The sequence below is a fragment of the Carassius carassius genome, chromosome 45 (assembly GCF_963082965.1).
Source record: "Carassius carassius chromosome 45, fCarCar2.1, whole genome shotgun sequence".
Taxonomy (NCBI): Eukaryota; Metazoa; Chordata; class Actinopteri; order Cypriniformes; family Cyprinidae; genus Carassius; species Carassius carassius.
This window is the reverse complement of record NC_081799.1, coordinates 4138311-4282489: the sequence shown is the minus strand read 5'-3', so window position 1 is coordinate 4282489 and position 144179 is coordinate 4138311. Positions and strand designations below refer to the sequence as shown.

General features: G+C 38.2%; 2 protein-coding genes across 3 annotated transcripts; one reads left to right on the top strand and one right to left on the bottom strand.

Moving 5' to 3' along the window:
• Positions 1 to 5530: 5530 nt before the first annotated feature.
• Positions 5531 to 29914, top strand: LOC132127261 (glutamate receptor ionotropic, NMDA 3A-like). Its single transcript, XM_059539051.1, has 9 exons — positions 5531 to 6361; positions 10603 to 11207; positions 19222 to 20272; positions 20381 to 20526; positions 21667 to 21782; positions 21886 to 22037; positions 23441 to 23605; positions 23767 to 23837; positions 29443 to 29914. The coding sequence occupies exons 1-9, from the start codon at positions 5648 to 5650 to the stop codon at positions 29777 to 29779; spliced, it is 3357 nt and encodes a 1118-aa protein (XP_059395034.1). The 5' UTR covers positions 5531 to 5647; the 3' UTR covers positions 29780 to 29914.
• A 27391-nt stretch (positions 29915 to 57305) lies between these two features.
• Positions 57306 to 130547, bottom strand: LOC132127426 (phospholipid phosphatase-related protein type 1). Of its 2 annotated transcripts, none has more exons than XM_059539287.1 (8): positions 130501 to 130547; positions 98616 to 98712; positions 68938 to 69126; positions 63739 to 63871; positions 61534 to 61784; positions 60197 to 60373; positions 59572 to 59703; positions 57306 to 58051 (listed from the first exon to the last, which is right to left on the bottom strand). In XM_059539287.1, the coding sequence occupies exons 2-8, from the start codon at positions 98673 to 98675 to the stop codon at positions 58019 to 58021; spliced, it is 975 nt and encodes a 324-aa protein (XP_059395270.1). In that variant the 5' UTR covers positions 98676 to 98712; positions 130501 to 130547; the 3' UTR covers positions 57306 to 58018. The 2 variants fall into 2 exon arrangements, with proteins under 2 accessions (XP_059395270.1, XP_059395269.1); XM_059539286.1 differs by lacking the exon at positions 130501 to 130547 and adding an exon at positions 117330 to 117562.
• Positions 130548 to 144179: the final 13632 nt, after the last annotated feature.

Below are 144179 nucleotides of genomic sequence, written 5' to 3'. Positions count from 1 at the left end.
GAAGAGAAGAGAAGAGAAGAGAAGAGAAGAGAAGAGAAGAGAAGTTGTTGCAGTAGAAATGAGAAGGTTTTTTTGTTGTTTGTTTGTTTGCTTTTTTTTGTGTGATTAAAGATTGAAATAACACTGCAGTATTCTATAAAATAATCTAAAGTGTCTGTGACGAGTGGGGCGGGGCCGAGGGACATGGGAGCGAGGCCGGGGGAGTGATTGGAGATGAACTACACCTGTTCGTCCCACCGGTCTCTCGTCCTTCACTGTCGTCGCTCCAGTTTTATATCCTTCCATCTCCTCCATGGGCCTCGAGACCGGTGGGACGAACAGGTGTAGTTCATCTCCAATCACTCCCCCGGCCTCGCTCCCATGTCCCTCGGCCCCGCCCCACTCGTCACAGTGTCTATTTTATTTTCATGGTGACTTTAACATACTGTAGGATAACAGGTCTGACACAAGGGAAATGGTCTGTGGTTAAAAGGCTTGACCCTCAAAGGACCATGATCCAGTTCTGCATGAAAGACAGTATGTCTGGACACGCAAGGTGATGCTATAAGTTTCAATCATTCACCTAGGTTTTTTTTTTTTTTTTGAGGGGGCATCACTGGGTGTTAAGAGGCAATCAACAGTATGAAAATGAATTTTTATAATTAAGCAAGCACAACTAAAGTTGTACTTACAGTAGGTTGCTTTGAATCGTGCCTGAGCGTGATTATTCCCCCTCCCCACTCCCCCGCTCTCACACTTGCACTAAACTTTCCGGGCCAGAGCATTCTTAAGTCATGTGCGAGATAACGGTCACTTATATTCTACTTAAAGGTCCCGTTCTTCGTGATCCCATGTTTTAAACTTTAGTTAGTGTGTAATGTTGTTGTTAGAGTATAAATAATATCTGTAAGATTCTAAAGCTCAAAGTTCAATGCCAAGCGAGATATTTTATTAACAGAATTCGCCTACAAGAAACGACCCGTTTGGACTACATCCCTCTAGTTCCTGCAGTAATGACGTCACTAAAACAGTTTTTTGACTTACCTCCGTCCACATTAATTCACAAAAAGGGGGGCCTGGTCTTGGTGCACTCCTATGGAGAAGAGGAAGAGCTGCGTTTGTGTTTGTCACCATGTTGTCGAAACGCTGTTATTTTCATCTCGGAATCCAATCATCTTTGTTTTGGCCTCCCAGGGACGCTGTACTTGGAGATTAATGGTTACAATTTATGTTTAACTCGGTTCCCGAAAATTATCATCCACATGCAAAACTATGTGCAGCACATTTTGCTGAGGACAGCGAGCTTCCTCAATCTCAATCAGTTTAATGCCGGATTCGCACAAAGATTATTCTTGAAAGATGGAGCAGTTCCCTCTTTGTCTGGAGAAGGCGTTGTTTATGGACCACAACCGGTAAGTGTATTTTATTATTTAAGTTGGTGCGTTTAACAGTTTCTGTAACTTATTACACAAAGGGCAACATTAGCTTTGTTAACTAGATGTTAGGGCTGTGCAAAAAAACAAATGCGATCTTCATGCGCATCTCGTCAGTAAAAACGCTCCTGTGATTATCAGTACATCTCCAGCACGTGCTCCTACCCACTTGCTTCTCAAAACTACTCCAAAACTAGTCCAATCGCGTTTCCAGGAGGGCAGTGTGTGCTCAGCTGCTGTCGAATCACAACACAGGAACCGCTGGCCCAATCAGAACTCGTTACGTATTTCTGAAGGAGGGACTTTATAGAACAAGGAAGTCATCAGCCCGTTTTTATGACAGTGAAAACAGCGGTTTACAGATTGGTGAATTGTGTGAAAAATACTCTGTTTTTTTACACGCGAAACATGAACACATGTTATATTGCACACTGTAAACACAATCAAAGCTTCAAAAAAGCACGAAAAACGGGACCTTTAATACATTTGTAATTTATGCCATGCCTTGATTTTAATTTGTAAGTTTACGAGAATTAGACTTATCTGATCCTAGACTTCTTGGGGCCCTATACGCAAAACGTGGTGGAGAGGGGTATGAGTGGTTATGATTGACTAAATGAAACTACTCATCTTGCGTATTTTTTGTATAGGAAGGACTGGCTCTGGTAGTAGTAGTAATAGTATATGTGTGCAGTTGTAATGATGACAGTAGTACACACAAAATATTATCTGTATCATGCTCTGGCGCGGTTAGCAATCACACTGCATATATACCACACCCGAGCACAAATGAACTGCACTCTGGGCCATCTCTTCCAACTGAACACAGAGTGATCTCACTAATCAAACGAATCAGGCTTTGGGGCTAAAACGAGCTCAGGCATGGATCAAAATGCCTGGTATGAGTACACCCCAAACTCAACTTCCACTGATCACCCAGCATTTCCGTACATGGAAAACTGATTTTTTTTTTTTCATTAAAAAAATTAAATAAAATAATAATAATGTGTACAAATACAATAAAGTATGTACAAATGTATATACATCTCAGTGTTTTTTAATCATCTGTTTATTTCCTTCCTTCCAACACTTATTGAAACTCGAGCCAGAACATTTGTGGGCCCTTGTGAAGAAAAAAAAAAGAGTTCCTCAAATCTTTAAAATATATTTTAGTAAACTGGACTTGCAGATGATATAATTAATAAAAGTGTACATGAAGAGAGAAACTTTCATGTCAGTTTAATTACACTTTTAAATGTCACCTTTATTTATATAGCGCTTTAAACAAAATACATTGCATCAAAGCAACTGAACAACATTCATTAGGAAAACAGTGTCAATAATGCAAAAATTATAGTTAAAGGCAGTTCATCATTGGATTCAGTTATGTCATCTCTGTTCAGTTAAATAGTGTTTGTGCATTTATTTGCAATCAAGTCAACGATATCGCTGTAGATGAAGTGTCCCCAACTAAGCAAGCCAGAGGCGACACCGGCAAGGAACCGAAACTCCATCGGTGACAGAATGGAGAAAAAAACCTTGGGAGAAACCAGGCTCAGTTGGGGGGCCAGTTCTCCTCTGACCAGACGAAACCAGTATTTCAATTCCAGGCTGCAGCAAAGTCAGATTGTGCAGAAGAATCATCTGTTTCCTGTGGTCTTGTCCTGGTGCTCCTCTGAGACAAGGTCTTTACAGGGGATCTGTATCTAGGGCTCTAGTTGTCCTGGTCTCCGCTGTCTTTCAGGGATGTAGAGGTCCTTTCTAGGTGCTGATCCACCATCTGGTCTGGATACGTACTGGATCCGGGTGACTGCAGTGACCCTCTGATCTGGACACAGACTGGATCTGGTGGCCACGGTGACCTCGGAACAAGAGAAAAACAGACAAATATTAGCGTAGATGCCATTCTTCTAATGATGTAGCAAGTACATAGGTTGTTATGGGAAGTGTTTCCGGTTCTGGTTTACCTAATTAATGCAGCCTAAAAATCCTTTAACGGATTTGGATAATAAAAGCATATTAGTATGTTATGTGTATGCCAGGTTAAAGAGATGGGTCTTTAATCTAGATTTAAACTGCAAGAGTGTGTCTGCCTCCCGAACAATGTTAGGTAGGTTATTCCAGAGTTTGGGCGCCAAATAGGAAAAGGATCTGCCGCCTGCAGTTGATTTTGATATTCTAGGTATTATCAAATTGCCTGAGTTTTGAGAACGTAGCGGACGTAGAGGATTATAATGTAAAAGGAGCTCATTCAAATACTGAGGTGCTAAACCATTCAGGGCTTTATAAGTAATAAGCAATATTTTAAAATCTATACGATGCTTGATAGGGAGCCAGTGCAGTGCTGACAGGACCGGGCTAATACGGTCATACTTCCTGGTTCTAGTAAGAACTCTTGCTGCTGCATTTTGGACTAGCTGTAGTTTGTTTACTAAGCGTGCAGAACAACCACCCAATAAAGCATTACAATAATCTAACCTTGAGGTCATAAATGCATGGATTAACATTTCTGCATTTGACATTGAGAGCATAGGCCGTAATTTAGATATATTTTTGAGATGGAAAAATGCAGTTTTACAAATGCTAGAAACGTGGCTTTCTAAGGAAAGATTGCGATCAAATAGCACACCTAGGTTCCTAACTGATGACGAAGAATTGACAGAGCAACCATCAAGTCTTAGACAGTGTTCTAGGTTATTACAAGCAGAGTTTTTAGGTCCTATAATTAACACCTCTGTTTTTTCAGAATTTAGCAGTAAGAAATTACTCGTCATCCAGTTTTTTATATCGACTATGCAATCCATTAGTTTTTCAAATTGGTGTGTTAAAAAGTGCCTTTTGTAATAACATCAAATTACATGTTTTACTGTAAACTATGCTGTAGAACAATTTTCTTATAAATACCTATCAATTCTAATGAGATCAAGGTCAAATCCTCAGGTCATCTGTTTAACCTGTCTATAAGCTATAACCCATCTGGACCTCAGGGGACAACCGGTGCTCTGGCTGCATAATCTCAAAAGAATGATTTGTGATATTTATGGCAGTGGTGATGAGGTACAACATCCATCAGATTTTTCTTGTTCATCACTCATCGACAGCACTGTTCTGGTGTCACGCCCCTCCTCTTATCCAACCTCTCCTGCTGAAAGTCAGGATTGCGTCAGTGATAGAACGACAGCACTGCTGATGATTCAAGGGAGAGGCAGAGGTTAGACTTCCTAACCAATCAGAATTATTTTCAGAACGATTGGTGTGTAACTTCTTTTGGCTGCTTCTACAGATAAAATGTTGTGAAACTATCAAAGGAAAATTGGAGTTAATACATATTTTGCCAGCATGAGCATAAACAACATCTGCTTTCCTTGCCACGTTGTTTCCTTTAGCTTGCTGACTGGTGCGAGAATCTACTTAAATCTGACTTGTATTGTGAAAAGTGTTATGCAGATAAAATCAGTTTGGATCCAATTTGAGTTATTTTGTTATGTATTTGCTTATCTTTTAATTTAAATTATATGCAAATAAAATTTAATAACTGCCGTTAACCCATATTTTAGGTAAAAATGTAATATCTAAATCCATCAATGTCTGTGTAGGCTATAGCAGAGGTGTGAGTGCAGCAGTGAAGGGGTTAAATGCACAGCACAGCCAGGGCTATAATCTGCACTATTCCAGTGCCATTGTGGGGGTTTATCGGAACAATTTCACTGCGCAACATGTTTAAACTGCATTTTAAGCCATTTAAACGCTCGTTTCTTTTCCGACATAGTTTGCATGTAAATTAACAACATTTTTGGAGATCCGTCATGATTTTTCGTGATCAAATTCAAGATGGAATGCAGGTTTGCATGCAAAAATAAAACATAAATGGGAAATCAAAGTATTTGTTTCACACCCTTGGACCTTGGATAATATAAGTGGTTTGGGGTTTTAACAGACACTTTACATTTTAGTAACTGCCTTTTCACCTGTTTGATCTGTTCACCCTCTTGAATATTTCGTACCAAGAATATTTTGTCCAAAAACGCTTTTGAGATGAGCAACGAGTGTTTTGAGCCGCGCTGGACATGTGCACTGCTGGCGATCCCTCAGAAGCCTGTTGGAGAGGAGCGCAACTTTGCTGCGTCTAGGAGATTCACCGGCGATCCTTCATCTATCCAGCGCTGTACCACCGGGCGCGCAGGTGGACGCGGATCCCGTAGTTTCCAGAGCTTTACCGAGGGTATTTTGGAGTAATGCCTGGCTCTTGGATCTGGGGTGCGCTGGGCAGGTTGCTGTGGCTCTCCTTACTTGCGCCAAGCGCTTTGATGATGCTGCTTGTTCCCCCAGCATCTCTGGCACATCCACAGCCATGTCAGATTCTGAAGAGGATCGGACACACGGTGAGAGTCGGAGCTCTGCACCTGCAGCCTCGAGTGTTCAGGCTGGATTCACTCAGAGGGAGAGACACGGACTGGGAAGCAGAGAGAGAAACGTGGGAAGAGTGGGACACGATCACCCAAAGTGGGCACGAACGAGGATGGAGGGGTATCAGGACTAAAAGCTCAGTGAATAACCCCCACAAGGCCTTTAAAAGTAAAAGCGCACTCAAACAAGTGGGTCCGGACGCTGTGTTTCTACCTCGAGACTCTGTTCTACTCGCTACAGAGAGCCTCAATCGAGTGGCGGGGCTTTTACCTTACAACCTCAGCCTTGAGATAGTCATGGCCGTGGAAGCAGGACTGGGAGAATTACCTGCTTTCTCCTTTTCCTCCTCATCTACACCTGCCTGCGCAGATCCCGTATCGTTCCTGCAAAGTGTTTGCCACACTGTCATCGTGCAAGGAGTTTCTGCCATCGTCGCGTTCCCACAAAACAGGGACGAACTGGTGATGTTGGAATTTATCGCCACGACGCTACAGATCCCAGTTATCAGCGTCGTCCAGCGCGAAATTAAACGCCAGTGTCAGGTGTGTTTATTTATTTATTTATTTTTAATGAAAAATACTAATCTTTACATATATAGCATTGGTCTGCATATAGCTGCATATAGTTTCTGGAGCTCCGTTTCTTCATTGAGAAATTAGGGACTACTACACTACACACAAGTACAAATAGAGGACAAGTTGAAAATGTTTGGAACTGAGAAATTGGATTGGAAGCATGCATGAATGGTCAATTATTTTAGTAGTTTTTTTTTTATTATTATTATTATAAACAGTACACTGCAGACTCAGTAAATAAATCTATGCTGTGCTACCTCCTGCTTTTCAAATAAATGTGTATTTTCTCTTGTGATATGAATGTCAGGTACAAAAATAATAAACAGTTTATCAAATAATACGAATGTTGACAATGTATTAAACTGAGAATGAGCTGAGAATACAGAACGATTTTATGCATATCAACATCCAAAATTGAGTGGTCACTTTCATCAGCCACTAAAATGAACACAAATATTTATATAACTCAAAAACACAGCTGTAAAATGTTTTTCTTTTTAAAATTAACATACCCAAATACATAATACATTTAATATTGCATGCATTTCTGTTAAAATCTTGCAAGTCTGTTATGTTATGACTTGTTTATTACAATGTTATTAAAAGCTTCTATTTTTAGGTTGAAGTGATAGCATTGTGTAGTATATTTTTACGAACTGGTAAGTAAATTAAATTTGTCAAAACCGATGACAATGTTGTTGTTGAACATGTTTTATCCCACACTCTTTCAAATAAAGGTTCTTTATTTAGTATAATTTCCAAGAAGAACTGGAAACATTAATGGAATCTTTCCATTGCATTATACTGGAAGTAGAAGGTTCTTCAGATTATTAAGAAAGAAAGAAATAGATTTTAAGACGATGTTCTTTGATTAACCACCAAAAATGGTTATTTAATGGCTTTTTTTTTAAGAATGCATGTCTCATATTTAGTGCATAAATCATAAATTCAGTGCTATGGATTAGTATAACTGATGTTTTAACGACTGGTATCAAATGTTCACTATATATATTGGTCAATATTTAAATCTAACTAAAACTTAAGGTGTCTGATGAAAGGGTGGAAATGCTTTTTGGAAATGGAATTGGAAGTTTGTTGTGACACCTGCTGGATCAGACTAAACCAAAAAATAAAACAGCTATTTAGATGGTGAAACATTGTATCTGATAAAAATGCACTGTGCACCCTGAGGACAGAGCTTTTTGATATCTGATCTTTTGAAGTTAGCACCATCTTCTGGTCAGCTCTTTGTTTACATGGCTCATATAAGATTTATCAGATTTCTCTATGAGCTCAGAATCGGTGTAGGAGTCAGAAAAAGAATTGGTGTCTCAGAATCTGTCCAAATAGCAATTAGTCTCTCAATGTGCTCGTTTCTGAGCCTTACTGACTTCTGTCAGAACAGGAATTGTGCTCTCAGATGGTGGATGAATACAAAACTCAGTTTTCAACTCAAAGGTTTCTGGGACGATTGCCATAACAGAATTCCTTGTTCTTTATATATTTGGTTCTTTTCAATACTTAAATATTAGGTAAAAGTCAGACATACATAAATAGATGAAACACCTTCAATTTATTTGATTGCATATCATTAAATAATGGATGGAGGGAAGGAAGAAAGCAAGGAAGAAAGGATGAAATAAATAAATATACTAAAAAGTAGACATTTACCTTGTGTTACTAAATACGAATCAAGAATTTAAAATGTGATGAAAAAGGTCTGCAGATGGATGATGATGTAGTAATTGCCTATTTATTAAAACATCAGCAGCAAAACAGCCCAAAGGGAAAATCATTGTCAAGGTTAACATTGACATTTAAATTAGGGATGCAATACCATTTTAAGTATCAAATCTTTAGATTTTTTTTAGAACTTGCCTTTATTTTATTTTATTTTATTTTATTTTATTTTATTTTATTTTATTTTATTTTATTTTATTTTATTTTATTTTATTTATTTTATTTTATTTTATTTTATTTTATTTTATTTTATTTTATTTTATTTTATTTTATTTTAGTATATTTTATTTTATTTGCTTATTTGTTTAATGTTGTTCATTATTCATATATATGTATATATATATATATATATATATGTGTGTGTGTGTGTGTGTGTGTGTATCTTTAGTATTCATACAATTTTATAGTACACTGAAGTAAAATGTTCATTTTGGAGATGTAGGTTTAATAGTTTAATGAATTGTATGAATTGTTAATTTAGTAAACATTAAAAACTATTTTCCTGGATCTATTTTTATTTTTTTATTTTTTCAAAGTTATGAACATTTTGTCTTACTTTGCCCATCTGTTATGGAAAAGGTGGCAGTAATAATTTCCACTGTAACACAGGTGACAATTAGATGTCTATATTATTAAAGACCAGTACAACAACTATATTATTTCACAACATTGTAGGTTTCATTTATCATTCCCAATTCCTTCCGGGATATTTTTTAAAGGTTTCAAGGTTATGAGGAGACAAACTGAAAGTCCATCAAGCCACTCTCCACAGGGCCGAAGAACTGGGGTGTATCAAATCACCTATCTTTACCCATTCATCTTCAAAGCTGCTGGAAACGCACATTTAATTGTATCACCCTCCAGTGGTTTTTTATGACACAGCAGTAATATCTGCCTGTATCCCAGCTTGCAAATCATCTAATGACACGGGCTTCTTCAATATAAAACATACTCGGGATGATGTACCCACTCAAAACCTCTTAAGTGTCTCTTCTTAACTTGTTAGTGGTACTTATTACTCTCCCACAGGTTAGGCCAATTAGATTTCAAGACAACTCCTACTGAAAATAAGTCAGACTTTGTTTAGACATCTTGAGATAAATCCCTGGAAAGCTTTTCCTTGATCAATTCTGATTAGCCTGTTTTCTGCCATCGCATAATTGCAACCCCAGAGGAAATTAAATGGCTCGGATAACATTTCATTTGGCAGTGTCTGTTAAGGTCTTGATATCCTTAGCAGCACAATGTCATGTTATTAATAGCTATTATATTATTAAAACATTGAGATCCCAGACCTCATGTAATTAATGTTTCTTGATGTCCTAAGTGGGCAACGTTTAGATGTCCGTTCCATATCGGAAATACTCTACTTCCATATTTTGGTGGGAATGCCTGAGACTAAATAGAGTCCTCCGAAATAAAGGTACAAAAGCTGTCACTGGGGCTGTACCTTTTGAAAAGGTACAGCCCCAGTGACAGCTTTTGTATCTTTATTTCTGAGAGTGTAGTTGCATTCCTGCTTTCAGGGATTCCACCTCAGTCTAAATCATATATTAACAACACGGCAACAAAAATTGCGCTGGACTTGGCAACACTGCTCCTGGTCATGCTACATAATCAAGTTACAGGAAAATCAAAAAATAAATCAGTATTTTGGTCCATCGGCCAATATTTCCTAACATCAAAAATAAAAAATAAATAAGCAGATCATTGTGGTTAATTTTATGAGTTCTGTCTTTGGACAGAGCAAAATGATGCAGTGAAATGCAATTAATAATACAAGTTCCAAGCGTTTGAGGAGGCTAATTGAACAGATAAAGAAAAAACAGACTATTTTCAGAGTATTTGTCAACTTTCAAACGTGTTGAGCTAGTTTGAGATTATATAACAGATGCATTTATATTTCCATGCATCATAAATGGAACCAGAGAGCATTTAAAAGAAATTGTTTTCAGAAGCAAAGAATTGCTCACTTGGACATCATGTTGGAAATCTAAATATTTGTTTTTCTCAGAGGAGAATCTGTTTAAGAAACTCAATCTGCAAACAGAAGGAGACTGTCCATCAAATCATGCATTTGCGATAAAAATCTGTTGATCTTAAAACTCATGCCTTCCCTCTGTTTGGCAGACAGGAAGGGATGTGTAAAATCAACTATATGGAGAATAGTAAAAATAGTAAATATACTGTGCATTTATTAAAAGAAGCATTCACGGAATGTTGCAATTACTGTAATTATAATAGATGACAACCAGGATGTTCTACTCTGGGCGGCTCACATCCTCACATCCTCAAACTCAGAACGGCTATGCCATTTTAATACAGCCATGAATCATGATTTGATTCTTTGATTCCAGATGAACTAGTTGATATTACCAGTTGACTAGTTGGATGTTTGACAAACAAGATCCATAGTACTGTATATCCATCTCTTTGTAATGATAACCTCATATGTTTCTTCCCAACAGAACTCTCTCCATTTCCAGATGGCCTTGCAAAACCCTCAAACCACTCAAGCAGATCTCATCTTCTCCCTGCTGTCCATGAATAACTGGTATGATGTCAGTCTGGTGATGTGTCAACAGATGAATATTTCAGACTTTGTTTTCTTGCTCCATAACAACTCCAAATTTCATCTGGGGACAGTCCTCAAGATATCCACCAATGGTAGCTCCAAAAGTGACTTTCAGATGTCCCTACAAGTTCAGCTTGAGTCCATTAAGGACTCGACATCTACTATAGTGACCTTTGGATGTGACATCAGGGATATAAGGAGAATCTTTACTACGATTGCAAAGTTTGGGCTGATTCTACCAGATTACCATTGGATTATAGGAGACTCTCAGAATGTGGAAGTATTGCGGACAGAGGGGCTTCCCATGGGTCTTATTGCACATGGTGGTATGGGTGAGCCCTCGCTTGATCATTATGTCCAGGATGCTTTAGAGCTGGTAGCACGAGCAGTGGGATCAGCTGCCATTGTGTCTCCAGAACTGGCGCTGATTCCTGGCATCACAAATTGCCTGGCAAGCCTTGAGACTAAAAATCTCACATCCGGAGAATTTCTGTCCAGGTATTTGATTTTATACACTGCTTGATATTTTGTAATATTTGTGATATAGTTGTGGCATCACACGCTCCAAATGTGAAGGCTACAATAAAAAAAAAGAAGCTTTTAAAATACACTTCTAAAAATAAAAGTTATTTATTAGCATCTGTGGTTACACAAAGAATCTCTGTCTGTTCAAACACTGAACTTCAAACCAATTGACACACCAATTAGCAATGGGTGCTGCAATGCTCTTCTATATGCAGTCACTTGTTTCTGCTTCTTCTCCACTGTATTTTAATTTCAATTTTAAATTGATTTCATCTTCAATTACTAATAAAAATAGCTCAGTCAAAAAATATATATATTTTATCCAATATTTGTAATGGTTTTATGCTTGTTAGAGTTTCTTGTCATCAGCTTAGCAATATGTTAAAATCAAACAAATACCAAATATATTGGAATAAAAGATTCCTGTGCACTTAAGGAATGCTACTTGTGTGACACAAATACTTGCTGAGTAGGTAAAGTGTTCCAAATCAGTCATTAAATTCCATTTGATTTCAAATGTACAACAAAGCAGCAACTGAGCTACTCTACCCAGCGACATTAATGAACATGTATTATATATATATATATATATATATATATATATATATATAAATAAATAAATAGAGAGAGAGAGAATTATATGTGACCCTGGACCACGAAACTTTGGTCACTGTGGTATATTTTTAGCAATAGCAATAGCCAAAAAAATAATAAAAAAAAAAACTTGTTATATATATATATATATATATATATATATATATATATATATATATATATATATATATATATATATATATAACAATTTTCGATCAGTTATATGCATTGCTTAGAACTTTATTTGGTGATTTACTTTAATGGTGATTTTCTCAGTATTTAGATTTTTTTTTTTTTTTTGGGACCCTCAGATTCCAGATTTTCAAATAGTTCTATCTCGGCCGAATATTGTCAGATCCTAATAAACCATACATCAAAGAAATCATATTTATTTGGCTTTCAGATGCTGTATAAATCAGATGCTGTATAAATTTAGAAAAATTTAAACTTAACCCTTGTGCGTTGTTGGGGACGTTTTCATCCACTAGGGGGTAAAGTTTAGTCTTATTTTGGCCACAACTTTCTCTGTGTTTGAGCTAATGGAATGATTTTTGGTGACAAATCTTATTTTGACCCATATTTTGGGTAAATGCTTTGAAATTTTTCAAAAACTCAACGGTACACTGTGGGCAAATTCACTACTCTTTCGGGATGTTCGTGGATGAAAACATCCACTAAATTAAACTGCTGTAAAAATGTATCAGATAAATATTTTTTCAATTTTTTTTGCATAGATCTATTAATCAACCTCAGTCCTGATCAAAACTACCAAATTTAAAAAAAAAAAATTCCAAGATTTTAACTTTTTAATTACCAAGTTCATAAATGATTGTCACTGATTTGGAAAAAAACACAAAATTACATATTTTCAATATAAAAAGTGATTGTGGACTGGATTCTTTTTTACCTTTTATCACAGTCTTGGGCATGTCATAGATTAGTAAAAAGATTGGCTTTGATGCATTGTTAGTTTTTGTGCACCATTAGATTTAAATTTTTTCTCCCTAATTTGCTGTTGGTGGCTGTTTTTGCCCCGTTGACTTCCATTATAACGACATTTTATGATTGCAAAGCCATGACACCATATAATCATGCATTCTTGATTGTTTGTGGTTTTCACTTTTGGGAAGAGGTAAAAAAAATGTATTTTCACAGTTGATCACTAGGTGGGACCATTAACCCTTTAGATAGGCCTGTGCAAAAAAAGGCTTGGTTTCTGGCTTGTATATGGAGTTATATGGAGTATAACAGTTATATGGAGCTGGTGGAATGACCTCCCAATCTCAATTCGTATTCGTACAGTCTTTACTCATTTTCAAGAAACAGCTAAAGACTCATCTTTTTCGCCTGCACTTAACCAACTAACACTAGCACTTTTCCTTTTCTTGTCTTTTAAATAAAAAAAAAACCTACCTATGCATTCTATACTAGACTTACTGAGACTTGTCATGGCACTTGTATACTGTTGTTGTTCTCTTGTTGACCTGACTGCTTCTATTGTTCTCATTTGTAAGTCGCTTTGGATAAAAGCGTCTGCTAAATGATTAAATGTAAATGTAAATGTAACAGCAAATTATAGTGTTTGTGTGTGTGTGAGATTCTTGATTGTTGGTGGTTTTCCCTGTTGGGAAGAGGTAACATTTGTTATTTTTTACAGTTGATCACTAAGTGGGACCATTAACCCTTTAGATAGGCCTGTGCAAAAAAGCTTAGTTTCTGGCTTGTATGGAGATATATGGAGTATAATAGCAAATTATAGTGTGTGTGTGTGTGTGATAGAGAGAGAGAGAGAAAGAGAGGGTGTGAGAGAGACCTTTGTGCACTTACCTTGATGTACAGTATCTGAAAAAAAATCAAAATATGCACCTCATGCTCTCAGAACTACATGGAGTAAACAATAAAAAAAGAAGTGTGTTTATGCACCTGCTTCCTTTTGATGGTGAAAAGTACAGATGGCCTATATGTGAAATGCTCCTCTTTTCTTGATGGTAAAGCCAGTTTAAAACCTTAAAATCCTGTAAAAAAAATCTACTTCGCATCAAATTTATGAACATAATGTATTATGAACCAAAATGCAATACCAACTTCAAATAAGCTGCAGCTCGCTGGAGGGGTCACGCTACATAATCATTTCTAAAACTTTGGTACAAGTCAAGCCCTTTCTCGTGTTGCTTGCTGCTCTTCTCACCATTAAATATCCAGCACAATGGCATGCAAGTGTTTAAATCCACGTACTTTGCTTTTGTTTAGTCTATTAGCTTGTTAAGTCTGACGTCACGTAGCAGCGCTTCCGTGTCCAAACGCTCTATCAGTTACCACGGGAAAACAACAAAAGGTGCTAATATAAACTCACAATGTGATAGAATACTAGCAAAAAAGTTATAATATTAACCTTTAACTCCATACCGAGGTACCAGATAACCAGACAATGAAAATATAAATATAAAAAAAATATATACAAATTATTTGTGTTTGGGAAACTGTGAGCAAGGAGACTGTAGTGTATATCGTAAGTTTGAAAGCGTTCAACTTAAATTATCAATATGAATAAACAGTGCTCATAAACGGCTGCTGAGGTCATATTCTCAAGTGAAGCAAGTTGAGGCCTGGACCCGGAAACAGCGCTTCTTACGTCATCACTTAACAACCGAATACTTTCACCACCATTAAAAGGCAGCACGTGCATAAATACACTTTTATTTACTCCATGTAGTTCTAAGAGCTGAGGTGTACATTGTGATTTTCTGAAATACATTAAGGTAAGTGCGTAAAGGTCTCTCTCCCACACACTCTCTCTCTTTCTCACACACACACAAATACACACTCAATATAATATGCTGTTATACTCCATATAGCTTCATATACAAGTCAGAAACTAAGCTTTTTTTGCACAGGCCTATCTAAATGGTTAATGGTCCCACCTAGTGATCAACTGTAAAAATAACAAATGTTACCTCTTCCCAACAGGGAAAACCACCAACAATCAAGAATCTCACACACACACAAACACTATAATTTGCTGTTATACTCCATATAACTCCATATACAAGCCAGAAACCAAGCCTTTTTTTGCACAGGGCTATCTAAAGGCTTAATGGTCCCACCTAGTGATCAACTGTAAAATTAACAAATTTTACCTCTTTCCAAAAAAGAAAACCACAAACAACCAAGAATGCATGATTACATGGTGTCATGGCTTTGCAATCAAAAAATGTCGTTATAATGGAAGTCAATGGGGCAAAAACAGCCACCAACAACAAATTAGGGGGAAAAAAATTAAATCTAATGTTGCACAAAGACTAAAAATGCATCAAAGCCAATGTTGCTACTAATCTTTGAAAATAAGTCATTTTGTGTGTTTTTCCCCCCCAAATCAGTGACATCATTTATGAACTTGGCAATTAAAGAGTTAAAATCTTGGATTTTTTTTTAAAACATTTGGTAGTTTTGATCAGTACTGAGGTTGATTAACAGATTTATGCAAAAAAAAATTGAAAAAATATATAAATCTGATACATTTTTACAGCAGTTTAATTGAGTGGATGTTTTCATCCCGAACAACTCGAAAGGGTAGTAAATTTGAACAATCCACAAGGGTTAAGACTGGTTTTGTGGTCCAGGGTCACATATAGTGACTATAATTATATAGTGACTTTTGATAATCTGGTACTGGAATACTCCACGTCTGCATATTCTATAAAGATTATCCTCTTTATCCACAGTCAAGAGTTTTTTTTTCTGAATATGTCAACAGAAAGAGCAAAAAAAAAAAAAAAAACATTCTCATAGTGTGCAAGAAATGGCTGCGGTTAGTGCAATGAAAAGCAGTAAGACACGACATTAGCCTGGTGGCAAACACGCTCATAGAGACAGCATATCAAGAGCGTTTTTTCCAACACTGCACTGTCAGGAAACAACTCCACCAACTTCAAAGCAAACTACCTCAGGGCTTAAATTTCACAGGCTCAGCACTCCTATCATTACTGATTTAAAAGAGTTACCATTAGCTACACCACTGCAGAAAAAAAAATGAAAAAACTGAATTGAAGATAGAACAGTAATAAGACAGTAGTAATATTCCCTAAACTGAAAGGTCAGTCAAGTACAGTAGCTAAATGGCACATCTTACCCACCGGGAAGTTGGTTCACTGTGAGATTGGAGCATTAAAGATAAAATGATAAGGCATTCACATATTTAACTTCTGTAATGCTATATTTTCAGATTCAATAGAATATATCCAGTAAAAATAATCAGTTATTAGGGAAGCTAATATGAGCCTTTAGATTTACAAGTTAGTAATAATTTGAGGCAGTTAATCTACATATAAATGCTAGTAGGAAAAGTAACATCATCAACTGGAGCCATTTAAAGGTGCCATCTGTCATATCTGGCAAAAAAATCAAGTCATACTCCACATTCCATACCAGATGGGGGCAGTATGCCTCAATAAAGTGAATTGGTCTACTCTAGAGTAACAAACGAGAAACGGCAGTCTCTATGCTCCGCCTCTACCTTCACAACAATCCTAGAGCATAGCTGAAGCCTATAAGACAGCGGTTCTCAATTGCAGTCCTCGCGCCCCACTGCTCTGCACATTGTGAACGTTTCTCTTAGCGCTTCAGACATTTGTTCTATTCGAACATAAGTGCCCTGCGAAGTGGACATCACAGGATATTCAGCCATGATTCCAGTTCGAAGCGAACGTAGCTATATGTTCCAATCAAAGTGCATTGAAGTGTGCAAGACGTGAATTTAAATTGTATTGATTTACAGAGGTATATGATGTCACAGTTGTCCATGTTTAAAGACGCTGCACAGCACAAATCAGTGAATGTATGTTTCGATGTGAGGTAAACTTCAACAGATTTCCCCTGCTCAGAGAGTAGGGAGCAATGAACATTTGAAAAACAGTTCATGCACGGAGTTCATTTCTAACGAGCTGATTATCTGAATCAGGTGTGTTAACAAAGAGAAACGTGCAAAATATGCAGAGCAGTGGGGCGCGAGGACTGGAATTGAAAACCGCTGCTATAAGAGGACGTTTTGCCTCCAGAGGAACATTGGGTGATGTCAAGTGATTTTGTAACATGACATCTTCAAGCTACTCCCCTTCACCTTTACCAGTGAATATGTTCATATTCGTTTTGTTCATATTACATTGAGTTGTAAATACACATTATTGGAATTAAATTAATCTGACAGACAGCATTCTGTCAACATCATTGGTCAACATCAGACAGCTGATGTTGACCAAGCTAGCGCCAACCAACGTAACCAGAGCTGCCAACTCTCACAAGCATTCACCGTGAGACACACGCAATTGACTCTTTTCACACGCTTTCACGCCACACATCAATTTTCTCACGTACAGAAAAACCACGAAGCAAAGAGGACACGGAGACCAACAGACTAGACAGAGCAGGTTACTTATGATATAAAAAAATGGGTAAGTTATAGCTAGCTAATTATCAAACGCAGCTAGGGTTAGCCATCGCTGACATTAGCACGTTTATAGAACAGCCTTCGATACATTTCTATGTTATAACTACCCGAAAAAAAATACACAAACATATAAAACAAACTTCTAGCGAAATACTAACAGCATCTAACTTACCAATCCAAAAGAAATGTTGCAAGTTCGGTGTCGGACCTCATTTCTTTCAGGTCCATCAGTTGTCTCCAGCGATTGAAAGCAGTGCCGATGTTTACTCTGGTTCGGCTCCTTTTCTTATCGGATTTGATTTGTGATTCCGAGCGCGGTTGTTTCCCTGTAGCGGGTGGTGGTCTCTTGCCAAGGGCTTGAGTCACATGAAGTAGTGGGCTGTACTTTCCACATGATTGACATGTGACATGATTGAGTCGTGGCCTAATGGTTAGAGAGTCGGACTCCCAATCAAAAAGGTTGTGAGTTTGAGTCCCGGGCTGGCAGGAATTGTGGGTGGGGGGAGTGCATGTACAGTTCTCTCTCCACCTTCAATACCACGACTTAGGTGCCCTTGAGCAAGGCATCGAACCCCCAACTGCTCCCCGGGCGCCGCAGCATAAATGGCTGCCCACTGCTCCAGGTGTGTGCTCACAGTGTGTGTGTGTGTGTTCACTGCTCTGTGTGTGTGTATTTCGGATGGGTTAAATGCAGAGCACAAATTCTGAGTATGGGTCACCATACTTGGCTGAATGTCACGTCACTTTCACTTTCACATCAGGTTAGATTACGCCCACAAGCCGTGCGAGTTATTCGTGTATTGCAGGTTGGCTGGTGGTTATGTTGCCCGCATACCGCCTCCCATGGCCGAAACTGGTATTACGACACCTGTCGGGCCGGGCTAGTAATGCTACTGCTAATTAAGGTTGATATCTCTGCAGCACTATAACTTGACATTTTTTTAATGACATCATCGCCCTTATTTCTCCTCATACTTTTGATGCGTGTAGGTCATTTTTTGAATATTTTTAGCTCAATTGTTGCACATGGCACCTTTAAGTAGCAGTATATTATATAATACGATATAGCGTAGTTTATCTTTTGCAATTAGAATAGTATTTATTTAGCACAAAAACAACAACAACAACAAAAATAGTCACCATTTTATTTTTAGTTAGCTATTTACACCAAGTGTACATTGTGGGACATACTGTTTAAATGCATTTAAGTACTCCAAATCTGTTGTTTTAGAGAAATGTGCAATGATATATAGTTTAAAAAAAAGGATCCATTCACACCAATATTAATAACTATAATGATAACTATATTAGCGTTGCACAATAACATTCTGTTTACACTTAAAAAAATATTATTAACTCAGTTCTGGTTGAAATATGGACAAACACTGCGACTTTCAAATATTATTTAAAAATTACTATATTGCTGGCTGAAAATGAGCCCAGAATAGGTTGTAAATAAAAAATTAGACACATAATTTATAGAGGCATCAGCAATAATCAAAAGGTGAACATTTATTAATAAGTCATTTAAAAATATATATGTTGTTAAGAAATGTCCATTTATTGAACATCTGAATAAATGTTAATTTCCAACCTACTGTATTGTGGGTTCATTTTAAGCAAGAAATATATAGTACTTTTTAAGCAATAGTTGAGTTAAATAGAACTGTTTGTCCTTATTTCACCCTGCGCTAGGTTCTGAATGTGATGATATTGTTTCTCTGTGTCATGATCATTAAAGCTGTGATGAGGAATTCTCTATTCTCAAAGAATTTGAATGATTATTTCAACTTTAAAGTTATCATCCTATATATGAACGGACCTTTAGATTAGACACATTTTGTTGTAAAAGTAAATCAGGTTCATTTTGCTTTGATGCTGTATTTGTCAGAATTAGATTGGATGAATTTCTATGGATTACAATGATATATGATTTTCTTATATTTTTAGATACATGGCCAGCATGTCTTTTGACGGCCTAAGTGGCTACATCAATGTTCAGGAGGAATCAACCATCATCTCTGAAAGCCATCACTTCATATGGAATCTCCAGCAGGACCCAATAGGCAAGCCCATGTGGACGCGCCTTGGCAGCTGGAAGCAAGGCAAAATGGTTATGGATTATAGAGTTTGGCCTATCAAGAGACATTCTCAGGCAGGAGTGGACTGGCGGCATTCCTCTCGTTTACACTTGCGCGTCGTCACCCTTGTAGAACATCCGTTTGTCTTCACCCGAGACGTTGATGAAGAAGGCTTGTGCCCAGCTGGCCAGCTGTGCCTTGACCCGCTAACAAATGACACATCCTTATTGGAAAACCTTTTTCAGGGTTTGCAAGGTGCCAACGACAGTGTCTCCATGGCGTTAAAAAAATGTTGTTATGGATATTGCATTGATCTTTTGGAGAAGCTGGCAGAGGACATGGGCTTTGACTTTGACCTCTATATCGTGGGAGATGGGAAATATGGAGCTTACAAGAACGGTCGCTGGACGGGGCTGGTTGGGGACCTCATGAGTGGAGCGGCACATCTGGCCGTCACTTCCTTTAGCATCAACTCAGCACGCAGTCAGGTCATCGACTTCACCAGCCCCTTCTTCTCCACCAGTCTGGGAATCCTCGTCAGGACTAGGGATACCGCCGCACCTATCGGCGCCTTCATGTGGCCCCTGCACTGGAGTATGTGGCTGGGAATATTTGTGTCTTTACACGTGACGGCCGTGTTCCTGACCTTGTACGAGTGGAAAAGCCCTTTCGGCATGACTCCGAGGGGAAGAAACAGGGACCGTGTCTTTTCTTTCTCCTCTGCGCTAAACGTTTGCTACGCAATCTTATTCGGCAGGACTGCCGCCATTAAACCGCCAAAGTGTTGGACCGGCAGATTCCTCATGAACCTCTGGGCCATATTCTGTTTGTTCTGCCTTTCAACGTACACGGCTAATCTCGCTGCTGTCATGGTTGGTGAGAAAACCTACGAGCAACTATCAGGTATACATGATCCCAAGGTAAGATCAACTTGTGTTTACAATTTTCAGATTATGTCAATGACTGGCAGGCTTAGAGGTTACAAATCTACTTCCTGGTTGATGAAACCGGTCCTTTTGCTTTTCAAGCTCCACCATCCATCACAAGGTTTCCGCTTTGGAACCGTTCGGGAGAGCAGCGCTGAGGGCTATGTGAAAAAAAGCTTCCCAGAGATGTATGAATACATGAGACGATATAATGTCCCTGCAACCCCTGATGGAATAGATCTTCTTAAGTAAGTCGTAATCGTTATTGCAAAGTGGCATTGATCATTGATGCTGCAATAATTTGCTGGATGCCCTCTATCATGTCCTTCTTAGATGGCTTTGGCCTTCTTGCAGTTTCATGCAAACCCAGTGGTTTCACTGTATAAGACTGGGAATGAATAGACTTGACTAATGTTTAGACTGTGTTGAAAACACACATTGCTACTGATTGAATGATCTGGGAGGCTGCAAATTTGCATGCAAAATAATATTACTTATTACTAACTGGAATGTCTGACAAACATGCAAAACATATATTCCTTCATTGCAAAGTATACATTATAAATATCAAGCAATACATAGATAAAAAATCATATATATTTTTAATGTGAAATGTCAGATGTTTAAATATATTTTCATAAATATATTTAATAATTTATTTTCAATTATTTTCTATTTGCCCCCCATATATATATAAAATTCAGCAATAGCCACAAAAAAAATTTAATTGAAAATGTAGGGCATTGAAAACAACGAAAACGTGATAATGAGTAAATGTAAGTAAAGTAAAGTTTATTTTATTTATTCATTTTTTGGGGGGTTATGATTTTTTTATTTTAGTAGTCAGGGACCCCAACTCCCCAAATAAGATACTTATTAATAAAAATAAAAAAATAAAATTATTTAATTTTAATAATTGCAGAAATTACCAATGCACATAAGCTAGTGCCAAGATTTTCCAGATGTCACTTAAGTGTTCGACAGGCCACACTTAACTAAATTTAGAAGAGGTTTTCCTTCTTTCATATCCTCTGTTGCAAGTCTGAAACTCCTCTTTTGAGTTTCCACAACCTTAAGGACATGATTTGATGCAGTCCTCAAATCAGACTGCATACTATTTCCACAGTGTATAATTCCTTCAAGCATTGCAAAATGAATAGATTTCAGGAGAAGCAGATGAAATGTGCAATATTTTCCTAAGAAGGTTAGTCAGGTCTCTCTTTTTAAATCAATACAGCACGTGTTTTTGCAAGATAACATACATTTCTAATCGCATAGGATAAACGAGAATGTAACTGTGACAACATTGTATCTCCATAGACAAAATGTCTGAATGCAGCAAATATATGTGTCATTATATAAAAGCAAACTGTCTGATGCAATTCCAGGGATGATCCCCAAAAGTTGGATGCTTTCATAATGGACAAAGCACTTTTAGACTATGAAGTGTCTATTGATGCAGACTGCAAGATGCTGACAGTGGGAAAGCCTTTTGCGATTGAAGGCCAGTAAATGAATGCTTCTCACTTGTTATTGTTTCTAAGTTATGGAGTGAATTAACTACTGTGCACTTGCTGATAAAAAATATATTTCCCATCCTTCCACAGGCTATGGCATTGGGCTCAAACAGAACTCTCCTCTCACCTCAAATATCTCTGAGCTGGTCAGTCAGTACAAATCTGATGGATTTATGGACATGCTGCATGATAAGTGGTATAAGGTGGTACCCTGCGGTAAAAGAAGCTTTGCAGTCACAGAGGTGAGTCTTATACAAAATTAAAAATCAGAGATGCTATCATTTTGATGATGTTCACTTAAGAAAGTGGATCTATCTAAATAGTTTGATGACACATTTCCTTTCGAATCAGGAGTGGCACATAGAAGGGGCTGTCTATTTTTTAGGACGAAATATAATAACTTTTTCAAATTCACACAGAACCATTCCATTCCAGTGCACTACTTTCCCGTTGTTTTTCTATCGCATTCTATCTTTTGCCATGTCACACACATGAACGTCTCATTTTTAAGATGCCAAGTTAAAAGTGTCAAGTGGTGTCAAGTTAAAAGAATTTCACATTTTAAACGCAGCACCATTCATTAACGTCACCTCCAGAACCTGGACCAATCAGAAGATCCCGGAGGCAGAGCAAGCGCTGTATGCTTTGTTTACAGTAACAAGCTGCACTTGTTTAAAACCATGAATGAGTGCTTTGTCTCGCATTTTACATGCAAAGATGTAATCTGTGTGAACGGCCACTTGGATTTTTTTATTTATTATTTTGAAAGTAAAGCTGTATTTAATTATTATTATACATATATAAATGTTTAGGGTCTGTAAGATTTTTCTTTTTTTTTTAAGTTAGTCTGCTACATAGTTTTTTTGGAAACCTAGACACATCTTTTAAGGATTGTTCGATAAATAGAAAGTTCAAAAGAATATTGTTTATTTGCATTCAAAACTTTTGTAAATATTTTAAGACTATAAACGTCTTTACTGTTATTTTTTTGTCAATTTAATGTTATGTTGTTGTTTTTTGTTTGTTTGTTTGTTTCTTCAAAAGAAAAAGTGTACTGACAACTTTTGAACTGTATATGTATATAGAAAGGATTATATTGTTTTATATATTTTATACACACAGAGAGACAAACACACTAACTTGTCTTACGCAACTTTAAATGCAACTGTTTTTAAACCTAAATTTGACATCCAAACATAAAATTGTATTCTAATGAGAAGTTACTCCATTTATTTGCTTCCTTTTTCAGATCTTGCTTTCATCATCATTTACTAAACCTTTTATCATTCTAATCATGCATTATTTTCTTTCTTCATTCACAAATGAATTGTTTGCTTGTTTAATTGAGTTAGAGATTTAAGAGCTCTGGTGAAGAGGAACGTTTTCAGAAGGATAATAACTATGATTTGTTTCTCATAGAAGACTTGGAATAAAGTGCACAAGTCATTCAAACTACTTCTAAGATGGTTTAATGGTGTTAATCTTTTTTGACATTAAAATTGTCTACTTTTATAGACCACTCATTTTGTGTCTTACAGAATAAGCTAAACAATATGGAGTTTTATGGAACTAAATACTGACAAAATTTCATTCATGGCTGAACTATTCCTCTTTTCAAACCTTGACTTTCTGTTGTCATCCTCAGACGTTACAGATGGGGATAAAGCACTTCTCAGGGTTATTCGTCATGCTGTGTGTTGGAGTGGCCCTGTCTCTGCTCACCACACTGGGTGAACACATTCTCCATCGCTGGCTGATACCCAGAATGCATCAGTCATCACAGCATAAATACTGGCTTCACACCAGTCAAGTTAGTTCATTTCTGCAATTCCGCGCTGGTTATATTACACATAATTACATTTCATCTTAGTGACTCGTTGTGGCATTAAAGGAATGCTTTGCTCATTACTTACTTTGTAATTCTCAACACCTCTTTTCTTTAATAACACTTAAATTAATTGATTTTTACAGAGATTACATCGAGCACTTAACCCGACTTTCAAAGAAGACAAATTACAGACGGTTGCAAAACCAGAGAAAAGGTAAACTGCTTTCATAACAAAGGAGCTTTTAAATAATGTCTAGCATTCAAGCAACATCGAAGTGCTAAAGTAGTGTCATTCTCGGAAAACTTTGTTATTTCAAAGCAAAAAATATCTAAATGGATTGATCTTTCTGACATCATATGAATCAAACAACATAATGTTTATCTTACAAGCTTTACCAGTATTTTGTTGTAAGTCCTTTAATATGTTTAACTTATAACCATATTTCCCTTTCATACGGTAACTACAAGTAACGTCGTGACCGAAGAATTGGAATCTCACTTAGAGAGACCAATCCACTTCAAGTGTAAGCTAAACGAGCCAATGCATACTGGCATGGAATGATTGTATCCAGCTGCCACTCGTCACAACGCGAGTATAATTAGGCAGCAGGTGGCAGCTCAGCTTTTTGCTTCGGAGCAGAGCGATCACATAATTTTACTTCTGACTGCTCTACTGAGAGAAGAAGACTGAACGAGTTCAGCATGGTCTTTGAGAGATTTGTGTGGCAGTACGGCGCTCCTGCTTAACCAGATGATCTGCCACAGGAATGTGTTGGGCCCTCTACAAAGTGCATGCCAGCAGTATCCTTCAGCGCTCCTCCCAGTTGGGCTTTCGGGTCAACTGGGAAAAGAGCAAACTCTCTTCGAAGCAAAGGATCTCTTTTCTTGGTATGGAGTTGAATTCTGTCGAACTGACAGAATGCCTCATGCAGGGATGTGCTTAGTCTGTTTTGAGCTGCCTGAATATGTTCAAGAGCAGGACTGTGATCCCACTGAAACTGTTTCAGAGGCTTCTGGGGCATATGGCAGCTGCAGCAGCAGTCACGCTGTTGGGGCTACTTCTTATGAGACTGCTTCAACACTGGCTCCATGGTCAAGCCCCGAGGTGGGCGTGGCTACTCAGCACTCACCAGGTCCATGTAGGGCTGTAGTACTCGAGACCGGACTTGTTGGTGTTTGCACTCGGACTTGGTCATTGGACTCGCCAAATGATCTCGTTGGTCTCGACTGAGAATATGCTAATATGCTATTTTCTCCTTCAAAACAAAACCACATTTGCATGTCGCGCCTGAAAACGTGTGGAAAATACTAGGTGTGCCGTTTTCTCCTTTTTTCCAAAGCACTCTTTAGCCTGCACTCTCCAAGCACTCTATGCTTGTGCTCCCGTGGCGTCTGCCATTGCTAAGCAACCATGACATACTCTCCATGAAGATGCAGAAGTTTCAGCAAATGATAAATGAATTTCCAGCACTAAAAACACATTGCAGTAGCTCTGCTAATAAATTAATTAAAAAAATGGCAATCCTTGTACAGCTATGATCAGCTGTTTCTTCCTCTTGGCTTAGTTTTCAATTTTGTTACGGGAAAGGATGAAGCTGATTCGTTGATTCTTATCACATGACCAGCGGTGCACTTGCTACAGTATGTTCTGAAAAGTTTAGATGTTTCTAAATAAATTTTCTACCTGTTAGATTGTGTTTTATTAATGTCTATACCTACATAGCCTTAAACTTAGTCTTTACAATAATGAAATACTAATAAATGTTGTACAGTGTGACAAATTAGGCGCATGCCCAGTAGCGCCAAACGTATCCCCTCTAGCTTTAACTGCGCGCATGCATCCTATCCCGAGCTCTGCGTGTGTCCGCTGCGCCAAGGCATCAGTCATTTAAATTTCTGACCACAGACATGACGATAGCCTACAGTTACAAGCTCTTTCCTAGAGGGCCAGTGTCCTGCAGAGTTTAGCTCCAACCCTAATTAAACACACTTTAACCAGCTAATCAAGCTCTGACTAGACACACTAGAAATTTCCAGATAGGGGTATTAAAGGGATAGTTCACCCAAAAATGAAAATTATGTCATTAATAACTCACCCTCAAGTTGTTCCAAACCCGTAAGACCTCCATTTATCTTCAAAACACAGTTTAAGATATTTTAGATTTAGTCTGAGAGCTCTCTGTCCCTCCATTGAAACTGTGTGTACGGTATACTGTCCATGTCCAGAAAGGTAAGAAAAACATCATCAAAGTAGTCCATGTGACATCAGAGGGTCAGTTAGAATATTTTGAAGCATCGAAAATACATTTTGGTCTAAAAATAGCAGAACTTTATTCAGCATTGTCTTCTTTTCCATGTCTTTATGAGAGAGTTCAAAACAAAGCAGTTTATCATATCCGGATCGCGAATGAATCATTCGATGTAACCTGATCTTTTTGAACCAGTTCACCAAATCAAACTGAATCGTTTAAACGGTTCGCGTATCCAATACGCATTAATCCACAAATGACTTAAGCTGTTAACTTTTTTAATGTGGCTGACACTCCCTCTGAGTTCAAACAAACCAATATCCCGGAGTAATTCATTTTCTCAAACAGTACACTGACTGAACTGATGTGAAGATAGAAATGAAGATGAACACCGTGTCGAGCCAGATAATGACTCGTTCACGAGGCAAGAACCGCTTTCATCGGTTTTCGGATCACTAGTAGTTCTTTGGGACAGTTCGATTCAATAAACCGGTTGAAGAAAACGGTTCACCGGTTCTTTGGTGCTCGACTTAATGGCGTCATTGAAGATGATTGCCCTTCATTCAAGCCTTCGGTTTACCCGTGCTCATAACATTAGCTCAGAATCAATCACCAAAAGAATCAGTTCGGTTCAGACGCTCATCACACATGCGCAGTATCATCAGCTCCTCGGTTCTCGAATCGGACACGTCTGACAGAAACGGTTCTTGACTCGTGATCGAGTCATTATCTGGCTCGGTTAGGTGTTCATCTTCAGTTCTCTCTTCACAGCAGTTCAGTCAGTGTACTGTTTGAGTAAATTAATTACTCCGGGATATTGGTTTGTTTGAACTCAGAGGGAGTGTTAGCCACATTAAAAAAGTTAACAGCTTAAGTCATTTGTGGATTAATGCGTATTGGAGACACGAACCATTTAAAACGATTCAGTTCGATTTGGTGAACTGGTTCAAAAAGATCCGGTTACATCGAATGATTCGTTTGTGAACCGGATATGACAAACTGCTTTGTTTTGAACTCTCTCACAACAGACACGGAAGAGAAGACAATGCTGAATAAAGTCGTAGTTTTTGCTATTTTTGGACCAAAATGTATTTTCTATGCTTCAAAATATTCTAACTGACCCTCTGATGTCACATGGACTACTTTGATGATGTTTTTCTTACCTTTCTGGACATGGACAGTATACCGTACACACAGTTTCAATGGAGGGACTTAGAGCTCTCTGACTAAATCTAAAATATCTTAAACTGTGTTCCGAAGATAAATGGAGGTCTTACTGGTTTGAAACGGCATGAGGGTGAGTTATTAATGACATAATTTTCATTTTTGGGTGAACCAACCCTTTAAGGCCAGTTGGAGCTAAACTCTGCAGGGCATTGGCCCTCCAGGATCTAGTTTGGAGACTCCTGTCCTACAGAGTTGTTACTTTGCACATGCTTTTTGATCGTTACAAATAATAATGTAAAATGATTTTCTTAGAATGGGAGATATGCTGTCTCCCGTATCACATACATTATCAATAGGTAAGTAAGTGGTCTTGAAGAGAATCCTTTTTTTCTCTCATTTGGACTGAGCCTTCACTTGTACTCAAAACTTTTGGATTTGGCCTTGACTTGGACTCGAACCTCTTTGGACTTGGTCTTGACTCTGTCTCGACTAGTCCTGGTCTTGGACTCAAAAAAGTTGGACTTGACTACAGCTCTAGGTCCAAGTCACACTGGCCTGCAGCCAAACTGTCACCCCGTGGCAGACCTTGCGTTTCTCCGGGCAGAAGTGCCCCTAGAACAGGTCTCCAGGCATGCTGTGGTTTACATGGATACCTCCACCACTGGCTGGAGGGCCACATAAAATGGGGGGTTTGGATGGGCCTAACTGCCTAGAGCTGTTAGCAGTATGCGTTGCCTTGAACCATCTCAGAGAGGGCACTTACGAGGCAAGCATCTGCTGATCTGCATGTACAACACTGCGACCATTGTGCACATCAACCGATAAGGTCGTATATGCTCCCGTTGCATGTCGCAGCTCGCCCGCCACCTAATCCTCTGGAGTCAGAAGCATCTGAGGTTGTTTACTCCCTTACCAAGGGATCAATTGGCACAGACCCCAGGAGGTAGCTGAGACCATCACTTCAGTGAGAGCATCATCTACGAAACACGCTTATGTCTTGAAGTGGAACCTGTTCATTGAACGGTATTCTTCTCACCGAGAAGACCCCCGAAGGTGCCCAATCAGAGTCGTGCTGTCTTTTTTGCAGCAGGGGTTAGAACGAAGGCTGTCTCCCTCCACCCTTAAAGTCTATGTTGCTGTGATTGCAAGTTCGTAGGGAAGCATGACCTGGTCATCAGGTTCCTTAGGGGGGCGAGAAGGTTAAATCCTCCCCAGCCCCCCTCTGTTCTCTCTTTGGGACCTTTCTCAAGTGCTCAGAGCACCACAGCAGGGCCCCATTTGAGTCTTTGCAGTTAGTTGAGCTGAAGTTTCTATAAATGAAGACTCTGCTCCTGCTTGCACTGGCCTCCATCCAGAGGGTAGAGGACCTGCACACATTTTCGGTCAACTGGATGCAATCATTGCATGGCAATATCTCTCTAAGCATGATCCCAGTTCGTTGATCACAATGTGATGTCTCCATTCCCTCCTTCAGGGAACAAGGGTTACACATACGTAACCGAGACATTTCTTTAAAGTACTGTTCGCTTCTGATATGTTATTTGTAATTAAAGACATCTTTAAAGGAATATTTATTTTAAAAATGAAAATTCTGTCATCATTTACTGTACTTACCCTCATTCCACTCTAAACAATCAGTGTTATTTCAGTGTTATTTATATATTATTATTTTTACTGCTTTTTATTTTTGTTTTCAGTTTTCAATTTAATTTTAGTTTTATCAATTATTGCTATATGTTATGTGCTTTTATCTATTTTATTATATATTGTTTCAATTTTTATTCCTATTTAACTTTATTTTTATTTCAGTTTTGGTTTTAATAATTTAGGAAATTCCGCTTAGGCTACATTTCTAAAATATTTGTAGTTTTTTTATTATTATTATAAATTATTGAATCTACTGTTTTGATATTGATATTTTATTTCAGCTGTATTTTAATTAAAAAAGCACTTGCTGCTATTTTTCATGCAATTATAATGAACAGGAACTTTCAAGTTTCAAAAATGACATAAATTACCATAAAAGTCATTATTTGTTGATCTTTGTCAGAGTAGTTTTGTGAAACAGATCAGGCAGTTAATTTAAGATCTGACTTACAAGAACACTTAATTTCTGACAGCTTCATCTTTCATTAACATTCCAAGGAAATCTAGGTTAGATGTGAAGAAGTTTAAGCTATTATATGGCTTCAGAACACTTGGTATAAACAAATAAAATAGATCAGTTTTGTTGCATATGCATGGCAAGACCAGTCAAAATGTTTTATATATATATTTTTGTATTGTACAGAAGAGTCCTTATAAACAATGTTTTTCATTACAACTAGAATAACTTTCCATGACATACTTCTTAAAATTCTGTTCATATACTGATAATGTGGTATTGTTCTTGTCCCGATTAAGCTGCAATGTTGGAAACAACCAACAAATGCCGTTGAACTCTTTGGGAACCTCCAACTGCAACAGACGAAAACTGTCCAGTCAAGAGGGACAACAAAATGACCTGGAATGTTCTCACTGTAAAGAGCTGCTGTCCCCACAGGACAAAAGACAACTTCCGTTACAGACCACATTGAACGGAAGAACCGACTTGCTGGGCCTTTCCCAGAACCCCATAGTACAGGAACTGACAGACCTGGAAACACAAATCCAGCTTATCAAAAAGCAACTACAGCTTGCCATGAAGAAGAAAAAAGAGCTGGAACAGTATCAGAAGACAAAGACATCAACCGAGTCCTAGACTCATGGGAGATTTAGCTGGAGTTTTATTGGTTACATTGTTCAAAGGCTTGGACCTACCAGTTGATTATTTCAAATGTGTCTCCTAAGGGAAGCAAGACTTTGCACATTCTCTGAATTTATATATATATATATATATATATATATATATATATATATATATATATATACTTTTTTTAATTCCCCATTGAACTGAAGTTGAAGAAATTGGAGAGAAGAGAAGAAATTACGTCAGATATATATTAAAAAAAAAATGGATATAAGCATTGTGTATTTCTATATTCCCAGAAATTTAATTCTGAGAAAATGTCAGAGCATAACTGTCTAAATGGAAGACATTTATGTGTCAAAATGACATTTATTTAAGGTGTCAAACTGTGATGTATAATAGTGTCTCCTGCATTATTTATACACAAAGCTGAGAATGTTTTTTAAGAAGAAAGCTGTTCCGTCATCTCTGGAGTTGGTCACCTTAAACACACACTGTTAACTTTGAATTGTTACGTTTCTATGTATTAAAATGGCTTTGAGATATATGTCTGTGAGATTAACTTCTTTCAAGTCTTCTTAAATTAGTTTCAAGTGTCCATATGCAATATAATGAACTGTAAGTGTTTTGACTAAAGGCCCGGGTATACTTCATTATACTATACAGTTCTGACTTCAATTAACATTTACAGTTCCTTGTTTTTCTAAACAAACAACAAAACTGTTTTGAATATCTTAATTGTAAAGGAGTCATGAAATGCAGTTTAAGATTTGTATATATATTGTTTCTAAGGGTTAGCTCATAAAGTTGTTTTTTTTTTCTTCACAAAAAATACAATTGTAAAAATAATATTATGAATAAAATAGTTACCACTTGCAGAAACAGAAATAGACACCCACTGCTGTGATTTGCTAACTTCGTTGCACTGTATCCATGCCCTACTTTACAGCATGTCATGTTTTGATACTCAGGATGCCAACTACTGTGATAGAGACATACATGCAGTCTCAGATAGTAACTGGTAACATGTAACATGTATGTAATCAAATTCCATATAAATAAGTACTTATAATTTGATTATATTAATATACTTGAATCAGACTACAGTTGCTTGATAGATAACATGATCACATATTATTAACACAGTGGGAATAAATGTATGGATTCTTTATAATTCATCTTCACCTTTAAAATGTTCCTTTTTAAAATAGCCTACTGCTTATATGCACACATTTTTCAGTTCCATGCTACATGAACTATCTGCATCTGAAACCCCCGGGATGTTTCTTACAGATTTATGTCAACTTTTCATTCTCTTTGTATAATACTGAATCATGATTTGAAATGCTAAAGAGGCTAAAATCATGCTATAAGTAGCAGACACTCTGATTCATTGGTCTGTTAATGACTGCAAGTCATTCAAACCCTGAAGCAGCAAACATCCCAACAATTTGACTCTCAAACCCACTGCACAGCTGGCATGAGGATTTGGTGCAGATGGGCAATGATTTGTTTACTCCACATTTAAAGCTATGTGCATTTAACGTTTGCTGTGAAGGATTTTATTTGCCCATATAACTATAAAGAATTAAACATTTGGCCGTATCTCATTTGCATTGCATTTCTCTGTGAAGAGAAGTGTGTTTTAGATACATTTGACAGGGGAGGTCAAACCTGCATTGGATTTAAAATGTTGTTTTGAAGAGTTCATGATTCCATGAATGAGTTTACACTCTCAAAGCATAAAAGTGTTCTTTAATTAAAGGGACACTTCTTTAAATGCTAAAATAGTTTTGGTTGATGCAGTATGACCCTGGTGATTTTGGCTTCACCTCAAAGGAGGATTCCCTCATTATGAAAGGTAGTAGGGTAGTGTTGGGAAAAACAACTCCCTTAAGAACTGTGTAATTTTTTTCTATGAAACAAAAATTAAATGTGTCCAGAACAGTTATCATAGTTATCATAAATCAAGTATGAAAAATGAGTTTTCAGAAATATGTATCAAGTGGGCATTTTACCCCAAAGGTCTGACAAAGCACTACATTTACAGCAAAATCTGAGTACAGGCAGTTTTAGCTTAAAATCAAAAAGTAATTTAATCAGTAATTATGAATTACAAAATGATAATAGCCCATTTTGAAAAATATTCATAGCTGATGCTAACTGGCAAGCTAACTAGTCAACTGATGCTAATTTGAGGTTTTAGGAATTGTATGACATAAAGTCCAAATATTTGTATTTAACAAACTAGTTAGTATGGTGACCAAGAGAGCTCAATGTGCTGCAAATGAAAAATTAAATAAAGAAAGAAAACATCATCTGTTTGACAGCACAGTGCTGCAAATACTCACAACACAATAATAATAATAATAATTATTATATTGTAGAAAGTTTGTGCGAGGAAAGGAAGAGGACAAAGGGGTCGGCTGGACTGCTGACGAATTTATTAACTCAAAACAAAACTTAAACTTTACACACACCAATGGTGACTTTTACTCTGACATCAACACAGACACGATCGCACAACACTTCCGGTTTACTCGTTCCGGTTCCGTTTCCGGTTCACGTCAGCATTCCGTCTCTCTCTCGACTGCTTCTGTCTCTCCTGGCATTTTATACTCTCTCCGCGCCAATTACTGAAACAAGAAACAGGTGTTGATAGTTTTTGCCCAAACCACTCACTTACTGCTCGTCTCCTGATTCTCTCTCCCGCTGCAGACTTCGCTAAACCACGCCCCCCCTGCCACATACCCCCACCGCCAGGGGAGCCATCCAGCCTGCAGCCCCCCCACCCCCCCATTTCTGGAGAGGAAGTCGGCCACCGCCATCTGAACACCATGCCTGTGGATCACCTTGAACTTAAAAGGCTGAAGAGCCAGATAACAACGAGTGATCCGCGCGTTGGTATCCTTCATGCGGTGGAGCCACTGCAGCGGAGCGTGGTCCGAACAGAGGGTGAACTCCCGTCCCAGGAGATAATAGTGGAGGGTGAGGACGGCCCATCTGATGGCAAGGCACTCTTTCTCTATGGTGCTGTACTTAGCCTCTCTCTTCGAGAGCTTCCGGCTAATGTACAGCACCGGCCATTCCTCCCCCTCTATCTGCTGGGACAGGACTGCACCCAGCCCCCTGTCCGACGCTTCTGTCTGCAACAGAAAAGGGACAGAAAAATCAGGAGAGTGTAACAACGGCCCGCCACACAGGGCAGCCTTGACCTAGGTAAAGGCCTGCTGACACGGCTCCGTCCACTGGACCGTATCTGGCACCTCCTTTTTAGTAAGGTCAGTCAAAGGGCTGGTGAGGTCTGAATAATTAGGAATAAACTGTCTATAATATCCCACCAGCCCCAAGAACTGCCTTAACTCCTTTTTGGTCTTGGGACGTGGGCAGGTCGCAATAGCGGCTGTCTTATCAATTTGGAGACGCACCTGTCCATGCCCCAAGTGGAAGCCCAGATACCTTACTTCCACACGCCCAATCGCACACTTCTTTGGGTTGGCCGTGAGTCCCGCCCCCCTCAGCGATCTCAGGACAGCCCTCAGATGCTGCATATGCTGCTGCCAATCATTACTAAATATAATGATATCATCCAGGTAGGCAGCTGCATATGCAGCATGGGTGCCCTGAACAACCCAAATGGAAGGGTAACAAACTGGTGTAATCCAAACGGCGTTGTGAAGGCTGTCTTTTCTTTGGATAATGGAGACAAGGGGATCTGCCAATAACCCTTTGTTAAGTCCAATGTCGAATAAAAACTAGCCGTGCCTAACCAGTTACTATTGGATTCTTCTATAACCCCCATGTCAAGCATAGCGCCTAATTCAGCCTGAACTACTTTTTTCTTGTGCTCGGGTAAGCGATATGGCCGGCTGCGAACTACCACGCCCGGCTCGGTCTCGATATGATGCTGAATCAGGTTAGTACGGCCCGGTAGGGGCGAGAAGACATCGGCAAACTCTGCCTGTAATTTAGTTAAATCAGTGAGTTGGGACGGCGAGAGGTGGTCTCCCCCTGGGGCCAGGGCGAGGGATTGTGGTTTGACATTCGCCTCTGGACCGAGATCATCCTCCCCACCAATCACCGTTGCCAACATCACTGATTCCGCCTCATTCCATTTTTTTAGGAGGTTGAGGTAATAGATCTGATGGGACCCATTCCTATCGTATTACTGTATTACCTCATAATCGAGATCTCCGACTTGTCGTGCGACCTCAAACGGTCCCTGCCACTTAGCCATTAATTTAGAGCTCGACGTTGGGAGTAATACAAGTACTTTGTCTCCCGGTGCAAATTTGCGAAATCTAGTTCCCCTGTTATACAGCTGGCTCTGGCAGTCCTGGGCTTTTAACAAATTCTCCATTGATAGCCACCCCAATGTGTGGAGTTTTGTTCTCAAGTCCAGCACATACTGAATTTCGTTTTTGCCCTGAGATGGTCCCTCCTCCCAAGTTTCTCTCAGTACATCCAGCACCCCTCGGGGCTGGCGTCCATAGAGAAGCTCAAAGGGGGAAAACCCCGTGGAGGCTTATGGGACCTCTCGCACAGCAAATAACAAGGGCTCTAATCACCTATCCCAATTCTTGGCGTCTTCATGAACGAACTTACGGATCATGGATTTAAGTGTGCGATTAAACCGTTCGACCAGGCCGTCGGTTTGTGGGTGATAGATGCTAGTTCGAATCGATTTAATGCCCAATAATCCGTACAGTTCACGTAGAGTACGTGACATAAATGCCGTGCCCTGATCGGTGAGGATTTCTTTCGGAACCCCCACCCGGGTGATAAGACGAAACAGGGCATCCGCAACACTCTTAGCGGAAATGTTGCAGAGGGCCACTGCTTCAGGATATCGTGTTGCAAAGTCAACTATGACTAATGCAAAGCGATGTCCTTGTGCAGATCGCTCTAATGGCCTGATGAGGTCCATACCAATTCTTTCGAAGGGGACCTGCATTAAGGGAAGAGGGCGCAAAGGCGCTTGGTGGGTTCACCAACTGACATTCTGGACAAGATGCGCACCACCTGCACATGTTGTCATGAATGCCCGGCCAAAAGAAATGGGTCATGAGGCGATTCAGTGTTGCTGCCTGTCCCAAATGGCCCACCATAGGATTAGAATGAGCCGCATGGAAAAGCATTTCCCTGCGGCTCTTTGGAATCAACAACTGGGTTGTATTCACTTTTGTCCGAGCATCTTGGGTCACTCAATACAACCGATCTTTTAAAATGGCAAAATACGGATAGGTGAGCGGGTGGGCAGGTTGGAGAGGCTGGCCATCGATGGAGCGGACCTGTTGAAACGCGTGTTTTAATGTTTCATCCTGAGACTGCTCCAGAGGAAAGTCATCACGCTCCGAGAGAATCAGTCTCCCGATTTCGCTCGGTTCCTCTGAAGCAGAACCCAGCGGTCCTGGCTCAGTCTCTCCCACCTCCACCCGCACGGTCTCCTTCCATGCCTTATTTCCCCAAGAGGCATCCGCACATAACGACCCCAATAAAACCGTAAACACGGGCCAATTCGTTTCCAAAATTATTGGATGCCGGAGGTGGGGACTAACCGCCACCTCCACACTATGCTTTTGTCCCCGGAATTGAATAACAATTGGGACTACCGGATACTCCACCACATCCCCGTGTATGCACCGCACCTTAACCACGCGGCTTGTATCCAATGCCCCCGGTTGAATCAGGCTTTGAAGGATTGATACTCACAGGTATTTGGTACTCGCCAGCCTGACCGGGGGGTTGCCTGTGGGACATCCGGGACCCGGATCATCGTCCCCACCTCCATCACTGGACACCTGTCCACGAAATGCTCCGGGTCCCCACAACGCCAACAGGCCATCCCAGACCTCCGGTAGCCCAGACCTCAGCCCAGACCCCCCTGGGCGGGGCCCTTGGATTCACGAAATGCCCTTGGTCAATGGACACGAGGAGGGCCGGGTGGACGGGACCTAGGGAGAGGGACAGGTCGAGAGAGATACGGGGAGGAGAGAGAGGGAGAGAGAGAGAGAGAGAGAGAGAGAGATGTTAATGGTTCGCCGACCCCTGGGCACGCCACCATGTGGTCCTCTGCTAGATGGATGGCCGAGTCCAGTGATGTGGGACGGTGGCACTGGACCCACTCGGCTGTCTTCTTCGGTAGCCGAGGGATGAATTGCTCCAGCACTACGAGGTCGATGATGTGTTCCACGTCACTCCCCTCGGCCAGTAGCCACTTGCGGCAGGAGTCCCGGAGCTGCTGGGCCATCGCAAAGGGCCGACCGGATTCCCCCAGGTCCAGGGAACAGAAGCGCTGGCGGTGCTGCTCTGGGGTCCGGCCAACCCGCTGAATGATGGCCCTCTTTAGGTCATCGAAGACTAGGAGGTTCGCCACCGGTAGCTGTTGTGCGGCCACCTGGGACTTGGCCGAGAGCAGGGGGATGAGACGGACTGGCCAGTGGTCGCGGGGCCAGCCGCACACTTCCGCTGATTTCTCGAACAGTTCTAGGAATACTTCTGGGTCGTCTTGTGGTCCCATCTTGTGGAGGGGTAAGTGAGTGGGAAGCGCGGGCGGTCCCTTGGCCTCGACGTGAACCTCCCGGTCGATCCAGCTCCGGAACCTCTCGCGGTCCTCCTGCTGGGCTTGAAGGATGGCGTGGAATCGCCGCTCCTGATCCGTTCTCAAGTCCAGCAGGGCTTGGTGTTGCTCCTGATGTAGGGCCGCGAGGGATGAAATAACGTCTGCAAATGGCATAGAGGAAGGACTCTGCATAGCGGCGGCACTCCTTCTTCCTTTCCCGGGTTTTGGCACCAGTGTAGTAAGTTCGTGGGAGGAAAGGAAGAGGACAAAGGGGTTGGCTGGACTGCTAACGAATTTATTAACTCAAAATAAAACTTAAACTTTACAAACACCAATGGTGACTTTAACACTCTGACATCAACACAGACACGATCGCACAACACTTCCGATTTACTCGTGCCCAAACCACTCACTTACAGCTCGTTTCCTGATTCTCTCTCCCGCTGCAGATTTCGCTAAACCACGCCCCCCTGCCACATATATATATATATATATATATATATATATATATATATATATGGTTCGGTTTGTTTCACGGTTTTAGAGTCCCAAAAAAAAAACTATACTTTCTAATTAAAAAAAGAAGAATATTCTATCCAACTACAAGCAACAGCACAAATAAATACAATAGAGTAAAGATACAAACAATAAACAGTGATTTTCAGGTTTTTTTTTTTTTTCAAGTCTAGCTTAAGTTTTTAGGTACAGACATTTAATAAAGTAATCAAAATGTAAAACAGCATCACATATTGGACTGTATAAATTAAAGATAATTCTTAATTAAAGTTACAAAAGCTTTTTAATAAAGAGCAGTGAGTGATTTCTTTGTTGTTGCTGTTCGATTAATATAAAGACTGTCACTTTAAGAGAATGCACTGATACATGCACTGATGTCTGCTGTAGGATACTTACCAAAACGGGCATTTTGACCTAATTATTGTGTGAATTTTTCCATTTAAACACAATACTTCAGAGAGAGCTTATATTAGAGCGCGTTCTGAGGCGCGGGTTTGCGCGCTTCAGATGAGCATATGCACAAATCTACTCACTGCGCGCGCGAGCTCACGTCCTTTGAGTTTAGTTTAAACACAGATATCAGCGTGTGCTGTTCAGGTCTCATCTTTGAGCGCTCGCTATCAGCACCCGGGTGATGACGGAATAAATGACTGCTCTCATATTCCAACATAAGACATTCACATTGAACAAGAGTGTATGGTTTGTCCAGGTTTTTTTTTTCTTATCGCCATTGTTGCAATGTCTGGGAATCCAGAATGCGCATCCATCAACAGAAACATATATTAGTTGAACCCAGTTTGTTTTAAGTGCTATTTATTATTATATATATATATATATATATATATATATATATATATATATAAATCATATATAAATCATAATTATCATTAAAGCCAGAATATTTTGCTTTTTAAGGTACTTTAAAGTGATTTTTAATTTGTAAATAAGATAAACTGGTGGAGTGACTTTTTTTTGCATCAGACATGTGTCCCTTTGCTCACATCTGATTGGTCCAATTTCAGTTTGCGATCTCTTACCCAGAACATAACCTACCCTGGAGCAGGTTAGCTGTGCAGTGTATGTTACTATGGCAATGAACGTAGCTAAAAGCAAGGCCACTTTCATGGTACCTAAAATCCAGGATTGGTGCAAACTAAACTGAAATTTACCTGGCTAGACTATTAATCTGAATTCATGGTACAGGCCCCTGATCTAAACTTCAAACTTAATCTACAACCCTGAATTTGTTCATCTCGCTTCATGCTACAAGGCCACAGGTCTCATGACTATATATAATGTACCTCTGGGAACTTTTTTTGCAAGATACGAAATATGTACCAATAAGTACATATCACAGCAGTTCCCTTTCAAGGGAACTTCAAACTGCGTCCTCTAGGGGTCGCTATGGGGAACACCTCGTCGTGACCCGTGTCTGAAGCATACATTGAAAATACCCCAACGAGTTGGCCGGTGACAGTCTGTGACGTCACTACCGGTGCGACTACAAACAGGCACTGGGAGAACACGTCATTCTCTTCTTTGCCTTCACCGACTGTTCTGTTTGAAGCTTGTATCTGAAAGAACTGGTAAGAGTGATCTTTCTCTGTCTATCATGGCGACTTCTAGCAAGCGCTTAGACAATGTGTGCATCCGTGTCAGCATTATTTGTCGCCCGATGACACACACAATCTTTGCGTAATTTGTTTGGGTGAAGAGCACGCACTCAATGTCTTTGAGGAGGCAATCTGCGTGCATTGTGAGCGTTTTTTCAATGAAAAATCTCCGCTCTCATTCGTCTTTCTTTCCAAGGAAAAAAGGAAAAAAGGCAGCCATCTGCTTCCCGCGGTTCAGGACCTGCCGCTGCTGAGGCACAGAGGAGAATGAGCTTGTGAGAATTACAGTTGGATCTGTCTAAGTGGTTTAGAGAGGGACTTTCCCTTTCGTGCTTGTCGGCGGCAGACGAGAGAGAGCCTCATGAGGATAATGTTATATCTTTAACACTTTCTGATACTAAGGTTAGTGCTCTGCTGGGTTTTTACCCAGGAAAAGCAGGAGATGTTTGAGGATGGTGAAGAAGCTGAGGCTGAGCCTTCTCAATCCTCCTGCCTGTTGGAGGTTATGGGTCGCGCCATGGCAAAGTTGGACTTGCCATGAAAGTGCGCTAACAAGGTGACGCCGTGAGGCCACCTCGATGAGCATTATCTTTCTGACCATAGCCCTCCAGCTCAGATGAGCCTTTCATTTCTGCCTGATCTCCATACAGAGAACAAAAAGAAATGAAAGAGGCCATTTTCTTCTCGCATCCATCAGTTTCAGCATAAGAGTTGTGCGATGCGCAAAACGGCTATGAGTATATGCCCCCTGTAGAAAGAGCTTTCTTTCTGCGGGGGAGACATCCTCTCTCCCTCCTTGCCATCTAAGCCTTAAAGCCCATCTTGCTTAAATGGCAAGGCATACGCAGCAGCAGGTCAGGCTGTGGCTTTATTACACACTATGGTGGTGCTTCAAGCATATCAAACTATGGCGGCCATGGTGGTAGCGGAGAGACATCTGTGGATGAACCTGGCAGACACCGGGAAGCAAGAAAAGGCTTTCTTCTCAATGTTCAGGTTTCACCTTCTGAACTTTTCGGTATTTCTGTTGAGACGGTGAATGAGGGGAGACGAAGGCGCGCTCCGCTGCTTTCAGATCCTTCATTCCACGAAGGTCCAGGTCTGAGCCCGAACAACATAAGGGTCTTGGCCTGTCTTGATCTGAGGATCAAAGACAGGCACAGAAGGCTAGTGTCGCGACTCGCGCTCCTCCCCCACCTGCGGGAAGGGGTAAGAGGAATTGGGGGTTACAAGGAGCTAAGCAGAACCTAAGGGATGTGATCCAGACAAGGCAGCGTTCTCGTCTGAATCAGAGCGATACCTAGGTATCTACTCGTTCCCTTTAGGGATTTTTAACTTCTGCTTTTATCCTCCCCTTCCTAATTCCCCTGTAACCATCAGCTCTCCACCTGATCGAGGTAAGGCGGAAACCTCTTGCATAACAGTCTCTTATGCTAGACCCATAATATTTTTGGCTGGTTCTATTTTCATAGCAACCTCCTTACTGATGGTCCGGACTAAAAGGAGGCGCCCCTTGAGCGGGGCTCCTACGCAGGAGGATGGGTGAGTATGTAACCCTTTCTGTATATACTTATGTGTATTAAAATGCTGGTGGTTTTGTGTCTACTAATAAACTCTGTGAGTTTCCTTTGCAGTGCTCAGGTACAGTGTTTGCTTCATGTTCCAGTATTAGGCGGCTGAGATCACAGGTTTCTGCGGGAGCCTCCCTGATTATCAAGCCTGGCACAGCACTGCAGGAAATTCCATGGATGTCCGGCCAGGTCCCCCTGAGTGGTCTCCTGGTCGCTTAGTTGTGCTGTCAGATCCAGCGGGAAGTTGAGATTGCAGTTACAGAAGTCTTCTTGTATATGCTGCCTCAGGTGATGCTCCCTTCGCCAGCAATTTGTAAAATTTGAGCTTGCCTCTCCCGTGTGGTTCAGCGCCTCTTAGGAACGAGCGATTCTTAGGAAACTTTAGGTACACACGCTAAGCTCCATGTACTTTCTGAAAACCACATGGTGGTCAGTGTGCACTTTCTGAAATCCTGTACGGTAAGGGTTACGCGCTCCGCCTCGTTCCCTTTCTTGAGCTGATTAGACCTTGGTTACTTGGGCTCCATTCAGCCAGTGTGTATTTGTTTATACACTTCAAGCATCGCTTCCCTCAACATGAGGGGCTATTTGGGCGATTCTCGTATTAGTTTATGTGATGAAATGATGAGATGGATTCAATAGCAAATAAGAGAGTTTTATTAACCCTCTGGAGTCTAAGGGTATTTTTGGGGCCTGGAGAAGTTTTGTCATGCCCTGACATTTGTGCTTTTTTCAGTTTCTGATAAATATCTAAATGGGTAAAGTCTAATCTCACTCTAATCAGCACAAACTGGGTTATAAGAATATGTGAAATGCATGTATGTGCATGATTGTATTTTTGAGAAAAAAAATGTTATGCGTGGTTAGTGAAAAACTAAAAATGTTAAAACACTTGAATAAGGCCATAAAACACATAAAGAACAATGGTTCCGCGGGTTTTTGAGAACTGGAGCTTGTAGCCTAGAATTTTTCTTTCTAAATTATGTGAAAATCATCTTGTTTACTCACTTACAGAAAACAATATATTGATTTAAATTTTCTAAGACACTTTTTGTTGGTAAAAGTCAAATGCGAGTACGTGTCAACTATCATGAATATCATTGTGATTTACACCTGAGAAGACAAAGGCCTGCATAATGAGCTGCATAATGAGCCTTTAAGTCAGGTTTGTGTCACTGAGAGGGATGTGTTACAAGAAAGAATGTGAGGACAAAATAAATGTATATAATTTTATGTTTGTAGTTTATTTAGAATATATTTAATTATCCCACAACATAATTTAATATCCACTTGAGGGAGCAGTTAAACAGTTTATTAGGAACAATCAAAGCTGACTTTCAAACAATTTTTTGCATCATTACTCCAGTCACACAATCCTTCAGAAATCCTTTTAACAATCTTATTTTCTACAAAAAAAGAAAAACATTTATTGTTATTATTATTATCATTATTATTATTATTAATGTTGAAAAGAGCTGAGAATATTTTTCAGGTTTTTTAGGGGGAAGAAATTGAAAGAACAGCATTGTTTTTACGTTTGTTACAGTTATCTTTATTTGTTACATTTATATTGTTTACATCAATTTTTTGAATGGTATTGTATTTTATATTGTTATTGAAACTTCATAATATTTCACTTGATTATACATTTAGTCAGGAATTATAGTTTGAAAAAGTTTTTGGAAAAACTCTAATTAAAATGTTTACACGTTATGTGAAATCTAGTACAAGAATATAAATAAATAAAAAGAGACTTACTCATGTTTATGATCTCTGCTGAATAAAGTGCTTCATTGTTTTTTTCTGAGGAAATCCATTTCTCAAATCCTCAACCACATCACATCTTTTTGGGGTGAATTATGTCTTATTCCTCTCATCGCGAAGCAAACAGTACAATAAAAAAAGTTGAAGAACAGTCTCGCTGCTTTTTCTTCTGTGTGGGCGTATTCAAGCCGCGCGCTTCAGTTTGAATCTGAATAGCGCATTCAGCGCGGGGGCGTGGTCACATTAGATATAATGAAGGGAGACGTGAAAAATGGACATCACGTTGTTTTCATATGGATTACTTTATCACAGAATATTTGTTTTCGGCAGCACTTTTTTAGTTTAAAAGTAGACATGTCAGGCTTTCTATAGATATATCTCTCATGTCTCTCCATTGAGTATTCACGGAGTTACAGTTCATTTTAATGACGTGTTTGTAAATGAAGATCAGCGCAGACAAAGGCTGCAGACAGCACACCTTGTTTGTTATCTGTATTCTAAGTTTTGTTGTTATTATGTCTGTATCCAAAAAAAGTAGACCCTTTACAGATTCGATTGATGTATTGATCTTATCTGTACGATTAAAACTGAAAGTGTAATTTAAGTTCTTTTCGGGGTTATCAGGACAAAATGACTCATAACGCGTATACGCGTTAATCAACTTCAGAGGGTTAATAAATGTGGAACAGGGATGATAATGATGATGAAAACAAAGTCAGAGGAAGCCAACACTCAGTGACACAGGGACGCTGTGGTACAGCCCAGTCCGGCGTGAAGATCCTGGGAGGTGAGTGAAGACAAACGACAATCGGGAAGTTGACGGCGGTGATAATCCGGGAGATGAATATGAAGAAGAGGGCAGACGTGCAGAACAAACAGACAGGCAGCGAGGAAACTGGACAGGCGGGAACAGAACGGAAATCCAAACACGATCTGACAAGAGACAAGGAGAAAACTGAGAGACTAAATAGTCAGCGCAGATCCTCTGCAGCTGGCGTACTGATTAGTCCTGATTGCAGAGCTGATGAGCCCAGTGATCGGCGGCTCCACCCACATCAACACAAACACAGACAAGAGAGAGAGACAGCGAATTGATGAACCGTGACAGTACCCCTCCCCCTAAGAGCGCCTCCTGGTGCTCCCTGCCAAGCCTACCTGTTGATTGTAATCATCAATAAGGGAGTGATCCAAAATGTCCCTAGCAGGAACCCAACTTCTCTCCTCCGGACCGTAACTTTTCCAGTCCACCAGGTACTGGAATCCGCGTCCCCTCCGTCTCGAGTCCAGAATATGATTGACCGAATACTTAGGTTCCCCCGTCTACGAGTCGTGGCGGTGGGGGAACCAGGGCCGGCGGATTAAGGTGAGAATGGAAGACAGGTTTTAATTTGGAGACATGAAAGGCGGGATGAATTCTCCTGTACGCCGGAGGATGTTTGAGGCGGACTGTCACCGGACTAATGATCTTGGTGACAGTAAAAGGACAAATTAATTAGGGAGCTAACTTATTAGATACGGAGCGGAGCAGAATATTTTTGGTAGAAAGCCACACTCTTTGACCCACGACGTATACGGGAGGCTTTGACCGGTGGCGATTGGCCTTAACCTTAGTGCGCACCCCCACCTGGAGAAGAGTCTCACGGGCTCTGGTCCATGTGCGGTTACACCTCTGAACAAAGGCGTGAGCAGAGGGGACTGCGACTTCGGAATCCAGACTCGGGAAAATAGGTCACTGGTACCCTAGACTACACTCGTGGCCCGTGGACGACACTGATAACGACTTATGTGCTACTCAACCATAGAAAGTTGTTGGCTCCAGGATGAAGGATTCTTGGACACCAAACATCGCAACACTCTCTCCAAATCTTGATTGGCTCGCTCTGTTTGTCCATTGCTCTGGAGATGCTAACCCGAAGACAGACTGACTGTAGCTCCTAACAATTTACAGAACTCTTTCCAAAATTTGGACACAAATTGGGACCCCTGTTAGAGACCACGTCCATCAGGAGGCCATGTAAATGAAAGATGTGGTCTACAACAGTCACCGCAGTCTCCTTGGCTGAAGGTAATTTGGGCAAGGGAATAAAATGTGCCACCTTCGAGAACCGGTCCACAACGGTTAAAACAACTGTCATGCCATTAGAGGGCAGGAGGGTGGTGACAAGGGTCTCAAAGGGACAGACAGCGGATGAAGTAACCCATCAGGAGGTCGGATAGACATCTTACCAGTGGCACAAACTGAGCAAGCCAAAACAAAACTGCGTATGTCGCGAGCCATTAATGGCCACCAGAATCGTTGCTTAACTAACCAGCTACTCCGATTTACTCCTGGATGACAAGCAATGTTGGAGCAATGACCCCATCGAATGACCTCGGACTGTAACTCTTCCGGTACAAATAATCGACTCGGTGGGCAACCGGGCGGAGGCGTTACCCCTTCCAAGGCCGACTTAACCTTCGATTCCACCTCCCATGTGAGTGTGGAGATAACTATCTATTCTGGCAAAATGCACTCGGGGGTAACCGGGGCGTTCGGATGGATCAAAAATGTGAGATAAAGCATTGAGTTTCATGTTCTTGGACCCAGGGCAGTACGAGAGAGAAAAGTCAAAATGTCCGAAAAAAAGTGCCCACCGAGCCTGCCTGGAGTTGAGTCTTTTAGCAGATCTAATATATTCAAGCTTCTTATGATCGGTCCAAATGATAAAAGGTACCCCCGACCCTTCTAACCAATGACGGCACTCCTCCAATGCTAACTTGACGGCCAACAACTCTCTGTTACCAATGTCATAATTACGTTCAGCAGTGGATAAACGGTGGGACAAAAACACACAAGGGTGCATCTTGTCGTCTGAGGACGAACGTTGGCATAGAACTGCACCTACCCCCACCTCTGATGCGTCGACCTTCACCACGAACTGACGTGAGGGATCAGGGGCGACTAAGATGGGAGCCGAAATGAAGCTTTTGAGTTTGTCGAATACAGCCTCAGCTGTATCGGACCACCTGAATGTAGTTCTGGAGGAGGTCAAAGCGGTCAGAGGCGCGGCTGGTTGGCTGAAGTTGCGAATAAAACGCTGATAGAAGTTGGCAAACCCCAGAAACCTCTGTAGGGCCTTGCGGTAATCTGGACTTGGCCAATCTACCACAGCCTTAACCTTGTCAGGGTCCATACGCACTCCCTCAGAAGAGACGATGTATCCTAGGAAAGGAACAGACTGTGCATGAAAAGCGCATTTCTCCGCCTTGACAAAAAGCCCATTCTCTAGCAACCTCTGAAGCACTCGTCTGACATGTTGAACGTGTTCCTGGAGAGACGAAGAAAAAATCAATATGACATCCAGGTAAACATATATGAACCGATCTACCATGTCTCTCAACACGTCATTGACGAGTGCCTGGAAAACCGCTGGGGAGTTGGATAGCCCGAAGAGCATAACCAAGTATTCAAAATGGCCTCTGGGGGTATTAAATGCGGTTTTCCACTCATCCCCCCTCCTGATGCAAACCAGGAAAGCCGAGCTCGACCCACCTGCATGGGCTCGGGATTGAAGACATGGCCGACCGCATCAACGCCACTGGCCTGAGGGCATTCGACGCTCCCTGGGGGCAGACGTGCCCTAGAACGTTCCTCCAGAGGACTGAGATGAGCGTCCACCCTCAAAGCCAGCTCAGTAAGTCCATCCAGTTTGTTGGGCAGGTCCAGGGTGAAGATCTCCCTTTGAATGCGGTCAGCCAACCCATGCAGGAACATGTCCCACTGCGCCTCCTCGTTCCAGTGGCACTCGGCAGCCAGGGTGCGGAAGTCGATAGAATAGTCACTGACCGAGCGGTTGCCCTGACGGAGGTCGGCCAGTTGATGAGCCGCCTCCCTACCTGCCACCTGCCACCGGTGTTGATTTTCCCACACCACCGTCCCCCACAGTGACGCTCATCCCATGAGCAAGGTTAAAACAAAAGCCACCTTTGATTTCTCTGAGCTAAAAGTCTGTGGCTGGAGGGCAAAAAACAGAGAACACTTAATTAGGAACGCTCTGCAGAAATCCGTCTCACCAGAGTAACCCTCAGGGGGGGTAGATGCGGTTCGAGCTGGCAACTGGGTGCTGGTGGAGTGGGGGGTGGCGGTGGTGGGCTGGGCGCAACGGGACAGTGAGGTGTTGAATCTGTCCGGTCAGCTCGGACACCTGTGTCACCAAGGCTTGTACTGCTCTTCCTGTAAGAGCCAGATTATCTTCCTGTTGATCCATACGGGTGCTGCTGCATGCTAAAAACTCCTGGAGATCGCTGTTGCTTGCTGAATCCATTGTGTGTGGTCAGATCATTCTGTGATGAAATGATGAGATGGATTCAATAGCAAGTAAGAGAGTTTTATTAATAAATGTGGAACAGGGATGATGATGATGATGATGAAAACAAAGTCAGAGGAAGCCAACACGTTGTGGTACAGCCCAGTCTGGCGTGAAGATCCTGGGAGGTGAGTGAAGACAAATGACAATCAGGAAGTTGACGGCGGTGATAATCCGGGAGATGAAGATGACGAGAGGGCAGACGTGCAGGACAAACTGACAGGCAGTGAGGAAACTGGACAGGCAGGAACAGAATGGACATCCAAACAACGATCTGACAAGAGACAAGGAGAAAACAGAGAGACTAAATAGTCAGCGCAGATCCTCTGCAGCTGGCGTGATGATTAGTCCTGATTGCAGAGCTGATGAGCCCAGTGATCAGCAGCCCCACCCACATCAACACAAACACAGACAGGAGAGAGAGACAGCGAATTCATGAACCGTGGCAGTTTTTCCAAGAAGGGTCGCCTATGAGTGCGCTACTCTCAATTTGGAGTTCTCCTCTAATATGAGACTGAGTTCTCTGTTTTTCCCCAGAGCGCTCCAGCATTATTTCCACAGATCGAGTTGATGACGTTCAAACATACTGTTTTGAGATGCACCATTCCATCTATGAGCTGCTCTATCAGAGTGACACGAGAGCCCCTCCTTAGAACACTATTTGAAAATCCATGCTATGGTAAGTGTGCATGTGAAGTCTTTGCGCACTTTCTGAAATCCACACTGTGGTAAGTTCGCATGCTAGTATTCTGCTTTCTTTCTAAAATCCTATATGGCGAGGGCTTCGTGCAGTTGCTTCCTGCCCTTTCTTGAGTTGGTAAAAGCCCCGTTCATCTTGGGTGCCACTCCACCTATGTATCCTCGTATACCTATCTAAACAGGGTGTTGCTACTAGGGATCTGTTAAGACAGCTCCTTCAGCAAGCTTATGTGAAAGCAAGCGGTAGCCCCTGTGTGACAGGCAAGACTTAGTATAAAATGCTAGGTTCTTAGCCGTATCAGCTCTACCCCGGGCCGAGACCCTAACAATTAAGTTGGGTATGTATCTTAGGTCTTTGGCTGTAAGGGGTACTGTCACAGACAGCCGACTAAAGATCCCAGGGGAAACTCCCATGGAGTTGGTACTTAGTGTTCACCATGATTCTGGCCTGCACTCCCCTCAGCATGGCAGCGTGGGTATACTGTTCCCCATAGCGACCCCTAGAGGATGCAGTTCGAAGTTCCCTTGAAAGGGAACGTCTCAGATTACGAATTTAACCATGGTTCCGTGAGTAGGGAACGAGACACTGCGTCCTCTAGCTCCCTGCCATGCTTCGGATGCAAGCTTCAGAAGGAGAAGTGAATGACGTGTTCTCCCGGTGCCTGTTTATAGTCGCAATGGTAGTGACATCAGAGGTTGTCGCCGGCCAACTCGTTGGTGTTGTTTCAATGTATGCTTCAGACAATGGTCACGACGAGGTGTTCCCCATAGCAACCCCTAGAGGACGCAGTGTCTCGTTCCCTATTCACAGAACCATGGTTGCATTCGTAACCTGAGATGTTTTCAACATAAAGGAACACTAGAGGCGGTACAACAGCGATCTTTTAATAATTTTTGTGCACAATTCTGATACAACTCCATATGCATCGGTTTCCAAGCTTGCTCATTAGCTCAGCAGGTGGGAATTAGGATGCCGAATCGATTAATCTTGGGGTAAGAATCCCATCAAAAACATTACTGACAATGAAAGAGTTGAGATATCGAAAAACAAGCTCAAATGGCATGCTTTCGATTGCGTTATATATTACATTCACTTTTGTTCATACTATTGGGTAAGTTTTGGTGTAGTGCAGATGGTTTGTTATTTTAAAACGTCACAGAGCATGAGAGTGATAGCACCACTCAATGTACATTTCAATTCAGAACTATGGTGAACACCTACAAAACCAACCTCACATAAAACGTATCATATGTATGTTCATCTGTTCTGGGGAAAAAATAATTAGTTAATTATTTTAGCGTCACACAGCGGACATATCACATCGAATACATCACAAAACTGCTGTATATGGTACGTATTTCGCGTCTTGTGAAAAAGTTCCTAGAGGTACATTTTTTTTCATGAAACCAGGTTGCATAAAACTGTGATGTTCTACAAAACAACAAGCTTTAAAATATCTGTTTTCTTACTGCTGAAAATTAGATCATTTACTGTGAAATCCGTTTTCTCTCAGGTACATCACCAGTGTAAGTTTCATAGTGAATACTTCTACATTACTCTCGTCAACGTAGTCCATAGTTACAACAAGAATGTGTCTTGACTTTATTTAGTGGGGGGGTTACCCCAAGGGGCCATTTTCCCCCTTAAAAATGTTACTTTTATAAAAAAGGAGACTTCAGTCAGAAAATTCAAGTCAGATATGGAAGAAGGGAAAGAAAGACCAATAAGGAAGGTGAGGCAGAATTGTGAATCTGAAATGTAAAAAAAAAAAAATTCTGCAAAATGTAGATGCAGTAAAGTTTAAATATGGTCATAAATAAGTGACAGAAAAAAAAAAGTTTTACAAAATTACATTTTAAATTTTCCTTATCAAACAATGTCAGCAGCACAATGCATACCATATCAGTTGTTTTGAAATTTGGTGAATACATGAATTTTACTTAATACGTCTGATCATATGTATTGGGGTGTCGCTGTTGGACAGTGTTTTCTCTACTTCTTGTTGGCCTTCTGTAGCTAATCGTGGCTCCGTGTAGCTGTTTTTATTTTATTTTTTCTCTAGAATCTTTATCTTACTATCACTCTGTTTTTTAAAGTGATAAAATATAACTTAATTCACACCATATTTCTGATATTATCGATCAATCTTATCAGATTAACTTTGATCGTTCACTTTTATTTTATATCCGTGAGTGCATTACACCTGCAAAGCGTTAGCACTCGTTAGCTTGTCATTAGCGTTTTCATTCGAACCTATCGCTGTTTTCTTTTCTCCTCTCCTCTCTCTCGCTCCAGTTTTTCACAAGTTCATCAAAGAACCGCAGTAAGAATATTTCTTCAAGCACGGTGAGTAATGGCTTCTCCTACTATTGTTATTTGCACCTCTTGCCACATGTACAGTTTATCTATCTCTGTCGCAGATGAGGGATTCACATGTGATAAATGCAGGGAAATAGTTAGGCTGACAGAGAAGATTTCAGAATTAGAGACACACATCCAAACTTTAATTGAGGACAGTAAGAATGTTAAGGCTCTAGATATGGCTTTGGATGCATCTAGCTCAGGGATTCCTGTACGTTGTTCGGTTCCGGCTACAGAGCCCCTGCAGCAGGGCAACAAAACATTAAACAGGTTCTCCCCACTCAGTGATGCCCCCACTGAGAAACCTGATGAAAGTGCTCTAGTTATTGGTGATTCTATTGTACGGAACGTGAATATAGAGACACCAGCCACCATAGTCAAATGTTTACCGGGAGCCAGAGCGCCTGACATCTTGGCAAATTTAAAAGTGCTGGCTAATGCTAAATGTAAATACAGTAAGATTGTTATTCATGCCAGCGCTAATGATGTTCAACTTCGCCAGTCGGAGATCACTAAAAATAACATTAAAGAGGTGTGTGAACTTGCAAGCACAATGTCAGACACTGTAATATGCTCTGGTCCCCTCCCTGCTTACCGTGGTGATGAGATGCATAGCAGATTGTCATCACTCAATGGCTGGATTTCTAAGTGGTGCCCACAGAATAACATAGGTTTCATAGACAATTGGACGAGCTTTTGGGGCAGACCTGACTTGTTGAAAAGAGATGGTCTTCATCCATCCTGGGGTGGTGCCACTCTTCTCTCTAGAAATATGGCAAATAGTCTTAGTGTTCATACTTGACTAACTGGGGCCCAGGTCAGGAAGCAGAGAGACTGCCTAAACCGACCGTCTGCTAGCTGCCTCACGTCACAGAGGTCAGTTAATTCTCAGCACATAGAGACTCTTTCACCTAGATATCACACTATAGAGACTGTGTCTGTTCCCCGAACTAGAAAATACAAAAAATGTCCAAACCAAGTTAAGATGAACAATTTAATTGAGGTTCAACAAATAAAAAACAAATGCAATATGGATAAACAAATGATAAAGCTTGGCTTATTGAATATCAGATCCCTTTCTACGAAAATACTTTTTGTAAATAATATGATCACTGATCATAATATAGATAGACAGAAACCTGGCTAAAACCTGATGATTACATTATTTTAAATGAGTCCACCCCCCAAGATTACTGTTATAAACATGAGCCGCGTCTAAAAGGCAAAGGGGGAGGTGTTGCTTCAATTTATAACAACGTTTTCAGGATTTCTCAGAGGGCAGGCTTCAAGTATAACTCATTTGAAGTAATGGTGCTTCATATAACATTATCCAGAGAAACAAATGTTAATGATAAATCCCCTGTTATGTTTTTACTGGCTACTGTATACAGGCCACCAAGGCACCATACAGACTTTATTAAAGAGTTTGGTGATTTTACATCCGAGTTAGTTCTGGCTGCAGATAAAGTTTTAATAGTTGGTGATTTTAATATCCATGTTGATAATGAAAACGATGCATTGGGATCAGCATTTATAGACATTCTGAACTCTATTGGGGTTAGACAACACGTTTCAGGACCTACCCATTGTTGAAATCATACTCTAGATTTAATACTGTCACATGGAATTGATGTTGATAGTGTTGAAATTATTCAGCCAAGTGATGACATCTCAGATCATTATTTAGTTCTGTGCAAACTTCATATAGCCAAAATTGTAAATTCTACTTCTTGTTACAAGTATGGAAGAACCATCACTTCTACCACAAAAGACTGCTTTTTAAGTTATCTTCCTGATGTATCCAAATTCCTTAGCATATCCGAAACCTCAGAACAACTTGATGATGTAACAGAAACTATGGACTCTCTCTTTTCTAGCACTTTAAATACAGTTGCTCCTTTACGCTTAAGGAAGGTTAAGGAAAACAGTTTGACACCATGGTATAATGAGCATACTCGCACCCTAAAGAGAGCAGCCCGAAAAATGGAGCGCAGCTGGAGGAAAACAAAACTAGAGTTATTTCGTATTGCTTGGCGGGAAAGTAACCTATCCTACAGAAAAGCATTAAAAACTGCTAGATCCGATTACTTTTCTTCTCTTTTAGAAGAAAACAAACATAACCCCAGGTATTTATTCAATACAGTGGCTAAATTAACGAAAAATAAAGCCTCAACAAGTGTTGACATTTCCCAACACCACAGCAGTAATGACTTTATGAACTACTTTACTTCTAAAATCGATACTATTAGAGACAAAATTGAAACCATTCAGCCGTCAGCTACAGTATCACATCAGACAGTGCACTATAGACCCCCTGGGGAACAGTTCCACTCATTCTCTACTATAGGAAAGGAAGAATTGTATAAACTTGTTAAATCATCTAAACCAACAACATGTTAGAACCTATACCATCTAAGCTCCTAAAAGAGGTGCTTCCAGAAGTCATAGATCCTCTTCTGACTATTATTAATTCCTCATTGTCATTAGGATATGTCCCCAAAACCTTCAAACTGGCTGTTATTAAGCCTCTCATCAAAAAACCACAACTTGACCCCAAAGAACTAGTTAATTATTGACCAATCTCGAATCTCCCTTTTCTGTACAAGATACTAGAAAAGGTGGTATCCTCACAATTATATTCCTTCTTAGAGAAAAATGGTATATGTGAGGATTTCCAGTCAGGATTTAAACCTTATCATAGTACTGAGACTGCTCTCCTTAGAGTTACAAATGATCTGCTCTTATCATCTGATCGTGGGTGTATCTCTCTATTAGTTTTATTGGATCTTAGTGCTGTGTTTGACACACTTGACGACAACATTCTTTTGCATAGACTTGAACACTTTGTTGGCATCAATGGAAGTGCATTAGCATGGTTTAAATCGCACTTATATGACCGCCATTAGTTCATAGCAGTGAATTAAGATGTATCATATCGATCACAAGTGCAGTATGGAGTACCTCAAGGCTCAGTACTAGGGCCGCTACTCTTCATGCTTTATATGTTACCCTTGGGAGATATCATCAGGTAACATGGTGTTAGCTTTCACTGTTATGCTGATGATACTCAGCTCTATATTTCTTCGCAGCCCGGTGAATCACACCAATTTGAAAAACTAATGGAATGCATAGTCGATATAAAAAACTGGAAAACCGGACTGTAATTTCTTACTGCTAAATTCTGAAAAAACAGAGGTGTTAATTATAGGACCTAAAAACTCTGCTTGTAATAACCTAGAACACTGTCTAAGACTTGATGGTTGCTCTGTCAATTCTTCGTCATCAGTTAGGAACCTAGGTGTGCTATTTGATCGCAATCTTTCCTTAGAAAGACACGTTTCTAGCATTTGTAAAACTGCATTTTTTCATCTCAAAAATATATCTAAATTACAGCCTATGCTCTCAATGTCAAATGCAGAAATGTTAATCCATGCATTTATTACCTCACGGTTAGATTATTGTAATGCTTTATTGGGTGGTTGTTCTTCACGCGTAGTAAACAAACTACAGCTAGTCCAAAATGCAGCAGCAAGAGTTCTTACTAGAACCAGGAAGTATGACCATATTAGCCCGGTCCTGTCAACACTGCACTGGCTCCCTATCAAACATCGTACAAATTTTAAAATATTGTTTATTACTTATAAAGACCTGAATGGTTTTGCACCTCAGTATTTGAATGAGCTCCTTTTACATTATAATCCTCTACGTCTACGTCTACGCAGATCCTTTTCCTATTTGGCGCCTAAACTCTGGAATAACCTACCTAACATTCTTGCAGTTTAAATCTAGATAAAAGACCCATCTCTTTAACCTGGCTTACACATAACATACTAATATGCTTTTAATATCCAAATCCATTAAAGGATTTTTAGGCTGCATTAATTAGGTTAACCGGAACCGGAAACACTTCCCATAACACCCTATGTACTTGCTACATCATTAGAAGAATGGCATCTACGCTAATATTTGTCTGTTTTCTCTTATTCCGAGGTCACCGTAGCCACCAGATCCAGTCTGTATCCAGATCAGAGGGTCACTGCAGTCACCCGGATCCATTATGTATCCAGACCAGATGGTGGATGAGCACCTAGAAAGGACCTCTACTGCCCTGAAAGACAGCCGAGACCAGGACAACTAGAGCCCCAGATACAGATCCCCTGTAAAGACCTTGTCTCAGAGGACCACCAGGACAAGACCACAGGAAACAGATGATTCTTCAGCACAATCTGACTTTGCTGCAGCCTGGAATTGAACTACTGGTTTCGTCTGGTCAGAGGAGAACTGGCCCCCCAACTAAGCCTGGTTTCTCCCAAGGTTTTTTTCTCCATTCATTCACCGATGGAGTTTCGGTTCCTTGCCGCTGTCGCCTCTGGCTTGCTTAGTTGGGGTCACTTCATCTACAGCGATATCGTTGACTTGATTGCAAATAAATGCACAGACACTATTTAACTGAACAGAGATGACATCACTGAATTCAGTGATGAACTGCCTTTAACTATCATTTTGCATTATTGACACACTGTTTTCCTAATCAATGTTGTTCAGTTGCTTTGACGCAATGTATTTTGTTTAAAGCACTATATAAATAAAGGTGACTTGACTTGACTATTAATAAATATGTGCTTTATCTCAGTGTCCACTGGAATGTCCCTTCCAAATAACATTTTAGTGAATTCAAATAAAGATTAAATTACAAATGAGACATTGCTCATGCCTTAGTAAAACGAGATAGCACCCTTGGAATTAACTATGCATTTCTTATCATTTACTGCATTAAAATAAAGCTTTAATTCCTTACATTTATATAGTGCTTTTCTAGGCACTCATTGCACTTTACATAGTCAGGGGCATCTCCGCATCCACCACCAGTGTGCAGCATCCACCTGGATGATGCGACGGCAGCCATATTGCACCAGAACACCCACCACACACCAGCTTACTGGTGGAGAGGAGACAGAGTGATGAAGCCAATCAGCGGATATGAGGATTGTTAGGAGGCCATGATGGTCAGAGGCCAATGGGCGAATTTAGCCAGGATGCCGAGGTCACACCTCTACGCTTTTCGAAAGACATCCTGGGATTTTTACTTACCACAGAGAGTCAGGACCTCGGTTTAGCGTCTCATCCGAAGGACGGTGCTTGTTGACAGTATAGTGTCCCCATCACTACACTGGGGCGCTTGGGCCCATACAGACCACAGGGTGAGCACCCCCTGCTGGCCTCACTAGCACCTCTTCCAGCAGCAACCTAGTTTTCCCAGGAGGTCTCCCATCCAGGTACTGACCAGGCTCAGCCCCGTTTAGCTTCAGTGGGCAACCAGTCTTGGGCCCCAAGGTGATAAGGATGCCGGCAAGTGTAACAAATTAAAAGTAAATTTGTCATTAATAATGTGCTCAAGTAAAACCTAAAGAACCCACCTTTAAATGTACACTTAAAAATTAAAGTTAAATGTACTCTTGAATGTTAAAAACTCAGGAGTTATTTAAGCAAAAGCTTAATATCATTTATAATGCTGGAACATTTTTATAATAATCCTATTATTGCTTGAAGGAAAATGACAGAGTGGTGTTAGTCGTGACATCAGTAGTTGCTAGAAATAAGACTGCAATGCTGAAAGTTTGGCCATCTAAATCTTCTGAAACTTCAGTTTGATCTGTAATTACTGCTGTGAATAATATTTCATCCCTTTTTTCTTTCTTGATTTCTTTTAGATAACATAGTAGCAGGTAGTCTATGCAGATTCTAGAGTTACTAGGTTCTATGGTTTTCTAAGAAACTTTTTAAAACCTTTTATCTCATGGCAGTGAATTTTTCAGGAGTGTAGTAATGGATTTTTCCAGCACACTCATTTATTGTAAGCACAAAGGTCTTGCCCAGAGAACCACATAACACAAAACCAATTTTTATTGAGGTGCTGTTAAGCTTCTTAAGACATTGAACAGATATATTGATTGCAATAAAAGTTATATTGCAAACTATTACTTGTTTAACAATTTATGTTTTAAACAAGTAATAGTTTATACAAATTTGAAGTGAATCATCTTTATTTGTTTATTTTGTGAAACTGAAGAAGAATATGTCATTTCATTTATCATTACTATTTTGAGTTATTCTGTGAGTGATGCCAATGGTTGTGGACCAGTCGCACCCACTCTCTCAGAGAGTCAACCAAACTTTTTTTAACGTCATTTTAAAACTATGGAGGTGGGACTTGATGTTGTTAGTGAGATTAGCACTGATAATGGATAGACTAAAAAGAAATTCAAAGTTGTACATAAAACATTATTGGAGTATGTTTTGCAAGCAAACACTATTTTGGGCTTTCATGTTGTTCATGTTTAATTAAATGTGTGACTTGCCATTTCTTTGTAATTATTTATGAAATTTACTAATAATAAATGAGTGTTTCCAAGTGAATCCTACACTGATTTTTTTTTTTTTCAGTGAACGGCTTCACATACTATTTTTAAAAAATAGGTAGAAAAAAAATGTATATGGTGCAGTAATAAAGTGTGAAATTAATATTTCAATCCAAATAGAGTAATAGTATCATCCTATTTAAGCAAATATGAATAGGTATCATCTTTTACAATCCCTAATTAATCAGCTTTGATGAGATAAAAACTGGGGGTGGGGGTAATAAAGTTAAAGTAGGATATTAGAGGATATCAATATGACTGAGGTCATCAGGTGGGCACCTGTTTTCCTTGATGCTTTGTTGAACCCACAACATCTCCAGAGGGCTCAACAGCGAACCTTGCATTACACCCACTGTTTATTTTCTTACTCAGCTGCATCTTCCTAAGTCACTGTTGGCTCTATGATATATAACAGTTTACGCCAGTTTAATCGCAGTATCAAATCTGGTCTAAGCTTGGTCATTTCATGTGGGAAAACAAGTTTCCAATCCAGATCAGACTCCAATTTCCTATATTGAGCAGTGCGTTTCTCTTATTTTTGTTGAGTTGCTTGTCCCTTTCCCAGCTGATATAAAGTGTGCTTTTGAGCCAACTGATGAAGGGAAGGGAGTATATCAAGGAACACAAGATTAATATCCATGGCTCCTGAAAATATATTAAGATCTTATGTAGAAAAACGATGGGTGTGTGCAAGAAACTGAACATTATTTACAACATTATTACTTGTAATCCAGAGCCTCAAGCAAATAGGCATAAGCATTTTCTACAAACTGGTTATTTTGGAATTCATTTCAATTAACTGGTTCAGTTCACTAGTTTGTTTATATACTAATAATGCAATGATTTAACATTTATATTATTAAGGCACCCATGTATTACGAATCTAAAGTGAATAAACTAGACTTTATCAGGTCAACTTTTTAAATAAACAATGAGAAACCATAAAAACTTTCATATCAGCGGCTCATCGTCTTTGTTCTGAGTTCCTCAATTCAGTGACTGTTGGAGGAACTGGAGCGTTGAATGAGTTGGAAAAAAACAGCATCTTGGGATCATATATGGTGTATTTTGACTCATTTCAAGTCAGAGTGACTGAAAGTAAGTTTTGATTGAAAAACTTGTAATTCTGTGCTGCTCGAGCCATGAAATGTTTCAGACGCTGCAATCCGATTCAGTGAACTGGGTGAACTGATTCACCAAAAATAACTTGTTCAGAAGAATGATTCGTTCATTAACCAGACTTTACTCAGGACTGTTTGCCTGAGGCTCTGGTTTACAGGTGATAATGTCATAAATAATGCTTATTTTCTTGCAATGACAGATTGTTTCACTTAATAATTATATCGTCAGGAGCTACTAGTAGTAATTTTGTGTTGCTTGTTTATGCTAGTTTTAATTTTAAGTGACTGTAGCTGCTGAACTTTTTTAAATTCATCAAATCTGTTCCTTTCCAAAATTTGCATGTCGATAAACACTCATCCATTCGAAAGCATCAAGGTTTGTCTGGATAGCTCCTGCTGGTAGTTGTCAAACAGCACCATGGCTGCAAAAGCATGTTTTTAACCAAAGTGGTACTAATAAGAGTACTGTAAAAACATTCTTGTCATGAGATTGCCATGAGATGTTTGTATGGCACAAACGGCAATCAAATACATTACCATTCTTAAAAAACGAAACCCACTCAAGTTATTGGACTCAGCTAAAGACTATTTATTTGACAGACTACTCAGGAAAATATATTTAGCATTTCAAATGAAATGCAAACTTTAAAGAAAAAACAAAACACAAGTCGAGAATAACAGGTTATTCAAACAGTGTTGTGTATTTCATGCTGAGTACATGGCCATTCAAAGATGCCCGAGGAGAATCCGATACAACAACGTGTAACAATTCAACACGTTTTCTTTAAATCTTACACCAAAAAATAGGTATACCAAAAACATTCCTGGAAAATCAGCAGGCAAAGTTGATCAAAATGCTTTATACAGATAACAAAAAGAATACAAAATGATCTTTGTCCAAAAATGTACAGGAAAAAAAAAACTAAATAAAATCATTCTTTGTACAAATACCACATAACAACATCGATATTTGAATTACATTATATATAGACTGTATATATTTACCTTTTGTAATGTAAAACATGACAAAGAATGCAGAAATCTGAACATGAATTGAGCAGTGTCGACATTATGAGGGAAAGCTACAGCACTCTCTTATACAAAATGTACAAAACAGCTGCTTCTAGGTACAACTAGTTACAACATAATAGTCTTTTTTTTTTCTTTTACTTTTTTTTTTTTCTTTTTTTTACAGTATGCCACAGTACAAAAAAAAAAAACTTTTTGTGCCTAGAAGTGTTGAGGTGAAGCAAACGTGACCCGGTGCTGCCCCCTTAGTCATGTGACTTCAGTCATGGACACCGAATGGTTCTGAAAGACAAGCATAATTGCATTAAGAGTCGTGTTGCGCTGTTCCAGACGGTAATTAGCATTTGACTCGTCACATAAATGCTTATTGCCCATCAGGCACATTTAACGGAAACACCAGAGAGCCATGGAGCAAAACGTGTAATTACAAAATGCCAATTCCTGTTGAATCAACCATTTCGATTATCTTACTTGGCCAGATCGTGACAGAACACCTGATTTTCCTTGTTTCCCTAAACACATTGACTTGCATAGTATGGTTTTCTCAGCCACTGGGATGTTAAGCTGGTGTCGGAAGCAAAGGAGAGTTCCTGTGACCCACATCTGCTGCTCAGACACTCAAGGTATTTCACTGGCTGGCTGTCAATAGAGACGTCTCAGAAGATTTTCTCTGCTGTAAACAGTGTCGGGATGAATTTGTAGAAGCAGCATTGTATTCCCCTGCTGTATAAGGTGATAAAATGCTTCTTTGGGGCTGTTTTGGAAAGAATAAATGGCAAACTGCAAAATCAAAGCCTTTGTTTTTTTTACTCAGCGGCCAAATGAAGGAAGAACTGCAAGGACAGCTTAAAAGTTCAAGTGGGTTTACAAAAAAAGCACTGAAACTAATTTCGGCGATACTTCTGTAGATAAATACAATGCTCAATATTACAAAAAAAAAAAAAAAAAATCACATATAATTATTTTATTGTAAATTAATTTTTTGAGTACTGTCCTGAATCATCGTCTTGGTACCAGTTTTATTACAGTTATTAAAACTAAGGCTAAAACTAAAACCATTAAATAAACAAATAAATACATTAATATATAAATTAAAATGAAAAAAAAAAAAAAAAAAAAATTTATATATATATATATATATATATATATATATATATATATATATATAAACTAAATTTATACCGAAGATTAAAATGAAAACTGAAAATAAAGCTAAAACTAATTCAAAATATAAATACACATTATAAAAGTATCTCAGTAAAACAAAATAGTATTGTATAGTGCTTTCTGGAGAATTTTTTTGAAGCTGAACTGTGTTTAATTTCATACAGTGCTCATGGCAAAAGACGCTAAAAAAACATTGCGACATAACACAATGGCCACAAATGTCAGTCTGCATATGTATACAGACCAACACTTAAAAAAAAGGACAAAAATGGTGTAAAACAAAACATAAGAACTCATGTGCGAATAACTACCAAGTCTATCTCAGACAAAGCAACCCACTGATAGTGGAAAAGCTGTCTTTTCTCTCAAATATTAATGTATGTAATGCGTTAGACAACCCATAAAAATACAAATAAATAATTTAATTTAATTAACCACATTCCACATGCATAATATGTAAGTTACTCTATATTAAATGATTATTTATAGAACTGCAACATCACATTTGTGCTGTCAGCACGGCCTCATTCTAACAGTGTTGACATTAATTGCAACAACACTTTTACTTGAGTGATACTGCTTAAATGACTTAATTCAAGTTATTAAATGTACTGAGATGCAGAAGATGACACTACCTGTGCGCTGAGTGTCTCGAGAGGGCTTTCCACACGGGGGAATGTCATCAAGGGAAGACCGCGGTAATCCTCCTGCTTCTGTTTGGTAGGAGTGGAGTGAGTCCCTTTGAAGTTGTTCACTACACAGATTCCCTACCATGAACAAAGCAACTTTTGAAGATTGCGATAAATACAGTACCTACTAAGTCAAAAATATTTATTAAATTAGAAACTGTGGCAGAATACTTAACATCATTTCAATTTTTGCTTATTAGTTTTTTTTAATCACAAATAAATATATATTATTACTGCTTTATTATTATTATTATTATTATTATTATTGAATTATTAAATTTTACCGACCCTTGTTTAAAAATGTATGCAGTTATTTTTATGTGGACTGTTATTTTTATGTGGTCAGTAAGATGTTTCGAAGTTTTCAAAACAACTCTTTTGTGCTGCATTAATTTGATCAAAAATACAGTAAAACAGCACAATATTATTACAACTGAAAATAATAGTACTTTAATATAATTTTAAAATCTATTCATTTGTTTGAATGAATTGAATTGAAGCATCACACAAACGTGTGTGTGTGTGCGTGCGTGCGTGTGTGTGTGTGTGTGTGTAAAACAATGAAACCCACCAGAAAAAGAGCTATGGAGCTTCCTAATATGAATCCAGCGATGACGTCTGAGCAGTGATTGCGGTATTCTGACACACGGTTCAATCCAGTCAGGAAAGCAGCGCACAGGATTCCCAGACAAAGTACAGGCTTGGCCAGACGACTGCTTTTTGTCTTGATGGTGCTCGTGATGTACATCTGAAACAGGCAAGCATGCGCACACAAGCTCAGGAACCGATTTATCCAGATGCTTTATTCTGCAGCAGGTGAATAAGAGGAAATCAAGCTTAAATAAATACACGCCGCTTGCTCCACCTCTGGGAAATGATGGCCAATTATGGAGAATTGAATCAGAGTAAATAACCTCTTACTCCCATGAAAGAGAGAGAAAGATAGCTGCACTAAACTCACCTCAACCAAAGAAAAGACACATCACAAACCCTGCGATTCAACAGTACTAACCTGACATCAAACACACTGAAGGTCTATTCAAATTCAGAAACAGGATTTCTCACATCAATTTAGTTTTTCACAAAGTTTGTTCTTCAGTACTCGTTGCATTTATTTAAAATATAATACATCTTTTATAACATCATAAGAGTTGTCTATATTGTCACTTTTGATAAATTTAATGCGCCCTTGCAGAATAAAAGTATTAATTAACTTTCTTTTCTTTTTCTTCTGGATTACCCCTAACTTTCATCACTAGCTTGACATTGAATGTCTACTCAAAATCAGAGTGAGAAAATTCATTTTAATTTTGGCAAGATGTCTGGTTACACTTATTGCCTTTGCATGGCAATGTACAGTAGGTGATATAAAGATCTGTACACTTTTTGTAATACAAGTCAATATTTTTCCCCAAAACCTTTACTTGAATACTGCTGTTAGATACCTGAAAAACATCAAACACTTATTTATTTAATTTCTTAAATGTGAATTTGGAGCATATAAGTTATTGTTTTTGCTATCTAAATTAGGATTCACAACTGTAAAATTAAATTAGTATTTATAACAACTTTGCATAAAAACAAATTGTACAGATATCCATTTAAAACGCAGTTAATCTATAATATAAAAATCAATAAATGACACTAAATTAAAACAACAGGCCATTTTTCAAGCATCCTCATTTTTCAGACTCTGTCCAAACTGAACATGAACACATTTGGATTTTGGACCAATCCTATTTCAAGACAAATTACTTTGGACCTGACTGGAACAAATTTTGTTTAAAGCTAATTTCATTTCCAGGTAAACAAACCATGGAGTATTAACCAGTTGAAATTAAGTTGGAATTCAGCACATAACAGACAAATAAAACCAAACAATTTCAAACCCAGACTGAAGTGTCTTACAGTAACGTAGAGGGCGGAGTAGACGCTGAGCGATGCATCTTTGGATGGGAAGGACCTCCTGGCTCTCTCCACCACCACCTGGTTCCCAGTGCAGATGTTTCCATTGGCGATGAACTGGTAGTTGAAGCGACAATCCATCCCAGTGTAATTTGGCTTGCAGACACTCAGGAAATAAGGCGCCAAATTGCCAGTCGCTACCTGGCCAGCGTTGACAAAGATGTCGGTGGCGAACAGGCCAAAAGCGAAGACACCTGCAGTGAAAAACAACAACAGCAGAAAACTATTCATCTTGTTGCTCCCAATCAAGTCTTGAAAATATAAGCAAATCAGACAAGGGCTTGGAGGACGCCTATGAATACCAATGCGGTCTTGATGGAACTATGTTATTTTTATATTCAACCAGAAGTAATTACAAATGCACACTAGAGCAAAAAGTTACATTTGCATACAAACAAAAGTACTCTACTAAGCTTAACATCTTATGCATATCCTCTAGTTATGCCAGCTCTCTCAGATGGACATTTTCCAATTGATTTTGTGTAATACATTGGTAACCGACTTGTTTTACTGTGAAACTGTGCATATGTGAAGTAGATTAGACTTCATGGTGTCTCTGGAAGTAAGAAAGGGCATTGATGAGCAAAAAGTTAAGCTACTGGAGAGAGAAGGACAAAAGATACTATACTCTCTGGCCACAATTGCTCAAGAATGCAATCCGATGGTCCATATCACCGCAATCCCAAGCCTCAGAGGACACCATTACCAGAGTCTCCACTACATTATGCATCACATCCAGCAAAGCAACGCTCCCTGTGTTTCTCATTCTATTTTACGTCAGGCTTTGGGTGGGCAGCATGGACATGTGTACTGAAACCAACATCCTGAAAATATGAATGCATAAAGGAAAGTTTTATTGGAAAGTTGTTTTCATTGTTTCTGTCATTATATCTGTAGCAAACATTTCAAATTGATGTGTTGTGGAGGAGGTGTTTTGCGTTACTAATCAATAAAACAGCCACAGCTCGGCAGTTTTGCTTGAAAACTTGCACTTTTAAAATCTCCAGGTAAATCATACCATCCTAACAAAGTCAAATATTTATTGGATCTGTGGTGCACTTTTACTTTTGAGACCTCACTAAAGCATTATTAGTGATATTTGATGCTTAGTACTTTATTTCTGTAGTTTTAGTATTAATGGGTTAAGTTGATTAATAAGTCATTAATAAGTAATCTGCAATGGACAAGGTGTCAAAACCTACCCACAGGTTTGTCAGTTAATAAGCACACATACTTCGTTTTACATATATATCGCTGGTTATGCATTTTATAACCAATCCTTAACCCACACTCTAACAGAAATAATAATAATAATAACAACAAAACTCTTTATTTTGATACATCTTTAATAATAAAAAAAATGTCCTCAAAATATAGTTTATGTGCACTGATCGTTTTATCAATGTGAGCATTTACAATACTTTCGTTAAATGGATCATTTAAAATTATAGCCATTCAACGATATATATTTATAATTTTTATATATATATCAAAATATTAAACTGCAGGCAAATGTTTTGTTTATCTTTAATAACAGAATATGATCTTGTATCATTTATTATTATTTTTTTCTATAAACTTACACCAATCATCCCATAAACAGATACCAACATTGTCATTTTGCTTTGCATTTATTTATGACAAAAAACTCCAGATATTTCTGTCATTACTCTATGTGCTCTACTGTTTAAACAAGAGATGTCTGTTTATTTTCTTTTTCCTTCAAAAGATTATTGTACACATTAATTGTCATGCTAAATAATTAATACAATGCCTTTGCTTTGCTGAGCAAGTAATAAAGCACAATCATATAACGCTCTCCACAGGATGTGAGGAAACCCATAATTGTAGCTTCAGGAAGTGAAATGCTGCATGAATTAATTATGATAATGTAATTTCTTTTACATTTAATATATCTATAATTATCCGATATTCCTCCAGAAATTAAGACATTATCTTCTCAGCCCTAATATATGCACACAGTATCCACCCCAAAATGTATTTTATATATATATATATATATAAGGATGCATTATCTCACCATGTTCCCAAGATGTTAGTTTTGGCTACTGAAAAATCCATATTGGAACCAAATGATACTGAGCTCAAGTGTTAATAATAAAAACGAAGTAATGAGCAAAGACTCACCAATAAATCTAATGATTCTGCGGATGAGAGGGTTTAGGTAGCAGCACTCGCCCGTCACGATGGTTTTCTCCTGGGCTATGAGAGCTTCTCTAGTGGGCTTCATGACGTACATGGAGATCTCGCCAACAAATATCTGCAGACGACACATCAATATCATTAGATTTAAGCATTTAATGTATCTCATGTCAACATAAGTGAGACTCATGTCTATTAGAATATTTCTGCTCTTTTGCTCATCACTTGAATTGCAGGAACTATATTCTTTATTTAACCCCTTATGTTATGGTATCAATTTAATCAAACCTTGTATAACTTGCTTCAGTTTTCAGTCTAAATATAATTTAGGCTGCGTTTACATGACAACGGTGTAGTTAGAAATGGAAAAGTTTTTCCCTTGCGTTTTTTTAAATGTTTCACGTATACACAACAACGTTTTCAAAATGATTTGCATTTACACATATCTGCGAAAATGGCCAAAAATGCTGTATTACGTATGCCAGGCCAGTAGTTGGCGCTGTAACCTTGTTAGTATACAGTTCCTGTAGGGCAGTGATGATTATATGATGCATATCATGCATCTCCACTGTTGGTTGTAATATTCTTCACTTTGCTGAAGAAGCGTTAGTAAACTATTGAGCAGTAACAACAGTACCATGTATTCCACCATTGTTGTGTATGTTTGTTCGCACTTGCCTTATAAATCAACACGTACTGGGCATGTCTACAAACATAACACATACTACGCACACACATAATGTCAATGTTTTCAAAGATTCCCATTTTTTGTGTTTACACGGAAACCATAACGGTGCTGTTTTCAAAAACGTGCACTTTGAAAACCGTTTTCAGTCCCCAAAATGCTGCTGTCGTGTAAAAAAACAGTCAAAAATATGGCTGGGCAAGTTAATGTGTTATTATTGCGTTAACGCATTAATGATTGACACCGATAATTATTTTATCACGTTTTAACGCAGTTTTTTGTATAATCATGAAAGTCCGTTGCTCACTGGCTCTGAATACACATACAGACAAATCATGGGTCACAGGAGGGAATGTTCCTAATCAAATTATTAAGGCTAAGCATCAGCATTCACAAACCACTGTCCACTGTTATTTTCAACAGAAAAGAATGCAACAAGCTCGTAATCACGACTTCATAAATGGGAAATAGGAAGTTTTTGATAGCACGTGAAGACAGCAGAGAAGGACTCTCACTCAACACAGTGGAGTGTATTGTTTTTTTAACTTTGTGGTTTATTATTTTGAGTCGTATGGGACGCGGTAACACACGGCCCTCTCACAATATATTGCTTTACACATCCATCGCTTTTGCCGCTCAGAAATAGTCACGCAATCATGCAGCATGTATCAGAAGATCTGCGTATGTATCTATTTTATATAAAACTTTAATGTCCTGGTAGTGACAAATGGCTTGTTTTATATTTAAATTACACTAATGTTATAAATTAAGATTTACAATAACTATTTTAACTGTAACTATGTAAAAGGAATACTACTGTAAAAAAGCACCTTATGTATTTAAAGTGTTTGCAACCCAAATGTTATTGCACTTTTGTTCACATAGCAGTACTTTTGAATGAAAAAAGTGCACAAGACACTAGTTTTGAATGCATTATTGTTTTTTGTGCATAACAATGTGATTAATCGAAGACAATCATGCGATTAATCACAATTAAAACATTTTAATCGTTGCCCAGCACTAGTCAAAACGCAAAAGTTCCTACTTTTTGGCTGAAAACATTGTTGTGTAAACAGACACTTAGTTTAGTTTATTTATTTGGTCTGCACCTTTAAGACATCGGTATGCAAATGACTTCTGTCACATGTGAAAACAGTGAAAACAGAAAAAGTGTAGCTCACACTCGGGTTCCTCAGGAATAGGTGTTAATATGTAAATGTGTCAATTAATATGTTAATGAGCTCTTGGTACTGATGCCATAACCATGACAAATTCTGAGGGTTTTTAAGTGTGACATAAATTATCTGGGACTTTGTGCTGTGGATGTTAGAATGACACAGAACATCAAACTCTTTCTGTAGTTTCTATGATACCATAGTCTTATGAGCAAAATCTGGTTTCCAAAAGTCTTTTGTGGCGTGAAATTGAGTGAACCTCTAATGATCAGCTCACTATGCCCTTGTATTATCTGGAGTAAACCAACTGTAGCTAAACACAGTGCTTCGCACTAAAGATTATACAAAAACAAACACAATTCATACTTTGACTCCTGGCACAAGGCATCAATATTATTTGTGTATATAATTTTATATTTATATAATTCATCATTTATTAAGTCTCATGTTGCTCCAAATCCATATGTACAGTTTACTAAGCGCTCTCTTTCTCTTTTGTCTTTTTCTTTAGAGCCAATGGTCTCTTGGTTACAATTAATTTGGTTTATTATACTTTATGCACCAATATTCAATCTAAACAAAAATTTATGATAATGGAGATTTTAAAATTTCAATATGGGACTGTTCCCCACACATACATACACACAATAAGTCTTTAGAAAAATGATTTAGGTTAAAAAAAAAAAAAAAAAAAAAAAAATTGTGTAGTATAAAACTGGATGCAATTATTTATTTATTTGCATCCACATACATCAGTCACATGTTGCACATGTTTGTGTCTCTAGTGAAACAAAAAAGTCATGAAACATAACTAAACAAGAAGTTAAAAGATAGAATTTACTTAGAAAGTAAAAATAAGTTGCATAAAAAGGATGTGCGTTTGAGCTGAAAAGAAAAATGACAAAAGTGGAGCCGTTTGGGGATTTGCGCCTAAAAGATACAGCATTTCACAGGCCACTTTGAAGTCAGATATTTCTCAGCCACTGACCATTTCTGAAGTTAGCAAATGCAAAGGAGGGTTTTGTATTTAGTTTCATGTTCTACCACACAGAGGAGAGAAAGTTTGTGCTCACGAGCAGAGGCAGTGGCTGCTGCAGTTCATTATATCTCTGGAGTCAAACTCACTTTGGCTTGTTTAAGGCTGAAAACACATGAGCTGATTTCTGTGCTTGGAATGATGGAATTGAACCGCAGTGTTCGTCTCTGTATGATACAGCACTGATGAAACGCTGGAAACCTCTTGGTATAAAAATGAATGTCCCATATTGTAGTAAAAAGCCTACAAGATGTTCTGCCATGCATATAAAGGTGATCATGGGTCAAATTTGATCTAAAAATCTAATTATTTATTAATATAAAATGATGCAGTCATTATTTAATTTTTTCCCCCTTTAGAAAATAAAGCTAATTTTGGGTGAATTGCGGCAGTTTCTCAACAATACTTACATACAGTATAAATAAATAAATACGGGTGAGATAACAGAACGCCCATACTGGGGTGAATTATCCTGTAATTATTCTTGATAAAAAGTCAAATTAATATATTATAAACATCCTCAAGGAGTGATTAACCTAACTGCTTCATTGCACTTATAAAGGCCCAAACAAAGGCAGTAAAATTGAGACCATCATTTTCAGCAGAAATAAAATATATTCACTGTAAATTGTCTTTAGTAGTTGATGTTTTATGATCCGTGTAGTTATTAAAAGGATATGTGTTACACTGAGACTCCACTCTGGAGACTAAATTTCATTCCCCCTTCATGTTTTACACCTGCTCGTAATTAAAAAAGTTAAGAAATACTACCGTTTAATTTCATCATAATATAAATCTACAAATAAATTCAGATAATTTAGTTACTGAATTCTTTCACCTAAAACAAATAAGGCTCGTGTGTGGTATTTATTGTACGTTGGTATTGCAGTGCCCTCTGGTGTTCGTGTCCAGCAATCAAAAAAAAAAAAAAACTGCAGAAATCTACTGAAATAATCCATGATTTACTTGGATCATTTATTTAAACTTATCTCTATTTTACAAATCCATCAGCCAGAGATTCTTAGATCCCAGTTATCTAAGAATACTAATTGTCAATAGATCACTAATTGTGCAACATTCAACATCAACTGTGTAGGAATTTTTTCTCTTCAAATATATTGTAGATATGTTCACTGAATATAAACCTAACAGAGCACTCAGATCATTAGGATCGAGTCAGTTAGAAATACCAAGGGTTCACACAAAACAAGGGGCGTCCGCCTTTAGTTACTATGCCGCCCGCAGCTGGAATCAGCTTCCAGAAGAGATCAGATGTGCTAAATCACTAGTCACAATTAAATGTAGACTCAAAACCCATCTGTTTAGCTGTACATTTATTGAATGAGCACTGTGCAATGTCCAAACTGATTGCACTAATTTTCACTGTTTTTTTTATGTAAAATCATTTTCTAACTGTTTTTAAATTCATTTTACATGTTTTAATCATTTTAAAAGTTTTAAAATTGCTTGTTTTATTTTTGTTATTATTTTTCTTCATGATTGTTTTACTTTTTTATGTAAAGCACTTTGAATTACCATTGTGTACGAAATGTGCTATATAAATAAACTTGCCTTGCCTTTTTATTATATTATATTATATTATATTATATTATATTATATTATATTATATTATATTATATTATATTATATTATATTATATTATATTATATTATATTATATTATATTATATTATGACTTTGGAATGAATTTAAATTTTGAGAACAATGGTTTCAACAACAACAACAACAACAAAAATAAATAATAATAATAATAATAATAATAATAATAATGATAATAATAATATTTAGCCATATTGATATATAATCATAACATCACCATCACAGTTTTAAATCAGAGAAATCACAATATCATATTTTCCTCAAATTGTGCAGTCCTGGTTTGTGTGATCACTCGAGCACTTAAAGCTACATGACAGTCAACGTAAAGGAATAGTTCACCTAAAAATGACAGAAATTCTCAACATAAATAATTCAGTGATAAAATGTTCTTCCAACACAGATCTTAAAATGAGCAGTTCTCCTTTAACCATCATAGAATTCGATTTTGTTCAAATCCCTAAGTATTAAAACTTATTCACGTAAATTTCCCACCCACTCTGAGCTTTGAAAGACCAGACTGCTGTTCATGTTTACATATAGCATCAGACAGCAGTAGGATACTGATCCTTTAAGATGTAAAAAGTAGATTACATCACCAGAAGCTAAAAATCAACACCTAAAACAAGTGGAGCTCACTAATGAGCTGTGGGTCGTTGGTGATGTACTCACGATGGCTGTGGGCGCAGCGGCCACCACGCAGTAGAGGATGAGAGGAGGGACGAAGCTGCTCTCCTCCACCCCAGGGTACGGCTTCATCAGGTCAGCGTCGTTACAGAAGAAGCCCTGGATGTGGATCCCAAACGTGTCTGTGCATTCAAAGTAGTACGCCAGCAGCACCGTCCCGGCCATGATCACCAACTGGACAGATAACAGAGAAACAAACTTAACTAAAGTGTCTGTTGTACAGCGTTGGCCAGTAACTAGTAACTAGTGACTGGTTACAGTAATGGTATTACTTAGAAACTAGTAGAGTAACTAATTACTACCAATAATAAGATTTCAATAATAATATTACAGTAACCATCCATAAAACAGCTCGTTACATAGATCATTTTGATGACTGAACCCCAGTGTTGGGGGTAACGAGTTACAAAGTAACGGATTACAGTAACTATATTACTTTTTTGGGTAACGAAGTAAAGTAACGCATTACACTACTTTACTAGACTATAGGAACGCGCTTTCCTGCGTTACACATGCCGTGTTTGCCTGTGTGTAAAGTTCTGGGCCGGGTTTCCCGATAACGATTGATCTTAGTGCTTAAGAGTGTTTTCTACGAGTAATTTTACGATCGTTCGTTATTGTTTGACGTGCGTTTCCCAACATTGCACGTAAAGCAATCGCACAGATGTGCTTCAAGTGCTACGTAGGAGTCGCTCTCCGTTTGTCAAGTGCTGAAATGTCATGGTATAGACGGTTTCATCGGGCGCACGCGCCTGGCCCTAAGTTAACTTCCGGTCTGTGTTGTGTATATCGGTCTGGCTGCAGTGCTTTCTACAAACGCAGTTAAAGTTAAGGTGATGAGTAGACTGAAGTTGGGCTCAGGTGGTTGTGATGCGGGATGTGTTTCCCATATCCCATAAAACATTCCATAGGGCCCTAAACATGTAATTTTTTAAAACTTTTAATAAATTGCCGTGAAAATGTATAAGTGTTATGATTTAAATTAATTAGATATGCTTTTTGATTAATACAATAAATTTTAACCATTAAAAAGGAGTTGAGAAAAAAATAAAACAGAAAAAATTGGAATCCAGAAAAATGGAAAACGGAATTTAGGAAAAATTCCCTAAAAAAATTTTTAAAAGTAAAGTAATAAGTAGTGAAGTTACTTTTCAAATGCAGTAACTAGTAAAGTAATCTCATTACAATTTACAGAAGTAACTAGTAACTAGTAACTAATAAAAAATTTTGAGTAACTACCACAACACTGCTGAACCCCTACTGATTTGAAGTCCAACAATCCAATAATTCCTAGACTTATTTTCATGGAAAATGGGAAAGCTTATATTCAGCAATTGGAAATATTGCCATTACATAGTGAAGTTATTTAAATGTGGTATTACTTTACTGTGGGTGTTGTGGCATTACCCACCCACATCCCTCTGATCCTGACATTCATTTTATTTTATAACTATTAAAACTCTTTTTAGAAAACAAAACAAAACATTTGCTTACGAACTTATGCTATTTCCTTCGATAAAATACATCATTAAATATAATCATATATGGGTATAAGACAAATTATGGCTACATTTAACTAGCTACACATAACAATTAATGAAGTTAATATAACACTTAAAAGTCACTATGAGCTTAAAACAACACTATCAGTGTTTGTAATCATTTCTGACTGCAAGCCAATGTGGATTCTGGTCAAATGATGAGGCAGAAATATATTGTTAGTATAATTTCAAAATTATTGTATTGGTTATTGCGCAATTATGACTTCAGTGGGGCATAAAGGAAAAGTAACATAAGTAGTGTAAATAATTACTGTTGCCAGAAAGTGATAAGTAAAGTAATACTGCTATTGTAAGCAGTAACTAGTACCAAGTAATAAATTACTTTGAATAACGAACCCTTAATTTCTCTCTCACACACACACACACACAAAACTCCTTCAAAACTGGTCTCATCTCCACGCACCAAACCTCATGTAAGCATCTGTTTTCTGTTTGCATTAGGCCCACTCATAAGTTAAAGTTTTGTTCTCTAAAATACTCCTCAAGCGTTCATTTCCAGCAGAGTTACATAAAGGGCCTTTCATGAAACATGCATAACAGTGTCTCTGAGAGCACAGCTCAAGGCACGGTATGCTTCAAGAGATGTGTTATGTAACTTACACTAGCTTGCAAAAGTCTGGGGTCAGATCAAGACAGAATTGATTCATTTATTAAGAAATTAATACAATTATTTAACAAAGACACATTATACTGATGAAAAGTGACAGTAAAAAAAACAACATTTATAATGTTGCAAACTACAAAAAAATATACATTTCAAGTAAATGTTGTTCTTTATAATTTTCATTTTCCATTTATTTATTTTTTGCATTCGTCATTCTTTCCTATCAGAATGTTTGCTACGGATGCGAAAACACAGAAAATCAAACCTGATCCAGATTTTTTTGATGGACGAAAGTTTCGGAGGCAGTGTGTAAATGTGATTGAAACACTGTGAGGTCGTATTGCATCCAAAATAAAACGTTTTTGTTGACATAATATATGTGTGTGTTCTGTGTACATTTATTATGTATACATAAATACACATACATGTATGTATATATTTAAGAAAAATCTGTTTATATATTATATAAATTATATAAATATATACATGTAAATATTTTTCTAAATATTTGCTGTATGTGTGTGTATTTATATATACGTAATAAATATACACAATACACACACATATATTACGTCAACAAAAACTTTTATTTTGGATCCAAATAATCGTTTGACAGCACTGGTTTATTTTGTAATGTGCGAAAATTTCGGACGAGAACGTGTGGAAATACCTTTACTGTTTTACTGTATCAATTAAAGACAGCCTTAATTAGCAGCAGTGACATCTATTAATAAACATTATTAAATCCACTTCTGTCTGCCAGTGTAGACTGAAGTTAGCAGGCTTATATGGTCATGTATAGGGGTGTTTTCACTTAGGCATACATGAACACATTGTGCTCCATTCTGCACCAAAACAATCAATCCAAGATCGACTGTTCAAAGATAAGTTCAAAGATAAGGTTCACTTCAAAACAAAAGTGGTGTATTTCAACATTACTCCCGCTCAAATGCCATTCCAAAGTCCTGTACTGCAAGTGCATCTCTATAAACCCATCTTTTCGTTTTTTTTCTACAAAGTAAAAAAGATGAAATTGTTGTATCTGGTTACAGCAGCATGTCACAGACGTCCACAGAGTTTAACTTTAACCACTAGCTGTCAGCGTCGACCTCTAAATCAAATCACAGTCCTCATCAGTAGTCATACCAGGACAGAAGAGAATTTCAAAGGGGTTGAATATGGTCTCTATGCACATCTCACATTCTGAAACAACACAATCTGAAGCCTGCAGCAATGTACTGAGTCAGCGCCTCATTTGTATTTCATGATTCCACGTACCATGATTCCTCATACTTGAGTTAAACCTTAATATAAAGGACATCATATGGAGCCGAAGGGGAAGCACGTCTAACCCAATTACAGTCGCAATCCACTGACACAGCACTGTTCTTCCCAGTCACTGAATTCAGAAAAGCGGCTTCAAACTATATGTGGAATATAAGGTTCATTCAAGGTAAGTATAATATTAACACTTCACTGAAACAAAAAAAGTACTGAGGTGATGGTATTAGATAGCAAATGGTACAGTATTTTCATTTGCACCACGGTATTGAATGATTACCACAATCAATTACCATGATGTCATCTAGTGATTTTCAAGTAAAAAGTAGTTGAAAAGTTTGAAAGTGTTTGGCAACGGTGCTGAAGATGAATTAGAGGCAAATCAGTTTTGTTAGATACACAGCTGAGATCCAATGTTATCTCGCTTGACAGCCTTTCAAAACATTTTAAAGAGCCCCTAATACGGGTTATGAACAGTTCATATTTTGGTTTGAGTCTGCAAAAAGAGGTTGAGATGAATGCAAGGTCAAAATTCACTTTTATTGTCTTATATAATGCATTTAATTTGACCTTATTTGCTCGACGACTCCCAAATGATTCACTCAGCGATAATTTTTTCCAAAACCCTCCTTTGCATGACGGTGGTCGATTTCATTTCCATTTCATAATTAAAGCAACGTTTGTGAGCGCAGTGCTGCTTTGTGTACAGTGTTACCAGGGAAACATCTATTTTACCGCTACAAAAGCAGCAACTAGCGGCAAAGAATGAATTGGCATTTTCATTCAGACCAACATTAACATTTACTAATAGTCAAGTTTTTCCAGGTCTGGATGCACAACAAGTGGACGGGCAATATGCTAATGTTTCATGCTGACGTCAACATGAAACGGCTTGGGATTCAATTTAAAAATGACTCCTTTCGATGATTCGGAATTGGCTCTTTCTTTTGAGAAGGAATAACTTTATACACTGTGCACTTTTAGATTTAAAACTTTGCAGGATGTTTTCATTCACTTAGAGCTGTGTTACACACTGCATGAAAGGTCATTTTCAAAAATCCATAATAAAGGCACTTTAATAGCTGGCTATAGTTTTCATTATGTAGGCTTTTGCATCATTGTGAGGAAACAATTTGAGCGTTCGCTACTTCTTGAGCTTTTTGTCTTGTGCTTGATTTCCATATGTTTTAAATGCTGTGAAAACTGCTGTGAAAATAATGTAATCCAGTCATAAAATTATTTAACACGGGAGGTTTAAGGCTGGAATACACTACATGACTTTTTCCCTGATTTACAGTTAAACTGCGGGAAGTCAGAGCCAGACTGTATGGTAACCCATACTCGGAATTGGTGCTCTGCATGTAACCCATCCAAGTGCACACACACACAGCAGTGAGTAGTGAACACACACCCGGAGCTGTGGGCAGCTATATATCCAGCACCCAGGGAGCAACTGGGTGTGATTTTATGTGGAATAGGCTAATTACAGCTCGGTCCTTGAGATCTCTCTCCTTCCCAACACAAAGCAAAAACAGCATAATACGTACACTACAAGACAAAACAGTATATACGCCTCTGCTGTCCTACAGGGGGCAGCGTGTGACTATAAACACCAACAACAAGGCAAAGACCAACAGAAAGAAAGAGATTCAGAATGAAACAAGCTTACTACACACTGATCAGAATTCACTGCACTACATACTGTTATAGTAAGTCAGACAGTAGGCACTATCAAAATAGTGCTATGCTACAATACTGACACATAACCTCATTTTGTTGCCTGCGAGAGACTTCTAGTTATTATCTTGGGAATAAAAACTGTTATTTAACATTATTTTATCTGATGCCACTACATTTACTTCCAGTTCATTCACCACATTGCATTATGGGATACAGTACAGTTCAGTGCAGTGTGTTCTGTTGTAAATCTGCTCTGCATTTAGTATCCCATATATACAACAAAAAAAGACAAAATCTGTCAACTCTGTGCAGTATATGTAGGCCTACCATATGCTGCAGAAATAAGCATAATTTATTTATGTTTTTCCATACTGAATGGAAAAGGGAGAAATAATGTTTTAATGTTCATTTTGGGAATGCAACATGCACATGCAATTTTTAAGTGATTCCTGTGGTTTCATTTCTATTCATTTCCAAAAAGTAAAACACTTTATTATTTATTATTATTATTATAAACAAATTATTATTTAGCCATGTTGATATATAATAATAACATTTTGGCCAAATGGTGCAGCCCTGCCAAAAAGTACAGCAAACCTGGAAAATTGTTTTTAAATCTCTGTCACAGTTGTAAAGCAGAAAAATCACAAGAACATATTTTCTTCAAATTGTACAGCCCTAGTTTGTGTCATCACTTGAACACTTTAAGCTACATGACAGTCGACGTAAGCTGCTTTAAAGGAATAGTTCACCTAAAAATGACAAAAATTCGCAAAATAAATAATTCACTGATAAACTTTTCTTCCACTACAGATCTTATGAGCAGTTCTCATTTAATCATCATATAATAAGGTTTTGTTAAAATCCCTAAGTATTCAAACTTAGTCATGTTAATGGTGCTGTCAAATAATTAATTGTGATTCATCGCATACAAAATAAAAGTTTGTTTACTTACTATATGTGTGTGCTGTGTATATTTATTATGTATATAAAGACACACACATACAGCATATATGTTGAAAATATTTACATGTATTTACGTATGTATACAGTGTTTATATTCTTATAAATTATATAATATATAAATATATTTAATGTATAAATGTAAATTTTTTCTTAAATATATACATGCATGTGTGTGTATTTATATATACATAATAAATATACACAGTACACACACATATATTATGTAAACAAAAACTTTTATTTTGGATGCGATTAATCGCGATTAATTGTTTGACAGCACTAGTCACATAACTTGTCTTGAAATGTGTTTCATACGTTCCAATGATGCTGCAAATCATGGTGCTTGATAAAAAGACATTAGGTTTGGAGAGTAACAGAATACATGTAACGGCGTTACGTAATCAGGATACAAAATTCTAGTAACTGCAATCCGTTACAGTTACAATAAAAAACTATGTATTCATAATACAGTTACATTTTGTAAAAAACTGGGAATACTATCAGGATTACATTTGATTCATTTAAAATTACATAAATTAGTATTTTTGTATCATAATTGCTGGTTCTGTTATAATGTTGGGAAGTCGTGGCCTAATGGTTAGAGAGTCGGACTCCCAATCGAAAGGTTGTGAGTTTGAGTCCCGGGCTGGCAGGAATTGTGGGTGGGGGGAGTGCATGTACAGTTCTCTCTCCACCTTCAATACCACGACTTAGGTGCCCTTGAGCAAGGCATCGAACCCCCAACTGCTCCCCGGGCGCCGCAGCATAAATGGCTGCCCACTGCTCCGGGTGTGTGCTCACAGTGTGTGTGTGTGTGTTCACTGCTCTGTGTGTGTGCATTTCGGATGGGTTAAATGCAGAGCACAAATTCTGAGTATGGGTCACCATACTTGGCTGAATGTCACTTCACTTCACTTCACAAATAAAACTTGTCTACAAGTATAATTTTTCTCAAACGTGGGATGAGACGCTGCTACAGTTAATTAATCACGATCAAGCGTGCCGCACAAGCCCTGAAAAGTGAAGCCAAATCGTCTCGATCGCCCCCTGGTGAGTGGTCCTAGTATAGGTCATAAACCCCGCCTCCCCATGTTATTCAATGGGACATGAGACCAACTAAACAATTAAATTACCTTTCAAATATCTTTTTTCCGAAGCTGTTTTTTGTCATTTACTGTAGTTTGTATCACGCTAATGTAAATTCAAGTGTTCGTTTTTAAAATAAGTTGTTTTTTAGATAGTTATTTAATGCTCTAAAAACGGTGGTGTGACGTCGTGATTGACAGCTGTGATTGACAGCTCTCTGAGCCGAGGAGGCACTGAAGTGTCAACAGGCTTTTTTCATGATCTTCGGAGGACTGAGGAGATTGTATTTACCTTATTTTAATGAGATTGGAGTGGAACGGAGCAGACAGAGTTCACAGGAGCAGGACTCCACTTCCAAAACAGTGCAGATTACGGTTATGTGCATTCTGCGAGGGAGAGTGAGGGCGGGGCACAGGGGCGGGGCCGTTGATTTCGCGGCTTTAAGGCTTTACTTCCTGCTTGCTACTGCGCATAGCTACTGCGCAGAACTGGTCCCTAGATCGCTATCTGCGCAGGCGCAAGTCCAAGATGTCAGGGCCATATCGGGACACTGGCGGCTTCAGTTTTGACCAATGGAAGAGAGCGAAGGCGAGTCGTCCATCTTTTTTTACAGTCTATGATCACGATGCTTTCTGCTTTCAAAAACATTTTCATGTCTAGAAATTTCAGTTATTTTGTTTCAAAGAGGATAAAGGAAATAGCATAGTTTTACAGCATAAGCGATGCATGAAGACTCTTGCGTATAAACTTTTTTGTTTATAAACAAGTAAATGTTTACTTGTACATGTAAGTGATGAAAATAGAACTACAATACTAAACCGTATACCCAACAGATGTCTGCATAGCCTTTTATATAAATATACGGGCTGTAATGTTGAAATGGTGAAACAAGACACAATTTTTAATGGTTTAAAAAAAAAAATTACTATAGTTTTTATTAGTTAAATTTTAAGTCATAGTTAAATACAAGTACATAAATATAGATTTTTTTTTTACTTGTTTACATATGTTACTAGAATTAATCCAAAAATAATCAGATTACATTTATAATGTACTTGGATTACATTACACGCTACTTTTTTTAATGAAGTAATTTGTAACTGTAACAGAATACATTTTAAAAGTACCCCTCCCAACCCTGGAAGACATGTATTACTCTTCTCAGCAGTCAGACTTGTGATTTGCAGTGTGGATGATAAAAATGTTTCCAATGATAAAACAAATACCCCTGACTTACCCTGAATGAAGAACTATGGTTGCACGATGCACCGATACTTCAAAAGCATCGCGATTCTCTGAAATTAACAACGTTACGATTCCTACATTTATTAATATCGATACTTCAAAGAATGACTGCGTTCCAGATTTGTAAGACACGTATTTCATGTTGGTGTGTGCAACGCACACTTCCAGTGCCTTCCTACAGACGTCTGTCTGTGTTTTTTTTTTTCAAGTGTTACTGTGGCCACCGGTCTAGAGCTGAAGATCTTTGCTCAAACCCGACGGGACCCGACGGGTTCGGGCTTGATTTATATCACTTTACATGGGCTCGGGCTTGCGTCGCATTCCGGTTTGCAAGGTAAATGGGCGGTCATGTGATGTGTTTCGATTAGCGCAAGAAATATGCGAAATAGATGCAGAGTAGGTGAAACGGAGGCTTGCCTCTGGCGATTACATTTTGGTTGCACCAGCAACTAAAGCAAAGTCTAAGGTGTGGAAAAGTTTTGACCAAGTTTATAAAGAGAATAATGAGCCAGTGGGTTATATTGCTGGACACACCATCAGTGGATTCAATAATTTTCCTCCACAAAAACATGTAGGCCTAGTCTAATCTTGGTGAGTAAAGGTTTTTCAAATTATAACTAAATATTAATTGAGTCTTAAATGCAGAGTGTAGACAGAGTATAGGCTAATGCTGGCATTATTCTTTTATTAAATTTCAGCTGCTAGTGGCGAAGCAAATCCGGCGGAGCCTTTATCTTAATTTGGTTATTACCAAATACCCATCTTAATATAGAATTTATCTTAATTTAATTTAATTTAATAAAGACCAGTTTTTATTGGTGGGTTGGCCTATTTAGCTAAATGAGCCTATGCCTAGACCTATTTAGAGTGCCGAGATGTTATGATGTGTGGACTTATTTCTTTGTTCCAACTTCCAAGTTGCCTATAGCCTACGTTAGTCATGAATAAATTGTTAAAACTAGGGATGTCCAGATCCGATCACGTGATCGGAAATCGGGCCCGATCGCGTGGTTTCAGACTCGATCGGAATCGGACGTTACCTCCCGATCAGGACTCGGATATATATATATTCTCATTAATTTTTAACACATCTTTTGCTATGCGGTGGCACAGAGTTAGACCCTTTTGACTCCACACAGAAACAGCAACGCGTGCGGCATGACATCACTTTGTTTTCAAGAGCTGGTGTGAATAAATATAGATTCAAACTCAAAGAGACATGATAGTTTGCGCATGACCTGATATTTCATTCGGACCCAGGATACAGCGAGATGAACATCACAGAGCGCTAAACTCTCATGCAGTGTGTGTTTCATTCATACTCGAAGCCGGAGCGCGCTCTCGCGCTGATATCAGGATATTCCTAATATGGACAAAGGCGTCCAGCTATGCTGTGGTGCTCACAGGAAAACAGAAACTTATGCAAACACGAAGACATTAATATACGATCACGACAATAAATTGTTCTTCAAGTCATCTCCAGCAGGTGATAAATAAAGTATGAACAATGCAGTGCTGATTGACATAGTATTTATTACAGTATAGAAACTATTCTGCATTATTATGTGATAAACAGTGTTTGTAGTATATAAACAAATCATTATTATTTGTTATTGTCCAGCATTTATAGATTTCTAAGCCAATTAAAAGCTAGAAATTAGAGAAAAAATAAAGTTGCCTATACTACCAGTCAGAAGTTTTTGAACAGTAAGCTTGTTAAGGTTTTCTTTTTTTTTTTTTAAGAAGTCCCTTCTATTCACCAAGCCTGCATTTATTTGATCCAAAGTACAGCAAAACAGTAAGATTTTGAAATATTTTTACTAGCCTATTTAAAATAGCTGTTTTATATTTGAATATATTTCAAAATGTAATTTATTGAAGATCCTGGATCTGTTTTTTCGCTCTTCTTTATTCTTTTTTTATGTATTATAGAAGTATCGGATCGGGACTCGGTATCGGCAGATACTCAAAATCAAATGACTCGGACTCGAGGACAAAAAAACCTGATCGGGACATCCCTAGTTAAAACGTGTAAATCACTCATTCTTGACAAAAGGCAAAAGAGCTGTGTGTGTGCGTACATTTGAATAATGTCAGGCTGTAAACGGGTTCGGGCTTTTAAAAAGCTGTCAATCAAAATGTACTTGTTGGGCTCGGGCCGAAACCTGTCGGGCTCAGGTCGTGTCGGGCCTAACTTTTAAGGCCCGATTACAGCTCTACGCCGGTCCACGACTGGTAGAAAAAGATGACGCGAGGAGTGAAATATGGAAGTACTATTACTAATTACGATATTGCTGCTAAATTTTATTTGCTTTTTTACCTTGAATTCCATTCCTTAAATTGGCATTATTCATATTTTTATATTTAATCTTGTGAGTTCAGAAACATTGTTTAATATATTCGCTGTTCATATTTTTATTCAAAGTTCAGGATCAAAGATAAAGTTATTACTCTTATGTTTCTTATCATAACTGCTGCTAAATTTATTCTTTTTTTACCATGAATGTCATCGCTCTAATTTATTTTTTATATTTTTATATTTCATATTTTGTTCAAATGTTTAATATATCTGCTGCTCATATGTTCATTTATTAGTGTGTTATATGATTAGAATGTTATCCCGGTTTTAAAATAAAGAACAGCAATGATATTTAAGAGTGTATTTTCCCTTTTCAGGAAAAGTATTGAAAAAGTATCGAAACCACAATTCTTGACTTGGTATCGGTATCGAAACAATAATTTTGGTATCGTGACAACACTATGAGGAACCAGAGCTTAGTTCGCTTAAAAAATTTTTATTCAGTCATCTTTTACTTACCCTCATATTGTTTCAAACTTGCATGTACAGTATTTATTTCTCCTGATGAACACAAATGTTGACGATTCAAACAACACTGGACCACACTCCCTTTCATTATTTGTAATGAAATACAGGTTTGGTATACCATAAAAGAGTAAATGAAGAATTAAATTTTGGGGTGAACTATTTCTTTAATAGACTAGAATATCACTGGATTGGTTTGGCTTTTGATTGGACCAGCAAAAAAAAAAAAACACTCAGACTCCCACGCATTCAACTCACATTACACTAAACACCACTCTGAACACCCAAGCAAGTGGCAGAGAGATTTGCAAGCGCCAATAACATTTCCTTCTGAAAAAAGTACCATAAAAATCCAGTTTCCCCATAATCCCTCATACATAAGCGACCACATCCCATCAGCCACACGTCCAACCAGGGCAGATCAGATCTAAAACTAAACAGAAGGGCAATGCTACAGCTGTTCCAGACAAGCAGAATCAATCATAACAGGCCATATGCATCATAAACACGAGAGCTCGGCCAACTTACATGGGGACACGGCCCTGAAACGCACATGATCCACGACTTCACACAGCCATGATTCATCATTATGTCCGCTGCTGAATCAAAGCTTTCTGAAAGCTTGCTGTAAAAATAGTTTACAGTGCGCTCTCACACCGCATGATGAAATGAGGCGCATTCTGAGTTTATGCAGATATCCTTATAATTTATCAACTTCTACTTCTGAACTTAAAAGAACCCATCAATACAAGTTTTTTGAACATGGTTTTCTTATTGCAGTGGAAGCAGTTCGTATTAAAATTATATTTGGGTTAATTGTGCAGTTGATTGAAATAGCTCTTGCTGGTTGCAAATTTAAGCAAATGAAAAGAAAACAATTTGCATAATGATTCGTTCTGATAAAATAAATATCAAAAGGAGCTCACAAACAATTTGGTATTCATACAGACATGGCCTACTGATTAACAAATGTGACCAGACTTCAGATATAAAAAAGATGAAACAGTTCACATGCTTAGAGGAATAATTCAGACATCACTGTAAATCATCATTACTGTTTATTTATAATGGTGACCCTGGAGCACAAAACCGGTCTTAAGTTTCTGGGGTATATTTGTAGCAATAGCCAAAAAAAAACATTGTAAGGGGTCAAAATTCTGGATTTTTCTTTTATGCCAAAAATGATTAGGATATTAAGTAAAGAACATGTTTCATGAAGATATTTTGTAAATTAAATATATTAAATCTTAATTTTTGATTAGTAATATGCATTGCTAAAAATTTCATTTGGACAACTTTAAAGGCAATTTTCTCAAATTTAGATTTGTTTTGCACCCTCAGATTCCAGATTTTCAAATAGTTGTATCTCGGCCAAATATTGTCCTATCCTTACCATACATCAATGGAAAGCTTATTGATTCAGCTGTCAAATTATGTATAAATCTCAATTAGAAAAAATTGACACTTAAGACACCAGGGTCACATGTAATGTTACAACAGATCTACATTTAGAAGTTATGAGATTATTAGTCCTTTGAACTCTCTACTCATCAAAATACATTTAAAAATGTATCAAAACATATTAAGAACAATATGATAATAATACTATGATTATTTCAGCATTAAATCAGCATATTAGAATGATACAGGAATGGATGCAGCCTCGGTGAGCACTTATTTTAAAAACTTCTGATAAATCATATCGATGCCAAGCGATATGGTGATAAAGATAAAGCTCTGAAAATGACCATAATAGGTAGATTTAGCTAGAAATTGACCATAATAGCTAGATTTAGCTAGAAAGCTAGATTTCAAGAATTCTGAATACAAACAATGGTATTGTGCAAGAAAAAGTGGAACATTCAGGCTGTTATTACCTAAAATATTCCCAGCTGTTGCAGCATTTATTTGTATTATGCATATTAGCACTTTGAGATCAGTTACTGCACATGCAAAGTCATTTAGTTACTAAATATTTCTAAATAATGTTTGAAAGTAAATGTCAATAAGATTTCAGAGGTTCAGCAAAGACTCAACCCACTGACGTACTGACTTAGAGCATAACATGTTGCGCAAAAAACTGTAATTGTATAGAAATTTCATCCAAAACTCTCCCATTGTGTTCCACAAAAATAACAGCATATAAGTTTGAAGAAAACTATGAAAACTATGTTTGGTTTTGGTCGCGTGAGATGTGTAAATGCACGATCACATTTAGTCTAGAACTACAGTAACATCATGTTCACACACATCAAGTTCCTCTGCACTTCTCTCCGATTTCTCTCAACATGAGAACAGGAGAGCTGTCAGTACATGGGAAACCAAAGTAACAGGCATTACTTATTTGAAAAAGTTAACTCAAGACATTTGCTTGCAATTTAAAAATATGTTACTCTAATATTTACTTGAAAATGTAATCTGATTATGTAACTATAATCAATATATGTATAAAACTATAATATATAATATATAAACTATAATATATATTTATATATATAAAATATAAAATATATAAACTATAATATATATATGTATGTGTGTGTGTGTATGTGTAAAGACCTCTAACACTAGCTTGCTCTATTCTTTTTTTATTCTATCTGTTTTCTTTATATTATATTATTTAAAATCCCATGCTAGGTGTTCTGTGTTAACCTAACTGAGATTTGTTATAGCACTTATATATCATTGCTCTTTTTGTTGTTTTTGATTGCTTCCACTGTCCTCATCTGTAAGTCGCTTTGGATAAAAGCGTCTGCTAAATGAATAAATGTAAATGTAACTCAAGTTACGTAATGTGTAACCCCCAAAACTTATTTTATTTTTACATGAATGTTTCTGAGCTTAATGTGAGCTTGTGAAAAGAGAAAGCTGTTTACTCAGACATATTTGATTCAGCTCATTCATTTTAATAGGTTAATTAGATCTTCTCAAAAGAATTCACCAGTGGGCCTATCCTAAACTCTCCTACAAATAACTAGACAGACATCACTTGAAGAATTTGCTGTGTTCAGTATTCAGATTTGTTGGCTCTCAGTCCTGTCAAGAGTTTAAAGTAGACTAAGGGTGCTATCACACTTGGTTCGCTTGCCTGGTCTGAACCCCAGTTTGATTGCTCCCCCCTCCCCTGCCCCCGCTGGACTGTGTTCATTTCATAATCTTTGAGTCCTGATCGCTTGAGTCATCAAGCCAGCAGCTGTTTACCCTGTTGCTTAGTAACGATGGCGCAGGAGAAGGCGGCAAATGCATAACGTTACTCCCTGCACTTTTATGTTTTTACGATTTTTAACTGTTCGTTTTGTTTACAAAGCTTCGTTACATAATGGCACTTGCGTCTGTCTTTTACGAATGTACTGCAAATGCTCCAAAGAATGCTGAAGGTAAACAGAAATGAGATGTACAGCTCTCTGTTTGCAGCGCGTCAGTCACGCTTGTCAGGAAAGAGTAAAACACACACACAAACACAATTTCATCAAATAATATGTCATTAATAGCGGGTCACTTATGCGATTTGGTACGATTGCATTCACATCAGCAGCGAACCGTACCAGAGTTCACATGAACTGTACCCCAGACCACCGTTTTTAGCGGACTCGGGTACGGTTCGCGTGTGCGCACACAAATACGGAAGACGTTCACATCATCCAAACGAACCGAACTCTGACGTCAATCAAACCTGGGTGCGCATCAAAAGTGCTAGTGTGAAAGCACGCTAAATGTCTTCAGGTGAGCCATCCAAGGACTAAATCTGTCTCTGGCTGAAGTTGGCTTGCTTGTTGGAATTGGCAGGTACAAGTGTGTTCACAGGGAGGAAACATTAAAGCAAGACTGCAGATTTCTACTGACTTCCAAAGTTTCCTGGGTAGTCTTCACTGATCAGCCACAACATTAAAACCACATGCCCTGGACTCCACAAGACCTCTCAATGTGTCCAGTGGTCTCTGGGCCTCCATGAATTGTACCCGTTAGTCCAAAACCCATAGATGCTCAATTGAACTGAGATCTGGGCACATTGTAGGCCAAGGCAACACATTGAACTCTTTGTAATGTTCCTCAAAGCATTCCAAAAATAAAACAAAAAAAAAGAGTTTTTTTGATGTTTTTTGCAGGGTGGCAGGTGCATTATCCTGCTTTTGTATGTGCTCTGATACCTACAAAACTATGCTGAAGGCCATGGATATGTGTTAGAATCAGAATGGTGAAAGATTTTCACCTTTCAACACACAAACTTTAAATCTCGTCTGGCAAGCGCACTTCCACAACAAGTCCCATAATGTTTGAGAATTAGGCCAGTAAGCAGGCTGTTCAAACGAATTTAACCATATGTGTATTTATACTATAAAAGCAATCCAGTTGAATGTGTTTTTTAACTCCTGGAAGCAGTCGAAAGTGGACAAACTATTCAGACCTTATTTACACCTGTATTTAACATTGCCCATTTGTGATTGGATCACCAAAAGATGCATCTTTAATACCAGGAATAAACAGGGGCCCAAGATCTTTTCGCTTGCCCATCTTTCCTTATTCCAACACATGAAATTCAAGAACTGCCATTCTTGAATCAGTGCTACTCACTTCACCTGTCAGTGGTTTAAATGTTGTAGTCTATGTGCTACCTTGAGGACAACAATGTTAGCCTTTCAAACAATGTTTAGTTTCTTGCATTCAAAAGTGAACACTTGATCTGAAAGTCAGTTTGTACATGCAACAACAGTCCTAGAATACAACTAATACATGTCAGAAGAAGGGTGTCTCTTGGTGAAACAGCTTTCAATAAAATATTAATGAAAATGTGTCCTAAATATAACAAAATAACACACTTCAGCCTTACAAGTGTCAAATAACTAGATCTCTACTGTTATAGACTGAGAGACACAAAAGCACAGCTCAAAGTCCCAATGGATGGGTGAAAAGCAAGAGCACAGCACTTTGTGGCTGGACTTTTAGGATGAATAATTAATTGTGTCTGATGTTATTGGGGAATAGTTGTCTTGCCGGGAGCAGATCTCCATAAGGTGGTTCAGTGTGCTCTGTTGCTAAGGCAGGGTCCAAAATTAACTTTTTCCCACACCAGCCAATGGTGGGTGAGGAGAGAAAATTTGCAAGTCAAAAATAGTTTTGAGAATGAAACTGCAGTTTGCCTCGTTAAAGGTCAGTTTCTCTGATAATGTTTTCTCTTGATGGATTTTTTTCATTAAGCATCCAAGACTGATCACCTGTTAGTTGAGTATAAGGGCGGATAAACGTTTAAATGACACTGTGCTATGGGGTCACGTGTTTCTGGCTAACTCAATTTGTTTTCAGTGATGCGATCCAATGATAAGATTGGACCCCATTTACACCTGTATCTCTTACTGACTACTTGTTGTGCGGTCACAACATTGCATGTAATTAACTTTTTCCATGTTGTAAACTATTTAAAATACTATATATAATGCTGAATATAAAGATATAATAATGCGGAATTACAATTTGTTGGTCCCAATAACACCAAATGTCTGATCTTGCCAGCAAATTATAACCATATATAATTTATAAAGTTGCTTAAACAATTAGTAAAAAAAAAAAAAAAAAAAAAACGGTACCATGCATGTAGAGCAGGGCTATTCAATTGGCGGCCCGCGGGCCACATGCGGCCCGCCAATCATCTCCATGCGGCCCGACGGCACCAACCTCCCTCCTCCTCTTTTCGCTCCGATTGACCTGAGAAACGTTTTACGTGTGAATATTTCAGCAGTTATTATATGTGTCCCGAATTTATGTCGACTGAACCAGCGATAGGCTACCAATCCTTCGTGAATGAATCATTCTTTTGGTTCGATTCTTTCTAAACGCGCTTGCATAACGGTCTAAAACTATTCGGATTCATTCGGACCGCTCCGTAACTGAATCATCTGAAGCGGTTTCTCGTTCAGTACAGTTACAACAAATAGCGATGTTTTCAGTTGTTTCACTAGTTGTTTAAACACGGCCCAGCGCGGAGTTGCGTTTACTCCCGGTCCCGGACACACTAATATTAAACAGCGTTGCGACAACCAGTGGAAGCGTTTCAGTTCGACAGAAACATTTCTGTTACAAACCACAAATCACTCGATGATTTAATTAGTATTAAATCGGATGAAACAGCCTCAACATTCCCAACAAGACTGATGAGGAAAGCAGGAGAAACATTGTGGCATGACCGAAATTAGAAGACTTTAAATCCCCTAATCATCCTTACAAACATTTACCACATTTACTGTAGTAATTTACCATGGTTGGGCAGAAATGTGCAATATTTATATTGAATACTATGTAGTAATAAATAAATATAGTAAATATATACTATAATATTATATAGTTTAATAGTAAATATAGTGATTTATATTGCATTAGTTTTATTAGGTGGGTAGAGGAATATATATTTAATGCTTGTTATGAAATTATGTCAGTTACTTTGTAAAGGTGCGTATAGTTTTTAACTTGTGTTTAGGCATTTTTTATACAGTGGGAGCCTGTGGTTAACAAGTCTCACTGTCAGAATATTTTCATTTAAGCATAACAATTATAAATAAAATAATTATTATTTCTCACCAACAGCTATAAGTTTGTATAAATAATTTATTTGTTCCAAGGAAAATAGTTGTACACAGCTGTAAATTATCAAGTTTTTATTTATTATGGTTTTATATATTTGCATACTGTTGGGTACCACATTTCCAAGTAAATACCACACTTCTTTAGGGTTACTTTAGCTTATTTATTGAAACTGTTATGTTTCAATAAATAAGATAAACCCCCAAACCAACCCACCGGCCCACCTCAACTTTTCGATTTGATAATGCGGCCCTCGAATGAAACTAATTGAATAGCCCTGATGTAGAGTATGTATAGTTTAATACAAAGGACCAAAAACCAATCACAAAAGTAGGCTACTTTCTTCATTTAAAAACCATGAGATGCAGTGGGATGCATCGTTGTCGCAATTCATGCGCCACTGATAAGGTATTCTCACGTAGCTAGTCAGACTGATGGCTGAAGGTCTGGAATCCATGGCCTCTTACATTGCCCATGTTTGACCAACAACCAGCTGTTTCATCTTCACCATGCCTCGAGACTGTTTAAATATGACTTATCCCCTCCCTTCATACCAGATCAGTCAAAATGCTCAATTAATGTATTTTGTTTCGACAAACACTGCTTAAACATGGCATTCGAGTTGTAATGCATCATGGGTAATCAGCGTTAATTTATTTTTTTTTTGATAAATTCAGAAAATTGCCTCTGATCTAATCATGCTTATGGTATAATTATAGTCTGCAATGCGTGAATATTCCTTTCATCAGAGCTAACAGTGAAAATAGGTCAACAGATGGTTGTGGTGTATTCCAGGTATACATCTGTCATTAATGGTGAAGGGAGACATGTAGATTGCCACCAATTCACTAACACAAAAAATCTAATACCAAAATATTTGTACTTTAAAACTAGGCACAAGATCTTATAACAGAAGCCAATTATTCATTGCTTCTTTTTTTTTGCCTCGTTGTTTGTCGATCAGTGAAAAACAGGCCCAATGACTGACCACATAAACAGGAACAACGTGATCAGAAGATGGCCATCATCCAGTTCCTGCACAGTCAGGAGCTGGGAGAGAAAGGTACCTGGCATATGTCACCATATTGGACACGCTTCTCAGATCGGGAGCCTTTTCACAGGAATACTCTCTCTAAAGAAACTGCGCACACGACTGTATTTCTCATCGTCTTCACTAAGCGAGCATTAGGCTGCATGATCGTTTCTGTGTGGCCTAGTTTCTGTCTCTGATGTGTCTTGAAAGCTCCAAGCAGATCCAGAGGCAAAGCAAAAGAAACACACACACTCACACACATCCATTTAGAGGGAAGCACTGAGGAATAGAGGATTCGCCTTGTAAAGGGAACCTTTTTTAAGTGCATTTTATCTTTGTTTGCATGAAAAGTCCCAACTGAAGTCGAACTGAGAAGCTAATAGCATAGATATACATTTTACTTCTCTCTTACACCATTTGGCAAGTGGTCTGTAAACGTGTAATCCCTCTATTGTATGTGGTCACAAAAGGAAAGAAGCACCGGCACTAAATGAGGAAGTTAAATGTCATTCAAGTGAACACTCAGTAGGCAACTAAAAATCAAAAACAGGCACAAGTAAGGCTGTAGAAAGTACACTTCTATTTTAGAAATGCTTTTTATTTCTGCTATAACATGCAAACTATGACAGTGATAATCTCAGATTCAGATTATGTGCTTAATTCAATGTTAAAAGGGTCTAATGTGAGTTTGAATATCATTTTGCATGACCTGTATAGCCATACTGATAGCAACAATAGATAGTTTAGTTTTTTAGTTTTGGAATCTTGTCGCATCGCGTGTAGTTTGGACGCAGTGTTATTAGCCACATTCACTGACTGGCTGCTGTCACCCATTTCTACTGTGTGACAGACTGTTAGATTAATCCATATCGAGTAAAACATCATCATAATTATCATTAACAAATTTAATCTCAATGTAGCAAATGAGCTCAAAAGGGAAATGTACCGTATTTTTTGGACTATAAGTCGCACCTGTGTATAAGTCGCATCAGTCCAAAAATACGTCATGATGAGGAAAAAAACATATAAGTCGTATGTGATTCATGTGTGATTCAGCGTGAAGCAGACCGACACAACAGCATCTGAACTGAACTGGTTCTTTTGGTGATTGATTCTGAACTGATTCTGTGCTAATGTTATGTGCGCGGGTAAACCGAAGCCTTGAATGAAGGGCAATCATCGCCAATGACGCCATTACGTCGTGCGCAAAAGAACCAGTGAACCGTTTTCTTCAACCGGTTTATTGAATCGAACTGTTCGAAAGAACTACTAGTGATCTGAAAACCGATGAGTCAATCTTTTGTTCATTATCTGGCTCGGCTTGGTGTTTATCTTCAGTTCTCTCTTCACAGCAGTTCAGTCAGTGTACTGTTTGAGTAATGTAATGGCTCACCCTCATGTAGTTCCTAACCCGTAAGACCTCCGTTCATCTTCGGGACACAGTTTAAGATATTTTAGATTTAGTCAGAGAGCTTTCTGTCCCTCCATTGAAATTGTGTGCACGGTATACTGTCCATGTCCAGAAAGGTAATAAAAACATCATCAAAGTAGTCCATATGACATCATAGGGTCAAAAATAACAAAAACTATGACTTTATTCAGCATTGTCTTCTCTTCCAGGTCTGTTGTGTGCGCGTTCACTGCAGTTTAGTGATATCCGGTTTGCGAACGAATCGATGTAACAGGATCTTCTTGAACTAGTTTACCAAATCGAACTGAATCGTTTGAAACGATTCGCGTGTCTCCAATAACCATTAATCCACAAATGACTTAAGCTGTTAACTTTTTTAATGTGGCTGACACTTCAGTTCAGACGCTCTTGTGTCGGTCTGCTTCACGCTGAATCACACATGAGCAGTATCATCAGCTCCTTGGTTCTCGAATCGAACGTGTCCGACAGAAACGGTTCTTGACTCGAGAAGAGTCAATCTTTTGTTCATTATCTGGCTTCGCTCGGTGTTCATCTTCAGTTCTCTCTTCACAGCAGTTCAGTCAGTGTACTGTTTGAGTAAATGAATTACTCTGAGATATTGTTTTGTTTTTAACTCAGAGGGAGTGTCAGCCACATTAAAAAAGTTAACAGCTTAAGTCATTTGTGGATTAATACATATTGGAGACGCGAACCGTTTTAAACAATTCAGTTCAATTTGGTGAACTGGTTCAAAAAGATCCGGTTACATCGAATGATTCGTTTGTGAACCGGATATCACAAACTGCTTTGTTTTGAACTCTCTCACAACAGACATGGAAGAGATTGTGCAACAGACCCGGAAGAGAAGACAATGCTGAAAAAAGTCATAGTTTTTGCTATTTTTGGACCAAAATGTATTTTCAATGCTTCAAAAAATTCTAACTGACCCTCTGATGTCACATGGACTACTTTGATGATGTTTTTATTACCTTTCTGTTCCTTTTATTACCTTTCGTTTGGAACAACATGATGGTGAGTTATTACTGACATAATTTTGATTATTGGATGAACTAACTCTTTAACTGAAGAAAGTTCTGGCACATCCAACTATTAATTTCATCAATGCATTGGCAAAGGGAGTCAAAGGGGCTGTAGTCATTTGGAGTTAAGGCGAGGTAAATCTGGGTATCATCAGCATAGCTGTGATGGACAATTTGGTTCTTTCTCGTTATTTGACTTAGTGGAAGCATATACAGACTAAACAAGAGCGGTGCAAGAATTGACCCTTGTGGGACTCCGCATGTCATGGACATCCACTTAGACTTATGCTCTCCTAGACTCACATAATAGCCTCTCCCTTCTAAGTATGACCTGAACCATTTGAGTATCATCCCAGAAAGCCCGAACCAGTTTTCCAGTCTTTCTAGTAGTATATTATGATCGACAGTGTCAAACGCAGCACTGAGATCTAGCTATACCAGCACCGATATTTTGCCAGAGTCACAATTTAAGCGAATATCATTTATTATATTAATGAGTGCTGTCTCTGTGCTGTTATGCGGTCGAAAACCAGATTGAAAATTGTCCAGGTATCCATTTGAGTTTAAGTATTTGTTCAGCTGATTAAAAACTACCTTTTCTATAATTTTGCCTATAAAAGGAAGATTAGATATTGGTCTAAAATTACTCAAAATGGTGTTATCAAGATTGCTCTTTTTCAGGAGGGGCTTAACAACTGCAGTTTTTAAGGAGTATGGAAATGGGAAGTGTGTCAAGATAGCAGGTTGACGATTTTAGGTGATGCATTATTTCTTCAAAAAATTTGGTATCAATTGCTTCCAAAGTAGACATAGTATCTTTTTTACATTGTGGCCGAATCTTTCTGACCTCTGCATTACTTGAGGATGTGCTAATCGCCTTTTTGATATTGATGATCTTCTCCTAAAAGAAGGAAGCAAACTCATTGCATTTGCTGTCTGAGAGCATTTCACTGGGAATCTGACTTGGGGGGTGGGGGGGGGGGGGGGTTCAGTTTCTCAACAGTGGCAAAAAGAGTACGAGTGTTATTTAAGTTACTGTTTATAAGGTTTGAGAAGAAATTCTGTCTAGCTGTGGCTAGTTTCACATTAAAGCATGAAGGCTGTCTTTATAGATGCTATAGTGTATTTCAAGTTTTGTCTTCCTCCTCATCCGCTGGGCTTTTCTGCATTGTCTTTTCATAGTATGAACTGCTGTTGATCTTCTCCAAACTGATTTTTGTCTGTTTGTTTTCTTACTGACTATTATTGGAGCAATATCATAAATAACATTCTTAACTTTTGAGTTGAAGGAATCAAGGAGAATATCAACAGAGTCTGCAGAAATGATTGGTGTTAAAGATATAGCCTCCATAAATAGTTCACTTGTGTTCTCATTTATGCATCTCCTTCTGACAGAAACCGATCTAGATTCAGTTGTAGCAGAGATCAATATATCAAAGAAAATACAGAAGTGATCAGATAGTGCCACGTCCTTAAGAACAATGGATGAAATGTTTAGACCCCTACTGATGATTAGATCCAGAGTGTGTCCACCTTTGTGTATGGGTCCATGCACATGCTGAATCAGGTCAAAAGTGTTTAGAACCGTTATCATTTCTTTTGTAGTTTTGTTTTCTGCAGTATCTATGTGAATATTAAAATCCCCTGCAATAGCAAAACAGTCAAACTCTGAGGAAATCATTCATAACATTTCTGTGACCTCTTCAACAAAGGCTGGAGAGTATTTTAGAGGCCTGTAAATAATAATAAACAGAATGCGTGGAGCACCTTTCAGCACAATCCCTAGATATTCAAAAGACAAGTACTGACCAAATGACACTTGCTTGCATTGATAGACGTCTTTAAATAGAGCAGCTACACCTCCACCTCTCATAACAGTCCAGCAGACACTCATGAAAGTAAAGTTAGGAGAGGCTGCTTCATTGAGGACTGTTGCACTGCAACTGTCTTCTAGCCATGTTTCGTTTAGAAACAAAAAATCCAGATTGTTTGTGGTTATAAAGTCATTGATTAGAAATGATTTATTTTTTAGTGAGCGAATGTTTAAAAATGCTAACTTGATGGCAGTGCTTGGTGTCTTTACATCAATTTTAGTTTGAGGCATAATAGGCCGCAGATTAGATGAGTTTGCCCATCGGCTTGAGAAGGCCTTAGACTTTCTATCACGTGATAAAACTGAAATAGAGAAAGCTACAGGCACACTGGGTTCCCGCTTGTTCTGTAAGCATTTGTGAATGTTGCTGCTATTATAGCGGGGACCCGACATGTATCACTGAGAGCTGCTATCAGTTGTTTTTGGTTCACCTTCAGCAGATAGAGGGTTTGGGCCCTGGCGTTGTGGCAGCTGTCGGAGACCTCTCACAGGAGCAGGGCCCACAGGCTTTGGTGGTTGGGGGGCCCGCCGTTTTTTTTTGTTGATATCTGAGGGCTTGCAGCGAATTAGTGAGAGAGTTTAGTCCCAGCATTCACCAATTCCTCCATTTTCTGTGAGAAGCACAGAAGTGGAGATGCTGGAGAGAGGGATAATGTGTCTGGTGAGATGGGCTGTGTCTCTGGTGTTTCCAGTGGCTGTGATATGTTGTCCTGGCTTCCCTGGCTGTTTTCCAGAAAGTCGTCCTTGGGCGCTAAATCTTGTAGCTGTTTTGATATATTACAGTCTGTCTGTGAGGAGCTCTGTGGGCAGGGATCAGCCGAGATTGTGTCTGTCCGCAGTGCTTGTTTTGGCTGCATGGTGTTATCAGTGTCCTTGTGGGATATGTCAACCACATGATGACTCGGACCCGGTGTGTGTGTGCTGAATGGATTGACACACTCTGCTGAAGGATGACGGAGGGAGAAGTAGATATTGTCCTTAAGCACTCTAGAACCAAGTTTGTTTGGGTGGAACCTCGACCTTGAGCGCCTGTTAGTAGTGGTGTTAACTGCTGGCTGATCCGATACATGTTTAATCACATTTGGGGACTCCTCACCCGCATTCATTAATGCTTCAAATAGGGCTGGACGATTCATCGAAAAATAATCAAAACCGAAATTAATAACCTCTAACCGACGTAATTTTCCCATGCCGGTTATTTCGTTTTTTTAATCCTGTTAACACTTCCCCCTTAAAAGCATACTAGCGCGTGTGTAGCCACGTGACTCTGCCCCGTCCAGTCAGTGGCATAAAAGCAAAGCGGTGTGAGTGGTGAGCCTTGCGTCTTCACTAAACTTTGTCAGTTGTATTTGTTATATGTTTTGGACATTCAAGCGATTAGATGAACGGATGTATATTCTTATATCGAGCTCCCATGTTCGCGCAGCTGCATTGTGGCACGAACACTCATATAAACTGTAGCCGTGAAGATCGCGCGCAAAGAAACTAGTTGTCAGCGCTGTCCTGTGATTTATTAGCCTGGGAAAACCCAGACTACTTCCGGCGAATTTCAATTCTCTCTACAGAATTCAGTTTCAACTGAAAAGGGTCTGGTTTTAACCAGGCTAGTGATTTATCACTAAAGTAGCTTAGAATCTCAAAACTTATTATAGCATGTTTGTGTGCAGCGCCCATGAAGCACAAGCGCGTGTATAGCGAGCAGCGGTCGATGGTCGTGCTGCGGGTTCCCGGTTTGTGTCCGTTCTCGGACTGTTCTGTGTATTTTAACTGTTCCGAGTCGAAACTACGATACAGAAAACTACATATCAGTATATCATCATAAACGCAGCCATTTTTGTCTTACGTGAACATAAACAGATGAAAAAAAAAAACACACGTGCAGTATTTTTGCTTAAAGAGACAACAGCCTAATAAACGCGCTGCCTGTCATTAATGTTAATCAAAGAACAAAAGAAAATCATTCACTGATCTTGACTGAATATATTTAATAACTTTACTTGATTAATCTATATTTTATTTCTAAAAAGAAAACTATGCAGTGTTTTTAAAGTTTTAATTACAGTTTCTGTACCTGAAATTTAGTTTAGTTGTATTTATTTATGATATTGCTAATTGATTTGTTTGTTTCTTTCTTATTACTTGTCTTTTACACTTTAATATTTGAAATTTATATAAATCTAGTTGTTTTTGCTATGGTATTTTTTTTTTTAATCACAGGCAAAATTCCTCTTGCAGTGTTTTGTAGGCTGCTTATTTTTGCTCATGTTATTCAGCTGCAACAGAAGGCTTTGTAAAAATGTTTGACATCTAAATGTTTGACTTAATTTTTTTTATATTGGATTTTTTTATCTTATTGGAATCAAAAATTCAAACGATACCCAACCCTAGTAAGAAATGTTACGGACATAGATAAAATAACTGCTGATAGTCAATCATATTTACAGTACAAACATTGTCAGTGAACTATGAGGGCAAAAAAAACAAAACCGAAAACAAAATAATCGTTCAATAATCGTAATCGAGGTAAAATGTTAAATTAATCGAGGTTTTGATTTTAGGCCATAATCGTCCAGCCCTAGCTTCAAATCTGTTCTCAAGATGTATAGGGAGAGTTAGAATACCGGTATTTACAAGCCTTTTCAGACAAATCTGGGGTAGAGGAAGCTATGGCAGCAATACAAGAAACTTGTGACAATCTGATATCTCGTGTTCCTTTGGGTCTCGCTCCATGTTTGTGCCATCGATTAGTGTGTCGATCAGTTTCGGCTTGTTCCTCTACAATTGGTATAAACTGTTGAGATTCAGAAGATTCATGGGACTCATCGGCTGTATGCTGAGGGGGTCCATGACTACGGTCTGCTGAGTGTTCAGTCTGTTTTGGAAGTCCAGCAAGTAACTTTGTTTCAAGAATCACAATCCTTTGTAGAAGTTTGCAGCAGTTCATGCAACAAGTAGATCCAACAGGAGGCATTTTCTCTCTCTTCTGTTTGAATGTAGGCAGTTGTTATCACGTCTCAGGAATGTAAGCTGCTGGCAGTGGGAGGTAAAGTTTTCTTTTTGTAGTGTTATTCCAGTCCCAAAGTTTTTAGTTTTAGCGTTTGTGCCAAAATTCTGTTGTTTGAGCACTGTGCTGATCTGCTGAAGTAAAAATATTAGAAAAATCAGAGAAAAGTACAGAAATAAGAAGCAAAGCGCAGAGCAGTAAGCTAGAACATCCAATCGGTAGCAAAGCCAGAAGCAAGAAGGTTCTAGGGGTGTAATGGTACACAAACATGACGGTTCGGTATGTATCTTGCAGGGCTCCGAACCGGTTCAAGGAACGAAAACGAAAACCGGAAATGAACGAAATTTTGACAGGAAAAGAACCAGAAACAGAAACTAAATCAAATTCCATAGTTCCAAACAGAATCGAAAATTTGAAATGGCCGATAACCGGTTAATAACGTTATTTTATCGTTCCATTTAATATTTGAAATTTGCTGTCAACCAATCACGAATTCCATGTGAAGTGAAGTGAAGTGAAGTGAAGTGAAGTGAAGTGAAGTGACATTCAGCCAAGTATGGTGACCCATACTCAGAATTTGTGCTCTGCATTTAACCCATCCGAAATGCACACACACAGAGCAGTGAACACACACTGTGAGCACACACCCGGAGCAGTGGGCAGCCATTTATGCTGCGGCGCCCGGGGAGCAGTTGGGGGTTCGATGCCTTGCTCAAGGACACCTAAGTCGTGGTATTGAAGGTGGAGAGAGAACTGTACATGCACTCCCCCCACCCACAATTCTTGCCGGCCCGGGACTCGAACTCACAACCTTTCGATTGGGAGTCCGACTCTCTAACCATTAGGCCACGACTTCCATAAAAAGGTGAAGCTGAAGCCAGCGAGTGAAATGTCTGCTCAGCTGAAAACTCATCATAGACAAGTCTCAATGACAATGCACCGCCTTCAGGGCAGGATTAAGACCAAATAAGGCCTGATGACGCAGCGCAAAAAGGGCCTTTTTTTCTCGGCGTTGGTGCATGCGCATTCGACACTCAAGCGCCAGCATGCTTAGCCTTTCCTGCCCAACTGAGGACCGCAGCTCTCCTTTGATTATTCCAAACTTTGAGAAGCTCTGCTCGCCGGGGCATTGGACATCATCATGCACAGATAGATGCGCTAACCAATTTCGACATTTGGAAACGTCTGAGAAAGATTCAGCGATTACAAAAGCTCTTACAAGCTCTGCTGATTCGTTCACAGTCACCGGTTTCTGAGTGTGCATGAATGCAGCATTAATAATTAACGATTAATAATCAGTTAAACGGTTTAAAAAGTCATTTATTCATTTTCAGTAAATTATCAAAATATTTAAAAAGGTTTGCTGCATGGTTAAAATGCAATATATATATATATATATATATATATATATATATATATATATATATATATACAGTATATATATAGAGAAAGAGAGAGAGAGAGAAAACTATTCGTTTTTTAGAGAGAAAAAAAATATTTCATTCAGAAATAGACAATGCAGACACAAAATGTTTACAAACATTAGGCTATAATAAACACTAGGCTATTTTGTATAATCATTTGTCATTCAAATACATCGCGAATACGGAAACTTTGTGATTTTGTGTTGAATGAGAGACCCGCTGGTTTCAGTTTCGTTTTAGCCTAAATTAATTCTCTTTAGTTTGTAGTTAATATTGCTATAGCTCCTTATATTTTTATTTTTTGTTCTTTTCTAAATACTGTTAATTTAAATGATTTGTTGTGGAGTGAGGGGAACTAAAATAGTCTAGCGGAGCTTTTCAAATTTACCGGAAGCTGAACAGTTTTCATTTGCTATATTAACCTCAAAATAATTCTTAGAATGAAATTTGGAGTCCAACTTTCGGACGCATATAAAGCGTCACTTATTATACATTTACCATTATTCTATATTCTTTATATTAAATAAAATTTTAGCATCCTGATACGTCGGGAACATGGAAACATTTGGATTCATGCCGAAAGAGAAAGGTAGGCATCAGCTTCACCTTAGATTAATTTGTTTTTGGATTGACGTTTTTATAGCCTAAACTATTAACTGTTTTTATAATGTTTTTAAACATTTTGCTTTAGACTACAGGCATTTTAGCCTTTATTATTTCGGAAGTAATAGGGCTAATAAAGTGCGACGTGAGCTGCAACTTTTTATTTATTTATTTTTTACTCTCAAAACGCAATCTTATAATGTTTTTTTTTTATTATTATTTGAACAATGCAGCAAACATTTTTAAATATCTTAAAAATACTTTGTCTTTAAAGTGTTGATAATTTTTTTATTTATTTTTTTAAGTAGCTTACATTTGGCCAAAATCTAGAGATGATGATGCTGTAGCCTATCGGCTGTGACTAAGTGTTAGATCTCTATTTTTTTCCTTTTCTTTTTGAGTAAAGAAAACGCTATACTTTATTATTATTATATTATTATTATTAGGCAAATAATATTGTTTTTTTTTTAAATAACGTTATTAACTGGTATTTCTTCCACCCGAACCGGTTTCGGAATGGTAATAATATCAGAGGAACGCAGAACAGAAACGTTAAAATATCAATTCTGCTCGGAGTGAACCGATTGATTTTTTTTTTTCGTTTTCAAGCACTGGTATCTTGGTTTTGACATCACAGTTCAGTATGGTTTCGATTCAGCAGAGGGAAAAAACTAAACAGAATTATTTATTTATTTTGAACTGGAAACTCATGCGGAGGTTAAAACAATGCTGTATTTGTTCGGTGCACATGCGCACCCAACTGAAAGACCCGTTCTGAAAAACTTTGCTCCAAATACATGTACCGTTACACTCCTAAATGGCACTGTTCACTCTCAGTGGAGAAAGAGGCATCTTTCTGACAAGCATTCAGTATTTCCTGAGCCAGATGAGAAACTCTCTCCAGGTATTACAGAGTTAGTTGTGCTCAGAACTCCTGGAGTAATCTGAGGGTCAAGCATCATAATCAACGATCCAGTGGTAATAGTTCTTTGTACAACACTTGCAGGGCTAGAAACTAGATCTTTGACCACAGCACTACAACTCCATCACATGGTTTATGATCCCATGCTAGCACATATTTCTGCTGAAGTAGAAAGCTGTATGTCCTGAATACTCCTCTGCAGTATCAGCAGCTCACAGCCCTGGATGTCTGGCTTCCAATGTTCTCGGGTTCAGGCAAATGGCACAGCGGTTCATCTCACAAACCCAACAGTCCTGTCTGAGAGATATGCACAACTCGACTTGCTGAGGGAGACGAGAGCTTTGAAGTGCCTACACACAGTCCCCAGTGATTAAACAGGATTTGACCAAAAATTTAATTAAATTCTTGGCCATTTTCAGAAAAAGGACTTCTTAAAGCCGTATCAGAGAGTAAGGCACAGCACGATAACTGGTGAACGGAAGTGAAATAAATGCAGCTAGGTAATTGTGTTTTGGCTGAAAAATAAACTTACCTCCACAAATATGAAGCATGGGATGATGGAGTAACTTCGGTGTGTATTATCTGAAGCCATTTTGCATCGATGCAGTAAAAGTTCCACAGTTGGCAATCTAAGAGAGCAAGTAGAAGTAGGTCAAATTAATAGCGCATTTAACAACAATTACAAATTTACTACAATTCTATAAAATGTAGAAACAAGAGAATGAATGTGGAAAAACAAGAAGTAGTTACTTTTGTAAAGTGATGTATTTTGTGTCAGATTTTCAGCTTCAAAATTCAAACATTACCGTCCAAATACGATTTTTTTAAATACTTTTATTCAGCAAAGACACATTGAACTGTTGAAAAAATAAACGCAAAGATATTTATAATGCTACAAAAGATTTTAAACTACATATATTCATAAAATTGTTATCAGCATTGATAATAACCTGAAGTATTTCTTGAGCAACAAATCAGCATAATGCATTTCTGAAGGATCATGTGACCCTGAAGACTGGAGTAATGACGTAAAACAGCTTTACGTCACAGGAATAATTTACATTTTACAATATATTCACATAGAAAACACTTAATTTAAATTTAAATCATATTAAATAAATGCAGCTGTAATGAGATTAAGAGACTAAATAAATATTCCATCTTGAATGGCACCATGTACAGAAGTTGTGTCCTTTATGTTGTGGGAAAGGAACAAACTAACTAACTGAATACATAAATACATACATTGAAGAAAACCCATGACTTGAAAATGCTAAATCTGGGTTTCATGTCTACAAAATTCTACTGAGTTCAGTTAAATATCCTAAAATGATTTCTGAAATACCTAAAATAATCTGAGATAAGCAGAATCTCATAACTACAACAAATAGGAGCTCACAACAAATTCCCCAGAGGACCTGAAAATGAGATTCATTGTGTAAACTTGCTGTCTCCTAGGGTGGCAATTAAGCAGAAGTGTGTAAATCTTTTGATGTTAAAATATTTTATCCCACCCCAGTTTTAGAAGCAGAAACTACTCAGTAAGACATATCCGGATGATTCCTCAGAAAAGTTTAAATACTGTGGCTTTGTGGCCCAATCAAAACCAACCTGATTACAAAATACATGGGTCTAGCTTTGGGGCGCAATGATTTTTTGACTTACCACTAGGGAATGTTTTGGGGAATCTTGTTTGAAATATTTTTTTTTATTTTGATAGTTTCATTGGGTGACACTCGTGGCACAGAAATTAACAGTCCTCTCCAACTTGAGGTAAACTTCCCTCTCATTTGAAATTAAAGGAGCTAGTTGGTGGGGCAAGCTGTTGTGGCTATGATTCGGAAGAACTGCTCATAACTGATCCTAACTTTTTTCTTCAGCGAATATACTGAAACTAGCATTTGTTTTCCATGATGACTGTGTATTTGAGCATCTATCTATCTATGCTTTCTAAAGCAAATATGCATCACACACATTCAGAGAGTGAATTCATGCCATGAATTGCATCATTATTTAGTGTATTGCAAAACTCATTTTTGTGAGCTACAGTACATTAGACTAAGAAAAAAAAGTTAGATGCAGCTGTTCAGTCTGCCACATCTTTCCTTAATTGTCGTGTGTGACAGACCTTGACAAAAAAGCAGTTTTAAGTAAATTCATGCAATGTAAATAATGGCCCAAAAAGTATTTGGACAGTTAAGCCACTTGAAAAATGAATTCATATATCAAAATATCATTGAAAACACCAAGAAGTGGCACCTGATATGGGTCTTAGTTAGTATATTGGTACAGTTTTGGATCTTGACTAGTTTGGTTTTCATTGCAATTCTAAAAGGTACACTGACTAAAATGGTGTATGCTTTACAATAAAAACATTTTCACCCAGGAATTGCAAGAAAATTCTAGCCTGACTACATCAGACTTCGTACTGTCTGAGATAGCGACCCATCTCCCAGTTTTCCTCCGGCCTCAAAACAACCGGCCAATCAACCAACATAGGGCGGGCTGAGAGCCGTGACGTAGATGCTAAGCGGCGAATGTAAGATCGTAGTTTAGGTTAGGGAAATCGAAAACGACAGCGGACATGGAGACACGGGATGCTATTCGCAGAGTGTTTGTAAGAAAGAAAACGCTTGTCAATTATGCCCTTCCAGACTCTGTCCACGAAGCAAAGCGTAGTAGCAGAGTTTGGTATTACCAGGCTAAGAAAATTCACAAATACATGGAAAAAAACAAGCAACACACTGAATTAAAGATGAAATCATTAAGTAGGCAGACTGAAATAGTATTGTCTTGTGATACATACTTCGATCATTTTTTGTTTTATTTACAACTTTTAAACTCTGATCATCTGTCCACATCTCTTCACATGAAGGGATTGGAAATCAGAACAAACAACTAATCAATATTGCTGGAAATAAATATTACATTTTATATCAAGATATGAGTAATTTTTTCAGTAACTTATTATATATATTATATTATATTATATATATTATATATATATATCTCCCATTACAGTTATTGTTGCTTTAAATAATGACTTTATATCATCAAAAATTTTGATGCCATAGAAATATCAAAATTCTTGTCACCAGTCTCAATATCACAAAACAATTTATAGTAGTACTAATACAAGCTCACTGAAGACAATTAAAAAGTCAGAGATTAAATAAGTATTAGAAACTATTACAAGCAATAGGACAAAAAGTAGAACAAATGCTTCATGAATTGTATAAAGCGATCAAATGTATAAAAACACTGCATATTCTTCAATGTGGAAATGAAATATATATTTCTTCTTATTAAAGGTGCAAAAGTGATTTAGTCAAGAGAAGTGAGAGATTTTCTCTCTTTTGTTGAGTGATTAACATGAATGAGAGACAGCAGGAATATTAGAGCTGTCCAGATCTAATGTTCTGCTACACATGTGTTTTCTTTCTCAGCTGTTTGCTTTCACTTAAGACCTATATTACTGTGTTTACAAGGATAATTACAAAGACAGGCATTTTGACACATTTAAGTGTGTATTTAACCATTCAAAGCCTATAAATTTGTTAAAATAAACAAATATAGTGAAATGAGCTCTTTTGCACTGCTGATTGCATTTCAATGGCATAAAATCACTTGTTTAAAAATGCATGCAAATGATGTTTTCATGGCCATGTAGCACAGCAATGTCACACGAGTGTGTAACTGTGATAGAGACCCTAGTCCAAAATCTCTAACGATTGACCAATTTCTACCAGTTAGTCATATCTACTAGTGTATCACCGATGCCTAGCCCTTGTCATGTAGCAGTACCGTCTTCCTCCATCTGCTGTTCATGGAAATAATGAAGTCCTCATCACTCCTTTAGCTGGTGCTGAAGAGCTGCATCTGTGCATTACTAAACTAGCGCTGCAACTAACGATTATTTTGATAATCGCTTAATCTGTCGATTATTTTACGATTAATCGATTAATCAGTTTATGTACTTATATTTTAGTTTTTTTTCCATTTTTTCCCCAAGTAAATTATTAATAAATGGTCTTTATCCTTCAGCATAGATTTTTAAGAGATTTTAACCATTTTGCACTGTCATATCCTCATCAAAAATATACCTGGAGTTGTTTTATTATGTGTTAGTAATCCTTTGTCGAACTCTTCTGCAATCAGAACACTGACCCATACTCTAGCAAACTTCACAAGGAGATTTCAAATAATGTTTTCACCATGGCAGTCCTTAGAGCTCCTAAAGTAGTTTAACATCCCAAACAAAGCTTATTAAGGAATCTTTCAGAACATATTTTCACGAAGAATAAGGATAAAACAGAATAAAATTGCAGTGCATTGTATTTTATTATTTACTGGGAAACAGCTTCATAGCTTTTGCTGTGAAATTGTAAACAATCCTTCGAAAAAAGTGCCAATGGCATGAAACCTGAATAGAACTCACAATTTAAAGTAAAATCCATCAGAAGGTTGTCCAGAGAAAAAAAAAATTGGGCACACACAAAAAACCTGCTGTGTGAAAAAGAGCAGGGAATACTTAGAAAAAAAAGTGCATTTCAAATATCTTTAAATATTTACCTCTCTCATTCAGTCATAATTAGGCTGCACGACTGAATTTTGAACTGGTAAACGACAAACTGATCACAGAACATGTTTGTAAAGCTTTAAATGTTAACTGTTAAAAAGCAATGTTATCAGCTTTTACGACTAAACATTTGCAAACAACATTGTACTGGAGAATCTGCACAAATGAAAGTCTTAGGGGCCATTCACAAATCACGCCTAAAAACGTGTGGAAAACGGTAGGCGCACCGCTTTCTCCTTCTTTCCAAAGCGCTCGGGCAGAAGCGCCCCTGAGGCGTCTGCCTTTGCTAAGCAACCATGACGTGCTCTCTCCTTGAAGACGCGAAAATTTCAGCAAAGGATAAATGGATTTGCAGCTCAAAAAATCGCTTGCAGTAGCTCTTCAACTAAATTTATTTCAAAATGGAAATCCATATACAACTATGATCAGCTGTTCCTTTCATCTTGACTGAGCTTTTTGATTGGTTAGTTCTTGTCACATGACCCGCGGTGCGCTTGCGGCATTCCGAAAAGTTGAAATGTTTTAACTCGATGCGGTGCGGTGTTGGAAATAACGAACTTGAGCGCGCAAAAGACGCGATATGTGAACGTTCCCTTAAACAGTTCAGTAGTGCAGAGTTTACAGGTTACTCTTCTTTTTTGAAGGCTTAAAGTAAAGTACTCCCACATCACGCTGAATGCTTGCAGAGACGCTGTTCGGGAAGCACGCGACATAAAACGAGGCAAGCTATTGGCTATTCGCTACTTCTCCTGCTGTACTGGCTGAGTAAAACTTCTGGTGGCTCATTACTGCCACACTTTGGTCACCGCAGATTTGAAATATGCACGAAATGAGACGCTTACGGCAAATAAAAGTTATTTAGCAACTAATCGATGACTAAATTACAACCCGAATTCCGGAAAAGTTGGGACGTTTTTTAAATTTTAATAAAATGAAAACTAAAGGAATTTCAAATCACATGAGCCAATATTTTATTCACAATAGAACATAGATAACGTAGCAAATGTTTAAACTGAGAAATTTTACACTTTTATCCACTTAATTAGCTCATTTAAAATTTAATGCCTGCTACAGGTCTCAAAAAAGTTAGCACGGGGGCAACAAATGGCTAAAAAAGCAAGCAGTTTTGAAAAGATTCAGCTGGGAGAACATCTAGTGATTAATTAAGTTAATTGATATCAGGTCTGTAACATGATTAGCTATAAAAGCTTTGTCTTAGAGAAGCAGAGTCTCTCAGAAGTAAAGATGGGCAGAGGCTCTCCAAACTGTGAAAGACTGCGTAAAAAATTGTGGAAAACTTTAAAAACAATGTTCCTCAACGTCAAATTGCAAAGGCTTTGCAAATCTCATCATCTACAGTGCATAACATCATCAAAAGATTCAGAGAAACTGGAGAAATCTCTGTGCGTAAGGGACAAGGCCGGAGACCTTTATTGGATGCCCGTGGTCTTCGGGCTCTCAGACGACACTGCATCACTCATCGGCATGATTGTGTCAATGACATTACTAAATGGGCCCAGGAATACTTTCAGAAACCACTGTCGGTAAACACAATCCGCCGTGCCATCAGCAGATGCCAACTAAAGCTCTATCATGCAAAAAGGAAGCCATATGTGAACATGGTCCAGAAGCGCCGTCGTGTCCTGTGGGCCAAGGCTCATTTAAAATGGACTATTTCAAAGTGGAATAGTGTTTTATGGTCAGACGAGTCCAAATTTGACTTCTTGTTGGAAATCACGGACGCCGTGTCCTCCGGGCTAAAGAGGAGGGAGACCTTCCAGCATGTTATCAGCGTTCAGTTCAAAAGCCAGCATCTCTGATGGTATGGGGGTGCATAAGTGCATCCGGTATGGGCAGCTTGCATGTTTTGGAAGGCTCTGTGAATGCTGAAAGGTATATAAAGGTTTTAGAGCAACATATGCTTCCCTCCAAACAACGTCTATTTCAGGGAAGGCCTTGTTTATTTCAGCAGGACAATGCAAAACCACATACTGCAGCTATAACAACAGCATGGCTTCGTCGTAGAAGAGTCCGGGTGCTAACCTGGCCTGCCCGCAGTCCAGATCTTTCACCTATAGAGAACATTTGGCGCATCATTAAACGAAAAATACATCAAAGACGACCACGAACTCTTCAGCAGCTGGAAATCTATATAAGGCAAGAATGGGACCAAATTCCAACAGCAAAACTCCAGCAACTCATAGCCTCAATGCCCAGACGTCTTCAAACTGTTTTGAAAAGGAGATGCTACACCATGGTAAACATGCCCCGTCCCAACTATTTTGAGACCTGTAGCAGAAATCAAAATTGAAATGAGCTCATTTTGTGCATAAACTTTCTCAGTTTAAACATTTGCTATGTTATCTATGTTCTATTGTGAATAAATTATTGGCTCATGTGATTTGAAAGTCTTTTAATTTTCATTTTATTAAAATTTAAAAAACGTCCCAACTTTTCCGGAATTCGGGTTGTAGTTGACAACTATTTTAATAATCGATTTTAATCGATTAAATCGATTCGTTGTTTCAGCTCTTTACTAAACATCTTTTCATTTGGACCCTGTCAGCCTAGACAATGATTCATGATACTATTACCTCAAGTAAACTGACACTGCTGTAGGTCCAACACTTGGTCATTGCTTTACATCTTAAAAGGTCTAGACATTCAGTTATGCTGATACACAGTAGTTATCCCTTCCTTCCTGCTAGCATCGCATATTAACAGTGTGTCCCTTGACGCACATTGTTAAATTGTTAACAGCTTTCAGAGCACCTGAGAACTCTTTCCTGAAGATGCTAAAGTGAGAACAGGAGTGAAAAAAAAGAATAATAATTTTGATAATACAAGCAGCCGTTCCTAAAATAACCCATACATCCCACATGGCTTGAATTTACATCTACATCAACATCCTAAACTTTGATGAAACAAAAAGCTTATCTACTATGTGGGAAATACAATCTTTTGTTAGTTTCACATTCAGTTTAACTTTTAAAAGAATTGTTTTCTTCAGTTTGCTTTTTCTGTGACGAAATAAGAGTTTTTATTTGTTAAGAGTTTTGACCAAGTCCATTGTTACAGTTGTGACACTCACAGTGATTATGTTACAAAAACAATAGTTATTACCAGTATACTGAATCTTTTTTTCATAAAATCGTAAACCTCTGCAGAAAGAGAGGAGAGACAACACTGGAGAGATGCTAGTTTTTTTTTTCTTTTTCTTTTTTAAAATTCTTATTTTAGAAGCTTCTGTTTCGAACGTGACAAAAAAGGACATTGCTATGATGGTAAACTCCAACTGGTGAATGAGATATGATGTAGTCTGACAGCACTGCATTTAAACCTCCACCGACGCCGTCTTTCATTGTGTCGCTGGCCTCTGTCTGCCTTTGTTCGCTCATGTGTTTTGGAGGGGGTGTGTCTTTGGAGAGTGATTATGCAGGGAGCCTCTCTGAAATCACCTACCCTACCTTTAAATTGGCATGTACAAGACTACTGTTTGCGTATGCACAATACTTCCAAGTAAGACTACCATTTTATTAAAGAAATGCATGAATAGAATACAAAAAAAGATCACATTAAAATATAAGAGCAATAAAAATGGTTGAGATTATACAATCTAAATAAAACATTAACTAGGAGGTAAAGACAAATTAAACAATAATAATGTTACGATCCAATGCTAAAAATCACCTTGCTTACATAATGTTTCGCGTTTACACATATGGTAAGGTAAGGCTAAAAAAAACAGACTGTTCGAAATACTAATGTTTATTGTCAAGTTCAACAAAATTAGTTTAATTTGCCCACTGACAATAATGCAGGTGGACCTTTTCCTTTGCTATCAACTGAATTGGATATGAAAAACAAGGACTGTGAAAATGGTCTATTGTAAGCAAATTCATATGAATGTCATGCATATGTTTTTGTATGATCTGATCATGGATGTTTTACCTGCAATTATTTTTGTACTAGTGAGATTGTAAAAATTTATTGAAACTGCATGCTCAAGCACTACTTACATACAGAACCACTTCACTTTTATCAATTTTCACTTTTATCAATTTTAGGCTGCAATCTACCTAAACCTAAATTAGTGAGAATGAATATTGTTTGTGTAACTATAAAAACCCTCATCTTATTGCTTTTCAATAAAAATTGTATTGCTAAAAGCGAAAAACACCTTCATCTTAGGGCTGTACAATGGAACTTCATCCTCTCTATCGGCATATCTGGTTGGGACATTAAATTGCAAGTTACTTGCAGAGTAAGTCCATAGTTTCCTGTGAACATTTTAGAGCAGATCCTTCATTCTACAGAAAGACCCAGTGACAGCGAGAAGAAAGTCCTACAAAGCCTTCTTCCAAACAACATGTCATCTGAGCAAGTAAGTAGCATCTCCCCATTTTGACTGGAGGATGGTGCTACACGACTACTTTTTACAATACTTGGGTTTTGAGAGAAGAAACAACGCTGTCAAAGAGGACATGAAACATCTAAGGCATAGGAATCTCAAAGCAGAACAGCATCCCAAAGATTTAAATGACTCATGACAGCAAATGTTCTGCAAGTTCAGTCAAAACACAGTTAACTGGACTCAAAAGGAGATCTGTAATGGCCACTTAAAATCGAAAACGGACCTTTAGGAGAGCTAGATGATAAGCGTTTCTCTTCAGAGAGTACAAGCACACAGTCAGAAGTAACATGCAAGTCTGACATTACTCTCAAAAAAAAGAACAAGTTAAGCCCTTGATACACAAAGTCGACCTCCAAGAACTAGTGACAACAAAAGCCAGCCGTGTTTTTGCCTCGAATCAGCAGCGCCTGGACTCAAAATCTGCACTCGAACAACCAGCACGTGTTCTGCGCCTGCATGAGAACATTTACTATCTGTATCAGCAGGTATCAATAGTCTATATTTGTCATTTAAAATGAGAAACCAAAACAAGGATACATGAGATATATGCAGATATATAAAATGTAATCAAAAGCAGCACTTTACATATGTTGACTTGGATGTATATCTGAGCTGGAAAACAGCTCTACATCATCAACTTACAAAGCCCCCAATACTCACTGGAATGATTTAATTACTAACACTGAAGTTTTTGAACAGGCAGAGCTTACTAGCATCAAGGCCATGCTGCTCAAAATGCAGCTGCAATGGGCAGACCACGTCTTCAAGATGGAGAATTATCACCTACCCAAGAACGTTGCTGCAAGCTGCACTCACCCTTGGCCATCACGACAGAGAAGTACCGAAGAAGAGGTTTAAGGACTCTACAGCAAGACCTACAGACAGATTATGCTAAGGGTCTAATCTAGCCTCTGATCGCGAATCCTGGAGACACTGTTCACCAGGATGTCTATTGCTTCAAGAAAGCATGCAGGACTGGTCTCGAAGACTAAAGGAGACGGAGGAATAATATGACATTGCAGTAGGGCTGCACGATGTGTCGTTTAAGCATCGATATCGCGATGTACGAATCCACGATAGTCACATCGCAGGATGTGCGATGTAGGCTGTCGTAGTTGATCCGTTATTCATTAACTGTACGGGCCAGCTACTCCCCTGCCCTTGACGAATGTGATTCGCGGATTAATTGCACAGCTTAACCATCATAGAGTGAAAGTTTATAATTGACAGGACTGAAAACCACTTGCAAGTTTAACAGGGCAGAGAGAGAGGGAGCGCAAGAGAGACAGAGAGAGCGCGCGAGAGAGACAGAGAGAGCGAGAGAGAGAGAGCGCGCGAGAGAGACAGAGAGAGAGAGAGCGCGCGCGTGAGAGAGACAGACAGAGAGAGAGAGAGAGAGAGAGAGAGCGCGCGCGCGCGAGATACAGGGAGAGAGAGCGCGCGCGAGAGAGACAGACAGAGAAAGCGCGCGCGAGAGAGACAGACAGAGAGAGTACATTAGTCTTGCTCTCTCTCCCTCGCGCATATGGTGGTGTCGATGTTTAAATAATTTAAAATGAGAATGTAAGTGTGCTCACCCCATTTTTTTTTGTAAGAAAAAATATCGCAATATATATCGCAGAAAAATAAAATATCGCAATGTCATTTTTTCCCAATATCGTGCAGCCCTACATTGCAGCATATAAAACAAAATACAAAAAGAAAACAGAACGCTTATCAATGTTTGTGATTTCCCTTTGTTTTGTGAAGGAATATGCTTGAATATCAAATGGAACCCTATGGTGACCCTAGCTATGTTTCCATTCAAAGATTCAAATTAAATTTATTTATTATATTGCATAAAATATTTGTGAATAAAGCACCGTTTTCCATCCAACAACTCCAGGAGAACAAAACCGTCACTCCCTTCTAAACTGGCACTAAATATCACTAAAAAAACTAGAAGCCACTAAATGTAAAACTACCAAATTTTGTTATAAGTTTGATTGCAACATATAGGCTAATCATGGCTGTTAATAGCATTCACCGTCTGTTTGAACACTGTTCAGTTCATTTTTGGCCAGATAGAAACTGCACACAGACTGTATGTTCATCTACATACAGTGTCTGTTAAGTCCTATCGCTGACAGCAGGTGGCGCTTATGGAAAAGCTGAATTACAACAGTTTCCCGTAACCTCCGTGGACAAAGCATTACTGCGATTAAGAACACTTCCTTTACGTATTACATGGTGCGAAGATGAAAACAAAATGTCATCATATCGCACCTGAAAACAGTCAGAAACTTCAACGGTATATTCATATAATTAATTCATTCATATATTGATTTGAATAATTCCCTTAGCACTTTTTTAAAACCTCCCAGCTTTTACACCCTGTATTCATTCAAAATGATGAGACTGTTACTTAAAAATGTGCTTTATGCTGGGCAGTATTTATTTATCGTGAGTTGTTAAAATTGCAGTAATCTAATACTGTTTTAATGATAATTAAAAGATGAAACGGTAATACTAACCGTGGCAAATTTGTATCATGATTTATCATAAAACCAATATTTGTTACATCACTAAATTTGAGTGGGGGAATCTTTGAAATGACTGAATTTGCTAAAAAAAATATCATAAATGTGACATCACCTTAAAAGATGAAAACTAATCAGCATCACATCTTGCATAGAAATGAAACACACAGAGACACAAGCAATCTAAACTTAGATCAAATGTGTTATAAACACTGTGGGAAAGTCTTCAACCTTATTACACAAAGCCTTAGTTTGGATCCTTTGAGGAAAGTGTTTTTGAAGGAATTATGATTTGCACATTGCAATCATGCTAGGGAATTGTGGGTGTTTGTTACTACTAGTTTTTCTAGGTTGTTGCTTACAGGCCCAAGTCAAGTGGTCCACTTTATTCTGGTCTCTATCGCTCGGGGGTTTTCCTTCACTATGAGATTTTATGCTTTATCATCCATAATACTAAATGCTGAGTATTATTATTTGAACCTCTTGCCTTGACAATCCATGCAGAATTGTTTGCACCAAAGCAGTCATTAATTGTCTGAGATTTTCCAAAACCCCCAAGAATGAGTAATATTAATAGTAATGCTTGCCTTAGCAAACAACACCAATTATTCTTAAAATATTCTTGGTCTCTTTTGATTAAGCACTCAAAGTAGATATAACAGTTTGGTTTATTCCATCCTTTGGGGAAAACGAAACAGAGAAGCCACACAAATAGCAAAACAGTAAGCATTAATACTGTATATGACATAAATCCAAATTGTATATCACAAAAGTATCCTGTTTGCATGACATATGCATGAATGTGTGGGAAAAACTCGGGTCGGGTTATTCACTGTTGAGGTTTGAGGAGAGATGAAGCCCTATGGCTGTGTCCATCCCAGCCAGGACAGCATCTCTCCTGCTGGCGAATCTGAGCCTGAGATCCAAGCACTGCCCAGAGGGAACGGTTGTGACATATCTCCAGCACAACATCTCTCTAACTGCCATCAGTGTAATGTGATACCAGTCAGAAGCCACTAATGGACTGGGGGTTCATGAGGCCCAGCTCAGATAAATGATGAAGGACCAACTGGTGCAAACAGACTCTGTTGCTAAACCTACAAAGCCGCCTTCCTGTCTACGACTGGACTGGAACGCTCTTCATAGACACAAACTCTTTAAAGGAACTCAAATAGTGTTCCTCACGCAAAGCATCCTTTAGACACTATTGATTACAATAGTTGCTAAGCTAATCACATCGATATTCTAAGCTTAAAGTCATTGTGAAATGGAAACTCAGATTATATTCTAGTTTTTCGTCTATGCACGTTTTTATTTTCTAGTAACGTTTACTCAAAATGTCATAACTCAACGGTCCATAACTCATCCAATTAGAATGACAGACTTCTCTCTGGTGGTGTATACCAGACTTCTCCAAACATTTATTCCGTGTAAACCCTGCTACTTTCTTACAATCAACTGCAAGCTCAGATTTAGATCTGCCAATTAACAATCAATTCACAAAACCCACTCCACATTGTTTCTTTTCCGATAATCTGTTTCACTCGGATGCACGTTTAAGTATTTTAACTATATATATTTTTTAAGATAAAGAACATTTCTCTGGCTCAGTTGCCATCATTGATGTTTGTCATGTGATGTTTCCTCCCAGACCAGTTAAGCACAAGCTCCACCCACAGCCAAATTCATTGGTTAACTTAATCAAGCAGTCATGCCTGTCAAAAACAGATTAGACTTTGAAAAATGGTCAGATCTGATCGCAGTAAACAGTAATGCTACCTATAGCATCATGCGCTGCTGATGCTATGCTACGGTTATGGTTACAGATTAGTCTTTCCGTTAGTTTTAAAAAGCACCTTCATTTCCTGAGAACTGAACTCTGAGAAGCAAATGAACACAGTGTAAACCACCAAAATAAAAACTAGATGGTTTAACGTTTTAAAAATTAAGACATGAACACATTTATATTAGTCATTTTAAGTGATTTTCAAGTTCTACTTTAATTTGTATTATTTTTATTCAGTGGTCAATTTTAAATTTTGCAGTACAACGGTTTTACTGCTATACATACCTTCGTTTGTTTAATATATCCATTTAGAAATTATCACAATAAAATATGTATTAATATGTAATAGGCTTGTTGCGATAGACGGTGCTGACGGTGATACCGGTGTTAAGCCGCAACACTGGTTATGTCACTTGCCCACCGACCCCCACCGTTGTTGTTGTTTTGTTTTTTTATAGTAATAAAAATAATTTTATCATTTAGTGTTTGCCGAACGACAGTCGCATCACAGATTAGATTTCATTTAAAATCGAGCTGACTGAGAAGAAAAGAGTGTGGTGAGACAGACAAGACAACGGCAGATGATTTAGTTTCGAAACGAAATGCAAAAGCGCCTGTTTGGCAATATTTTGGATTTTTTCAAAAAGACTGTTGATTTTGCCATTTATCTAAAGTGACTTTTTTCTCTCTTTTTTTTTACATTTGTTTCTTGTTTAATTGGTTCCACATTGTTGGCTGATTTTTACTTTATTTAAACTTTGTGTCATTTATTTATTTTATTTGACATCAAGGTGTACCCCGTGCCTTCAAGCTTTCTTACTCATTTTGCTAATAAACTTTCTACGTTTCTTAGTTATTTGGTTATATATATTATATGTTTACTTATACCTATTACTTATACTTTACCTATATCCAGTTGTGTATACCTATTTAAACTTTATGTAAGTTTTTTGTTATTTCATATAAGGCATAGCCTGCCCTGCCCTATAGCATGGTGCATTTCATTTGTTGTGTTAATAAAAGTTCTATGTTTTATATAGGCTAAACTGTTTGATTTTGTATTTTGTTGTTGCATTCAATCAATTGACGCCAAACTGCCACTAATTCAAAAGTGAAAGTAAAATGCACACGGCGATTTTAAGCTATTTAAACGCGAAGGAAAGCGAGAAAAAGAGGAAAATTTCAAACGAACTAAAAACTAACAATTGCTTTATTTGCCGAATTGCCACTATAAAGTGAAAGTAAAATGCGCACACCGCTTTTAAAAGCTATTTAGTTTTACAAGCTACTTAAAAGCCAAGGAAAGTGAGGAAAAGAGGGAAAGCCCCCATCCCCACGGTGATACCGGTATTATTACTGGTGTTGTCACACATCGATTAACTGGTGGGAAAATTTCCTCACCACCACAAAAACAATGGAAATGTAACCTATGACGAGACACAAGATTAGAATAAATAGTCGGAAATTAATAGTCTGCTATACATGAAAAACAGTCTGCAGGTGCATTTTGAATCTTTTTTTTTAACTAATCAATTTTTATTGAAATGAAAATCATTTCTGCTATACCGAGTACAAATTATCATATGCAGTAAAATACAACATTATATACAAGCACTGTAAATGGTTTTGCCACATACTAAACTGACTGGCTTCTCTCATGAATTGACATCAGTTTCTTTAGACCACCTATTCTTAACCATAGGGCCGCGGCCCACGCTTGGGCCGTGAGCACCACCTGGAGGGCTGCAAAAAACTTTACGTTTTTCACCTGTGGGCCACGAGGGCCGTGGGTCCACCAGAATGATCACTGTTATCCATGAGACAGTTACAATACACCATCCCACCACTAGTGGCAGTTAGGCCTCAGTTAGTTGTTTAACCAGGCGGCAAGGAAGTCGACCGGAAGTTGAAGTCGGCTGTGTGCCGCCATCTTGTAGCAGAACTTCACTTGCGTTAGCATTCCCATTGACTCCCATTCATTTTGGCATCACTTTGACAGCGAATAACTTTACATTTGAGGCATTTAAAGACTCTGTTTGTCCATTATTTATTTATAAAGATACACGACAATGTATAAAGGGCTCCATTACCTTCTATGTTACATTATGGCCCCATAGAAACAGTTTTTGTAAAAATAGGCTAACGATTGCGTCATAACCACTCGACTCTCTGTCGCATTACCGTACAGACAGGAAGAGAAGCTCGCAGGCAATTAACTTAATATGGCGTACTGGCGTTACATTTTAAAATACTATACAAAATAATTAATCAGAATACTTACTCCTGCTCACTCACGCCAAAGAACTCCCCGCTCAAGCTCGCTGTCTCTGCAAGATTAACGATGGCAGTTTTCACGCACAGCTACTAGAAGATTTACATTTGTCAGACAGGTTGCTGACGTCATCAAGCTTAGTTTGAGTCTGCACGTCAGAAACGGAAGTGCTAAAAAACGCTAAAAATGGGCTTCACTTCAGTTCCAATGGGGTCGCTGTGTCCATTTCTTTTACTGTCTATGTGTTTAACAAGCGATAATATGCAGAAGAAGACACTCAGTCAACCGTAGCCTGTAGCAAAAGTTACGCCTGTTTCACCACTGATTTCCACTGCACACGTCTGCGGCACCGTCATACAGTCTATGGGCCCGGCGCGTTACAGCTCCGACGCGGCTACCGGAGCTGTATAAATTCAACTCAATAATTCAACTCAAATTGTGAAACTTGTGTATTAAATAAATTCAATTCACAGAGACTGAAGTAGTTTAAGTCTGTGGTTATTTTAATTGTGATGATTTTGGCTCACATTTAACAAAAACCCACCAATTCTCAACAAATTAGAATATGATGACATGCCAATCAGCTAATTTTAACATGTATATGGAACAGCACTTTGACATATATTAACTGTGACACCGAATTACGTTTTTTATCTGTGTGATGGGTTAAGTATTCATCTAACCCGTTTTAAATATGTCAGCACAGAGATGAGAAAATGAAGCGCAGTCAAGCAGAGCTCAGTTTAAATGTGTTCTCTGGAACGAACGCATAAATCCAAAGCATCTCACGTGGCTAATTCTCGCTTCAAAGCCTTCAAGAGCTGCACACTATATCCTCTTTCCAATTCACCAGCAATTAACAGTCAGGGAAAATCAGCAGTGCCCCGCAAAAAAAGCTGTTCTTGGGGGAAACCATGATTTTCCTTTGCATTTCAACTGCTGGGTAATTAAAAACTTGACTGAGGCGTTTCCGATTATCTGCCTTGGAGAATTAACCAAAGCTTTAACTTTCAGAAGAATGAAAGGGGTCACAGCGGATCTCAGTATTATTCATCTTCCTGTCTCTCAGGTCAGCATTACTGCTGACTTCACACCTGATGGATATCTGACCTGGCACACTTCATAGCATTTTCGATTAAATGGTGCTTTTACAACTAAACAATCAAGTACTTGTCTACAGGCCTATATCATTCTGTTCAAACACTGCCAGGACACTTCCCAAAAGAAAATTGACAAATAAACACTTGGCCAGCACAATGACTTGTTAATTTGTGCTCAAACATTGTACATTGTACAGATTTTCCTGCAGGATAGGATACTGAGGTTAATATACAATAAATCATGGCAGCGGCTCACATCTGCTGCACTGTATAGTAACTTCTACCTTCAGATTTTCAGGAAAGAGGTTTATACAGTTCCAAATGTTCTTTTTATTGACTGAACGAGTTTGCACTACCTTTTCTCAAGAATCACAATATTTTCTGCATGTTTGTGCTGTTTTGCAGTGTTTATTCAACTGTCTTGATGCAATAGTCTATATATATTAGTCTGTAATTACAGTATATATTTTCTATACATTACCAATTTCTTTTATTTTTATTTTATTCAGTAAGGGTGCATTAAATTGACAAAATGTGATGAAATACATTTATATTGTTGCAAACGATTTATATATAATAAATCCATTATTTAAAAAATAGAGAGAGAGAGAGAAATAAGCAAATTGGCATATTAAAATGTTTCAGAAGATCATGTGACACTGAGGACTGAAGTAATTATGCTGAAAATTCAGCTTTGGTAACAGGAATCAATTACATTTGAAATATATTAAAGAAAAGAAAAAGTAAAAAATCCTACTGACCCCAGACTTCTGAGTGGTAGTGTATCTGTATATCACTAATGAATTTTCCATTTTTCAAGGCCTGGAAATCACAGTTTTTCCCCTCAATTTCCCCCATGACTAAGGAAAACCTAAATCGCTAAAACTTGCTAATATTACCATCTTCCTAGGTATTAATAGTCTCTACGTTATCACAGAAAAGTGTAATATTTTTTCAAAACTTCCATGAATAACCCAATAGCAGGAATCAGTCTATGAGATTACCATCCATCTATCAGCCATGTGTTCACTTCTCATGAACAGATGTTACTAAATGAATCCCTCCGTAGGCTTTTCCTTGTTCTAGACAAGCTATGTTCGTCAACATCGTGTTGGTCCAGAAACAACAGTCCTGTCAACCAATCAGATTTTAAGGGTTAGGGCTGGCAACAGAGCTTCAGCAGCAGTATTATCAAGCTGTTATTCCTCCATGACTTTAGAGCAGCTAATAGTTAGAGCTACAGCTGGGTTAGTCAGACAGCAATGGCAAAAGATATTGATGCTGATCCAGGAACATGTCCTACTTGGCCAAAAATCAAAGACAATGGTTGACTTACTTCTTGCTCCAAAAAGCATACAGGGGGGGGGGGGGGGGAAATGCATATTTAGTATATGAAAGCTAAATCTAAATAAATAATTCAAGTAAAATCTTTCCTATAGTCACTCTAGAATTAAACGACGAGAGAACACAAGTACTTTGGTTAAACAACCAACTCAGACTTCATTCAGATAACCTATTCAAATTCTCTCCACATGGATAGCTCATACAAAAACACCCATATCTCACCAATCCAATAAACTCCACCTTGTTTGGTCCTAAAATGCACCCTTAAGGTGTAAATATAGGTACAAATCTGTACCTTTTGAAAAGGTACAACCCCAGTGACAGCTTTTTCTGAGCATAAGCTATAAGACTGAGTGATTTCAGGTAAAGCATGACTAAAATATACAAACAAAATACCTCTTATCATTTTAAATGAATATATTGTGAAGCTCCAGACCCTTAATTTGACCCTTAAACCACAACAACCAGAGACCATGCTTTAAACATGCAATGCAATATGTGGCCAAGTAACTTAAGGGGTTCCCACATTGTGTGACCAGTCCATGTCTTCACGATATACTACAGTCCGGCTTTGGTGCAGAAAGATCCCAAATGATCTTCAAAAAACGGCAGGATACAGTCAATTAAATGAATCACTAAATTCTGCTTTTCTATCCAAAATATGTATCTGCATTTTTCTATGAACTGAGCCCAAAGGCTATGTGGACCCATCTGTGTGTCCAGCATTACTTGCACTCCATATGACATTCGGTCAAATCAGATAAATGTCAAATCATCACACATGATTCCGCTTCGTATTTGCGCGTAAAAACGCATCGTATAATTTATTTATTTCGCTGGCGCACAAAATCTTCGCAACTTCCCTATCGGTGCATTTTATGCCTTTCAAATTGGAATTCTCCATCTCTGATTCATTATGCCATGAGGACAGCTGTCAATCATCACCGAGATGCTCCATCAGGACTGTAGGATGAGAAGATCACTTGTTTCCGTCATGTAGCTTTCACTGGGTGTCCCAAGTTGTGCATGATTTACTATTACTGACTATTAGCACATTTTTATACGCAATTATTTCTGAGATCCAGATAACAAGCGTGTTAAGAAATGTCCCCGTTTCTTTGCCAGCGAATGTAAAATGGAAACAAAATATCAACGGACGCACGAGACAATGGCAGGTTGCAACTACCACATGCTTCATAATTTCACCCCTCCGACCTCCTCTAACAACTTACCGTGCGATGGATGTATATTATTCCCGAATTAATCCATCAGTGTTCACTGGGAATAGATTGGGGAAACCGGTATTCCATTATCTGTGTTTTCTGCAGCGGTATCTGCGTAACTGGGCTCGCTGTTTGATTGGAGATCTGTGATTAGAGGCGATCGTGAATGCTCAAGGAGTTCACACACACGCACGCACTCAAACACACACACACACACACACACACACACAGAGACGCTGGGATGAGTGGGAGGCGGGGCCGGGAACACGAATCTACCCATTCCTACTATGGCGAAGGAGTCGCTCATGAATATTTATGACGCACGCGACGCGGGTCCAGTAGGGTTGTCAGCATGAGGTAATTAATACTCAGAAGCTGGGCCTTCGGTATTGAGAGTGAGGAGTTGTCGTCATAGCACAGAGCCCCTCCCCTCGATATCACAGTCTCCGCCATGTTGGCAGGACACCGGCGGCGAAACAGAATTGTTTACATGTGTTGTTAACTCTGTAGTAGAGGAGGTTTTTGCAATTCCGCACTGTTTTACCAAAAAAAAAAAAACATTGTTATCATAATTAAACCATGGTATTTGCAGTAAAACGTTTTGTTTTGAAAGTGACTTCTTTGAGAAATAGAAATGTCCCGGGCCGGCAGGAATTGTAGGTGGGGGGAGTGCATGTACAGTGCTTTCTCCACCCTCAAAACCATGACTGAGGTGCCCTTGAGCAAGGCATCGAACCCCCAACTGCTCCCCGGGCGCCGCAGCATAAATGGCTGCCCACTGCTCCGGGTGTGTGTTCACAGTGTGTGTGTGTGTGTTCACTGCTCTGTGTGTGTGCACTTCGGATGGGTTAAATGCAGAGCATGAATTCTGAGTATGGGTCACCATACTTGGCTGAATGTCACGTCACTTTCACTTTTTTCACTTTCAGTTGTACTTGTTTTAATTGTAACTTTCATTTTGCACTCTACTGGTAATTGGAAAAGTTGATGGTTTGTAATGTGCGTAATAGTACTCAAATAAACCATCACAAAAAACGAATGGTTTCCACTATGAGTACTATTACACACATTACAAACCATCAACTTTTCCAATTATTTATTTTATTTATTTATTTTTCAGTAGGGAATGCACTTCATGCATAGTCAGATGTTGAGGTTTTTATTGTTCAAACACTATTAACAACATTCTGTTAGATAAATGCCATTAATATATAAATATTAATAGTGTTATTATTCATAATGAATGCCTATTTAGTTAAAAATGTCATTACCATCTTCACCAGAGAAGGCATTGCTTGCAGTGAAATGATCTACAAATACTTATAAAAGGTTTTTTTTTTCTTTTTTTTTTTTTTTTAGTTCTCAATAGACTAAGTTTTATATTGATTGTCTGTTGCGTTGTTCATTATACGCATTACCTTTAAGAATTAGGCTAGCTATATTCACCAGCAATCTTATTATTAATGTTAGGTTCATAATTATTTAATTATGCTACATATCCAACATCATTCCCATCTCGCTTGAGAACTCAATTTCTAAATAAGTCCAAGTCAGCTTCGTAAATGGTTTCGACCGAATTATCCTTCAAAATGAATCGGTTCAAAAGAACAATTCGCCTGTGAATTGGACAATGGACATAATTCAAGCGTGAATGGAAAGACAAACAAGCAGGACCCCTATGGTTCCAAACAGAAGCGTACTGTGATTTGACTGGTCCCCCAGTTCAGTGACTACGTTTGCGTCTGCTCTTGAATTATTCATTAGAAAGGGAATTGTGAGAGCATCGTGCGGGTTTAGGAGGTAGACTGGTGGAATCGTTTGAACTGCTTTCACCTGAACGTCCACGTGAATGCATATTTACGTATACATATACAAGTAAAGCAAGAACACGTCCTGTTAACGCTTACCCAACAGAATGCCGTTTCACTGGGCAACTGCTATTAGATGATCATTTGTCATGGCAGGCGCTACACACCCATCTGTTTGCGCTGAGGATGTGCTGTCAGGCGTTTAATGTATGCAGTTTGGACAAAGAGACTGGAGGAATGCAGAGAGCGCATGTTGCTTTGTGGTGTGCATGTGTGTGTGTGTGTGTGTGTGTGTATGTGTTCCCCCTCAGGCCAGCAGCTCTCAATGCCTCTGAGAGGGGAAGACCCTCCTTTGTGTCTAATCATTAACTATCGAGCCAAATCCTCTTCCCATCAACCCATTTCTCTTTCATTATTAACACCGGTACAGAAAATAATGTCTGCTGCATTATCTCATCTGATATATTGTGTAGGCTATATCTGAAACAACTAATTTATGTAATTAAATATATTATCATTGGATAAGATGGTCCCCATCTTTATTTTTTATTTTGTATTTTTTCTCTGGACATATGGCACAAATGTGTCAGCCCATTTGATGAATATAGCTACACATTTTTTATTTTTTTTATTTTGTCATTTCATCTGAATATCAACATTTGTGAAATTTAGTCTGTTAAAACTAAAACTGCATTAAATTGCAGTGATAGTGGTGCTAATATGAAATATCTTCAATTAAAATATGAACAATTAAATATGAATTCATATGCCTGTAAACAGTATAAGTCATATAGTATAATTTGACCTTTTTAGAATCTCCTTGGGATTCTGCTTTGATTGTCATTAGTTACTCAATTATTCTGTCAAAATATTTTTTTAATAGTTTTGTTGATTTAGTATTTTGCAGTAATGACACACATATGTCACGGATGACACACATATGACACGTATATATGTGGCTAGTTCTAGTTCTGTAAAATAGACCCAGTGATTCACTGAAAAGATCTGACTCACAAGAATGATTTTTTCATGAATCATACATCTCCCATTAAATCTCATAAACACGGATTGGATCAGTTCATGTATCATGCATTCTGTATCAACCATATTAAGATTGAGTGATGTGTAGAACTAGCGACTGTAGAGGTTGTTTGTGCTGATGTTCATTGCCCATTTTAACGTGTATGCATGACATTAAGGAAGTATGACAGTTTAGGATTATTAAGGCTGTTGTGTTTGCAGCATGTGAATGCATCTGGACCTGAAAATGGCTTATGTTATTTGTCTGTAAAACCACAATTAAGAACAATTATCAGCCCTAAAGTCTCCCATGAAATGTCTGCCTACACCATTACAGATCCTCCCGGAGCAGACAGTTGGCAACACAGATTGTGGGTTTGCGTACTGTACTGGAGTGTGGTGATCATCAGATCACTTAGACTGCATGCATCAGCTTTTGCATTGCAAGAAATATCAATATTGCTGTCCAGTGAAACAGTCATCTTTTCTGAATCATGAGAGAAATATGCACAGATCAAGTGCCATTTACTAACTGCTCTAAACAAATATGTGGGTGGATTGTTTAAGTAATGGAAAAGGAAATGTTTCTTTTTTTCATTGTAGAAAGTGTTATTATGGATATGGACTAGTTTAAAGTTAAATGTGATGGATTTGTTTTTAACAAACATGCAGCTTTTGGCTTCTCCAGGTGTTAACTGAAGGACTGGAGTGGTGGTTATCAGTGTTTGGACTCTCATTCTGATGGCACCCATTCACTGCAGTGCATCCATTGGTGAGCAAGTGATGCAAGGCTACATTTCTCCAAATCTGAAAAAGAAACAAACTCATCTACATCTTGGATGGCCTGAGGGTGAATAAAGTGCACCACTGGAAACGCATTATAAAAGCTTCACCATCCAGTGAATGAGAAAGTTCAGTTGCCTCACAAAGTATGTTTAAATATACAGCTCATTATAAGGAAAGTGCAGTAGATATTTTAAGACTGTTGTGAAGTGGAAAGGTAAATGTTATAATGTAACATTTTCTGACGTGCTCTGGAAAACAGAAGAGGAAGATGTTCAAATATTGACATTACACACTGAAAAATACTGAGGGAGGAACGAGAATTCAATTTTTTGTGCTTTGCTAAAAATTCCTAGAGTGTTGATAAGTGGCTGATTGACTTTTTTGTGTGATTTATCATTCATGTCTGCAGCACAAAGAGACATCTGTAATGATAATATTATACTTAGTACATTTTTCTTTACCAGTTTAAAGTGGGATAATCTATTAATTAAACTATTTGACAGACTGGTTGTGATATATTTCAATCATAACCATGAGTGTGAGTATTAAGAATATTTTTGCACTAAAATATCAATAGTGTCGCATTATTTGTGTGAAATTACTAGAATATTACTATTCTCCGTTCATTAGAATAGAATGTAGAATATTTGCATGTGTGTAAATATTCTAAATTCATTAATTATTCATTCAAATTCATTGTTAAGGCTATTTCACTACACTTTTAAAGTTCTGTACGGCTGCCACTAGGGGGAAAAAATGCAAAAATGGTGCACGGATATTGGAGACAGTTGACATGCAACAATAAAGTTCAAAATTAATCTAGTAACCTTGTACCAATGAGCCTAACAAAAAATAAATATAATTAACTGTAAAGGGAGATGCGTTGGTGAAAAACGACAATGACTTAAAGGTCCCGTTCTTCGTGATCCCATGTTTTAAACTTTAGTTAGTGTGTAATGTTGTTGTTAGAGTATAAATAATATCTGTAAAATTCTAAAGCTCAAAGTTCAATGCCAAGCGAGATATTTTATTAACAGAATTCGCCTACAAAAAATGACCCGTTTGGACTACATCCCTCTAGTTCCTGCAGTAATGACGTCACTAAAACAGTTTTTTGACTAACCTCCGCCCACATGAACACACAAAAAAGGGGGCGTGGTCTTGTTGCAATCCCACGGAGAAGAGGAAGAGTTGCGTTTGTGTTTGTCGCCATGTCGTCGAAACGCTTTTATTTTCATCTTGGAGTCCAATCTTCTTTGTTTGGGCTTCCCAGGGACGCTGTACTTGGAGATTAATGGTTACAATTTATGTTTAACTCGTTTCCCGAAAATTATAATCCACATGTAAAACTATGTGCAGCACATTTTTCTGAGGACAGCTTCCTCAATCTCAATCAGTTTAATGCCGGATTCGCACAAAGATTATTCTTGAAAGATGGAGCAGTTCCCTCTTTGTCTGGAGAAGGCGTTGATTATGGACAGTGTTGGGGAGTAACTAGTTACATGTAACGGCGTTACGTAATTTAATTACTAAATTAATGTAACTGTAATCAGTTACAGTTACTAAGAAAAAATGAGTAATTAAATTACAGTTACTTTTGAAAATTTTAACGATTACGAAGGGGATTACATTTGAATATTTACACATCCTCAGACAGCTTATTTCTTTCCCAAATTGCACTAAGACATATGGCCCATAATCTCCGCGACGCGGAAAACACAGTCTGGTTCGTGGAATCCAGTCATAAAAATGGAATTCAGCCTAACGTGGACGGAATATGTCACATTTTGGAAGAATAAATCAAAAGTAGGTCAGTACACTTAAATCAAAACGCGATATGGGAGTGTCTGTGAATATTAAGCCACAACATGACAATCTATGACTTTCTGCACTTTCTGCGTGTCTGTGGAAACCTGGCGCTGACTGGCCATCGGGAGAACCAGGACAATTCCCGGTGGCCTGGCAGATTTGGCCCGCTATTTTAATATCGTTATTGTATAATTGCACGCAGAATGTACTAAAGCGATTATTTCCGAATCCGCCATTCGATAATTAAATCTCTAATAAATCATGAATTGGTTAGTCGTGACTGGAAATGGTTGGGCGCGCGCTAGTGATGGGAAGTTCGGATCATTTTACCGACTCGGACTTTTGAGTCTCGTTCAGCAAAATGAACGAATCTTTTTTCGAGTCATTTCGTTCATTTCGTTCATTTTAGCAAAATGTAATGAAAATGTTATGTGTTACTTCCCCAACACACCTAGTACTTACGCAAACGTTGATCACACTAAAAACAATTCAAACCTAAAATGCTATAAGATACAGAAAAAAAATCATTCTTTACCTGGGTCTTCAGTCTGTGATTAGCTCACCTCACCTCTTATCTGACAAGAAGTCCTCGGGTTTAAGTCATTCCTTAATCACGTGACAGTCCCATACGCAAAACTAACGCAGTCTTGAGCCGGAAAGAGAATTGATTAGTTCATCTCATGAGTCTTTCGGGTCTCGGGTCGAGTTTGACTCGTTCCTTAATGACGTGACAGCCCCATACGCAAAACTAACGCAGTCTTGAGCCGGAAAGAGAATTGATTAGTTCATCTCATGAGTCTTTCGGGTCTCGGGTCGAGTTTGACTCGCTCCTTAATCACGTGACAGACCCATACGCTATTTCTGACATTTTCTGTCACTGTGTTTTTGTTACTGTTTGTTGAGGATCTGTGGTTTGTTATTATTTTATAAATAAATAAAACCCTGTTATAAATAAAATATTGATTAATTTGTCTTTTTGACTGTCTATCGGTAAATAAACACTAGGCTATATAATAATATAATAATTCAAGCTTACAATAAAAAGTATTTATACTAGTTTGTTCATTTTTACTCCAATTTTGAGTTTGCTGGTATAATAATTGCTTTTCCTAGGCAGACTTTAAATATTGGTGTAATATATGTATAAGAAGATTGCTCAAAAAAGGACATAATGACATATACATTAAAAGCAAATAAAATTTTGAATTTGAATTATTAATGTTAGTTTAAAACATTAAGGTTATGATAACTTCAGCTTTAACAGTTTTAACCCAGCTCAGAGTGAGGAGGATAGTTCAGATCCTGGTGCGACTGCCAGTGCAGGGGCCATGTTTTGGGAAGACTTTGACGAGAGGGTAGCAAGCTTGAGGCCTTCTGCTACCTCTTCTAAGACCTCAGATGCTATAAAGGTGCAGGCCTACCTTGCAGAGCCACTCTTACCCCGCACATCAGACCCTCTGGCCTGGTAGAGAAGATGTTCACCAGTATACAAAAGCCTTTCTGAAGTCACAAAGACAAGACTTTGCATTGTGGCCACATCTGTGCCATCTGAAAGAATTTTTTCTAAAACTGGGCAGATTATCTCAGATAGAAGAAACAGACTCAGCCCATCCAAGGTCAGGGAGCTTGTTTTTTTTAATGCAAACATGCCTTAAAGCAAGTCCTAAAAATATAGCCACAGTGTGTTATTTATTTTAAAGCTTATTTATTTTTATTTATTTAGAAAAAGACCAGCTTGTTGTGCAATATTTTTGTTGTGATTTTAAAGGTAATTTGTTATTGTTATAAGGCTCCGTAGCTTTAGTATCTCTTAATTTTCATTTATTTTTATTTAAATGGTTTAAAATTATTTGGGGAATAGTTATCCTCTTTGATATAAAGTTTGTATTTTGGCACAAAAGTGTTATTTATTTTAAAATGTATTCATTTTAAATTATTATATAAAAAAAGCAAAGCTTGTTGTGCAATATTTAGTTTTTCTTTTTTTTTCTTTTTTTATATTGTACTTTTAAAGTTCATTTGTTAAGGTTATTAGACCCTGTGGCTTTATTATCTTTTAATTTTATTTTTAATGATTTACTTTTTTATTATTTTGATTTATTTTGGAATAGTTGTCCTCTTTGTTACAAAGCTTTTCTGGCACAAAAATAAACAATAAACAACAATTCAAAAGTATGTACACAGTGTTTTTTAATGTTTATAAAGTGTCATATGTTACAAAAGTATGGTTTATACAGACAATCTGATTTAATAATTACTCTAGCCAATGTTGTCACATCACGGGACAAAAGAACGAACAACCCGAAGACCCGAAAGATGAACTAATCAATTCTCTCTACGGCTCAATACTGTATTCTTTTACTGTCTATGGTTTTAGCGTATGGGGCTGTCACGTGATTAAGGAATGACTCGACCCGACCCGAAGACTCATGAGATGAACTAATCAATTCTCTTTCCGGCTCATATTGCATTGGTTTTAGCGTATGTGGCTGTCACGTGATTAAGGAACGAGTCAAAAACCCGATAGACCCGAACTATTAACTAATCAATTCTCTTTCCGGCTCATACTGCATTGGTTTTAGCGTATGGGGCTGTCACGTGATTAAGGAACGAGTCAAAAACCCGATAGACCCGAACTATGAACTAATCAATTCTCTTTCCGGCTCATACTGCATTGGTTTTAGCGTATGGGGCTGTCACGTGATTAAGGAACGAGTCAAAAACCCGATAGACCCGAACTATGAACTAATCAATTCTCTTTCCGGCTCAGACTGCATTGGGTAAGCGTATGGGGCTGTCACGTGATTAAGGAACGAGTCAAAAACCCGATAGACCCGAACTATGAACTAATCAATTCTCTTTCCGGCTCAAGACTGCATTGACTGACAGGTGAATCACTACCAGAGCCCGTCTACGGAGAGCCTTGGCACTCCCTATTCAGCCCCCTTTGTATTGATTTTGGTTGCAGTTCCATTAGAATTCCACTGGGGGTGATCGCGAGCGAGTGCAGACTGAATGGGAGTCAATGGGGCTATACGGCTAAATGTGTCTCTTTCTCCCGATTGCCGTTGAGAAATCTCAGATTTTATTGTAGGCTTTGCAAGTTCAACATAGGTTATAGGTCGAAAGTTGAATGAACCAGTACTTATGTCCTTTCGATTTCTTACAGGTGGGGCCGTTGTTGGCCGGAACAAGCTAGCATTCTGCTAATGAATGCTGATTGGTCAGTGACGGACTTGCGACTGATTACGACCACAGACCCCGCTTGATGGCACTAAAACTCTTTGTAACTCGTGTATTAACCGAAAGAGCCTTACCTCAAGTAGCAGCTGGTGTTATCGTCGATGCCACGAGTAAGGAAGCCATGAATCGGAAAGACAGCAGACCCTCTGGCAGTGTGAAAATATGTGAAGTCATCACATTTTTGAACGCTTTTTTAGAGCAGATAAGTGAACTTAAAAATGCAATTTTCAGCTGAGTGTATTATCTTAGCCCCCCCTTTCGAATACAACATTTAAATTACTAGACAAAAAATTATATCCTGAGAAAAGTGGGTTTTGAGGGGTATTTCGCCATAGACCTCCATTCATTCTGCATTTGCTCGCGAGCTCCCCCGCATGGATAGAGACGTGTTACTGCAACCAATCCAGAACCCGGAAGTAAGCAGAGAGTGCCAATTCTCTTCCTATTAGACATTCTCTGATCACTACTACTAGAACAGAACCTATAGAATAATGCGCATGCGCGACTGAACGAATCACTCCCCGAGACGACTCGTTCTTCCCGAGTCACATTAAAGATTCGTTCAAAATGAACGAATCGTTCAAGAACGACACATCACTAGCGCGCGCGCGCTCCGCGCCTCCGCCAAACGGTTTGGATCAGACTTCAAGTAATCAATACAAGAGAGAGAGAGAATAGAGTGGACTGTGGAAGCGCACAGCTGGAGCAGAGAAGCGACACTTCTGTTCAGGGTTTCACTCACATTTCACTGCTGGTTATATATGCTATATATAATTTTGTATGTGATGAATAAAAATCTTGAATCTTGAAGTGCAGGTCACTTTTATCTGTAAATATGCTATTGTAGTTTTTACTTTGTTTACTTAGTCAAGCAGCAGCAGCACATTGCTCACACTCACTCAAAATACTGTATAAAACGACATCATTAATATCTATAGTAATGTTACAGTAGTAATTTAGCAGACAAATAATCATATTTTATCATAGGTTTAGGGGGAGCTAATGCAGACAAAAACACAACCCTTAGGAAAATGTATGTAGCCTATAGTATGGCACTAACCATAGTTTAGTGAAAAAAATATAGAAATGTCCGCAACACTGCTTCTAACTCCCATGTTTAGCAGTGTTGCGGACATTATTAATTTTTCACTTCAGTAGTTTCTTTTGTCCTGCACCTGCCAGAAGGTGGGATGTGCACACAATTAGTTATTTAACACTAACCGCAGACTTTAACCATGGAATTTGTAGTAAAAATAAATACAAGTGGTAATTAATTTGCCAACAAAAATGCACTTACAAAACATGGTAAAAGTCAAATAAAAATCTTCAGTATTAAAGTCATGAGAGGATGGATGGATAATGTAAGTGAAGGTGCAGTTCAGGAGAGAACTAAATTATATTGCATGTCCCCAACCTAAGGATTTAAATCTTTTTCATGTCAGGTCCATACACAAAATAGGGTTGTCCATGTTTCAGAATGTGTTGTGGGTGTATGAGTGTGAGATTTCCCAGCCTAATTTTTTAACACAAACATAATCTCTAGGACTGCTGTGAGTCACTTCATGAGCATTTTACTTATTTTGAGAAACTATCATCATATCATATACAAAGAGACAGCAGTGTTTCAAAAAGGCACCAACGTTTCAGGAGTTTAGTACAGAAAATAGGACACATGCTTATTAGATAACCGTGTTTGAGTTGATGTATATGCTTGTATTTTTTTATTAACAATTTTTTCCCCAAACCATTGTTAGGGTACAATGTTTCCTGTATGCAAAGATTTGGTTTCAAAAACAGTATCTATAAACTATTTCTTTAGATTTTAAATCTGCATTGAACTTCAGATCAATCTCAAAGTAAAATGCAGTACTAAAGTGATTTTGTGGTGGATGTGTTCAAATGTGATCATCTTAATTCAGGTGATGAAGGATGGTGAAAGTCTGACAGTATTGAGCACTACTTTAAGGTTAAACCTGCATGGTGTAAAATGGTTGAAGATGATTAACAGTTGCAAATTAACATTCATTAGAAATTTAGAAAAGTAATCAAAAAGTACTCAAAAGTAATTAGTTACATTACTTTATTAAAGTAATTTAAAAAGTTACACTACTATTACATTTTAAATAGGGTAACTTGTAATCTGTAACCTATTACATTTCCAAAGTAACCTTCCCAACACTGATTATGGACCACAACCAGTAAGTGTATTTTATTATTTAAGTTGGTGCGTTTAACAGTTTCTGTAACTTATTACACAAAGGGAAAGCTGTTTAGCTTTGTTAACTAGATGTTAGGGCTGTGCAAAAAATTTAATGTGATTTTCATGCGCATCTCGTCAGTAAAAACGCTCCTGTGATTATCAGTACATCTCCAGCACATGCTCCTGCCCACTTGCTTCTCAAAACTACTCCAAAACTAGTCCAATCGCGTTTCCAGGAGGGCAGTGTGTGCTCAGCTGCTGTCGAATCACAACACAGGAACCGCTGGCCCAATCAGAACTCGTTACGTATTTCTGAAGGAGGGACTTTATAGAACAAGGAAGTCATCAGCCCATTTTTATGACCGTGAAAACAGCGGTTTACAGATAGGTGAATTGTGTGAAAAATACTGTGTTTTTTTATACGCGAAACATGAACACATGTTATATTACATACTGTAAACACAAATAAAAGCTTAAAAAAAAAAAACACAAAAAAATGTGACCTTTAATTTAAATAGGCATGATGCAGTGCTTTTTAAATGCATGGTGGCTAAGTAAAATGGATTGCTGGTGGTTAGTGAATAAGACTGAATGTTGTGTTGACTAAATGAATGTTCTGAGGTTTCTGCACTCAAATACAGAACAGAAAAACCTTGAAAGCAGAAGGTTTTCCACTGCAGGCCAAAATATGCATAACATTTAGGGTATGTTTGCTAAAACCAGGGTTCTCATTTATAAAACTCTCCGTAGATTTCATCCTAAAATTTTACGTAGGCACAAAAGCTAGATTTTACGTATGCCCAAAAGTTTTCAGATTTATAAAACCATGTGCACGCCAGAACCTGTGTACGACATGATATCGCAGTAAGTACGCATCATCGATCATTGTTCTCGCTGAAATATTTCTCATAACATGGTCTGTAGTTTAGTTTAAAGATTAATTATTGTGCACCTATAGCACTCCTCGCTTTAGTAAAAAATAACGTCACAGGAAAATTGTTTATTGTTAATGAAATTATACAATTATGTTGTTTGTAAAATTATGTAATTTCAGTGTTAATCTCTTTTAATGCGAGTGAAATATTTAATGTAAATGTGTATATCGACATGAAAACAGAGTTTAAAGTCGTTGTTTACTGCATTAATTTTCTCACTCTATTAAAAAAAAGTTTGTACATATGGTTTATAATGTCCGTACGGTGCGTACATATTTACACAGTTTATTTTTTATAAATCCCGATATGTCCGTAAAAAATGCGTCCACAATTTCTATGCCTATTTTGTGCCTACGCAACATTTATAAATGAGACCCTTGGTGAAAACAAGTTGGAACATATATATTAAGAGGACGAAGAAAGACACAAGTATTCTTTTTGCACTACATATATAAAAATGTCCAGGTTTTTTACAAAGCCCGTTGTAATTGTTAATAGATTAGGATTTTCATGCTCTTTAACCCATAAAAACCCCTTCAGAGAACTCAAAGGCTCAAAATAACAGGAGAACGGAGAATCTAAAGGCGTAATTGTAAGCCATTCAAAAGCTTTGTACACAATTACAGCAGCTGATGTTGATTCTTAAGGTTTTAATGGTTGTTTAACCTTGAAAAAAAACTACTTGACAAAGGCAGCATTTCTTGTGATCTGTATGCATAGACCCTAACTGATATTTGTATGTAGTAATACAACCTCAGCGGCCCTTGCACCGAGGGGTTGCCATGGTGATGTAAGAGGCAGGAACATAGGTATCTTAGGACGGCACTAAATCAATGTGTAGACAGTTTGGCTGAGCCAATATTTTTTAAATGAGACTCCAGGGAGACATTTTGTAAATGTGTCCAGGATACTCCATGCTTCACACCCAGCTCTACATTTACCCTATGCAACTGCGTTTACTCTCACTATATGTCAGTAAATTCACTAAAGAGTGCTTTTAATTTATTTGTGTTTAATATAAGGAGCTAAATATTGTATTTATGTGTGCAATCATGCAATCCACCAATCAAAAACATTCACAATTGCAGAAAAAAACCTTGCAGTGCAGTATAATCTCCTTAGTAATGTATTTAGATATGCTCATTATTCATATATACTCAATCATTCATTCACATATATTCAAATATTACATTAGATGTAATGACATTAGAACTTGTGTCTTTTAAATGATTCATATGAAAATGACAACCACAAACAAAATTCTATTTTTATAGTGAGAATTTTTTTTTTTTTTTTACAGAGAAGCCTTACCTTTATTTTCTACAGAATGAATTCATGAATGCATGAATGAATGAATGAATTAATTAATATTTACTTACTATTTTGCAGAGCAATTCTGTTTGCTTTCACCAGTGGAGCAAAACTGTACACTTCAAATTTAAATGATATACTTACAGGAAAAAAAAAAAACTGGCAGATATTAACTAATTTATCCTGGATAGCCACAGACCGCAATGTTTCACTGACAGAATGAAAAATGTCTTCAGATTCTCTATCTTAGGCAGGGGAGCTTGTTGACATTTGTGTTTGCGTGAGAAAATAAGACCCATGGAAATTACTGACCTCTCCTGTGATGGGTTTGCTCACTGATCCCTGCTGGACTTCCTGTCTCTGCTTCAGCGAGACTGTGAGAAACCAGGAGAAAAAACAAATCTAGACCAAGATTTCTGAAATTAACATTACTGTGACATGTATTATTCCAGTTCTCCTTATCATACTGCATAAACTGCAGACCTCAGGGAATATAATTTGCAACTCTTATTACAGGGTATGTGTCAAAAAATGTTTTTTAATTAGCCTATACTCTGTTTTGTAAAATTGCATGTCTAGTTCAATTACATTAAACACCTCTAATAGGACTGTCAGTTAATTAAAATATTTAATCATGATTAATCTCAGATTTTTGTAATTGTATTTATTTTTTATTTCATTGGTTCTTATGTGTTTGCATCATGTTCATAAACAGAAAAGAAGGTACGGCTACTATTTCACCTGTGTGGGTTGTATAGCGTTGTATAGAATTTTAACTTAAAGGAATAGTTCACCCAAAAATAAAAAAAATTACTGAAAATGTACTTATCTATTTTAAGAAATGTAGCATTGCATCACTTGCTAACCAATGGATTCACTGCAGTGAATGGGTGCTGTCAGAATGAGAGTCCAATAGATTTATAATAATAATTATTATTATTATTGTTATTATTACAAGCATAGACAGTAAAAAAGATGGATGTCATCTCTCTGTTTCCTTCTGTTTAAAAGACTGTGCAGTAGTGATTAATTTGGAGCCTGAGTCTGCACTTTAGCGATTCATTTGGAGCCTGAGTCTGCGGAGTAGCGATTCATTTGGAGCCTGAGTCTGCGGAGTAGCGATTCATTTGGAGACAGAGTCTGCACAGTAGCAATGCATTTAGAGAAAGAATCTGCGCAGTAACAATTCATTTGGAGACCAAGTCTGCACAGTAGCGATTCATTTGGAGCCTGAGTCCGCGGAGTAGTGATTCATTTGGAGCCTGAGTCCGCGGAGTAGTGATTCATTTGGAGCCCAAATAGTGATTAATTTGGAGCCCAAGTCTGCAGAGTAGTTATTCATTTAGAGACAGAGTCTGCACAGTAGCAATGCATTTAGAGAAAGAGTCTGCGCAGTAGCAATTCATTTGGAGACCGAGTCTGCAGAGTAATGATTAATTTGGAGCCTGAGTCTGCACATTAGCGATTCATTTGGAGCCTGAGTCTGCGGAGTAGTGGTTTATTTGGAGCCCAAATAGTGATTCATTTGTAGCCCAAGTCTGCAGAGTAGCAATTAATTTAAAGACAGAGTCTGCACAGTAGTGATTCATTTGGAGTTGGAGTCTGCACAGTAGCGATTCATCTGAAAACCTAGTCTGCACAGTAGTGATTAATTTGGAGACCAAGTCTGCGCAGTAGTGATTCATTTGGAGACCGAGTCTGCGCAGTAGCGATTCATTTGGAAGCAGAGACTGTGCAGTAGTGATTCATTTGGAAGCAGAGACTGTGCAGTAGTGATTCATTTGGAAGCAGAGACTGTGCAGTAGTGATTCATTTGGAGACCTAGTCTGCACAGATGAAGTTTATGCAGTAGCGATTCATTTGAAGTTGAAGTCTGCACAGTAGTGATTAATTTGGAGACCGATTCTGCACAGTAGCGATTCATTTGGAGCCAGAGTCTGTGCAGTAGCGATTCATTTGGAAGCAGAGACTGCACAGATGAAGTCTGTGCAGTAGCAATTAATTTGGAGACAGAGTCTGTGCAGTAATTCATTTGGAGTTGGAGTCTGTGCAGTCGTGATTATTTGGAGCCCGAGCATGAGCAGTAGTGATTCATTTGGAGGCCGAGTTTGAGCAGTAGTGATTCATTTGGAGCCCGAGTTTGAGCAGTAGTGATTCATTTGGAGCCCGAGTTTGAGCAGTAGTGATTCATTTGGAGCCTGAGTCTGTGCAGTAGTGATTCATATAGACAAATCCGGCGAAACATGGAAGTAAAGCAGCGCCGCCATTACTGCGTGCCTTTGCTGCTAAGCAGCGTGTTGGTCCCGTAGGCAGCTGTAGCAGATGTTAGCTCAAGCTGTAAGAAAAGTTATTTTTATTAATTTTTTTAGTACGTATGCTGTCCAGTGATGCCGGGAAGAGCGTGTTGTGTGGTTGGCTGTTTTAACAACAGCACAAAACTACAGGCCTGGAATAAAACCGTTTGTGAAATTCGCGAGCCTTTGTTGCACATTGATTGCCCATGTTTATGGCCATACGGATTGCACAGAGTTCCTGGTCGAGCGGAGGAGTATTTATTGTTTGAATTTCGAAATAAAATTGACAGAATCTGACAGCTGATCTGGTCTCCGTGTCCTCTTTGCGTCGCACATTTTTCTGTGCATGAGAAAATGGATGTGTGGTGTGAGAGCGTGTGAAAAGCGTTTATTGCATTTGTATTAGTTGTTTGAAGTGTAAAAAAAATCCGTGGGTCTTAACCATAGACTTTGGTCGTAACGCAATTACAGTCGGCAAGTTGGTCGGACTAAAAGAGGAAAAATAGTTAATTGGGTCGGTCGGGTTATTGGCAAACAAGAATATTTTTAAGGATGGCCTTATAGTTATTTGAAACTTGTAAAGCTTGTGAACATATTAGCAACACAGTTTGTAATGACAGTGTTCAGTTTATTGTGGTCATAAATTAATACACTTCTTACATTACATATTTTTACATTATTACATTATGTTGTCAATAAATTACCTTTATCGGTAAGCTTTGGCCACTGCCTGACATCATCTACCCAATGTTCCCTTTCACCAGACATTTTCTTTAATGAGCAGGATCCGCTTTCATTGAAATGTCATTGGAGGGCACCGGCAAATGTCACACCGTCACACTTCGCAGGCACGCAGTAATGGCGGCAGGCAAGATAGAGTTCGCGGCGGATTTGTGTATAGAGCAGTGATTCTGCTCAAGAGTAGTGTATATACAGCAGTGATTCTGCTCAAGAGTAGTGTATATACAGCAGTGATTCTGCTCAAGAGTAGTGTATATACAGCAGTGATTCTGCTCAAGCGCCCTCTGCTGTCTAGTATGAATGAAACCGATCACATGTAATCATTCTGACCTTTTGGGGAGCTTAAATAGAAAAAAAAAACATATTTCTAATAAAATAGGAAACTATATTTGCTAATGAATGATTTGAGTTTTAGCATTGTGAGTTTGAGTAAAACAAACTTTTAATTAACTTTTTTTTCAGATTTCTTTTTTTCATGTTCAGTATTTATGACAAGGACAAGCAAACCTTAGATGAGTAATAAACTGCATTTCTAAATCAGTAAAATTGCAAATATTTTCTTAGATGAAGTCTTAATGATGCAAATTGTAATTTGTGGCCCTTTGCATGTTACTGTATGTGGTTTAAATGAGGCACGCTTGGTTTTGGAATACCCCTGGGCTAGAGAATACCCAAAATGCACTCTGAGAGTCATGAATTCCCACATCTTGCCAGAAGATGGTGGCTGCAGCTGAATGATCCATCCATCCATTTTCCAAATGAATTGTCCAACAGGAGTACAGCATTATCATACAGGTAAAGATTTATTTTTAATTGATTACTAAATAGTTTAATTGAGGTTTATACATGCTAGTTTCCATGAAGTTTAAGATAAATATGTTCATTACTACTGCAGCTGCCAGTTTGCTAAGATCTCAAATGATCATTAAATGTCAATAACCAAACTATGTAAAAGCAGCAGCCCTTTAGGCACACTCAGTGTCCAAATTCACACACTGATTTTCATTCTCTCCTTTAAGTGGAGTATATTAGTGGACTAATGTAGGGAATAGTGAATGAGGGTAGGGTGGGGGGGGGTGATTTCAAAGACCATGAAAGACCCTGAAAACATGGACGTCCGGTTACCTTATCAAATTCAAAAGCTGAATTTTTTATTTTTGATTATTATTATATATTTTTTCCACCATGTTCTGTTATTTATGATATTGTGATCATATAAAAAGAACTAAAATGTTTAAATGTTCTTTGATGTTACATTAAGATGATATGATAGAGGTAGACATGAAAATCTGCTTCTTAGAAGGAATGATTCAAATATCTACACCACAAAGAAGTGATTTAAACCGAAATCCATGGAAAATCTGTGTGTAGCTTCTCAGTGCACGGCTTGAGCTGCGAAGCCCACTTCACAACACTGTTTACAGTCTGTTTTCTTTCTTTCAACGCCATGTGTTTATATTCCAGAACGCTGCTGCTCTTCTAAACTCATAATCCTCTTTAGCTGAGACAATACAGAAATCCTCAGCCACAATATTCCTCATTCTTCTCTGTCGCTGCCATCTTGGCTCAGCGTCCTTCCTTTCACACTGAACGTGTCAGATACTAAAAATAACCTCAGCGGAGAGGAGGTAGCCATGGTAACATCCAAACGCATGCAATGGCGAAGAGTGATCTCCAGAAAACATGGCTGAGTTTTAAGAGCAGATAACGCGGGACACACACACACACGCACCATGAATCACGTTTCGTCTCGGTGTAGGTCTGTGTTTTATGGCTCGTACTTTCTCACACATGACTGGACAACAAGGCCATGTGTGCATGTAAATAAGGAGACAGTGTTGAATCTTTTCTCCTTCGCAGGACTGTATGTAGCAGCAGTGCGGCATTGTATTTTCATTTTAATATATTTATTGGTAGCAGTTTTTAAAATAATATATTGCATATTTTAGTTATTTTCAGTTGCAATCTGAAAATCAAGAGCAATACAATACATTGTTCTTAATATATAAATTATTACAGAATAAACTACAACATTATCATACTGCTCATACTCTTCAATACTGATCTTTTTTTTCTGTATAAATTTAACAACCTGATTACTATGTTTGCCAATGAAGTGTACAACCAATGCAAGCTGGGTGAAATATTGTATCCGATGATGCAATGTATTGAATTTGCCATTCCATGTTACATAAGTACACTTAACAAAAAGAGTAAGCTTCATATTACAGAAATAATATACTTTAATACACTTGAATATAATAATTTTAGACACTTATTTTCATGTTATTTAGAACTGAATTAAAATGTATTATAGTCTAAACTTACATTAAATGCAATTAGATAAACTTAAGAGTGCTTATCCACTTAAGTAGGACTTAATTATACATGCAATTTCATACTTCTGTTCTCTTTGAAATATGGTTAAATCGTACTGCCAGATGCACTGACAAGCATGTTTGCGAAACTAAAATATACTTTAATTTAATTTCTATTGAGATGTGTTTTATGTATATTTGTATTTTGACCATTTTTAATGATGAATTTGCAATTTAGTACATGTAAAGTATATTAAATGTAAACATAAAAATTATGTTTAAAAAAACACTACAGTTAAAGTTCTAATCAAGTACTTTACATTAACTTAGTATGTTTCAAACTTTGTCAAAATAGGCATTCGTCTTTAAACCATGGCAAACGAATATTAATAATAACATAATGATTTAATACTTTAAAGTAAAACTTTTAATTTAAAATTATTACAAAGTGAACTTTTTTATAAAAGTATAATTAAGTGTGTTAAGAAACATAGTCATATAAGTGTGCGGTTTAAGTGCATGGAAGTGGACTTTTATATCATTAATATTATATTGCTTGCTATATTAATATTATATTAATTATTTATAAGTACAGGTGTTTTTTTCCCCAAGGGTTGGCAAAAAGTTAAGAATTTATACCAAAATTTAAATAAATGTACAGAATAGAAATATATGCATGTACATTATTTGATAACCACACAGTTTAGTGAGGTCATGCAATAATAATAATAATGTAACCTACTACTATTTTAAATGTGTATCACTGCATACTGTTTTGGGAAAGGAATATGTGATGTCAGGTCTTGATGTACCTGAGTGATTTCCCTGCAGGCGTCTCTAGTGAAGGTAAGGGTGGTGAGCTCAAGATCTCAGCTGCTCGCTTTCCTGTTTTACAGCCAACATGTCAAAACTTTGAGCTTGTTATGACTTTATTTGCATATACCATATAAAATGTATTATAGCACCATTAAAGTTTGTTTACATGCCAACAATAAATAAGAACAGAAAAGTTTTTCCTTTCCATTTTTTGAAAAGCTTTGCGTACAGACAACTATGTTGTCCCAGTTCACAGGGATCTGTGAAAGTGACTAAAATCACAGTGTTATGCATATGCATATATATATATAAATATATATAATTTTCAGATTTATTTTTAAAACATGATTATGGATGTTGGTGCAGTCTGCAGAAGATAACCAGAGAAACAAACTGAACATTTGAGGGGAAGAACCATAAAAAAGAAAACTAAAATCTCAGAATAGATTAAAAATCTATTTTAATCTCTGTAACAAACTTAAATCAATTGCCTTTTCCTGCCGTTAGTCTGGTCCCGCAATCTCACGCAGTTTAAACATTAATATAAAAGATAGGATCATAGTAATCACCCTTTACTGTATATCACTCCAAACAGCTACTCATCCTCTCCTCGCTTCCCCACAGGACACAGCTTTTGGGACGCACTAATGACATATACGAACTAGGAATTGAATGAATATTTAATGAAGTCTGTCTGTTTGATGATGTAAGTGAATAATCTCACCGTTTAAAAAGATCAAAGCCTCAAAACTGGCATATCATCTGTGCTCCGTGTTCTGCGCTGACGGCTCTTCACAGCTCAATGTTTTTTGCCCACAGCATCTTGTGAAGTAATTAAACGTGCCACATATGCTATCAAATTAATTCAGTGACCCAGAGATTGTGCAAAGCTTTAAAGTCAACATGAAACAGCATTCGTAACTTATTTTACTTTGGTAGTGTTATGTGTATCGTCTTGGTTTTACCCATTAGGAATTGATTGGATCGTCATGAATCATTTTTGTATCGCAGATGCTTTACATGGAGGAATTGAAAAATAAGAGGAGATCCGACAAAAATAAATAAATAAATAAAAAAATTCCCTTTAATCTATATTTTCTACCAAATAAATGCATGAACTGTACTGCCCTAAACTTTTGAGTGGTAGTACATTCAGTGGTGCTTTTTGGGTGGTCCTCACTCCTCATTTACCTGGTAGGATATCAGAAGGCATGAAGAAATTCATTTTTGAGGTGAACTTAAATCCCTTGAAGTGTTTTGAGTTGTGTATAGCTGTGTCTCCTACTCAGAATATTATTTTACATTTGCTTTCTCATCCACAATTTTGGAAGAAGAAGAAGAAAAAAAGGATTAGACTGAAACAGAGGCAAATAAAAGTAAAAAAAAAACATCTGAGGCATCATTCTGTGATGTCTGAATCTGAGGTAAACTTTAAAAGAAAAAAGGTGATAGGAAAAAAGTGTGAGCCAGAAAAAGCCTGGTTTGGAGAAAGCCTGGAAAAGGACAGAGACAGCAGGACATAGATGAGAGTGAATCAGGAGAGCACGGACCCTCAGGGCACTTTCCCAGAACCTAACAAACCTTTCCAGCCACGAACAATGACTGCAGAGAGTGCTCACATTAGCGCCTGTAGCCCGCTCCAATTTATCTGATTAAAATCACTGCTGAATGCAAGAGAGCTGTACTATTAATCTTCATCACAGGCAAATTCAAAGGAGAAGGCACGCTTTTGACAGAGCTCTGAATAAACATCTCTGTGACTCAGCAGCACTCACAAAGCCCCGTATCCACTGAATAAAGAGAAATCTAGATCTGCTTGGTTTTTAAGACAAGACAAACAGTTAATGAATGTATTCAATATGAGCAGCTGTTGTCATTACTTTTTAGGATGATACTGTTTTCAATAACTTCGTCAAGCTACCAGTGCACCAGCTGTACTGTCTCAGGGTGGAGAACTGTTGCTATGGTATTGGATATTAAATTGCCCTTGTGAAAAAAAATTGTACATGTTATAATATGCAAGTTCTTCTCAATAAATTAGAATCTCATGGAAACGTTAATTTATTTCAGTAATTCAACTCAAATTGTGAAACTCATGTATTAAATAAATTCAATGCACACAGACTGAAGTAGTTTAAGGTTCTTTTAATTGTGAGGATTTTGGCTCACATTTAACTAAAACCCACCAATTCTCTATCTCAACGAATTAGAATGTGGTGACATGCCAATCAGCTAATAAACTCAAAACACCTGCAAATGTTTCCTGATCCTTCAAAATGGTCTTTCAGTTTGGTTCACTAGGCAACACAATCATGGGCAAGACTGCTGATCTGACAATCTTTGACATCCTTCGCAAGGAGGGTAAGACACAAACATTAATTGCCAAAGAAGCTGGCTGTTCACAGAGTGCTGTATCCAAGCATGTTAACAGACAGTTGAGTGGAAGGAAAAAGTGTGGAAGAAAAAGATGCAAAACCAACCGAGAGAACCACAGCCTTATGAGGATTGTCAAGCGAAATCGATTCAAGAATTTGAGTGAACTTCACAAGGAATGGAATGAGGCTGGGGTCAAGGCATCAATATCCACCAAACACAGACGTGTCGAGGAATTTGCAGAACCACAGAACAAGGTCGGAGGCGTCTTACCTGGGCTAAGGAGAAGTATAACTGGACTGTTGCTCAGTGGTCCAAAGTCCTCTTTTCAGATGAGAGTAAGTTTTGTATTTCATTTGGAAACCAAGGTCCTAGAGTCTGGAGGAAGGGTGGAGAAGTTCTTAGCCCAAGTTGCTTGAAGTCCAGTGTTAAGTTTCCACAGTCTGTGATGATTTGGGTTGCAATGTCATCTGCTGGTGTTGGTCCACTGTGTTTTTTGAAAACCAAAGTCACTGCACCCGTTTACCAAGACATTTTGGAGCACTTCATGCTTCCTTCTGCTGACCAGCTTTTTGAAGATGCTGATTTAATTTTCCAGCAGGATTTGGCACCTGCCCACACTGCCAAAAGCACCAAAAGTTGGCTAAATTACCATGGTGTTGGTGTGCTTGACTGGCCAGCAAACTCACCAGACCTGAACCCCAGAGAGAATATATGGGCTATTGTCAAGAGGAAGATGAGAAACAAGAGACCAAACAATGCAGTTGAGCTGAAGGCCACTGTCAAAGAAACCTGGGCTTCCAGACCACCTCAGCAGTGGAACAAACTGATCACCTCCATGCTATGCTGAATTGAGGCAGTAACTAAAGCAAAAGTGCTCCTACCAAGTAATGAGTACATGTACAGTAAATTAACATAATTTCCAGAAGGCCAACAATTCACTAAATTTCACAATAAAAAAAAATTCCTTACACTACTGCATTACAGCAAAAACAAATATGTTACTGTAATGCATTACTTTTGTAATCCATTACTCCCAACACTGATTAAAATAACCAAAGACATAAACTACTTCAGTCTGTGTGCACTGAATTTATTTAAAGGGGTCATATGATGTTACTAAAAATAACATTATTTTGTGTATTTGTTGTAATGAAATTTGTTTATGCAGTGTAAGGTAAAACACATACTGTATGTGACGAGTGGGGCAGGGCCGAGAGCCCACGGAGGAGATTGGAAGGATACAAAAGAGGAGCGACAACAGTGAAGGACGAGAGACCGGTGAGTGGAGCAGGTGTCACTCATTTCCAAATCACTCCACCGGCCTCACTCCGTTCCCACGGTTCTAGGCCCTGCCCCACTCGTCACACTGTAGATTATTGTTTCTCCTCTATGCCCCGCCTTATGAAATACGTCGATTTTCACAAAGCTCATCGATCTGAAAAGCGAGGTGTGCTGTGATTGGCCAGCTATCCAGCGCATTGTGATTGGCTGATTGCCTCAAACATGTGACGGAAATTTTACACCTCTTAACATATTGTGAAGCCTCGTCCGGCCGGAGCGACAAGACAAAAACATAAAACCCATTATAAACGTGATATAAACATGATATTTACATTTACATTTACATTTAATCATTTAGCAGACGCTTTTATCCAAAGCGACTTACAAATGAGAACAATAGAAGCAGTCAGGTCAACAAGAAAACAACAACAGTGTACAAGTGCCATGACAAGTCTCAGTTAGTCTAGTATAGAACGCATAGGGAGGTTTTTTTTTTTTTTTTTTTTTTTTAATAAAAAGACAAGAAAAGGAAAAGTGCTAGTGTTAGTTGGTTAAGTGCAGGCGAAAAAGATGAGTCTTTAGCTGTTTCTTGAAAATGAGTAAAGACTCAGCTGTACGAATTGAGATTGGGAGGTCATTCCACCAGCTGGGCACAGTCCAGGAAAAGGTCCTTGAGAGTGATTTTGAACTTCTTTGGGATGGCACCACAAGGCGTCGATCACTTGCAGAGCGCAAACTTCTGGAGGGCACATAAGATTTAACCAATGAGTTTAGGTAAGTTGGTGCCGTGCCAGTGGTCGTCTTGTAGGCTAGCATCAGTACCTTGAATTTGATGCGAGCAGCTACTGGTAGCCAGTGTAACCTGATGAGGAGCGGAGTAACGTGAGCTTTTTTTGGCTCATTGAAGACAACCCTCGCTGCTGCATTCTGGATCAATTGCAGAGGCTTGACAGTACATGCAGGAAGGCCCGCCAGGAGAGCATTACAATAGTCCAGTCTGGAGAGAACAAGAGCTTGGACAAGAAGTTGGGTTGCTTGCTCTGACAGGAAGGGTCTAATCTTCCTAATGTTGTATAAGGCAAACCTGCAGGACCGGGTAGTTGTAGCAATGTGGTCTGTGAAGCTTAACTGATGATCCATCACAACTCCTAGGTTTCTAGCTGTCCTCGAAGGAGTAATGGTTGATGAGCCCAGCTGTATAGAGAAGTTGTGATGAAGCAATGGGTTAACTGGAATCACCAGGAGTTCTGTCTTCGTAAGGTTAAGCTGAAGGTGATGGTCATTCATCCAGCTAGAGATGTCACTCAGACAGGCTGAAATGCGAGCAGCTACCGTCGGGTCATCTGGTTGGAATGGGAGGTAGAGTTGGGTGTCATCAGCGTAGCAGTGATAAGAAAAGCCATGCTTCTGAATGACAGATCCTAATGATGTCATGTAGATTGAGAAGAGAAGTGGTCCAAGTACTGAGCCTTGAGGAACCCCAGTAGCAAGGTGGTGTGACTTTGAAACATCACCCCTCCAAGACACACTGAAGGATCTGTCAGAGAGGTAGGACTTAACCCACAGGAGTGCTGTTCCAGAGATGCCCATCTTTCTGAGGGTGGACAGGAGAATCTGGTGATTAACAGTGTCAAAAGCAGCAGAAAGGTCCAGTAAGATGAGTACCGAGGATTTTGAAGCTGCTCTTGCTAGTCGCAGGGCTTCAGTAACCGAGAGCAGAGCAGTCTCAGTTGAGTGGCCACTTTTGAAGCCAGATTGGTTGCTGTCCAGGAGGTTGTTCTGTACAAGGAACATAGAAAACTGGTTGAACACCGCTCGCTCAAGTGTCTTTGCAATGAATGGAAGAAGGGATACCGGTCTGTAGTTTTCAAGAAGCGCTGGATTTAGAGATGGTTTCTTGAGCAGTGGGCTTACCCGAGCCTGCTTGAATGCTGAGGGAAATGTTCCAGAGTGAAGAGAGGAGTTGATAACGTGAGTAAGCGAAGGTATGACTGAAGAAGAGATCGCTTGAAGGAGGTGAGTGGGGATCGGATCAAGTGGACAAGTAGTAGGATGATTGGACAGGAGAAGTTCAGAGACATCCATCTCTGAGAGTGGGGAGAAGGAGGAGAAAGAGTGTGCATCGGCCATTGTGAAGTTGTCCTCAGTCTGCGGTGTGGAGAATTGGCCGCTGATGGATCTCGTCTTATTTGTGATATCTAGTCGTGTTTTCTTTTTGAAGGCAAAAACAAAGTAGTTTCGCTTTCTCAATGAAACAGTGTCACACACCGTGGCCTTGAGTGAGCAGAGGCCAGAGGCCTAGAGTGAGCTGCGGTCTACAGTGAGCCGCGGCCGGCTTGAATAAGCAGAGGCGGGCGGCTTGAGAACGGTGCAACAGGCAGATTTTAAGAAGGAGCGTACCTTGGCCTTGCAGCAACCACATGTGACGACTTTGGGCTGGACTCCGCTTCATCCACGGTGAAAGCCAATTCGGCAATCCACAGTGCAAAGTTTATGTATTTCCTCAGCGACCAGCAAAGATCAGCTCCAGGCATGACGAAGCGGATATCGTCCTCTTTTGGAAGGCCAAAGAAAGTAATTTCACTTTGAATTAATGAATGATGCATTTCTATAGCACTATATTGTGTAATGTTGCACACCCAAAGTGCTCTAGAGAGTCAGGACCTCGGTTTAACGTCTCATCCGAAGGACGGTGCTTGTTGACAGTATAGTATCCCCATCACTACACTGGGGCGCTAGGACCCACACAGACCACAGGGTGAGCACCCCCTGCTGGCCTCACTAACACCTCTTCCAGCAGCAACCTAGTTTTCCCAGGAGGTCTCCCATCCAGGTACTGACCAGGCTCAGCCCTGCTTAGCTTCAGTGGGAAACCAGTCTTGGACTGCAGGGTGATATGGCTGTGGCTTTCACAGTGAAACATAGAGCGTCTAAACGTCATGGCGGTGGCGGAAACAACAATACTACAACGAGAATAAAAGGTACACCTTCTTTCTTTGCATGAACATCTGGGCGGTGCTATGCAAATCTTCCCACATTCTGATGTAGATATGTGGGGGCGTTAGAACAAGATGTTTTATGGGGGCTAGAAAAAGTCTCAAATTTTATAAAGAATATCTCTTTGGATTTAAGACTTTAGTCTTTGCAACTTCACAGATTTTCTTTATTCACCAAGAGCTCGCAACACTCCAAAGAGAAAGGAAAATTTGAAATCATATTACCCCAATAGACAATATCTATATCTCATGTTTAACTACTATAGAGATACCAGAGCCAGCGGTAAATTCCAGAATATATGGTCGAGGTGAGGCATTCTCTGTGGGTTCATGAGCGCTGAACACCGGATGTTCTGGAGCTCTCTGAAAACGTTGAAACTAATTTTCAAATAGATGTTATTTTTATTAACAAATTGCACATTTGAAGTCTAAACAAGTACATTCTCACCTAAACAAAAACTCTTAAAACTACTACATTTCGTGACACAAAACAGTATTATTATTATTATTTTTAATTATAGTGGATTTGGGCATCCAAATTGTTGTGTAAAAGATATACTCAAATATATATATATTAATTAATGCATTTAGCAGACGCTTTTATCCAAAGCAACTTACAGTGCATTCAGTCTTACAATTTTTCCTAACATGTGTTCCCAGGGACTCAAACCCCCAACCCTGCCCTTGCTAACGCAATGGATGGGTGAGTTAATGATGACAGATTTTTTTTATTTTTATGTGAATTATTCCTTTAATGAATTCAAAATAGTTTTAGTTTTTGAAGCAATTGTTAAACTCTATAGCATCAGTTCTCACAGTCCCCAAACACAAAGTGACATAGCTATCATTCTGATTATTTGTAGATAAATAAAAAATCCTGGACAAGGGCATCAAAGAAGGTTAAATATAATTGAATTCTGCTTCC

Coding starts and splice junctions, on each gene's coding strand:
- LOC132127426 (XM_059539287.1), bottom strand. CDS start 98,675: ATGGCTTCAGATAATACACACCGAAGTTACTCCATCATCCCATGCTTC. Junction 61,785..63,738: donor CAGAATCATTAGATTTATTG/GTGAGTCTTTGC, acceptor TTTTCACTGCAG/GTGTCTTCGCTTTTGGCCTG. Junction 58,052..59,571: donor TCGAGACACTCAGCGCACAG/GTAGTGTCATCT, acceptor CTTGTCTTTCAG/AACCATTCGGTGTCCATGAC.
- LOC132127261 (XM_059539051.1), top strand. CDS start 5,648: ATGCCTGGCTCTTGGATCTGGGGTGCGCTGGGCAGGTTGCTGTGGCTC. Junction 6,362..10,602: donor AAATTAAACGCCAGTGTCAG/GTGTGTTTATTT, acceptor TCTTCCCAACAG/AACTCTCTCCATTTCCAGAT. Junction 11,208..19,221: donor TCCGGAGAATTTCTGTCCAG/GTATTTGATTTT, acceptor TTATATTTTTAG/ATACATGGCCAGCATGTCTT.